Below are 144,179 nucleotides of genomic sequence, written 5' to 3'. Positions count from 1 at the left end.
GGTCGGCCGCGTGCAAGGCAAATGCCCTACCCGCTGTGCTATCGCTCCGGCCCCTAAAAAATTTTTTGTATAAATATGATAGAATACAATTACATTAAATGCCTATATCTTTGTCATATTTCACTGAAATTATCTATGCTAAATGCACTCTTGATTTCCAATGGATTGTTTTCAATTACTAGAATTATCCTATAGTTCATGCTAATTGACCATTTCCTCATTCTTTTAAAACTGTCCCTCCTGGGGCCAGAGAAGAAATATAGCAGGTAAGGCCCTTGCCTTGCAGGATGCCAACCCAGGTTTGATCACTTGTTATGTGATTCCCTGAGTCCTGCCAACCATGATCCCTGAGTGCAGAGCCAGGAGTAAGCCCTGAGCATCTCTGGGTGTGTCCCCCACCAAAAATATGATAAAAGTGTCCTTCCTTGGTTTTTAGAATATCATTCTGCTATGATTTATCTGCTATTCTTTATTACTAAGTAATTATAAATTACTAAAAAATTCTGTTTCAACTCCTGAAATCAACTCTTAAATACTGGCCTGAGCACTGCAGGGTATTCCCCTCCCCCCCCAAAAAAAGTCCAAACAACTATTTCACAATAATTTCTTTTTTTTTTTTTTTTTTTTTCTTTTTGGGTCACACCTGGCGATGCACAGGGGTTACTCCTGGCTCTGCACTCAGGAATCACCCCTGGCCGTGCTCAGGGGACCATATGGGATGCTGGGATTCGAACCCGGGTCGGCCACGTGCAAGGCAAACGCCCTACCCGCTGTGCTATCGCTCCAGCCCCACAATAATTTCTTATAACTTAGTAATGGCTTTTATGAAATCCTCAACAGGAATTTGAGAATAATTTGAATATTTGTTACAATTTGAACAGATATAGTAGTGATGTTCAGGACTCATGTCTGTCTCTGTGATCACAGATCACTCCTGGTGGTTTGGGGGACAATATTGTGTTCTGGGGATAGGATACAGGTTGGCCTTGTTCAAGGAATGCTCTACCTGATGTACTATCACTCTAACTCCTTACACTCATTCAAGGAAGAAATTTTTGTTCATTTGATAGAATGGAAACTAGAGCAAATGTTAGATTAATGAGTAGATTTTATTCAGCCTTTTCTCATTTATATACATGTTCTTTTTCTCATCAAGATCAACTAGATATTCTATGCTTCTATTGTTAGTTTTTATATATCATTGTTAAAATTATTTTTATTTTTTTCTTTTAATAAGATGATGTATTTTTATTTTTCAAAGTTGATATTTCTCTACAAACTGAGAAAAGATATCTTACAAACATATTTTCAAGTTTTATTGCCTAAGATTATAATTTGGTTAATGCAATTATTTTGGGGCCACACCCAGAGATGTTTAGGGCTTATTCCTTTGCTCTTTGCTGAGGGATCACTTCTGGCAGTGCTTAGGAGGGCCATTTGGGATGCCACAGATCAAAACTGGGTCAACGACATGCAAAGTAATCATCTTATCTCCAGTGCTATCTCTGACTCCAAGATTAATAAGTATTATTAAAACTTAAAAAATAGATTGAGATAACATGAGGCCCCCATAGCCATGCCACTGGTCTTCTCGCCAGGCTGTCTCATTGGGCACCCCAGAGTGGGGCAGGTGAGAGCCCTTCCGGCCCCAAGGGACCCAGCTCCAGCAGCCAAAAACCTCCACAACCCAACCGCCTCCATGCTCAAGGCAAACGCCCTTACCCGCTGTGTTATCACTCCAGCCCACTGTCAAGTAATAGGAGAAAGAAACACAAATACCCCAGTAGAGCACTGTATTTAATATTTGTTTAGGAAATATTTATTTTAGCAATGTAATTGTAGAAACTAACAGACACAATTCTGGAAATAGACATATTTTTTCTTAGAAATAGATTTAATCGAATAATAATTTCTCTAGTTGACTTGTTCTTTGTACATCTCAAAGTATTATGCATAAAAAAACTAAAGCTCGCCAAGGGGGTGCGCGCACTCTCAAGCTCTCTGGGCGGCTCTGTCTCTCTGCCCATGTTCGGTACCCCGGAACCGCTGTGTGTGCCATCGGTCAAGGGCAGGCGATGGAAGGAAGAAGGCCAAACTGGTTGCTTTATTTCATTTCCATCTCCATTCTCCTCTGATTCTCCTCCTGCTTCTTTCTCCCCCCACCCTCTCTCTCTCTCTCTCTCTCTCAGCATGAGGGGATTGGGGCATACCCATAGGTGTGGTCAGCAATAGGGTAAGGTTCCTTTCCCTCAGGGGATGCTTCTCCTAGGACTTAATTCTCTTTCAGCAGGAGGATCCACCCAAGGGCGGAGTCCCATGAATGTGTTTCTCTTCTCCTCAGCCAGCAAACATATAAGAATTCATAATATTAATCATTTTGTATGGATACAATAAGAGATGCATTAAAGCTTATAGAATTGCTCTCCTGGGGCCATCTCAATCTCAGACTACAGTGCTCAGGCCAGATCAGTCTTTCCTATCCCTGGCAGGGTCCCAGTCTCATAATTACTATTGGATCATGACAGCATTTGTCTATGATCAAGCTCTTAACTTATAGTTAAGAATTAGGCACTTTGTTTTTTTTTTTTTTTTTGCTTTTTGGGTCTCACCCGGCGATGCACAGGGGTGACTCCTGGCTTTGCACTCAGGAGTTACTCCTGGCGGTGCTCAGGGGACCATATGGGATGCTGGGGATCGAACCCGGGTCGGCCGTGTGCAAGGCAAACACCCTACCCGCTGTGCTATCGCTCCAGCCCCCAAGAATTAGGCACTTTGGCCAGGCCCATCTCGATGCCAGGGTAGCACATAACTCACTGCTTGCCCTGGATCCTTCCTGTCCCTCGTCGGGACCCTGCTTTTGGGGTGCTAGGAACTGAGGGCAACTGAGACTTAAGTAGAGAAAGCAGATGCCCGGGAGGGAATAATATTCGAGGCCAATTAATTCCCAAGTTATAAAAACATAATATTGTCTTCTTGTGTCTATACAAAAAAGACATAGCTTTAAAGTAAATTGTTCAAAAGGCATAAAGAGGAGAGAAAGGCAATGTTATAATATTCAGTGTCCTAGGAAGTTCTGACCTTACCAATTAACAGAGTTTGATTAGAGGAAGAGCAGATAAACTGGTAGAAGTGGTTACAGATAAACAAAGGAATGGGAGTGACTCAGGAGCACTTTGATGGGTGTGACTGATAAACCTAAGCTCCTAGTGGCAAGGGAGAAAGGACAAACCAATGATATCCAACAGTATTATATAGAATTTCATTTTCCATTTGGTGTTAAATTGGGTTTATAGAATTTAAACTGAAGGAGACTACATATTAGTTAAAAATCTTTCTTTTCAGATTAGATTGCTAAAACTCATATTGTCTACATAATATGTAAGCTACGTGGTGGCTGAAGAAGGACTGCATGCAAGAATCAGAATTCTGTGAGGTGTTTATTCTTCTATTTTTTTTTTTCTCTATTAAAAGGAAATACAGGCCAGAGCAATAGTACAACGGATAGGGTGTTTGCCTTGCATGCAGCTAACCCGGCTTTGATTCCTGGCATCCCATATGGTTCCCTGAACACCGCCAGGAGCAATTCCTAAGTGCAAAGTCAGGAGTAACCCCTGTGCATCGCTCGGTGTGACCCAAAAAGAAAAAATAAATAAATAAATAAATAAATAAATGGAAATACAATAACCATAAAATGTGAGAATAAATGTATTTTACCCTTTGATTATAGAATATCCTACTTTTGGGTTACGCAACACACATTACCATAAACTATTTGTTTTATATTAAAATGTAGATACCAAGGCATATATTATATTAATCCAAAATTATATTAGCCAAGAGACTCTACCAAGACTCTGCAGAGAGTCTCTTGCCCGCACACCTGGCTGTCTTCCCCAGGGCCCCTCGGAGGGGATGGGCTCCAGCTTCCCTCCCCACCCCGAGCAGAGTTCCTGGCAGCCGAAGACCACCGGAACCTAGCTACAGCCATGCTCAAGGCCCCTCTGCACACGTTCGGACAGGCCTCATGCATGAAGGTGCCGGCAGAGGAACCCAGGTGTGTGTAATCCCATCAATGGCCAACATCCAGAGAGAGACTTAAAAGCAAGCTCTCAGAAGCGGGCGGCCCATATCTTGTAGCCTACTTCTCCCTCTGGGAGAAACTGGCAATCTTCTGAGAGTTTCCTGCCCACATGGGACAGCCTTGCAAGCTTCCCATGGTGTATTCATATGCTAAATCCAGTAACAAGCTGGATCTCATTCCCCTGATCCTGAAAGAGCCCCCAGTGCGACATCCTTGGGAGGGCCAAGTCTAGAGAGACTTCTAAGATCTCAGGGAAAGGACGAAATGAGAGGTTACTGAGCCCACCCGAGAAATCTGTGATTAACGGGATTTCATGATTGTGATTGTGATATTAGCCAAAGTATACAGTCACCATAGATTTAGGAAGTATGTTTTGTTTGTTTCCTCTTTTATTTTTACTTTTTTGTTTTAGAGTCACACCTAGTGATACTCAGGAGTTACTCCTGACTTTACATGCAGGAATTGATCCTGGCAGTGCTCAGGGTGTTCGGATCCTGTTTTAAAAAGTTATTTAAAAAGGTTTGAACCATAGTGTTTTCCTCCCAATTTACATTCATTAGAAAGTAAAAGTGACAAAACCGTTTCTGATTGCCATTCTATAAGACCATCATTATGGAGTATAAATGTGTAAGAAAGCATTTAAAATTTTCATATATGAGTTCAAGATGCGCATTACTATTAGATCAAAATGTTATTATTTTCTGTTTGTTGTATATGTCATAGATGCACTTATTTAATTTTTTGGTTTTAGTTTTGTTTGATTTTTTAGTTTTAGGACCATACCCAGAAGTGTTCAAGAATTACTCCTGGCTCTGTGCTCAAGGATCACTCTAGTGTTGCTCAGGGGACCGTATGAGTGTCGGGCATAGAACCAGGGTCAGCTGCATACAGGCAAGCAAGAATCTTAACCCCAGCACAATTGCTCCAGTCCCTGGTTTTCTTAAGGAAAAGAGCATTGCTAACTGTAGGGAATTCTAACGTAGTATCAAAGCATGAGAACAGGTAGGGAGACACTTCAGCACTGAATTTATTTGATCTGCATATTAGTCATAAAGAATAGAACTTTGCAGCAAAGCACAAGACATGCTTCCAAACCATTTGAACTTTTGCCTTCATTTAAGAATTACATTTCTGACTAAATGAAACACACATCCGACCGTACTAGTCAAGCATGTAGGTCCTCATTAGGCCAATTTTAAAGTACTTCCAATTTTGTGAAAACCATAATGCTTATACTTCAGAATTTTCCATCCTCAACTACGCCTTTCACGTCATAAAAAATATACTTCATTTAAAATAAAGAAAAGATTTTAAATTAAGTCACAAAAGATCCAGAGAACTGCAAACTTGGTCCAGTTCTTGGGAACCCACAACTGATGAAAAAAAGTTACTTTGCCAACTCCAGTTTGTATTACATTTTTAATTTTATTTAAATAGGTATTTTGTAATTTCTGCTTCCTTTCATATAAAAAAAGAACTGTCTGAGGAGGATTATGGATATAAAAGCTCATAAATTAAATGCATCCTCTGGAAGTTGTTTGTACACATGCTTGCTTTATTAGAAGTGCAAAGTGCCTCTGATCAGATGCACTTCCTCCAGGGATATCATCTGGCATCAGGCTGTATGCATATATAAGTTAAAGGGATTTACAGATTACACATTACAAAAGTCATATATATGTATATATATTTGTAGGAAAGATCACAATCAGCTCTCCACTAAAACACATATGAGCATCATTTTTGTTTGTATAACATATTCGCAAAATCATTTCAGGTTTTATAGAGGATTATTTTCTACTTGAAATAATATTACAATAATATGGTGTCAGTAATAGATATTAGCTGATTTTTACAAGTTCCCATTTCACCTTCTTTGGGAGCTTCATTTGAAATTTTCTTTTAAAGTCATTACTCTTCAACATCTGTGTGTGTGAGGGGGGTGGGGTATGTAAATTTCAGTTACATGGTTGTGTTTATGGTTCATAAGTAGGTGTCATGAAGGAACATTCAAGAGTGGGAAGGAATTTTTAGAGTAAACTAGGAACTCATGCAATAGATACCAGCAAAGAAGAATGAAACAGGGGGAAAGAATGCATAATTTGTTCGTTTAATTAGCTGCTTTTATTTGCTGACTGAGTTTAATGTTCAATTGTTAAAAAGTTGTGATTCTTCTTTAGGAACTAATGAAATTAACAAAAGAAATTTTCCCAAAAGGTGAGAGGACAATGGAACCACTTAAAATTATACCGCAGCTTATTATTTACTCATAGAGATTTTTTAAAGTCTGAGAAGAGTAATTGGCATAAAAGCACAGTCTTCTATCTAGAAGCAATGAAAATTACATTGGTAGCAGCAGTTGATAAAATTTAAGTTAAATTAGTAAAATTTAAAGAAAAATTAATTGAATTTTATGCTTTGCTATATATTGAAAAATAAAAGAATTTAACCAATTCAAAGATGATAACATAAAGAAGTAGCCTAAACAAAAAATAGAAAGAAATAAGGTTTTGCAAAAGCAGAAAGGACTCAAACCAGATGAAGTACAATGAGTGGAAAAATATTACACAAAGGAAGAAGAGAAGGCAAAGGAAATTTGACCCATTGAAGGGATCCTTTGGGAAGACATATATAATTTCTGTAAAGAAAGCAATATACCCTATTTCTTTTTAACAGACAGAAAGGTCTTCTAAAGTTAAGAAACATGAAGAACTTAGTTACTGCATCTACAAAGAAGAAATAGGAGAATGGAGATAGCCATTTGTATGACTCAGATGGACAATCAGTAATTGTTTTCTCTTCCTGAAATGAATCTCCACAGAAAGTCAACTGGGACTTACCAAGTTTATTAGCCTAGGTCTGTACCTGAAAAAAATAAATCATTGAATAAACGTAGTTTGAAGATAAATAAATGAATGAACATTATGATTCATCATCACTACTGCTACAAGTGGATAGTTTAAATAGAAAAAAAATTGAGAAAGAGCTCTAGCAATTATAAATTAGTTAAACAGGAAATTAAAACACTTACTAATGGTCTTATTTATACTTTCATTTTAGAGTTGAGAGATTTGTAGAGAGAACTGAGATTAGAAAAAGAACAGAGAAGTGAATGGATAGAATAAGATCTTATTGGTATATTTTTCTATTGGATTGATGAGTACCTGACTCTGAAAGTATATTGCACAGAACTATATCAAAGCTTTACAAGTTTTTGAAATCAAAGTTTAGGCCTAGTGAGAATTGTTATATAAAATTTATTGAGTACAAATAAAGAAGTTTATCAGTCTTTTTCTTTTCTTTTTGGGTAACACCCAGCGATGCTCAGGGGTTACTCCTGGCTTTGCACTCAGGAATTACTCCTGGCAGTGCTTGGGGGACCAAATGGGATGCCGGGGATCGAACCCGGGTTGGCCGTGTGCAAGGCAAACGCCCTACCCGCTGTGCTATCACTCCGGCCCCCAGAAGTTTATCAGTCTTTATAAAGAAATAAATTGTACAAGTGCTAATGAATGAAGAATTCATAGTAGGCTAGGGAGATAGTTCAAAGAGTTAGTACATATAGTTCAAAGAGTTAGTTGCATGCAGGATGCCAGTGCTCACTCAGTTCTTAGCTTCAGATGGTCCCCTGAGCACTGTCAAGGGTGATCTCAAGGGCTGGTGCGATAGCACAGCGAGTAGGGTATTTGCCTTGCATGTGGTCAATCCAGGTTCGATTCCCAATATCCCATATAGTCCCCTGAGCACTGCCAGGAGTAATTCGTGAGTGCAAAGTCAGGAGTAACCCCTGTGCATCACTGGGTATGACCCAAAAAGCAAATAAATAAATTAAAAATAAAATAATAAATAATAAGAGTGATCTCCAAGTAATGCACTTGGAGTAGCCCCTGAACACCACCAGATATGATCCAAGACAAACAAACAAACAAACAAACAAACAAACAAAAACACGAAAAAAATATTCATGGCCAAAATCACTTGAAGGGTCAAAAGTAGTGCACTCAGAGCCTACATTAAAAGTGTTTAGAGGGGCTGGAGAGATAGCACAGCGGGTAGGGCGTTTGCCTTGCACGCGGCCGACCCGGGTTCAAATCCCAGCATCCCATATGGTCCCCTGAGCACGGCCAGGGGTAATTCCTGAGTGCAGAGCCAGGAGTAACCCCTGTGCATTGCCAGGTGTGACCCAAAAAGCAAAAAAAAAAAAAAAAAGTGTTTAGAATATAATTTAATATAATAAATCATTAAATTACTCTTAAAAACCCTGACCATTACAATGAATCCTTAGGCTTTGATCTGGTAAAGTCTAGGGATAAATGGTAGATGAATTCTACTGTCATGAAAATATAAATGTGTGTAGAGTTTAATTCTGCTTCTTATAGCAAGAAGGAAGGCATCTCAGTAAGTTAATAGAAGAGATCAAGAGTAAGGTAAAAATATTAGAGAGAATATCTTACACTTCATTACTGAAAAATTTTTTTAATATCCTTAGAACTAGAATGATTTGAGACCCTAGAATTTGCCATGCCTGCAAATGACTCCAATGTAGGGGATCCAGGACTAGTTATATTAAGATCAGACTTCAATGTGTTGTCATTGAGGAAGAACCTGGATTTTGGTTGAGAGGAAAAGTATTGAATGACAGATTTAAAGATCAAAACTAGGCAGAAAATAGGAGTAGTCAGAAGCCGGAAGGATTAAGGGTGAGCTAGTATGTTATGGAAAAGTTTGTGATAAGCTATTCACAATTAAGGCAACAGACAGAGAATAAGAGTGTTTGGATTACTCCCACAGAGGATGTTTAGTGCAGGGAAGGTGGGTGTGTAGGCAGTGCTAGTAGCAGGTGGCAGAGTTAGTAGCTTAGAATAATCAGAAAGCAAAGACTTAGAGAGAAAGACAAATATGGTCTGAGGAACTTTTAGCTTCCTCTCAGTCTGTTAAAATCTTATTCTGAGAACTTGGGAAGTACCTCATATTCTGAGAACTTGGGAAGTACCTCAAATGGCTAATGAACATGTATTGCATGAATAAGGCCAGGGTTCAATCCCTGACAATACATATACCTTTAAGTCTGGTCAGTAGTGACTCCTGAGTGCTGAGTTGGGAGAAGTTACCGAGCACTGGAAGTGTGGCCCCTGGTCCCCGAAGTCTTATTCGGAACAAAAAATAAATGACTTTTCATGTCATCATCATATAAAACAGATCTTTAGAAACAAATAAACTTAATATGTGAGGCTCAGTGATATTGAGTAAGAAATTAATCTACAATGGTCTCAAAAGTCTCATCAATAAAATGAAAACTATAATAATGATGCCACCATAGTTGCAATCTTATGTACTGTTAGACCACATGTTATAGAACTGAATCATGTACATAGTAAGCTCCATGTAAATATTAAGTCTAATCTAGTTTAATGTTTGTTTTTGGGGGGCCACATCCACTGGTGCTCAGAGTCTGTTCTTGGCTCCTGGTTCATTGCTGGTGGTGCTCAAAGGACAAGGGATCAAACCAGAGTTGGCCACATATAATCAAATACCTTAACTCCTATTCTGTCTGACTCAGTTTTATTCTTATTAATACTCAGCTAAAGCAAATTATCTAAAGAAGTCTTTAGTTGTCTTTAATTTTAAAACTTTTCCCACCAGAAGTCCATCAACTTGCTATAAGGAAGATTTGGTTAGAGCAGGGAAACGAAGAAGAATTTTTGAGAAAGTGAACTGCGTTAACAGAGTTTCTCTGAGCCCCTCTCCACCCCAAGGGACCCAGCCCTGGCAGCCGAAAACTTTCAGAACTCAATCTCTGTCATGTTCACTGCTGATCTCCACATGCTTGGGCTGAGACTCACCCACAAGTGAACCTATTCCTGAATGCTTCATACCACACACCCTACCCATACTTCAAGAGTACTGCACCACATTTGATGGGGTTCAAAGTAGGAGGCAACCAATCTTAGAGGGAAATATGCATTTTTTACACACATACATATACATATACATATATATATGTATATGTACGTATGGACTAGAGCTGTTACTTACTGGATTCTACGGGACGTCAAAAGACCGAGTGGCCACCCACCAATGAGATGGTCAGACTGCTTTGTCAAAACCCTGAATGAATGGTTTGAGGAACTTCCTGACATTGGAGTGCGCAGATATCATTGGGCTACACTAGCATGTGACAGGGACAAATGGAGACGTTACTGGCGCCTGCTTGAGCAAATCAAAGATCAACGGGAAGACAAGTGATACAAGTGATATGTACATATATACACGTATATATATCATATATATGTATATATAGATAGATATACACACATACACATAAGCACACAAGGCTTAACCTTTAACAACATGTTTGTGAACTCTTATAGAAGGGCTTAATGACGCCTGGATGAAATACAACTATCTTCACATTCTTTCCTCTAAGGATACTTTTTAGTAGCAATTTCAGCAGTTTTTCATAACAAACAATGCAAAATACATAATTTTAGTTCTGTTTTGGGGCAGGGATTGGGGTTCGGGATGGAAAAATCCAAAATATGGCAATGAGAAGGTGTGATGGTGGTGGGATTGGTCTCTGAATATTAAATGTAATCAAATATTGTGAAATACTTTACAAAATTAAAAAGTCTAAAAAATACAAGTTTCTCTAATTCAATGCACTTTCTTTTAAATATGCCTATTCTGATTCATTTGGCCTACCATGGGGAGTCTGCAATGTGGTTTTTTCTTCTTTTTCACTTTTTGGGTCACACCCAGTGATGCACAGGGGTCACTCCTGGCTCATGCACTCTCAGGAATTATTCCTGGCAGTTCTCAGGGGACTATATGGGATGCTGGGAATTGAACCCAGGTTGGCTGCGTGCAAGGCAACCACTCTACCAGCTGTGCTATGGTTCCAACCCTGGGAGTCTGCATTGTTAATGAGTTCCTAAACAATGTGATGCTAATGCTACCAGTCAGTGCACCACAATCTGAGCAAAAAGATCATCAAAAACCTAAAAATGAATATGGAAAAAGCATGGCAGGAAGTTGGGCATGTTATGTGGATTTCAGGAAGGCAAATATCAGAGGGACCAGAAACATTGGTGAACTTTTTAAGAGCAAGACCTAGCAAATGATGCTAAAATCTGTCTCAGTGATATAAAAAATAGTTTTCAAAAATAAAATTCTGACCCTACAATCTCAAATAAGACTAAAGAATATTTTTATGTGGTCAAAAGCATTGATTTAAAAATAAGATATACAAAAAGCAAAGACAAAAATAAAGAAATGAAGAGGAGCATTCTATTTCTGCAGAAATAAATTAATAAGTTGGTGAATCTTTGACTGTTTTACCTAAGGTTACCAAAAACTACATTTTAACACTATATTAATAGTGGTAACTGTGAGGTAAGCCCCTTTAAAACAGATTCATCTCCCAAAGAGAGAACATCAAACTTTTCATTTTTAACTTTCTCTGATCATGATCTACACTCTGGAAGGCAGAAAATTAAAGTTAGCATAAATGAAATGAAGTTAGTTTATGGCGAGGCACTCAGTTTCACTAAAGAAGTTCAAATGTTTCTATTTAGGTAGATTACATTCCATTCTAATTAGAGATTGTTGAACAAAATCTTAGCCAAACTATGATGAACATAAAGTTCTTGGATACCCTAAATGAGCACATATTGTCTTATTTGGCTTGATAGCGGTTTCTGTGAAGACTACACTTCTTAGATTCAAATGCCAGCCAGCTTTGGCTTATATTTGGATAAATTGTTTAGCCTCTCTTGTCTTCAGTTTTCTTGAGGATAGTAGTTCTACTTCATAAACTTGCTAGAATGACTACAATGAATTAAATATGCATTTCACAAGTATACATTCAAATAGTGACTAGCAGGTAACAAGAATGAGATTATAGCTCTTGTTGTGATTGCTATTTTTACTTGTTTTAGGCGCTGCATTTTAAGACCACTGGTAAAAGTCAATCTAAAGAAAGGGACCTAGAGAACAAAAGATGCAAAATAGTTTCATGGGGGAAGATAAAAATGTGTTAGGCTGGAACTCAGATTTAAGAATGATGAAACTGGGGCTGGAGAGATAGCACAGCGGGTAGGGCGTTTCCCTTGCACGCGGCCGACCCGGGTTCAAATCCCAGCATCCCATATGGTCCCCTGAGCATGGCCAGGGGTAATTCCTGAGTGCAGAGCCAGGAATAACCCCTGAGCATCGCCGGGTGTGACCCAAAAAGCCAAAAAAAAAAAAAAGAATGATGAAACTGATGGTTGATAGGATAACTGGGGGATGCAAAGATAGTACAGTGGCTAAGATGATTGACTTGCATGTAGGTGATCCAGGTTATATCACTGGCACCCACATGGACCCCGAACACAGATAGGAATGATTTCTGAACACAGAACCAGGAATAAGCCTGGAGCATGGTCTCAAAACAAAAACAAGCAAGACAGCAGTGCGGTTCTCAAAAATCAGAGAATGAACACCTTTGCTCTATGCTTAAGAGAACCAAAAAGGAACAAAATTGGAAACTTAACAAAGAAAGAAATAATTAGATTTAAATAATAGAGAACTTTTCCCATATAGAGTAAGCAGAGAAGGATGGCCTAGAGGTATCTGAAGAGGATTTAGAGAGTAAGAAATTAGGATGATAAATAAGAGTGTATCCTTGACTATCAGGGAAGGTAAGTCTAGGTAGTTCAAATGGTACTTGTTTATCTCCTTCATTTTACAGATAAGGAATCAAGGCCCAGAAAAAATGAAGACATTTACCCACAGACAGATTCAAAATGAATTAATACAACATCAGTCTAAAGATTCTAAGAACCCATTTCTCAAATTTATATTGTCAGACTTCCTTTTAGAAAGTATTCTTGCTTGCACAAGATTCATTACTCCCAAACAAGAGTATGAGGCAAGTGTCTAGGCAAAGCAGAGATTTCTTAAGAAAGAATTACTGGAGAAAACCTTGTGAAATGGTCACTGAGCTTTGGATATATAATATATGGGGTTTCTTTAATGGTAATTGGTAAGCAATTCCCAGACAAGAGTTTATTTATATGCACATATGATCATAGAGCATGCAAAATGTAAAGTTCAATGAATACAGACTATTGAAACCAGAGAATATATGATTTCATTTGATATGTACCAAAATTTTGCCTGCAGTGAATATAAACTAGATCAGTTGAATGGTCATAAATCCATTGATATGTTTCTTTCTATCCAACAGACATGTGATATTTAAGGAAAACATTTAGAAAAAAGTGAAACTTTTTTGTCACAGAGACTCACTAGATTATAATAGGACCCAGTGATTGGCAGAACACAGTGCCCTTGACCTCCTCCATTTAATTCCTAAATTTAGGAAAATGGCTTAATTTGTTTAATAGCAGTTTCTGCCTAAATAAATGAAGATAACAATAGTACCTATGTCACGACATTGCAAGTATGAATAAAAAAATTGTGGTGGACCATTAGTTCTTTCTAATTTTGTTTCATTCATATTCTTTAATGTTCAATTTTCATGTAGGAAATATTGAAAGACTAAACTAATCAGCTAGCAATATTTTATTTAAATTAGAAAGAAACAAGTACTTAATTGAATACTACCCTAGCAAATTTTTTTTATTTTTAAATTTTTTTTTTAAATTTTTAATTTTTTTTTCTTTTATTGAATCACCATGTGGAAAGTTACAAAGGTTTCAGGTGTAAGTCTCAGTTATACAATGCTCAAACACCCATCCCTTTACCCTATAAATTTTGTTGCTCTTGGGCCCAGGACAGTGTAATCCACTGATGCTTTTATCTATAAAATAATTTCTGTGTAAGACTTACTCCTAATTAAAAGGAAGCTCTAAACCTTTCAGGAACCAGTCCATTAATCATTGAGAGCACCTCTTAAATGCTTGCACAAGATTGCCACTGAATTCCTGCCCAGAGAAGTCATAAGATAGCATCTCATTTTGTCTTTAACAGAAATGAAAAAAAAAATAGAGTGAGTAAGAGAAGAGAAATTCACTTTACTTAGCTCCCACTTGGCTTACAAAACAAGGTATTCTACATTTTTAGGCATTGAACAAATGAAAAAATTAAAGATTGATTCAGGGGTTGATGAATAAAACATAAAATTAGATATTTTAATTTTATTCAGTATAATTAGCAAATATTAATAAGACTACAAACTATTCCAAGTAGACATTGTAATTAAAAGATATTTTGTTTATTGTTGGAAATACAAGTTATCAGAAATTATTTTATCTCTTAACTTATTTATTATCATTATTAACTTGCTCCTTTATCTTTTATTTCATATGGCATGTGCCTAATTAAAATAATTTCTTTTTGTGAGTATAGTTTCACATGTCTAGAATAATGCTTGAGATAAATTTGATATTCTAAAAGTATTAATTTAAATAAGCAAATAAGAAAGAAAATTAATTGACAAATTGCAAAGGAAGAATAACTCAAGAAAACCCCTTGGTTTCAGGTGTAGCAAAAAAATGAAATTATTCATTGGTGGTGGGGAATGTATACTGGTGGAGGGATGGGTTTTTGATCATTGCATGACTGAAACTCAAACATGAAATCTTGTAACTATCTCATGGTGATTCAATAATTAAAAATTAAGAAATTATTACAATAATAAAAAGAAATTCTTGCTTAAAATTCAAACTTAATTAAGCATTATTTATTTTACCTGACAACTCTACATTTAGAAAAAAAAGCCTAAGGGCAAAATTATGTGTGAAATCATCTATATTTACCTATAATAAAGGAAGAAATAATTTTTCTTGCAAGACTGTTGATAGATATATTGAAACCACAATATATATGTCTAAAATATAAAACAGAGCTGAAAAAGAATCAAATCGTATAAAAGCAAAGCCTCTTTAAAACCAGTTTGGTTTTTAAAATCTTGTTCAACTCAGTGAAATGTTATGACCTAACCTATCATGTGTATATGTGGGTGTGTTTTGGGATAAATCCAAAAACAGCTTGTAAGTGTTTTCTATACTTTGTCCTTCTCTACTTGGAGGTCATTAGGGGAGAGCTATTGCTATTGTTTGCAAGCATGGGCTTTGGATTTTGCAGTAGAGACTTAAATTTATTATCTTAAAATAAATATCGATTCACAAAGTTAAAATATTGAACATTGAAAACTGTATATCTAATTATTTTCTAAGCGTTTTGCAAAGCCCTCATCTGTGCTGGTGACTTGGTGATCTTTCAAGTCTCAGTTGAGCAATTAATAATAACAAAGATATTCATTCCTAGTGAAATTACATGTATTCCCTAATAATATCATAAATCACCATATCAGCTTTGTACCATTTTTGGTGTGTGTGTATTGCAAGTTAACCATGGAATGCAGCATGTAAGAAGTACTCAATTATTCCTTGAATGATTAAATTTTAGGTGAATTAAGTCAGGGAGCAGATAAGTCAGGTAAGGCACTTGGCTTGTGTATGGTTCATCTGGGTTTGATCCCCGACTCCACATATGGTCCTCCCTCTCACCCCACAGCACTGCCAGTGCCAGGAGTGACTGCATCCTACAGCCCTAGTCTTAAACTACTCCCTGTTGGCTGGGAATTTCCAGGAGTGGCTTCCTCTCCTCCCCACAGAAAAATAGATGAAACCCTTGACACCTTATTTCTTTCTCTCTAAAATATACCACCTCCATAATGATACTGTGAAGATTCATGAGTTAATATGTGAGATAAAATCTTTGGAATAGGCGCTGAGCATATAGCACAGCACTTCCCAACTCATACTCGATTCCCAACATCCCTTATGATCCCCTAAGCACCGGCAGAGGTGATCTTTGAGTGCGGAGCCAGATTGAACCCTGAGTATCACCAGGTGTGGCTAAAAAGTTTTTTGAAAACTGGAATAGTGACTAGGGCACACATAGCAAATATTGTCCTCCATTGTCATCATTCACATCATCGGCATTCTTAGCAGCAGCGTTGTGATTGCTGAGCCCTCTGCCAGTGAAAGTTCAGACTCAGGTTCTTTAGTCACCGTGTGTTACTGCAATGATTAAAGGCCCGGTCTCAGGTTGGATGGACTCCCTTTTAAGAAACCTCACTCTTCCTAGAAGAGCCTAATCGAAAAAGTTTCCTGTAAGAGGAGGGCCTTCCCTCTGCCTTTGTTTGTTCTCCACCACGTTGGTTCTCTAGAATTCTCTTCTAAACGTTGAATATAATAGTTTAACTCTGTTTAACTGTGCTGCATTCCACCCCACCCCCATGACCCACCCAGTCAATATTCCTTTTATTTTAAAAGCCTATTGTGCTGTCATTGTCTCATCTGCTTTTATTCAGATTAGATCAATTGAACAAGGAGAATGATGCTCCAAATGGTCCTTTACAGTCTAATCTGTTGAACCCGGAGTAGCATGTTTTAAACTGTGTGGACAACTTAGCCATTATTAGAATTCTTGTCTATTGCTTAAAAGCTTAACAGATCCAGATTAAATGTTTAGTGTACATTAAAGCTCCAAAAATTCTTACCATGCTGCTAATGTTTTTTCTGTGTATACTGTCTCTCTCACACTCTTTTAGACCAGGGTTCTATAAATAATGATAATTAACATAAAACTCTGATTAGTAACATTAATCTGTAGTAATTAGAAGAAGTTGCTAAAATTTCTTTCCCCCATCTTGCCAAAAGCTCCCTCCTGAATTACCATGTTGAATGATTAAAGATGTAAGATTATTTCTATTGGGCTGTCTCAAGATAGAAGTACATCTTTCTGATAAGAGCATGGTCCAATCTATCAGAAATGAGAGCTTGATCCCCTGTTGCAGCACACTAGAATTTAGGAATGGAAGTCAGTCACCTTTACTTTGTTAACTTCATTGAATTCTATTACTTTTCAATTTGTTTCACATGCTATTTTTTTTGCAAAGAATAGTTATACTCTTGAAATTAACTTTTTAAAAAAATGTCAAGGTTGGTTTATTTATTTATTTATTTATTTATTTATTTATTTATGTATTTGTTTGTTTATTTATTTTGCTTTTTGGGTCACACCCGGCAATGCACAGGGTTACTCCTGGCTCTGCACTCAGGAATTACTCCTGGCGGTGCCCAGGGGACCCTATGGGATGCTGGGGATCAAACCTGGGTTGGCGATGTGCAAGGCAAACACCCTACCCACTGTGCTATCACTCCAGCCCCTCTTGAAATGAACTTTTTAAAATATTTCACTCTAAAAAAAAGAAATAAAAATATTTCACTCTAATAAAATATTATATTTATTTATTTGAATCACTTACCACTTTTAAACTATTTTTATTTTATTTTTATTCTGTTGCTGTTCTGGGGTCGCACCCAGCAGTGTTCTGCACTAGCTTCTGTTCTGTGTGCTCAGGGATTCCTCTTAAGTGGTGCTTGGGGGATCTTAGGCAGTGCTGGCCACGTGCTAAATAAGCACCTTAATCCTTGTGCTATCTTTCCAGTTCTAAATAGTTTATAAAGACTCTGGATACTCTAATCCAGGGCCTTGGCTGCACAGTGCTTTATTTATTTGGCTTTGTTTTGTTTTGGTTTGAGTTAGGGAACTATTCTTGGAAGTGCTCAGGGTTTACTTCTGGCTCTGTGCTCAGGGATCACTCTTGGTTGTAGTCAGGGGACTTGTATACAGATTTGGGACTCAATCCCCGTTGGTGGCATGCAAGGCAAGGGCACCCTCCCCACTGTACTATCGCCCTGTGCAGTATCATATAGATATTCTACCTGGCTTCCAGAAATGTAAACGAGAAGTTTACAGTAGACACCAAGCTATACATTTTATATCAGTGTTCTCAGGCATGGTGATCAGATATGAGATTCCTACCACTTTATCCTGAGGCTGTTACATTTCAAAAATGATATTATAATTAGATACTGAAGTGAAGGTAGAAGTATAACATAGGAGTAAATGATAATATTAAATCTAGAAAGAGGCATATACCAAGCATATATTTTTTTTATTCTAGTACATGAGAACACTTTGTTCTTAGAGAGTCTTTAGTCTCTGGTGTGAAGTGGTGGAATGGCAATGTTGGGGAATTGCCTGTGGTACTTATTTAAAATACTGTCTACATGAATGGCGTTAGAGTTCTTTGCTTTTCAATGGCCTCTAGTTTGTTTTTCTGGGGTAATTACTGTGCTTGATGAAAAGGGTCATCCAATGTACCAGTTACATTATGTTAATGAAGCTCTTAGAGTTAATTAGTAGTAATAATTTGCAATGTAATGAAAATATGTATTAATTTGAATTTTAATCATAAGTTTTAATTTATATACTTTGAAAATAATTTGCAGCTTAAAGGAAAATGGAATATATGCCTGTACTTTAGAAAATTTTTCTTAATCCCAAACATATTGCATACATTTTAAATAATTCTGGACAGAAGATACCATATCATGATGCTTCAATTATCTATTTTAATCTTAATTAAAATTCAGAGAATTGCTAATCAATATGCACCATGATTAAACAGATAAATTCCTGAGGAGTTTTAGAGCCAAACTTCCAGAAGTATCTTAGTAGGGGGGAAATATCCTTTAATGGAAAGGTTATTCTTCTAAGTTTAAATAACTGATTTTGTTTCTGAGTCATATAATGTACTTTAATATCTATGTACCATAATGAGACCTTAAAATGGAATGTGGTCTGTTGATTCCTATTATCTATTCATATATGTTACTAATTCCATTATTTAGGGAACTATTTTCTAGTTTATGAATTATTTATTTTCTTTGTTTTGAAAACATTATTATTTCTGCTGAGGCCAAGACAATATTTAAAGTCCCAAACTTAAACTCCAATACTAATGAGAGATGTAAGCATGTAAAAGAGACACTGATTACATCAGCAAATAATTTTTAATTTAATGAAGAACCTAGGCATAATTGTTCAGAATCTCAAAGACAGTTTACATGGATTCTTGAGCATTAACATAAAATAAACCCTTTGAGAGTCTCCGTATGCTTTTAACGTGATGTAAAATACTGTCCTGTCACTGTCACCCCATTGCTCATCGAACCTATAATATTCAACCAATAGTGAACATAGAAAAGGGGTTGATATCCAGAACAATCACAACTTTTATTGCTACCATTAACTAACCCAAATTTTGATTCTTTTTTTTTTTTAATTTTTTATTGAGTCACCATGTGGAAAGTTACAAAGTTTTCAGGTTTAAATCTCAGTTATACAATGCTCGAATACCCATCCCTTCACCAGTGCTCATATTCCACCACCAAGAATCCCAGTATAGCTCCACCCCGCCCCCCCACACCCCTAACCCCCCACGCCCCTAGCCCCCCCACCCTTAGCTCCCCCCGCCTGTGTAACTAATAAATTTCACTTTACTTTTACTTTGATTGCATACAATATTTCAACAAAACTCACTATTATTGTTTGGAGAGTCTCTCCCCTAAAGTCAGACCTGCTGAAAAGGAAGCATTAGATAATTTGTTTTCCATTGCTGAGGATGAAGAGGTAATCTGAAATTTTGATTCTTAAGTGGGGTTGGCTGCCTGAACCTATCAGCTTTCTGAATGATTTAAATTTTTATTTAACAAAAAGTATTCTATTTGGATTTTACAATAGACACACACAGGGCACAGTCCCTAATAAATGGAAAAGAATTTAATTCATTATGCTATAATTTTGAACATGGTGTCAGACTAGGTTTTTGATCTTTATGAAACTCTTCTAAAAACAGACTAAACCATTACCTGTTAGCTCCAATGAATATCAAGATATGATTTGTGAGATTGGAGAGATGACTCAGCAAGCATACTTCTTCAAAGCATGCTGAGCACTGCTTAGAGTGACTCCTGAGCACTGAGTGGTAATAGCCCCATGCACTCAGAAAACCAATTCTCTACCTACTATTTGTGACTTTATAGATATAAAACAATATTATGGATAAATGTTGTTAATGACTGATACTAACCTGGTTCAGAAAAATTCTATCTAACTAAAATGTCTGGAGTAAGTTCCTGCCATTCAGTTCTTTTGAATGTTGAGAGGTTTTCAGGTAGGTTTTAATTGTCAGAGTGGCAATTAATAGATAAATAAGTAAGGTGTAATAAATAATCCAGATTTTATAGTTTTAATTAAGCAATTCTATCAATGTCACCTCTGATTCTTATTACACAATATTAATAATATTATTAATATTAACCATAAAGAAAATGTTTTCTTATTAGACAATGAATTTGTGTTTTTTGTTGTATTATAGTACAATTTTATCATATTTAATTTATCACTTGTATCACTTGTCACCGTTGCTCATCAATTTGCTGGAGCGGGTGCCAGTAACATCTCCATTTATCCCTGTTGCGTGCTAGTGTAGCCCAGTGGCATCTGCTCGCTCCAGGAACATGAAGAGCCTCAAACCGTTGGTTCAGGGTCTTGACGAAGAAGTCTGACCATCTCGTAGGTGGGTGGCCAGGCGTTCTTTTGATGTCCCGTGGAATCCAGTTGGTAACAGCTCTAGTCTACTTCACGGAGCGGGGAGAAAGGGCTGCAAAGTTTAAGAAGAGAACTCCCGAATGACCACCAACTGGGAGCTCCTTGGCACTATTGTGACAATATGGGAATATGCTGTCCTTGACAGCATCGACGAGGAATATGATCAACTGGTTTTCAGCACCTTCAAGACTGTCCGAGGAATGTTGAGAGAGAAAGCCACAAAAAGGCGCCTGTCTTCTGAAACTCTCGAGCTCACTTGCAAACATGGTCTGGTGAGAGAGCCTCAGGCAACCACAAGCTAACGTCCCAGCTCACAAAGCTGTGCAGAGAAGCGATAAAGGAAGACCTCAAAGAGAGAAGAGCAGCAGTGTTGGCCGATGCAGCAGAAGCCGGGAAAAGTGTTTGCCATGCTCATCTGTCCTTTGCCAACTACAAGACCAAGATGACTGCCCTCCGATGTCCCGATGGATCTATCACATCTTCCAGAAGGTCAATGGAAAAGATTATGCACGACTACTACTCAGATCTCTTTGATAGCCACATCCACCTGCCCACATACCAAATTCTGAAGGATGAATATATCGTTCCCAGCATTCTCCCTTCCAAAACCCAACATGCCATGTCCTTGGTAAAGACGTGTACAGCACCCGGTCCAGACAAGGTCAGACCTAAACACCTGAAGAATCCGATGCAGGTACTTGTCAATACTTAATTTATATAACCTATAAATACAACATTAATAACTACAAAGTTCTGTTTCGGGATGTCTAACACCTCCTCCATCATCAGGAAACTAAGATCTTCAGAATGTTAACATATGTGAGTTTCATAAAGTAGCTGAGTCGTTAACTAAGTAACTGTAGTAACTTCTTATTTACTTTAAATTATGTTATAATCCATTACATGCTAATAGATTTCAACTGGATATGTTTGTAAGTTATGCAGTATATTCTTCCTCATAGAAGGCTTTTTTTCCGCCCATGAAAATCACATAATCAGAGGAGACTACTCATAAGATAGAAGGAAGAATTAAAAAGTAGGACACTTACTATGCATCAATAATGAATTTTATTCCTGGACTAAAAAAAGCTTCGAAAACAACTGTGAAAATTGTGTAATGTAGTCTGGACTACTCATAAAAAGTTTGATTTTTAAAAACTTCTTATTCTGGCAGTACTTCAGTTGAAGTTTGTGGAATGAAACTACAAATGTCTTAAGTCTTATATTTCTATTATTCTAACAAAAGGAGATACTTAAAGTCAAAGTTAGTTATTATTTTAAAAAATACTTTTAGCAATAAAATGTCAGTGACATCATTGACAATAAAACAATTTACCAAGTTCTCTGAACATTGTTAGTAGAGCATTTAAGTAAAAGAGTTATTGTGACTATAAAAATAAAAGTATTCTTTCTTCTCAATTTCAAAAATGTTGAAATAGGCATTTGAAGGAAGAATTACATGTTTTTATAAGTAGAATGACTAAAATAAGCATTACAAATTATAAGATAACTCAGTGTAAAGAATAATCTACAGGTATATATATATATATATTTTTGACACCTAAATAATCACATCTTCTGCCTTTTCTTCCAGCCCTTAGAGAGAAAACATTACTCTTTTTATTTGTTTTTGTTTTTGGGTTACACCCAGCAATGCTCAGGGCTTACTCCTGGATCTTCACTCAGGAATTACTCCTGGTGGTGTTCTGGGGTCTGTATGAGATATTGAAGATTAAACCTGGCTTGGCCATATGCAAGGCAAGTGCCTAACTGCTGTTATATCTTTCCAGGCCCCAAACATCAATTTTTATCAACCAGATTCTTCTTTGAAGTCTCGATTTTTGGAGTAATCAGTGTTTTCTTCAGTGCTATGCCTCTTGAATTTGGATGTATTATTCACAATGACCCGCTGTTGCAAACTGTTCTTCTCTACTTTTATGTTTTATTCACTCTTTCTATATTGGAGTATCTCTTTGTTGATAGCTTCTGTGGTGTAGTATTCAGGGATTAAGGAGTCAAAAGCCACCAAAGATATGGAGAGTAGTTATCTGAAAAGCAGTTATAAGAGCAAAAAGGAGCAGTACCTAGAGCAAATTGCAAAATAGATACCTACTCTGAAGTATTTAAATGCATATTATAATCTACAAGTAGCAGAACATCCCCAACACAATAGGCTAGCTCATTGAATTAATGTTTACCTTGAAGCATAGAACTATTTGGAAAGGGCTCATAGCTAAAAACAACCAAAAACAACAATGATATTAGAAGGTATAAGTATTTTATACAAAAGTGGAAGGATGTTTCTTGCTTGGGGCTTGGTGTTGGGTCACATTGGCTGTGCTCAGAGGCTACTCCTGATTCTGTGTTTACACTCCCTCAGTGATGCTTGGGGAATTGTATGTGGTAAGAGGGATTGACCTGGGATTGACTGCTAGGAGAGCACTTTAGCTCCTCTTAAGGTTACTAAAGTTACTATCCCTCCGGCCCTTTAGTGGAAGTTTTTTAAATGTTTACAATCGAAACTTTGAAGCTCTTTTTTTTTTTTTTTTTTTTTTTGCTTTTTGGGTCACACCCAGTGATGCACAGGGGTTACTCCTGGTTCTACACTCAGGAATTACTCCTGGCAGTGCTCAGGGGACCATATGGGATGCTGGGATACGAACCTAGGTTGGCCGCGTGCAAGACAAATGCCCTACCTGCTGTGCTATCGCTCCAGCCCCCTTGAAGCTCTTCTTATCCCAATGTAGTCTGTGTCCAATTCCTAGAATCCAGGGATTCCTATAGCTGCTTGAATAGAGTTCAATGGAAGTGATGTTATATGGCTTCTGAGACTTGACCACAAAAGGTCTTACAACTTCTGCCAGTTTTCTTAGAATCATCACTCTGGGGAAGACTAACACTCATTTAAGAAGTCAACTGTGCTCTGGTGATATTGTCATACTGGAGAGGCAATATGAAGGCATTAATGCAGACAGTCCCCACTGACCCAACAAGCTCCGGCCATCACTGTAAATGAGCCAAACAATGAATGAAGTCACTTTAGTTGCTACCAGCCAACCTGTGAGTAAATACCATTGAGTGGCATTGTTGGATACCGTAGGAACCACAGAGCTCAGCTCTGTCTGAATTCTTCATTCACATAATCTATGTGAAAGTAGAAAAGAAAAGAGCTGATTTAAGTCACTCTGGAGATAGTTGGTATCACATAAATATAATTGGAACAATTAACAATCAGAAACAGGACTAGGGATGAAAACTTAATCATTGGTCTTTTCTCTTAAAAAAAAAGTATAATGGAAGTGCTAAGTCCGTAGGGCTATCCAATATACACTACAGGCTGGCATTAAGCTAACTGTTCTCCAGAAAAGCCAGCACAAAAACACCATGGTAACCTGCTGCTCATTTAATAGTTCTGCTTTGATAAAACAGGAGGCACTAAGAAAAGATTCAAAGACCACTTGGTTTTTCTGCCCTATGGATGACAGATCCTAGTCATTCTATACATTCCTTGTTGCAAAACAAGAAATTTATAAAAATCTTAGACTTCACCTTTTCCTTCAAGAAGCTTATTAAATCCTGTTGAGTTTATCTCAAAAGAATTCTTCAAATCCATGTGCTTTGCTACATCTCTACCATCAGCACACCAGGCCACCAAAATTTCTTATTTGATTTTTGGCAATATTTCCTAGTAGGTTATCTTACTTTCTCTCATTTTGCCACTCTATTCTTATTTTTAGAATTAACTGTGCATTCGCATTATAACCTATAAGGTTTTAATTAGTCTGACTTCAGCAACATTTGCAATCTTATATCAAGTTCTCTTTTCACACCACATTTCAGTCATACCAGCTTTTCCTTGTTCTTGAACTTGCCCAGATTTTTCTGTTACAGTGTTTTTATGCTTGCTGTTCTATCTTCATATGCCTGAATTTCATTTTCACCTTTTCTAATATAACAGAAAGTCCTTTTATTTTCTCATAATATTAGTTTTTCTATCATCTCACTCCACACCAAGCTGTTTTCACTCGGGGCGCCCCAGAGGGGGAGGGTGAGAACCCTCCCCACCCCAAGGAACCCAGTCCCGGCAGCCGACCTCCACTACCCAACCTCCACTACACTCTAGTCCGCTTTCCGCACACATTATAAGACACTTCCTACCCATTTTCCATAATTACCACACCATATTTGATGGAGTTCAGACAGTAGGCAACAAATCATAGAGAGTAATATATACATATATACATGTACGTGTGTATATATATGTATATACACACATGTATGTGTGTGTGTGTGTGTGTGTATACACACATCTCAGAGACGACCCCGGCAAGCTACCGAGAGTATCCTGCCCACAGGGGCAGATCCTGGCAAACTACCTGTGGCATATTCGATATGCCAAAAACAGTAATGATAGGTCTCATTCCCTGACTGGCTCTGAAAGAGCCTCCAATCATTGGGAAAGACGAGTAAGGAGAGGCTGCTAAAATCTCAGGGCTGGGAGGAATAGAGACGTTATGGTGCCTGCTCAAGGAAATCGATGAACAACAGGATGACAGTGATACAGTGATCATCTCACTTACAAAATTTTAGGTTATCTATTTTCTCTGCTGGTACATAAATCCCAGGGAGAGATATGAGACCTCTTATCTCATCACTCCTACTTAATCATTGTATCACCATGCCATCCATATACAGAGCAGATGTTCAAAAATAGTTTCAAACACCTGAATGATTGAGTTATAACACTTTACTGCATCTGTAAATAATTGAGTGATCTGATTGCTTACATTAAGTTCAAAGCATACATCATGTTGTAAGAGTCTGATCTATTAAACTAGGACACTTTCAATAAATGTTCTCAATTGTAATTAATAATTTTCCATTTATATGTTCATTCAAACATTTGCTAAATTTGTGATTGTTTATGGGACAGCAAAATACAATGTATACATGCCCACCAACCTCTGATGCAACTCATATCACATTAATATTAGTACTTGAATATTACTCTTTCTAGTTATCCTCCACTCACTCAGGTACTCAAATTTCTTGCCCCTCTCAATTACTTCAATGACAAGAAGGATTTTCAAGGCACTCAAATATCAGTTTCAAATGCAATTATACACTTAGTTTTCTTCTCCAAACTCTACCGTCAATACTGATTATCTCATACAAACCTCTAATCTCATAAGGTGCATATTCCTATTCCTCATTTGCAGCATCAGTGTTCTCAGTTGGAACATAACGACTATGTCATTAACCTTTGCAAGATTCCAGCCCACTATCTCAAGGTCAATTAAAAAATAAAGTGTTCCATGGCAGTACGGGTTGTGTAACTGTATTTGTAAAAGTAGGTTCAAAAATACACCATGTAGATACCAAACAGTGTACTAGTCAAAGCAATAGAACTGTGGCTCTTGATCACATGAGTGCTAGGTGTGAACAGAGATTGGTTGGGACAGTCATTTCCTATAATCTCATTTGAGGTGCAGAAGGTATGAAGGTTCAGAAAACTCCAGCATATGCATCCAAAGTTCACTGAGCAATGTTCCCATTAAAGAGCAGCAGGAAGGAGAAAAAAATGTGCCAGGAAGTGAAATCTTTATAAAGCGGTCCTAATACGTTGCATGCCATAGAGCTCAGAAATTTATATCAGCTTTTTAAGCACTTGAAATAATTATTTATAAACTTAAAAAAATAATTTGATCTATCTGACACAGCCAAGGTATTTCAGAAGATAAAGTATAACTCCAGATAAGGCAGATAGACTTTGTTTGCAGGCTCTACACATCCTTCAAAATAATTATATTGGAACTTATTACAAGACTGGTACCAGGCCATACCCAGACCTACCAGTCTACTCTGCTCTATTTATTGGATATCTTCTGTGATCATTCTATATATGTATTCAAACATCTATACACTAAAAGAGTGGTTTTCAACATTTTTACCCCAGCAGACAACTGATAATTGGAAAGATAAACATTATTAATATTAAAACTATTTGTATGAGGATTAATATATCAGTATGTACAAGAGGACCATTACATGATCGAGGCTTGCCATGTGTTAAGCAGCAATTCTGTAGGGACAGGCAAGAAATTTTTGCAGACCAGCACCAGTCTGTGGATCAATATCTGGAAAGCACTTCCCTTATGACATAACTATGTATTTAACACTTTGGATAAAGTACCATTTTCCACCTATAAGGAACCTCTCAAAATATCACAAAGATGGGGCTGGAGCAATAGCACAGCAGGTAGGGCGTTTGCCTTGTACGCGGCAGACCCGGGTTCGATTCCCAGCATCCCATATGGTTCCCTGAGCACCGCCAGGAGCAAATTCCTGAGTGCAGAGCCAGGAGTAACCCCTGTGCATTGCCGGGTGTGACCCAAAAAGCAAAAAAAAAAAAAATCACAAAGACAAAAAATAATATTTTCTGGTAATTGTGATTCTTAAAACTGTTTGACAACCAGCAATAGCACAGTGGGTGAGCCACTTACCTTGCACGAGGTCAGGTTGGATCCCTGGTACCCCATAAGGACTCCTCTTCCCATGGATTAATCCCTGAGTACAGACCTGAGTACTGCAGGGTATTCCCCACCCCCCACCACCCCGAAAGCCCAAACAACTATTTGACAATTCCTTATAGCTTAGGTATTTTTTTTCTTTTTGGGTCACACCAATCGATGCTTAGGGGTTACTCCTGGCAGTGCTTGTGGTATCATACAAGATGCTGGGGATTGAACCCGGGTTGGCCGCATGCAAGGCAAACACCATCCCTGCTGTGCTATTGCTCCAGCCCCTATTGCTTAGCTCTTGCTTTAATGAAATCCTTAACAGGAATTTGAGATGAATTTGAATATTGGTTGCAATTTGAACAGATATAGTAGCTAAAGAAAGCATTTTGATAAAAGGTGAAAATTTAGATAAATATTCATTCACTCTTTTTTGTTTTGTTTTTTGGACTGCACCATGTAGTGCTAAAGCTAACTCCTGGCTCTAAATCAGAGGTTACTCTTGGGAGAGCTTGGGACCATATGGGGTGCTAGGGATTAAACCTTGGGACCATATGGGGTGCTAGGGATTGAACTTGGAAGACAAGTGCCTACCCACTGTACTAACTCTTGGGCTCCTTATTCATTCATTTATCCATCAAATATGTATCTTCTGGGTCTAAGAGAAAAAACTTTTCAATTTATAACCAGATATAATATATCCTATAAAGACTATACAATACTTCATGACAATGCTATTTGTTACTTTATTACCATTGAATTTATTATAAAATTGATGTCACTAAGTTTTTTAAAAAATATATACTTGGAGTTCAACAATAAGATGTAGAGGATTTGTACCCTGATTTTATTAATGAAAGTTTGTGTTTTGTGGCCCCACCTGAAAAGAGTTCAAGGTCAAGCAATGACATTTGGAAAACCAATAGCAGCAATTCCCCAATCCTCCTCTCTGGAAAACACTTGGGCCAGCCTGACCTAGCTGACTAGAGTTTCAGAGATCATCTCAGGAGGTACAAGTGCCTCTTTCTTGCAACTGTGATGCATGACGCCATGGTCCAAAATCCACTTGTGTTTTTCCAAGAAGAGATGCCAAGGGTCAATTTGAAGAAATGTGTTCAAATGTGCTGGTAAACCAAAGAAGCCAGAGAGGCAAAACAATGAATACCCAAAAATCCAGACAATGCTATACTAAAAAACAATGGATCAAAATTGGGAAATAGGGGTCAGATAGGGGTAATGACTGGGATCAAATGCTTAAACCTTTTTCTTAGTGGAGTTTTGGGTGGGAAAAACCAGTATATTTGAAAGACCTATGACAAAGTAGGCAATGAGCAAATTGACTTTAAGAAATTAGCTGGGCTAGAAATTATTTTTACCAGACATTTCTAGGAATGGGAATAAGTGGTAGGAAATATAACTTGATTTGGAAAAAGTTTATATATCCTGTAATTTTTTAGAAAAATGCTTTATTGAATCAATTTTCATAGAGTTTTGAATTTTAATCCCTAAAGATGCTGGTGTCAAGCAAAATCAAAGAAATTTAAGGGAACACCCAACATGAATCTCCTGAAAGAGTTTGGTTGGTCGTAACTTTGCGAAGAAGAGGTCTACAGAGTGAAGGTTTGATTACGACAGGCAGGACTTTAATAGCAGTGTTTTTTTTTTTTTTTTTTTTTTTTTGCTTTTTGGGTCACACCCAGCGATGCTCAGGGGTTACTCCTGGCTCTGCACTCAGGAATTACTCCTGGCGGTGCTTGGGGGACCATATGGGATGCCGGGGATCGAACCCGGGTCGGCCGCGTGCTAGGCAAACGCCCTACCCGCTGTGCTATCGCTCCAGCCCCCAATAGCAGTGTTTTTTAAATGCAGCATCCTTGGAATGGATTTCCTTGAAACACAGCCACATGCAAAATTCCATGAACAAGTGATTTATGAAAAAAACATTTGGGGGGAAGTGTGTATGGGGGGAAACATTAAGTAGGAGAAGCGAGACAGAAAAGGGGTTCCAGCAAAACGTCCTGACGTCCTGTCCTTGAGATAAATGCAACTAGATTCACCAAGGATCTCTGAAAATAGGCCACCTACACTTTACTTACCCTGTCCCAGAGCAGAGAGCATTCTTTCTTCCTCTCTCATCGCACTAGACTGGCATTATCCAAGGGTCAACCTCAGCAAACAAAAGCACCAGAGTTGTTTGTAGCTCTCTTCACAGACAAATGAATGTAGTCTTCTTTTGAACGTTATCAGAATAAGTGATGGAAGCAAAAATACATCAAACTATGAATAGTTTTCAGTGAAATGTATAGAGATATGTGAGTGATTCTTGGAGGAAGACTGATGATTTTGGTAGTGACATGAGTTATTTTATTCTATGTATCATAAACTTAAGTCTGTTAAAAAAATATATATGTTATTTGGGACCTGAGAGTACAGTTGGATAAGGTGCTTACCTTATCCCCCACCTCGCCACACATGTGTACACACACACACACACACACACACACACACACACACACACACACACCTTTGATCCCTGGCACCTTATAGGGTTGTTCCCCAAGTACAGCCTGAAGCACAGAGCAAGTAATAAAACTTGAGCACCATAGTGTGGCTCAGTCACCCTTCCAGTATGATTATATGATTCTATATTCTTTTATAAGCAAGAACACAGTTTGTTACTCAAGATTACAAAGAAGAAAATACAAATTTCTCACAACTCTTTCATTTTGATCCCACATAGGCAACATTAAAATTGATTTTTATTTCTAATAGTTCTCTGTGCATAGATGCATACATACATATGTATGTATATGAATGTACATATATACACATGAAAAACAAACACATATAAACTTTGTTTTAGTTTATTAAAAGTGGCAAGAGCATACAGGCTGAAGAGATAGTTCAGTGAGTAACAAGCTTGCCTTGTGCTTGGTTGACTTGGGTTGATCCCCTGCACCCCATATGGTTCCCTGAGTTGGACAGGAGTGATCCCTGAGCACATTGCCATGAGTTAGTATTTATCACTGCTGGAGTGGCCCCTCCAACCAAATGACAAGAGTATATACTGTATTTTTTATAATATTTCTTGTACCCTTAAAATATTGTTTGGCTATCCCTTCTGGAAAACAATATGGACGATTCTCAAAAAATTAGAAATTGAGCTCCCATTTGACCCAGCAATACCACTGCTGGGAATATATCCCAGAGAGGCAAAAAAGTATAATCGAAATGGCATCTGCACATGTATGTTCATCGCAGCACTGTTTACAATAGCCAGAATCTGGAAAAAACCCAAATGCCCTAGAACGGATGACTGGTTGAGGAAACTTTGGTACATCTATACAATGGAATACTATGCAGCTGTTAGAAAAAAGGAGGTCACAAATTTTTTATTTAAGTGGATCGGCATGAAAAGTTTCATGCTAAGCGAAATGAGTCAGGAAGAGAGAGACAGACATAGAAAGATTGCACTCATCTATGACATATAGAATAACAGAGTGGGAGACTAACACCCAAGAATTGTAGAAACAACTACCAGGAGGTTGACTCCATGGCTAGGAGGCTGGCCTCACATTCTGGGGAAAGGGCAACTCAGAGAAGGGATCACCAACTATAATGTAGCCGAAGGCCATGTGGGAGAAGGGAGTTGCGGGCTGAATGAGGGCTAGAGACTGAGCACAGTGGCCACTCAACACCTTTATTGCAAACCACAATAGCTAATTAGAGGGAGAGAACAGAAGGGAATGCCCTGCCACAGTGACAGGGTGGGGTGGGGGGAGATGGGATTGGGGAGGATGGGAGGGATGCTGGGTTTACTGGTGGTGGAGTATGGGCACTGGTGAAGGGATGGGTTCCCGAACTTTGTATGGGGGAAGCATAAGCACAGATGTGTATAAATCCGTAACTGTACCCTCATGGTGATTCATTAATTAAAAATAAATAAATTTATTAAAAAAATATTGTTTGGCTATCTTTCCAGATAAATATTTGTATATGTACATATATTATTTTATACATATCTAACTCATTATCAAATAATAGAAAATATTCAAATATTCAATAGTGGGGCTCAAAGCGATAGAACAGCAGGTAGGGCATTTGCCTTGCATGCGGCCAACCCTGGTTCGATCCTGGTATACCATATAGTCCCCCAAGCACCGCCAGGACTAATTCCTGAGTGCAGAGCCAGGAGTAACCCCTGAGCATTGCTGGGTATGACCCAAAAAGAAAAAAAAAGAAAATATTTAATAGCATTACAATGTATGTGTTCAATTATATTCCAATAAATCATAAATATTGAACATGACCTTTTTCCCTGTGGCAGTATAAATAATGCTGTAGTCAAATATCTTATACCTATCTTTATATATAGTGCTTTCTTTTCATAGGATAGAAATCAAAAGTACTATTTCTGTGTGAAAGTCTATGTAGATTTCTGGTTTCTAAAAGTAAAGAAAAGTTTCTTTGATGACCTTGTTTCCTGTTTCATTAAGAAAATAGAAGCAAACAATCAGAAGATAGCTTTCACCAGTTGGCTTAAACAAATTAGTCTTTTGTTAGGCTCTGACTTATTTATCATGCCCTCTCTGCCATTATAAATGACATATATGTTCTCTCTAAATTCTCTTTACTCTGAAAAGTACCTCATTAGCCCTTAGCCTTCTCAGTGATTTTTCACTTGCTTGTTTTAGCTATGGGCCACACTTAGAGATGCTTGGGGGCTACTCCCAGCTCAGTGCTTGCAAATGTTGCTGGTGGCCTTCAGGACACCATATGTGGTACCTGGGATCAAACCCCAGCCTTCTGCATGTGCTCAGCCGCCAAGGGTGTTTTTTCTCTTTAGCAGTTTCTTTCTCTTCTATACTATCTCAATTTTCCCATTTTCTCAAAGAAAAAAATCTTAGTGCTGTCCTTCACTATTTTTCTCATACCATACAAATCTCAGTAAATCAGGTTGATTACAGAGATATATGCAGGATAAAAACACTTCTCACATCCTAGAATGTTAAACCTTTTGTCTAATCTTTTATTTTTTATTTAGACTCTGACTTTTCCAATTTTTACCTTTGTCTCTTTACATTCCAATCTCAACATGGTAGCTAGAATAATTCTTCTAAATTTAAGACAATATTCTGCCCAAAAGTTCCAACAGTAGTCACCAGAAGCATAGTACAGAGTGTAAGGATTTTGTCTCGAGAGCAGGAAATTGGCTTCGATCCCCAGAATCCCTTATGACCCCCTGAATCTTGCCAGTAGTATTTGCTGAGCCCAGGACAAGCCCCAACTCTCTCTCTGTCTGGAGTTCCTCTTGTACATTCATTCTGCTGAATCTATTCTAACTCTGCTGACCTCCATGTTCTCCTTCAAGTGTGATGATCATGCATCTTTAGGTTTTTTGTACTTGTTAACCTTTACTGTACAACTTACTAAATTTCTTTCTGCCTAGTACCTACACTTGCTTTCAATCTGTTTATTCTTTTCTTTTTTTTTTTTTTTTTTTGCTTTTTGGGTCACACCCGGGGATGCACAGGGATTACTCCCGGCGGTAAACCTGTTCATTCTTAACTATGTGAACTCTGGTATAAGGACACTAACAACTGGATTTAAAAATGGGGGAGACAGCTGGGTGATCTCTCATTGAGTGGGGGACACTGCACATGCTCAGTCTAAGTTGAACCCCTCAACCACAGGGTCTGGGAACAGCACTGGGAGTGACTCTCCTCCATTCCTAGCACAGAGTCAAGAAGAACCCCAAAGCTCTTCCAGGTGCATCCCCAGACGCAAGTAAATAAATAAATAGTAATCACATTTTATATCTTCTACATTCTTCCCTGCTTAATTTGATTGCTTGGGAACCATATTTGTTGAGTGTATGCATTCTCCTTTCTGATCTTCATAGCTTTCTTTGCATTTTCTCTATAGTATTTTTTATGTTAGTCAAATTATTAAGATTTGCAGTGAACTTTAAGTTGAAGTAGGTACTTAGTGTACTTTTCAGTTGTTTTTAATATTTGGAGTTGGAGGAAATTCATTAATTTTATGTTTGCTATCAGTTTTCATGGCCTTTTATCAAATTAAGAAAATACTTTTAATTCCTAGCTTGCATTGCTATCATAAATGGGTACAACTTTTTTTTTTTTGCTTTTTTGGGTCACACCTGGCGATGCACAAGGGTCACTTCTGGCTCTGCACTCAGGAATTACCCCGGCAGTGCTCAAGGGACCATATGGGATGCTGGGAATTAAACCCGTGTCGGCCTCATGCAAGGCAAATGCCCTACCTGCTGTGCTATTACTCCAGCCCCCAAGGGTACAACATTTTTTCAAGTGTTTTTCCTGAATTTGTGAAGATGATCACATAATTTTTTAAGCTTTATTTTGTTAAAATGGTATTTTATAGATATTTATCTTAAATGCTAAAACAACAGATATATTTAAGATAAAAGTGGCTAGTGCAAGAGCTGAATAGCTTTGTGGCTAACATTTTGTTGTGAATACTTCTTAATTATTTTTTGTTTTTATATACATAAGTGATAGTAGTCTTTAATTTCCTTTTCACAGTTCCTTAGTCAGACTTTCTAATAACATAATTTGTGAGGAATTTTTCCTTTTTTGTGAAACATTTAGTGTAATATTGAGGACTAATATTTCATGAAATTCATCAGTGAAGCCATCTGGACCTGTAATTTACTTGTGGTCTAATTTTCTATAACAATTCAACATACTTATAGAGCTATTGTTCACATGAGTTTGGGAGTCACTAAGCTTCTGTGAATCTATAATTCTGTGCCTTTCACAATGTTAGCCACTGTCTCTTTTTGACACATTTTGTACTTTCCCTTCTTTGTGATGCCAATTATGCATATATTAAAATTTATTGTGCTCTAAATCCTAGTTTTTTAAAAAATATAAAAACCTTCTCTCTCTTCAAATTGATTCTTTCCCTTGAAATTTTCATTCTATTATCAAGTGGATTTCAAAATTGGGAATATTGAGGGCCAGAGAAAATGCATAGGTAAGATGTGTGCCTTCTATGTAGTCTACCTCTTTTTGATACGTGACAACACATAGGATACCCTGAACACCACCAGGAGTGATCCCTGAGCATAGCCAGGAATAAGCCCTGTGCATGGCCAGATGTAGTACCAATCACACTCCCCTCCAATAAATGAATAAAAAAAATATTGTCTTTTTCTGCTTATTTTTTGGTGGTGTGTTTTGGGGTCACAGCTGGTGGTGCTTGGGAAGGTCACGGAAGTAGAGCTTGTGGCCTTTGCTGGCCCAGAATGCAGTTTATCCCTGTGTCATTTTCTAGTCCCTGTTTCATATTACTTTCAATGTTTTCTTCTTCTTTTGAAAATATTTTTATCTCTTTTTTAGATTCTGTATCTTTTTAGTCATTATGAACATATTTTATTTGATGTCAGTTAATCTCATTGAATATAACTTCTATGATCTACCTTAGCCAATAATGTAGCTCAGCAATAGAGCACACCTTTGCGTGGATAGCGCCCTGAGTTTGATTCCTAACTCCACTGATTTCTCCCTCCTCCAAAGTCCTTCTATGCTCATTCCAATATTTGGGTGTGACATAGTATTGGTATTTGCTGATTGTCCCTTTTTTGAGAAAGGGTCACATTTTCCTGACACAACATCTTCATATGATGAGTGAATTTGGGTTATACATTGAACATTGTAAATGATATGCTTTGGATTCTATTATATTTCTCTGACTGATTAATTTGATAGGATTCAAAGTGCAAATTCTTCAGTAGCTCAAATTCCATCTCAGTTATCAACCAGAGTCAATGTATGTTTCAGAGGTTGGCGAGATAATTATGCAGAGCACCATCAGCATATATTTTTTTGGAGCTCCCATCCTCTGACTCTACTTTCCCGAATTGCTCCTCACTTTCAAATGGTCAAGGTCATCACTCTCTAGTTTGATGTTTCAGACCAGAAAACCTCTGCTTTCTATCAGATTCAGTCATTCAAATTTATAAGACTGTACCACAATTTTCCTTCTATAGATTGAAAAACTGGCACAGCTCAGGAGCTACAGCTGCACGACAGTGACTGACACAATAGACAAGACACCCTTTTACTTATCAGTAAGCTTTCAAGAAGGCTTCTATGTCAGAGTTATGCCACCTGCTCATCTCACAACCAATCAGTGGCACTGACAATGCTATGTTATATTTGCTTCCGTGAGTTATATGACCCTGACATGGAGGGTGGGTTCACTAAGTAAACGAGAGACTCCTCCACAAAGAAAAAGCTAGTCAAAGTTCTTAGATAGGCAACTGATACTATATGTTGCTAGATATGCAGAGTATAAGCTTCTGCATTGCAACATATCAGGAAATACTTTTCACATTGACTAATGTAGGAATGGCGGGCCCTACAGTTGTGCAATGCTGCGCTATAAGCTACATTGGGTGTGGCTAGGGCTGTAGCTCAGTGGTAGAATGTAATGCTTCACATGTACAAGGCCCTAAAGTCAATCCCTGAAACCCTTCACATGTACAAGGCCCTAAAGTCAATCCCTGAAACTTGGAAATTCATAAAGTGGAAAGAAAAAAATTATTTTTCTCTAATTGCATTACCACTTACATGAGAGTAACTCTAATGTTGGCTAAAAATTCAAGGGATCTGGAGGTCAGAGTGATAGTACGTGGTTAGGGAGCTTGCCTTTCATATGGCAAGGATGAATGACCCAGGATGGATTCCCCAGCATGCTGAATACCTCGGGAGTGATCCCTGAACGCAGAGCTAGGAGTAAGCCCTGAGAACCACCAGGTGCAGTCCAGAACAATAGATAAATAAGTAAAATATTAATAATTCGAGGGATGGACATGCCAACCCATAAGTATAACTATGTAAGAAATATGGAGAACATTCTGGGGTATGGAACAATGTAATGTAATAGATATTCATATTGAGAAAATATATGAATAAAAAGAAACATTTAGATTAAGATTTTCTTTCTTTCCCTCCCCTCCCCTCCTTTCCCTTGCCATTCCTTTCCCTCCTTCTTCCCTCTTCCTCCCTTCTTTGTGAATAAAAAAGTTTTATTTTGGGAATATGAAGAAGGACAAAGAGAGGGTAATAAATTTAAGAAAATACACAGGCTTCTCTGGAGGAGAAAGAGGAGAATTCACCCTATAACGTAAAGGAAAAGTATTAAAACATCCAGATTGAAATACAGGTGACATCAGAATGGGCATATACCTAGATTAAACTTTTCTAAAACAAAAAGATTTTGACCCCTGCCCTCTCCCAGCCTTGGCCCCCTCCCCTGCCTTTGACTTTACTTCCCATCTTCCTCTTCTTATTCCCCATGTGGATTTCTTAGTTCTCTGTTCTTTTTCTTCCTGTACAGTAAAAATTTTTAATTCTGCTCACAGCAAAGATGGATATAGATATGAGTACTGACATTGGGACACATGTCTTCTCTGTGTTTTGTAAACTTATTGATTCAACTAATTATCTACTAATTACCTAGATAATCTTGAGCAAGTACTTCTTTCTTTGTGGCTCATAGTTGCCTCATGCACAATTGCGGAAAAATTAAGTTTGGTATTAGGCAGACCTTCCAGTTCAATTATTCCATGATTCCATGAAATGATTCAAATGACAAGATCAAAATTGCATTTATTTGTTTATTTTTTTTAATTGAATCTCTATGAGATGCACAGTCACAAAGTTGTTCATGATTGGGTTTTGGTCAAAATTTTAATGTTAATTGGCGTCTGTATTTTCCATAGTCATATTACTGTAAAACAAATGGATCATGGGGCTGGAGAGATAGCACAGCGGGTAGGGCGTTTGCCTTGCACTCGGCCGACCCGGGTTCAAATCCCAGCATCCCATATGGTCCCTTGAGCGCCGCCAGGGGTAATTCCTGAGTGCAGAGTCAGGAGTAACCCCTGTGCATCATCAGGTATGACCCAAAAAAGCAAAAAAAAAAGAAAAAAGGATCATATTTAGTCAGATAGGTTAAAAAAATGTAAAGTCAAAGACGTTTCTTAAGTCTCGTGTCAGAACAAAAAGAGAAACTGAATTTTCTAACTTCCAAGTCTATCAGTACTCTTCCCCTTTCACCTAAACACCTGAAAATATAATAAGTACAAACTCTGTGAACATTAAAAATACTTGGAATTGCTTTTTCTTTTTCAAATATATATTTTTAAGACACCATTGATATGTATAATAAATATATATAATATATGATATATTATAAAAATACAAGTTATTAAGTTTTTGTCATTCTACATTTCACTTTGTTTCTGGACAGACTGTGTTCTCAGTAATGTGAAAGTTCCAAAAGTGAGGACAGTAATTTGCATATTTTCCTATGAAGGTGTTTCAGGCTTTGCTGGAAATAGACCTAGACCATTCCAAAGCATATAGCACACACAATATCTGATTTGGTAAAGACTGATTTGAGTCTCAAACTAATGCCCAATTATTTTGAACACGTTTCAAAATAATGCCCAATTATTTAAAGCATGTTTCCTCACATTGAATAGATTTTAAAACTTTTTAAATTAAAAATTCTCTTCATTTGAGGGGCTGGAGCGATAGCACAGCGGGTAGGGCGTTTGCCTTGCACGCGGCCGACCAGGGTTCAATCCCCAGCATCCCATATGGTCCCCTGAGCACCGCCAGGAGTAACTCCTGAGTGCAAAGCCAGGAGTAACCCCTATTCATCGCCAGGTGAGACCCAAAACGAAAAAAAATAATTTTCTTCATTTGAAAAAGAAGCATATCACTTTTAGTAACTTTAATAATAGTCCATTAATAGTACTAAAAAAAGTCACAATATATTAAGTGTTGATTCATGTTAGAAATTTTAGTGTGTCACTTTGGGGAAATGTGCTCAAGATGGGCAAGCACGCCTCCTGAATAAGCTCCCAGACCTTTCCAGTTCTTTCCACAGGAACCTCACACACAGAATTGAGACAGTGCCTCATCAGCCTCACTCCACCAAAAAGGAAAAACTGCTTAGTGAGGGCCTTGTCTTGCAACTGTTGGATGAAAGGCAGATCAGAGCCCTGCCTCCTCATTTGCATGTCAGAGAAATGCACTTGGTCAGCTCTTCAGTGGACCCTAGTAGGGAGCACCCTGTGGACAACCCTTTTCAACTGTCAGCCACTCAAAGATAATTTTCTTCTAGCATCTGCTCCTTTCTAAATGGATGTATGGGCAAGAATACTTTCTCTTGCCCCTCCACCAACATCAAGTCAACCACAAATTTCCAGTTCTCTCTAGCAGTCTGCAGTGTTGTGGCTTTGGAAAATTCATTTGATAATAGACAAGTCAGAAGAAAAGGATTCCCTCCAAATGAGAGAAACAAATATTTTTAAGACTGAAAAATGATGTAAATGAAACTGACTCCCCAAACTTTATACAGCTATTAATTTCTTCCTAAAACATTTATCTGCTGTCATGTAGATCTAGCCTTGTGTATTTTCAGTAAGCCTAAAAGGGGACTGTTTATCAATAAGACGTTCCTACGTACCAAAACTAATTATACTTTATATTGCTAAATCTGGAAGTTGCTTTATTAAAAAGAAAGAAAAACCCCCGAGGTTTCTATCTTTACCAAATCTGTGGCTTCCTTGCTGTCTGTATTTCATTTCCCTTGCTTACTTACCAAAAGATAAACTAGTCACTTTTCCCTCCCGGCTTTGCTTAGTTATAATTTTTTTTAACTTCATGGATGGTTTTATTATTTTGGACTTTGATAAAGGGAGATCTTTTCCCTTTATCAAAATGTTCTGATTTTGCAATGTCCTGGTTTTAAATTTTTTACTTAATTTAAAAACACATTAACAAAAATTCAACTGCAAACTCAAAAACACAGTGCAAAATGAAAGCATTTTATTCCCTAAATTGTAACTCTTTAGCAATGGCTAAGTGCATCTATTTTTCCTCATGGCCCTTTTTGTTCTTAAAAAAAAAAATTATTTGGCATGGAGCCTCAGATTTTTAGTGTAAGATTGAAATCTTGTTTCAGACTCCTCATTGAGGGCATTTCCATATGCTCACTGGGAATGTTCTCCAGTAGTTGGAAAGATTTTTTCTCTACCAACAATGTAGAACCTGCAGCCGTTCACTGTAGGCTTCTAAAGCAGGATAACTGAATTATTTCCATCTTGGCACAAAATGAGCTCAGGAGTCGGGCCTCTATCCCCAGGGAACGGGGAAAGGTAACTTGGCACAGAGAACACACAGTATCAGTACTCAAGCAAAAAGGCCTGAACAAATCTTTGCATTTAGAAAAGGTTTAAAGAATCAGAGGGTATGTTCTTCTTGGCGTATACATTCAGTACCCAGACTTTTCTAGAAGAAACAATTAAAAATCAGGTACCTGAGTGTAAAAAGTACAAAATGACATCATTGCAAAGTGCCACTGTCCCCCCCACTCCCAGCCCCCCACCTCCCCCCACCTTCTACCACATGCTCTTCCAACACAAGCCATCACTCTTGGCCAAGAGGCATTATCAGAGCAGGAGGTGTTCAGTTTGGGCTTTCCTGGCTTTTCTATTGCCCTCGTTGTGTCAGAAGATGAGGAAGGCCTCTTCCCTTTTTTACCCTGGCCTTCGGCCTAAAGGTCACTGTCACTGTTACTGTCATCCCATTGCTCATCGATTTGCTCCAGTAACGTCACCACTGTGAGACTTGTTACTGTTTTTGGCATGTCAAATATGCCACGGGTAGCTTGCCAGGCTCTGCCATGTGGGCGAGATACTCTCGGTAGCTTGCCAGGCTCTCTGAGAGGGAGGGAGGAATCAAACCCAGGTCGGCCGCATGCAAGGCAAACGCCCTGCCGCTGTGCTATCGCTCCAGCCTGTGGCCTAAAGATCAATATTCTTTATTAATTCTACCTCTATCTTGGATTTTGGAGACAGAGAACTCACGTGTTCACTCTAAGATTCATTTGGTAAATGAAATGCTTTGCCTTAATCCTTGTTTTAAGTCATTGTTTTACTAGGATTCTTCCTCTCAGTTCTAAAGGTGATCGTTAAAGCAGAAAGATTCGAGCACAATTTCTCACCCTTTTTTTGTGGTGAGGCGTATCTCGCGCCATGGTCAGCAGTGTTCTGCTGCTATTCCTGACACTGTGCTTAGGTGTGAACCCTGCAATTTCAGGGCTCAAACTAGGTTCTCCAGTGTGCTAGGTAAACTCCTTAACCCCTGAACTGTCTCTCTAGCCCTTCCAAATATTTTCTTAGGGGACTACACACTAACTGTCCTCAGGGGTCATACTAGCTCTGTTCAGATATCACTTGGTAGTTCTTGGGGAACCTTACACAGTGCTGGGATTTGAATGTTGTTCTAGCCACAGTCAAGTGCAAACTGAGTGCCTTAACCTCTGCACCATCTCCTGCCTACCTGCCCAATGTTGTCCCCTTACTTTCCTTGCATTATGATGACTAGGGTTGCACATACCTTTTTTTTTAAAATTTTTTTATGGGCAAGTCTGGATTAAGACATTTATTGGAAAGAAATTCAAAGAGCAGACAAATGCATAAAACTATATTAGCTCATTAATAAAAACAAAGGGGGTCTGCACACATGTGGTTGTGGTGTTTGCCCTCTTTGGCTGTGATGCTCACGAAGCTGCTGAGATTCAACGTGGGCATGTTGAGCTGGAGATGGACAAATCTCCAAAGCACAAGCTGGAGATGGACCTTGTGCCTTCCTCGTGCAAACAGTCAGCCTCTGAGCTAGCACCAGTGTAGGAAGATCGGCACTCACTCAAGTAAATGACATTGATGTGTTATAGGTAAATATTGAGCTATTTCAAAAGTTGTTTATCAAATGGGACTATTTTAAACTAAGAAGCTTCTGCACCTTGGGGCTGGAGCGATAGCACAGCGGGTAGGGCGTTTGCCTTGCACGTAGCTGACCCTGGTTTTATTTCCAGCATCCTGTATGGTCCCCCGAGCACCACTAGGAGTGATTCCTGAGTGCAGAGCCAGGAGTAACCCTGGGCATCACTGGCTGTGACCCAAAAAGCCAAAAAATAAAAAGAAGAAGCTTCTGCACCTCAAAAGAAACAGTGACCAAAATACAAAGACAGCCTACAGAATGGGAAAGGATATTCACACAATACCCATCTGATATCTGATAAAGAGTTGATATCAAGGATATGCAAGGCACTGGTTGAACTCTACAAGAAGAAAACATCAACCCCATCAGAAAATGGGGTGACAAAATGAACAGAAACTTTCTCAAAGAAGATATCCGAATGGCCAAAAGGCACATGAAAAAAAAATGCTCTTCATCACTAATCATCAGGGAGATGCAGATCAAAACAACAATGAGATATCATCTTATACCACAGAGACTGACCCACATCCAAAAGAACAAAAGCAACCAGTATTGGCACAGATGGGGGGAGAAAGGGACTCTTCTTCACTGATGGTGAGAATGCCAACTGGTTCAGCCCTCTGGAAAACAGTATGGGTGATACTCAAAAAATTAGAAATTGAGCTCCCATTTGACCCAGCAATACCATTCCTGGGAATATATCCCGGAGAGGCAAAAATGTATAGTAGAAATGACATCTGCACTTTGTCATTTGTTCATTGCAGCACTGTTTACAATAGCCAAAATCTGGAAAAAAACAGAGTGCCCAAGAACAGATGACTAGTTAAAGAAACTTTGGTACATCCACACAATGGGATACTATGCAGCTATTAGAAAAGATGAAGTCATGAAATTTGAATATAAATGGATCAACATGCAAAGTATCATGTTAAGTGAAATGAGTTAGAAAGAGAGGGATAGACATAGAAAGATCGCATTCATCTGTGGAATATGAAGTAACAGAATACACCCAAGAATAGTAGAGATAAGGACCAGGAGGCTTGCCCCATGGCTTGGAAGCCAGTCTCACATGCTGGGAGAAATGACATCTCAGATAGAGAAGGGAACACCAAGTAAGGGCGTTTGGAGGACCTGCTCGGGTTGGGTGATGTGTGCCGAAAGTAGACCAAACACGATGGCCACTCAATACCTCTATTGCAAACCACAACACCCAAAAGGAGAGAGAGAACCAAAGGAAATGCCCTGCCACAGAAGCAGGGTGAGGTGGGGGAATGGAGAGAGGGTAGTGGAAGGGATACTGGGATCATTGGTGGTGGAGAATGGGCACTGGTGAAGGGATGGGTTCTCCATCATTGTATGACTGAAATGCAAACACGGAAGTTTGTAAGTATGTAACTGTACCTCATGGTGAGTCACTATTAAAAAAAATAAATAAATAACGCTGGGGTGGGAAAGATAATTCAGAAGGTAATAGTACATGAAAGGCGATCTTGGTTTTCTCCTCAGCACAGATCCAGTAATAGACCGTGAGCACTGCAGAGTTTGATTCCAGCTGAAATAAACAGTTAAAAAAAAAGTTGTTTGGGGCTGGAGTGATAGCACAGTGGGTAGGGCATTTGCCTTGCATGTGGCCGACCCGGGTTCAAATCCCAGCATCCCATATGGTCCCCTGAGCACCGCCAGGAGTAATTCCTGAGTGCAAAGCCAGGAGTAATCCCTGTGCATCACCGGGTGTGACCCAAAAAGCAAAAAAAAAAAAGTTGTTTATGTGAGTCTTTGGCCTTGAAATAATTATATCTCAGTCAGTTCCAAATGATCTCAGTTGATTTATATATTTTTTAAGTATAGAAACCAAGACTTGATGTTGAAAAAATAGTTACTGAAGGTGCATGTCTCTGTAAGTGTGTGTGTGCAGGGGGGATTGCACTTCTGAGATGTGGGTGTGTCTGTGGTATGTGGGTGTGGGGTGTGTTTGTGTTTATGAAATGGAAGTATGCCTATGTATGTGTAGCATGCCATATGTGTATGTATGTATAGCGATTGGGCATGCAGGCAAAATAATAGGAATGAGTAAGATAATTTTTCACAATTAGATTCCTAATTATAGAAAATAGGAGAATAAATTATTTCTCACCTATATTTCTCTTTTACCTATAGAAAACATATGCACTCTTTGATAAGGAAGCAAGAAATGTGAAGGAAAGCCCCTTCAAGAAATGGTGCTGGCAAAACTGGACAGCTACATGCAAAAAAGTGGACTCAGATCTCTACCTAACACCATGTACAAAAGTCAGGTCAAAGTGATGGGTAATAAAAAATGAAAAAAAAAAAGAAAACATAGGCACAACAGTAAAATGTTACATAAATAAATTCAGTAATCATTGATATCTAGTACCACAAAGTGGAAAGAATATACCCTAATCTATGTACAAATATACTGATTTTTGTATAAAGGAGAAGAGCATTTTGTTCTCATAAATTAGTGGAATAAAATATTTCTAAATGCTTTTTTCCTCTTTCTATAAAATTCAAATATCAAACTCAAATGTCAGTATATCCACTACTATAAAATAGTAATATAGAAACCGGAATTCTATATAAAGGAGTCATTATGGATTGTTAAGTAGAAATTTATTTAAAATGCTGAGCTATTGTCTGGAGATCAGTTTTCTAGCCCTTAGTCATGTGATTTACCACGAAACACTCCTGATTTGGGGAAAGTCCAATACACTCTCGACTACAAGGTCATCCTTTTCTAAAGACACAATAAGGAATGACCTCCGTGGATTTTCTGAACAAATAGCCTGGAGATTCAAAATGTCCCCTTTCTCCAGCTCTGTCCCACAACTTTGTGGGAACCATGATTGTTCCTCCCCATGTTTTACACCTTTAGTGAAGATATTGAGGCTGAAAATTCTATGATTTACTAGCTTAGTGCATATATAACAGCTTGTCTATACTAGTTCTATCATCCTGAACTGTTCTTTATTTTTTCTACTACCTACAAATTACAAGAAGTAGAACTCTGTCAGTCAAAGACTTCTCCAGCTGTAGAGTTGTGATTTTAAAATAATTATTCTTGGTGATAAGAGGACAAAAGTACTTGATCTGGGCTTCATAAATACTTGGCAATATTGACTTTAAGAAATACTTGTCTGTGAAATTTGTAGAGTTATCCAGACTGTAACACACAAAAATCATCTATATGCTTTTTATCTTGGGATTTGAGTATTATATCCAGTTTTAGGTCTAATTGTACAATTTATGGCTGCTTGCTTCTTTATTTTTATTTTTATTTCTTTTTTAGGGAAAAACAAAATGGACTAGAAAAATAGTATTTATCTTTCACCTTTCAATACTAAATTATGACCAGAGGTTAATATAATATATTTGTTCATACAGAGTGATTTTGTCACTTTGTTCATTGATTTTACTCGAGTGGGCACCAGTAATGTCTCCATTGTGAGACTCGTTGTTGCTGTTTTTGGCATATCCAATACGCACGGGTAGCTTGTCAGGGTCTGTCGTGTGGGTGAGATACTCTCGGTAGCTCACTGGGCTCTCAGAGAGGGGTGGAGGAATCAAACAGGGATCGGCTTCATGCAAGGCAAATGCCCTACCCGCTGTTTTATCACTCATGGAGCAATATGTATTCGATATGCCAAAAACAGTAACAACAAATCTCACAGTGGAGATGTTACTGGTACCCATTGGAGCAAATCGATGAACAATGGGATGACAGTGATACAGTGACACAGAGTGATTTAAACATTAATAGTTATATTAAGAAAAATTTAAAATTTAAAAGACGATAGCTAAATTTAACATAGTTTTTACTGTAGCTGTCTATAAATGCATGACATTTTGTGGATGTGAGTTCTACTCTATTAAATTTCTTTTTAAAATTTCTGCATAATAACATTTTATTGGACACGTAGTTATAATGTTTTACATTTTGACTTCGAATCTCAAAATCTTTCACTTCAAAGGGAAAAACCAGCATCTGTAATAATTAAAACTCAACACTGGATTCTATATTCCTTGAGGGTAAGTACCATGTGTCACTTGGAACCGGTAGTTCTCAAGATACACTATATCATCATGGAAGCAGTCAATGCTTGACAGTGTGCTTTATAGTCAATCACATTCTCCTGTTAACAGGTAGTATACCCAGTACTCAGATATGATATAGTGGTTATCATACCCATTGTGGTGGTATTCTGCTATGGCATTCCCATAACTTCAGGACAAGAGACTTGAGTGAATTACCGGTCCTAAGGCACAGGTAGGTGAAAGGAACAATCAATGGACAATGAGAGTAAACCAGCATTCTCGAACTGTGAGCACTCTGTGAGCATAATGTTGAAGCCCAGGGAGTACTGTGAGGTTTCCAGGGATAGCTGGAACCCTAGAGGAGGGTGCATCCAAGGGGAAATATGGATCTTTGAAGACACAGTGACCACCAGAAAATTGACACTGAAACAGAAAGAAAAGGAAGAAATACGCTGACTTCTTTCTCCTTTTGTGCTCTGATCTTTCAAAGAACCTATTCTTTTACTGACAAAAGCAACTGCCAGTAATCTGCCATAAGGACACTGGTGATGCACAGATGTCAGCACAGAGATGAGAAGGATGGGGCAGAAAATGGACTCGGGGACTCATCCAAGGACAAAGTGCACAGAGAATTTTATATCTCCCCATGCATTTTTCCCCCTCTCTCTTCCCTTTTCTCCTCTTTCTTCCCCTCCCTTCACTTCCTCCCTCTTATCTTTGCTTCTTTCATTTCCTTTCTTCTTAAATGTTTCTTTTCATCTCTTCTTAACTCTTCTTTTTGGCTTTTGGGCCACATCCAGCATTGCTTCGGGTTTAGTCCCTGCTCTGAGCTCAGATTTCATTCCTAGAAAGGTTGGGGGACCATAGGCAATGGCAGAGATAGATCCTGGGTTGGCCATGTGCAAGGAAGGCAAGCATCTCACCCACTGTACTGCCACTCCAGCCCTGCAATAGTATTTCTGTCAATGCTGTTGATTAGAAAATAAATCTTATCAAAGTCTATTAACAGAGATATGATTTAGCAAATGATACTTGATAATATATATTTTAATAGGAAGGTCTCAGCTTAGCAGATTAACTAAAACTAAAACTCTTTTTTTTTTCTTTTTGGGTCATATCTGGCGATGCACAGGGGTTACTCCTGGCTCTGCACTCAGGAATCACTCCTGGTGGTGCTCAGGGGACCATATGGGATGCTGGGAATCGAACCTCGGTCGACCGTGTGCAAGGCAAACGCCTTACCCGCTGTGCTATCGCTCCAGCCCCTAAAACTAAAACTCTTATTGGAAGTGATTTTAATAGTAGCACTGTCGTCAAACCAAAAGCGGGTACCAGTAACATTTCCATTGTGAGATTTGTTGTTACTGTTTTTGGCATATTAAATACTCCACGGGTAGCTTGCCAGGCTCATGCTGTGTGAGCGGGATACTCTTGGTAGCTTGCCAGCTTCTCTGAGAGGGATGGAGGAATCAAACCCGGGTCGGCCACATGCAAGGCAAACACCCTACCCACTGTGTTATCGCTCCAGTCCAACTTAAACAGTAAACTAGAAAATATAAGCTGTGTCTCTGAGGGTCTGAGAGCTAAAGAAAAGGGAAACAGTTGGGTTGACTTGGCAGAAAGTATAGAGCCCAAAGCCCCAGACTCAGGAGAAACTTACCAGGAGGGCTTGTGCCACAGACACACACCAAAAAAAGGCAGGAAGAAGTCAAATTCTAATCTTTTATGAAGTTAGAGACCAGACACTATTTCCTTCAGGTTTTCTTTTTTTTGGGGGGGGGGGTAAGAACTATGATAACAAGAAATGCCTTTCAGGTGCTCATTCATCTAGATTGCTGCAATTGCATTCTGAGTTTTAAGATAACTTGATTTGGTCTTCAATGAATAATCAAGTACCCCCAATAAGTCATTCATTCACTTCTCCGGGTAAGTTATTCTGCTTCATTTATTGCACCAGCATAGAGCATAGCTGACAGATAATTGGTAAGGATAGACAACAGTGCCTGAAAACCACCTAAGAGAGAGAATAAATGAAGAAATGTACATAGTATAAATAGCTCTAGATGTAAGGCACTGGAACTTTAAAGAAACAGTATAGTATTTCCCATTAAAACCCACACATGACCACTATCAGATATCAGAGTGATTGCAAGTTTGATCTCAGATAGAGGTGAAGAAACCTAAAGGTCTTCAAGTGGAAGAGGGGACAGATCTAAGAAAGGGGACAGCTGGGAAGACAGAAAACAAACAAAACTCCAGATACTTCACAGCTTTGTCAAGGAAAGGTTCTGTTTGCCATCAGTTGGGAGGAGACAAGCGGCAGATTTGTGAAAATATATTTGTTCTGTTTGGTGCCAAGAGGCAGAATTCAGTTTCCAAGAGATTTTATTCACTTATCATATGATTTAGATATTCAAAAAAGCTTTTTCACCATCTTGGCTATAGTCCCTCCTCAATTATATCTGGTTGTGTAGTATGAAAGCTAGGGATAGAAGAAAACTTACCTTGATTTCAAATTTTGAAAAATAAACATCTCAAGAAAATACTTATGCTTTAAAAATCACTGTTTATGAATATGTGATTTAGAACTAGAAATGGAATAAGTCTACTCTTCTAGAATCTATGACAAATGTCCAAGAGAATTTATACATATATATATATATAGAGAAAAAAATCTTGACTAATCTGAAAATATGAGCTCTTCATTGCTTTCTACTTGGGCTTTTGCCTAAGCTTTGATAAAATAGCTTCTATGTCTGATTTATGTCACTACTCATTTGGCTAATCAACTAGCATTTAAAATTCAACATGAAATTATTTTATTAATTTTTTTCTTGCTAATCAACCACAGAAAATAAATATTGGTTTTCCATAAGAAGTCTTCTAGAGGCCAAGAATGCAGCTCCAGTGGTAGAACAGATGTCTTGCATATGTGATGTCCAGGGTTCAGTCCCTGGAACTGCAAAAAATAAATAAGTAAATAAAAGGAAAGAAAAGCTGTTTAATCCTTCTTATCACTTCCATAATAGTATCTCAGGCACAGTAAACTGATGAACAAGCAGTGAACAGAAAAGAAATAGGGTAGAGAAAGGGAGAAAACAGACAGGTATACCCCAAATTTGAATAGTGACCTACTATGCCTGAAACAACTCTATATTATGAAGAGTTTCGTGAATCATAGTGTCAATAAGAATTATAAGAAAATAAGATGGTTAACTTGGAAAAGATTCCTGCATTGTATTTCTGAAGTTAGGCCTCAATCTTATCAATTGCAAGTATTCTAAGAATCAGGGTTTTATCAATTTACATATGCAAAATTTCATTAAAGTAAGATTTCACTAAAAAAGCAGAATAGAAGTTCACTGTCTAGCCCCTAAGTTCTAAACTGGACTTACGCAGATAATCGGCTCATTTGGTCTAAAAAAGAAATGAGTTGGATTTAATTTATTAGTAAGATTCCCATTGGCTATAAAGTATTAGGTCACTTCCTATGGGGTAAGAGCTCTTCTTTCATTTGAGGGGCATAGATTAAAAAAAATGAATTTTTTTTTTTTAAGATATCACTATTTTACTTGCCTCAAGTGCCACTTACCAGCACTATCTCTAGCACATCCTGGAAAGACCATCATTCCAAAATGTCTTAAAACTGGCCCTTCTGTAGGGGAAATGAAGTGAAATACATACACATAAGGGCTGTTGCTGTCCTGCAACCTTCAATAATGAAACCTGCACATGTCTTCATCACCAAACAGCCTGACTGACTTCTGACCTGACTTAGCATTACTGGGAGCACTTACAACACTGCCAATAATATCACACCATAATAGGACGCACATCTTATTACACAGATAGTGCAACATAAGGAATCCAGGAAATGCATACTTAAAATGTAAATAGCCTAAACAGTAGGGCAACTGAAGGATCTGGAAACACATGTGCAAACCACTTCTCTGAGGATAAAGAGCCACGTTTTAGAATTCTTCAACAGCTGTTGCCCTGGTTGTGCCTTTAAAACTCACATTTTCTCAAGACACCAAGTTTATGCTTATTTTCCTCATTTAAAAGTGAGACTAATAACACTGGATATTTTTTAGAGCATAGAGAGAAAGCAATCCTTCTAAAGGTTGGAAATAAAGTGGAAAAACAGTCTTTTAGAATAAGCAGGTACCACTTGAATCTGAAGCTTGTACTGTCCTTTTCAATCGTTGCAGAGAAACAATTAATAAAGGAACCCATTAAGACCTGATTATTGCTGCTAAAAAAAAAGGAAGGTAGAATTTCAGTCCTTTGAAGTAACTGAGAATGATTCAGGCCTCATTACAGAGATATAATCTACATTCATACATTTATGTTAGTGATTCAAATCTATTGGGAGAGATTGAATTCCGTTAAATAGTGCATCTTTCCTGTGCAACTTTTCTCAGGCATTCTCAGGCTAACCTAAGAGGTGACCTAACAATGCAAAGCAGTGGAGTATTTAGGGATTCAACTGTGCTATAAAAGAAAGGCTGTGCAGAAAAGAAAAAGAAGAATGAGATATAATCTAAAAAGCTATGTCAGCTTTTCCTTTGGGTGGTTTTGTAAATGCCCTTCCTGTCATCACACTGTACAGAAGAGTGGCAGAAGGTTCTAGAACTTTTAAACACTGCACCTGCTGCAACCAGACTTGAATATGACATTTTGAAGATGTGTCTTCCTCATTTCACATAGAATAAAAAAAAAAAAAGAAACTAAGATTGAATCACTTCCACTGGAAGTGACTGGTAGAGATCTGGGAGTGTGTGTGTGTGTGTGTGTGTGTGTGTGTGTGTGTGAGAGAGAGAGAGAGAGAGAGAGAGAGAGAGAGAGAGAGAGAGAGAGAGAGAGAGAGAGAGGGAGAGAGGGAGGGAGGGAGGAGAGAGAGAAAGGAGAGAAAGGAGAGAGAGAGAGGAGAGAGAGAGAGAGCACTCAATAGGACCCTAGGGGGTGTCTATTGAATACTGCAAAATTAAAAGGATCTCAAGTTGGCATCACTAGTGTTGGTGCCCAGTGTAGAAAAACCTCAAAATAATAACTTCCCATGTTTTGTAACTTTTCGCAGCAGAATCCTTATTGTATGGTTTCATCAAAGATAACTTTAAAAATATGTAGTTTTAATTAGTTGCCAATTCAACATTCAGATTCTGCTGAACAATTGGGCTGAAATTCAAGTCTCTTAGAAACACTATACTCTGGTATTTGTCAGATCAGGTATAAACTGTGAACCAGAAAATTGAAATTAGCACTATGAGTTCATTTTTTAACAACTACGCTTTTTTGAAAGAGTAAGTCTTGTTTGACGTATGTGCTTTATTTGCTTAACTCACTAATTAACAGCTACAGAAATCAGAGCTAATTGTATTAAATTAAAAAAAACTACTGTGTTCACCACATTGTCGAAATCTTCTGAATGAGCGCTGCAATGAGTAATAATGCAATTAAGACCCTGATTCTAGTATTAAATGCTTCTATTTCAAAAGTTCTGAATACACAGGAAACACAAGCGCATGAATGTAAAGTCATTTTTCAAGTCACTAAACAACATAATTAGACAAGCATTCCAAATATCCATCTTTAACGCTAGAATTAAAATTTCTTTGTATTTTCTCCTATGCACAATGAAAATTGAGGCCAAACTGCACACAAGGACGTTTCTGGATTGTTGTCCATACAAAATTACTTCCAAATTGCAGTTGCATTGCTTAAGAACCCATGTACACCTTGAAGAGATTTAGAGTAACAGTCTAAATATTAGTGTAAAACCATATGAAAGTGCCACTATGGAAGGTGGAAAGCCTTCAAAATACAGGCAACTTCACATGGTTTAGCATAGCTAACATGCGCAACTGCTTCATAATCTAAATTTCGGTACTTCAGACTCCTCTTTCAGACAATCTTTATTTCCCTAGTTTGGAACAGTTCTTAAAAGACACGATCCTCTAGGAACTGTCGCTCTTACTTAAATCGGAATGCACTGTTACATTATTAATTTCTTTCTTTGTGCCTCTTGTAAAAAAATGGCAAAGGTTTCCCTAGCTTGTCTCTACCTGGGTTGTGAGCAAGTTTCTGTTACAGGAGTGAGGGGGATACTAGTAGATGAGAGTGTGGGAGAGGGAGGGTGGAGGTGCAGTTGTAAAATAGAGTCCTTTAAGTTGAAGGGCTTAAAGGATTCCGTTGAAGAAAGGGGGGGAAAAAAAAAGAAAGAAAACGCCCTTTCGTGATAAACGTGCAAAGGAAGTTGCCCAGAAAAGATAATGGATAGCAGATCATTGGGCCAAAAATATGGTTAAATTCGTAGTCTGCGCACAGTGCGTCCGCTCTGGAAGTGCGCGCGTGGTTCGGTAAAAGACTCATGTTAGCAATTAGAAATCGGTCGTTTCGGTCCCCGATTTCACTTGTGCCAAGTGAGAGGCTACTTTTTAGGGTGACAATAAATCTCCAAGAGCTTAAAAGGCAGAGCGGGCCAAAGTGTGAACTTTTTCCTTCAACAACGGAAGCGAGAAATCAGTGATTCATTAAAGCGGAGACCTCCTTGGAAGCTGGCAGAAGCCGAGGAAAAGCAGCTAATTACGTCTCCCTTTTCCGTGCTCGCTCGGTCCAACCAAGTTTGAAATCTGTTGCCTCGGAGGGTTTATCCTCAGCATCTTCTACTCCCCCCGACCCCCCCCCCCCCCGCAGCCCCCTGCCCCGCCCTTCTGGAAGAGGTGTGTGGTGTGTGTGTGTGTGTGTGTGTGTGTGTGTGTGTGTGTAGTCAGCCCAGCAACTGGCTCCAGGTGGCTTGCTAGCACATCCCTGCCAAAAAAAAAAGGGGGGGGAGCAAACCCAAAAATCCTGGTTGGAAAACAAGTGAAAAGGGGACTTCCCGGAGGGGATTGGTTGGGGCTAGAAGACAGCGCGAGCCGGGACGCGGGAGGCGACGGTCGCGCGGGTGGCAGGCGCTGCGAGCGCAGGGACGCACGGGCGTGCGCGGCCGGGGAGGACGGGAGCCCGCGGCCCCCGGGCTGGGCGCTGAGGCTCGGCGCTCCCTGGCGCGCTCCCCGGCGCTCCCCGGCGCTCCCCGCTGCGGCCCCTCCCCCGCCCGCGCCCTCTCCCCGGCGTTCCCAGCAGCCGCGGGTTTCAGATGTCCCACCGCCGTTTGACCCCCCTCCCCCCGCCTCTCCACCCCTGCAAAGGAGGTTTGACCAGCAGAGGCAGAGCCCACCTCTGGCTTCGAAATCCCTGACATTTCCACTCCAGGCTGCAACCTGTTTACCAGCGGGCTCTCCAAAGGGGAAAGGGGGGGGAGCCGAGGGAACTAGGGCCAAACAAAACACCAACCGCCACCCCCACCCCTCGCCCCCCCCGCCCCCACCACCACCACCCCAAACCAGAAGTGACTTTCTGGAGAGACTTCACATCCACAGGCACCACCAAAAAGAGAAAGCAAGCGGGGGAAAGGCAACAACGGCGACCCGGCAGCTGCCTCCAGCTCTGACAACTGCGAAGGGACGCGCTCTCGGGACCGGCTCGCCGGCTGCGCGGCTCTGCACAGAAGGGGACCAGGAGGTGCCAAGCGCGGAGGGGCGCAGCCGCCTCTCCCCGGCCTCGCGTCCAGCCCCGCTGGGTTTGTTCACCGGGCTGTCATCTGCTGCTCTCAGACCTTTGCTTATTTTTGTTTTTATTATTATTATTATTATTGCTTTTGCGTCTAACATGGTGAAGAAAGGAGTCAAGAAGAGAACAAAGTAAACTCCTGGTAGGGGGGAGTGAACATCGCTGGGGGGACCACCGCCGCCACCACCGCCACTTCCAACCGCCGGCTCCTGCTGCTGCGGCCACCCACATCCAGTGTCCCCCCGCCCCCCCGGTCCGGAGACTGGCCGAGCGGAGCGCGGAGCCGGGAGAGGCCGCCGGCGCGTCCGAGGAGTTATGGATGTTGGTGCATTCACTGGGGGCCAGATCCGCGCGCACACGGAGCTAAGCAGCGGCCGCCACCTCCAGCTGTCGTCTTCTTGCCGCCTCGCCCCAGGTCTTACCCTTCCAGTATGTTCCTTCTGATGAGACAATTTCCAGTGCCGAGAGTTTCAGTACAATGTGGAAATGGATACTGACACATTGTGCCTCAGCCTTTCCCCACCTGCCCGGCTGCTGCTGTTGCTTCCTGTTGCTCTTCCTGGTGTCTTCGGTCCCTGTCACCTGCCAGCCCCTTGGTCGGGACATGGTGTCACTAGAGGCCACCAACTCTTCCTCCTCCTCCTCCTCCTCCTCCTCTGCCTCCTCCTCCTCCTCCTCCTCCTCCTCCTCGGCGTCCTCCTCCTTCTCCTCTCCTTCCAGCGCGGGGAGGCATGTGCGGAGCTACAATCACCTCCAAGGAGATGTGCGCTGGAGAAAGCTCTTCTCCTTCACCAAGTACTTTCTCAAGATTGAGAAGAACGGGAGGGTCGGCGGGACCAAGAAGGAGAACTGCCCGTACAGTAAGTAACTGATGCGCGCTCCCCTCCTTCCAATTATCCAGCCCCCACCCCACACGGGGGGGGGGGGGAAATCTCTTCCAGATGTGCCCAGCTAAATATTTACGTCCCCAACCCCTGTAAAATTATTAAGTGGGATACGTTCACACTAGATTACCCCCCCCCCGTTCCTCTCGGAGTATGCTCTGTGCTGCGGCACCCCCTCTCCTCGGTGCCTCCACGCCCCCTCCCCCTTTTTTGCCCCCCCATACACACCCCCCTACCCTTGCCACCCTGGTCCGCTCCTTCTTGCCAGCTTGTCACCCGCCAGACCGCGCAGGGCGCCCGCGAGTTGCTGCAGAGAGCATCGGTGCCCCCGTCTGTCTGCGTCGCCCTTCCCCACCTCCAAGGTCTCCCTGCCCTCCCTCCTGGACGTGACTCAAGTAAACACATTCTGTTTCTTTGCGCTGGCAGTCTTATTAAGAGTTTGGGGACAGGCTCCTCAAGCTGAAAATAATTATCCGCTGTCAATTAGAGGGTTTTTATGGGAACTTTATTTAAGGGGAGGGGGACTCCATTGCAGACGTTTCTCCTCCCACCCCCCAACCTCCTCACCCCCCGCTATCCCTTTACTCCACCACCTCTTGAGATAGGAGCGAGCGCTTTTTTCCCCCTGGTTTTGGTGTTTTGGGGGGGTGGGGGCGGGGCGGGGGCTTCCCTCATGTTGCTTTGAGTGATTGCAGTCCATGAAGTTCGCTTTTGCAGGCACCCAACGCAGCTATTTGTCTTCTGCCTGCCTTCTCGCTCGGTAACATGATGCTCAAGTCTGCGTTGTCAATAGCATCTGCGCTGCTTTGTGGTGTCCTGTTGTACTCGTTTCTTCTGAAACCTCTCATATTGCAGAGCTATACTACTACAGCATTGTAAACATCTGGGACTGCATTCGTACAGACCTCACACACATTTCATTGTCATTCTTTTATTTTCAAAGTAAAAGTCGTAAGTCTGTTTCCATGACTAGGGGCCCGATCACATCGGATGAGGTTTTCGCCTCAATGCAAATTATAGCCCGGATCCCTCGGTTCCCTCCCCCCCTCCTTTTCCTTTTTCTGTTTCCTTCTGACTTTAGCTCTTTCCCTTCACCCCTCCCACCCCCACAACCCTCTGCTCTGGGATGTGGGCTGGGTAGGGGGAGGGAGAACCCCACGGAGAGGGGGTGGGATATTGAGTCTCTTGAATCTGTCCAGCAAAGCCAGATTACTCTGTTGGCTTCCTTTCCTAGTTACTTTCAAGTGGGGAGATGTATTCATCCTCTATTCACCGCTGTTTGAAAGGATCCCGAGGCTATGTAATGGCACATTGAAGACAGTAGACAATGACGTTTTAACATTTAAAAACGACCATTTAGCTTGATCTCAGTGGTATTTACAAGTCACCTTTTTAAGGGGACTTTTTGTATCAGTTGCTTGGGACTTCCAGACATATGTTGCCCACTAACTTAAGTGCGTATGCCGTACATCTCAAAATCCCTGGCCCAGAAAATACTTGGTACTAATGGGAATGGTAGTTAACCAGAACTTAAAATCTTTTCTTTTTCAACAGATTAACAAAAATTAAACTTGTTTTCTCCTTAGGGGGCTCATGCACTTAACATTGACTTCTCATCCATCTCCGCTGCTTCTTCCATTCACTAAAACTAGCAATATGTTGCAAGTAATAACATCTTTTTAAGTGGTTTATTTATCTTTAATTCTAGAAATAGTAAGTAGCCCATTACTCATTTTTTTCATCCTGAAGAATAGAACGTGGTGGAAGTGATGCCTTCTATGATAATGATCCCCCCCACCCAACAGTCATTTGTTACCCGAATTTATGAGCTCCTGTATAAATGTTGCAGATAGTATGTTAAGAAATTAATTTATTAGATATTGTATACTTAGAATAAAGCAGTTGTGATGTGTCTAGACAGGATGATGGGGAAGTAATAGTACAAATGCTTATTGAAGAGTGAGGTAAAAGTTAAAAAAAAAAATTCCTGTAGACCAAAATTCTTTTTTTTTCTATGCAGATAATCAAATGGAATTTTTAGAGTGTTATTCTTAAAAACACTTCTTTTTTGACACTGTCAATTCTGTTATCACTATGTCTTAAGTGTCTTTATGATGTGATGCAAAGGTTAATCTGTACTAGTTTATTTGTACTTCTGAAATGACTGTGATTAACTAGTAAAAGAATTTTAAGGATACACATTAAGTCACAGTTTCTCAGTTTGAATTTTTGGCAAAGAGAAAAGTATATGATTTTTATTGCAGAAATAAGTGTTAAAGCTTTCCAACCTAACTGTCCAAAATATACAAATATCACTACTATTTGATAAAGCATACTAATAGTGCTTGTTAAAATTATGGTATCTTTATAGCAATGCAATCTTAATCACTGGTTGAAAATTAAGTAGGTGGGGCTTCTCTGCTAAAAAATGACAAACCATAAATAATTTGGGCTTTCCAAGAACATCTGTATCAAAACATAGCAAGTGAAAAGTAGAGGTTGAAAAAACCTTAATTTCACATGTGGCAGGGTAATCAGAACACTGCTACAGTTTCCAGCTGTACTGATTCAGCTGAACTCCATGGTATCATTAAGATATTGTCTAAATGTTGCATAATTACATGTGAACAAACTTTTGCCATGCCTACAGGGTAACCAGCCAACCAGCCCACCAAATGGTAGCCTGCTAAATATTAGGGTACCTAACCTCTGAAGAGTGTCAGTTCCTTGTCCAAAAACCACATTTCAGTAACATTTTCCTAAACAAGTTATTAATTATTTTCAATACACAAAGCTGTTCTTTTGAGGTTTGCTTATTTGAAGCTTAATTTTCTTTGTTACTTTTGACCCTAGTATTGCTGTTAAAATACAGTAAAGCTTATCTAAGAGGTTACATGTATGTGATTTCCTAGGTAAACAACTGTTTTATTGGCTTTTTGCCAACAAAATGCTAACAAAAGGGAAATAATAAAACACTCATAAGCATTGCAAAAATAATTTTAATTTTTGAGCTCCAATGCTGGTTTCCAGAAATTGAATGATTCTAAAAAAATTATATGTGCTAAAGAAACTTTTCCCAATATGCATGATATTCTAATTTCCTTTTTTGGGCCAGTGATTTTTTTTTTTTTTGCTTGCTTCTCTTGCTATTTTATGTGTGCAGACCAGAGCTAGTAGAGATGAATTATGTTCTTCTGTTAGAAGTCTGAAAAGCTTGAATAATTTAGAATAGCTGTGGTGTATCTGTCACTAGATATGCACAGCCTCGTTTAGGTTTTGTTTTATCATTCTTTACATCTAGAGCTTTGCCCTTGAAACATAACCACTTGGTTTTGGCCTCCTGGAAAGGCTGGATACAGCTGTTAGATACTCTTATGACTGGGACTGGTGGACTTATTTCTGGACATAAGTGAAACAGCTGTGGACTTCTACCAAGGTTGTCACTCGTAGAAAAGGGGAGTCTAATGAAAAGAAAATGTATCTCTAAACTTGAGATAGCCAAGGATGGATATTCTTAAAATGAAAAATAGTGTTTCTAAGTCAGTGTGCACTGAGTATGTAGTATGGATTCTATTTCTATACAATATTCATGATTAGTCCTGTGATTTATATGTAACTGTCGACATTTTTCATAGTAAAACCTGAGTCTGTAAATTAGAAGATTACCCAAGGTCATTTAACTAGAATTTGCTAGGGTCAGGATTCAAGCCCAGTTTATTTGGTTTATCACTCACTTTTTATTTTGTCTACCTCTCTGCTACTGGTAATGTTGATACCAGTATATTAGAATGAGATACTCCAAACATCTGAAAAACAAATATGAAATCTTAATTATGAACACTAAACAATTTTTCATTGTGAAATTTGGCTGGTAGTAAAATGACAGAAGAACAGAAATGAAACCTGTTAAAGGTATTGCAGGTGGTAACATAGTATTAGATAACGTTGGTGCATTTTCTAAGTAAAATATCTCTTTTGATGCTATGTTTGGGAATATAATTACTTGTGGGCATATACAAAATACACATACATCAATCTTACTTATTTTAACAGAGGGCATTAGAAACACATAGCTATTTAGATTAATTCATGAATGTTATTGTATATAGTAATTGTTTACAGCTGAGGGCCAAGTGTTTAATTGTTCCCATGTGTAATAAAATAATCTGATTGACATTGGGCTAGTTTAGAAACTTCTTATAGATGACTCAAATATTCCAAATTTAAAGACATGCAGTTTTGTATGTATATATATATATGTGTATATCTACATATGAGCATACACATATATACATAAAAAGGAGGCTGAAAATGAAAGATACTTCATCACATAAAAAAAGACAGATTGTCTAATATTAAAAGTTTGAATTATTACTTTTTAATCAGAACTAGGTCTTATTGTAAGGACATGAATAAGGTGAGAATACAATTGATAAGGAAAATAATGTAAATATTATCTCTTTATAACTATGCAAATTTTTTTCTGGTAAGAAAACTTACTTGCAATTTATGACTTCTACTGGTGTCTTATTTAAATTGTGGTTGTTTCTGGAGTTTGGCTGCATAATTTATAACCAGCAGCATTTAATCATGAGCATGGAGGATTTATGAAGGTGGAAGGCACTGTATTTAATGTTTACATGACACTGTCCTGTTACCATTACTGCATTCCTACCATATATGGACCCTCCACTTTGATGGTTTTATCATAAATCCATTAAAAATACACAATTACAGAGTTTCCTTTTCATAAACCTGATTTACAACCATGTAGTAGAAGAAATGTAAAAACTGTTGGCAGAAATCACATGCCAATACAGAAATATGAAAATTCAGAGACATCAATTTCTAGGTCTTGGGTATTTCAGTAATATTTAACTCATGGACTATTGTTTAAAAATAGATATTTTCAAAATAATTTTAAGTACAGGATTTGAAACAAGAACGTGTTTTCTAGATTGCAGGAAACCCCATTGTATGCATATTTTCTTCAACATTTTTTTTATCCAGGTTAGAGCTAAAAAGTCTTATTCTAGTTCATTTCTTTAGAGTTTAATGAACTTATAGTAGAACATGAATGAGCACTTTAAATTCCTATACAATTACCTTAATGTCCAGAGGCAAACCCCATTTATTATCTAAACATCTGACTTTCCACAGCTAAAGCATTGGAAAGAAGTTGACAGCTCATTTGAAATGGAGCTAATGTTCCTCACATTTATGAGCTGCCTATGAATATCTACATCTCTCTTAAGCCCTAAATGTCGGTATGCTTATTCATAATGGCAGTACAAATGATATTTCTTTATTATGTTTTAGAAGAAAGAATAATGCATGTGTATTAGTTCAAAGTGATTTTAATCTATTTTAACATTAATTCTGTGAACTTTGCAATGGAAAGTAATTCAGATGACATTTTTAGTGTACTGTTCCAGCATTTGTCAGTATTAATAGTTGATGTTAGCTTAATGTAAGTAAAATATTAGAAAATAAAGTTTTCTCCCAATTTTCCAGTAATATTATGTTCATATTTCATTGGTCTCAAAGAGCAGCGAACTTTATTTTGTCTCAGGTCAGTTGTGTAAAAAGTACCTTCATTTATCATGATATGTTGCAATGATTTAAGATTATTTAAATCATTGCATTTCCCATTTAACTAGTGTCGGATGTTGACTTGATTTTGTAGACTGAAAATATGTACTTTTAATAATTGGCATTCTTTTCAGTACCTATTTACCTGTGCCAATCAATATAACACATAATGACCCAGAAATGCACTTTAGAATAAAAAGATATCTGCATCTTGAGAAGCCATCACTGACATGCTGATATTACATTGATTAATATAAAATGTTGATACTTTATAGACTCCATTTAAATGAAGCATTCAAGAGTATGTATTTCACAAAAATTGGAAGTTTCAAAATATCTAAAAGGGAACCAGGTCACACACAAAATAATGGCCTTAAAGGTTCCATTGCTTTTAATCAGATCAGTTGTGTTCTTTCTTTGAACATTGTGTTCTAATTGGAACAATAAATCTAAGAAGACACTCAGAGTAGATTCCCATGTAAGGTGGACAACTGGACAATGACTTTTTACTGCTGCTAACACGTGCATCCAATTACCATTTGATAGATTCATAGTGCTGGCAGTAAAGCATTGCCTCATTTTATAGTTCACCTAATAATTCTTCAACTTAAATCTGTCCACCTTTACCTATATCTAATCTGTCAGTATGTGTGTGTTATCATTAATGAGGAATTTTCAAATGTTTGGCATGCTTCCTACAATAAATGATGACATTGTAAGATTAATGAATTGTTTAATTTACTGTAATAGAAGAGGTAAAATATTGACCACATTGATCTGTCCCAATCCTCAAGTAAATAGCAACTAAACCCAATAACCTAATAATTTCACTACCACAACAACTTAATTATTCGTAGTGTGGTCTAATTTCCCTTCCCTTTTTTATTTCCCCCCACGTCTCTATCCTTTGCATACCAGTAAATCCAGAGAAGTCATCCATTATCATTGTTTTGCACTCATATTTAAGGCCCACTGCCTAGACCTTATTATATGTATACAATTCTAAATAAATAGTTAATATTCTGTGCAAAAAGTTTTCAGCACTATAAATTCAGCATACCTCATGAGGAGCCTCTTCTTTCTAGATTCCAGTATAATCTCCCTATCCCAGCAGTCAAGCCAGTGACTTCTAGTTTTGCTTTCGATAAAGTAGAAAAACCAAAAAAAACCACCTTTCTGAGAATGGATGCTGACTTTCTGGTCACTGTGTCACCATTCGGCATTTTTTTCCCTCCAAGCTAAATATTAGATTTCTACCAACTCTTCCTGCAAGTTCATTCATTTTTGAATTTGCTTTGGCATTTGCAGTACTTATAGTTTCTTTGTCGTATTCCTTATCTTTTGCTTTGTTTGGACTCCTGTAAGAATAAGAAAGTCAAGGGGGTCAGTGACCTAGTACAGGGGGTCAGTCATTTGCCTTGCATGTGGCTAACCTGGTTTCAATCCCTTGCCACTTCATTTGGTCCTCTAAGCACTGCCTGGAGGAATGATCTCCGAGTGCAGAGCCAGGAGTAAGCACCAACACTGTGTGGGGTGTGGCCCCCAAAATCTCAAACAAAACAGAAGAACCCCAAGCATCCACCAAACAAAAACAATTAATAAGGTTGCTCTGATTTAGGATTCCAGAGAATTATTTTTCTCATACATTAGTCTTTATTTGTTTCAAAGAAGCTGAATACAAATTTGGGGATCCTGAATATTTCTGATTTCCACAACTTTACATAGATTATAAAACAACTTTTTTTTTTCTTTTTGGGTCACACCCGGCGATGCACAGGGATTACTCCTGGTTCTACACTCAGGAATTACTCCTGGCAGTGCTCAGGGGACCATATGGGATGCTGGGATTCGAACCCGGGTCGGCCGCGTGCAAGGCAAACACCCTACCCGCTGTACTATCGCTCCAGCCCTGATTATAAAACATCTTTATATATTACTGCCAAGTTTAGTTTTAAAGAGTGAGTGAAACCTGTGTTATTATTGATACTGGGTAAAATGTGAAATATTTATATGTATATATGTATATATATATATATATATATATATACACACACACACACATGCAAACATCAGGCTGACTACATACAGAATTTTTTTTACCACATACAGATATTTTTATTGGAAAGTTATTTGTATGTCAACAGAAATTAGAATGTGGATTAATATTTTATGCACTTCTTTCAAGGAAAAATTCTTGGCACTGATTACTGAACTAGATCTACTTGTACTTATGAATATTCTGGCTATTTACGTGTGTTCAATTGATTTTAACTGTCACTGTGACTGTCATCCCATTGTTCAAGCAGGCACCAGTAGCTTCTCCATTGTGAGACTTGTTGTTACTGTTTTTGGCATATCGAATACGCCACAGGTAGTTTGCCAACCTCTGCTACGTGGGTGGGATACTCTTGGTAGGTTGCCGGGCTCTCTGAGAGGGATGGAGGAGTCGAACCTGGGTTGACCATGTGCAAGGCAAATGCCCTACCTGCTGTGCTATCGCTCCAGTCCGATTTGTACTATAATAATTAAAAAGTTCATAAGCTTTTTACAACCAGCTTAAAGTCATGCACAAACACACATATAATATATCTAAAGTATAAAATGACTGCTTTATTGATATTGGGTGTTAGAGCATTGGACTGCATTCACCAGTGCTTAGAGATAAGTCCTGGATCTTTGTTCAGGGATCATTTTTGGTGGTGCCTGCAGGACCAAATGTGGTGACAGACCCTAGTAGACTGTATGCATAGCAAGCACACTACCCACTGTTTTATTTCACTGGCCTCTATCTTTTGGTTGTGATTGCTTGATTAACGGGTTTGTTGATAGAATTACTAAAATTAAAAATAATATCCTGTAACATTAATAACATTGCAACAAATGATACTAATTTCCATGCTATTTGTGATCTAACGTGATTTTTACTTACAGTGTTATTAATAGCAGTGATTGCCTATGTGGTACACTGATTTGTAGGGCATTTTTGGTAACAGTTTTGTAAAAGAGAGATATTCTACAGATATTTTTTTAAAGAGGGCTATAAATATTTCCCAAATTATGGTATTGCTAAACTGATCAGCAAAAAATACCAAAATTCTCTAACATTGGAGCTAGAGAGATGGAAAAGATTAACATAGAATGTTGGCAGCGAGAGGAAAAGCAGAAGAGGCGTGGAGCATTTAGATTGATATCGTGAAAGGAGAAGGAGTGTTGAAGACAAGGGTTTTGAACTCCCAGGAAAGGGATAAAGCTAATGAGTAGCACTGCAAAAGGGCTGACATGACAAGAAAGGTGTGAGGGAAATATAAGCTAAGGTCTGGCATTTGACTGGATGCTCAGTTAACTGAAATGAGAATCTCTGATCTAAAGAAGAATCCCACAAAAGCGATCACAGCTATGGCCTCAATGCAAGGATGTCTTAAGTACAAGTTTGTGCTATAAGGAACAGGATGATGGAGGTACTTAATGTGTAGGTTTTGATTAAAAGTCACTACAAAAGTGAGCTTTGAAGTCGTGAAAATTGATGCATTTGAGGGTCCCAAATGCCAGATAATAGTGTATGGCACAGGCAAATTGCTGTCTGAATAGCAAACACCCCAACACCACTAAAGTACCCACAATCTTCCACTCCTCTCATTGTATCCATCAAGTCTAACTCTTCATTGGCATCAACCATAGTCCCACTGTTTGGTTGTTTGAGTTCTGTCATGCAAAAAATAAGGTATAATAGAAGTGTATCACTGTATCACTGTCATCCCGTTGCTCATCGTTTGCTCGAGCGGGTACCAGTAATGTCTTCATTGTGAGACTTGTTGTTACTGTTTTTGGCATATTGAATACATCACGGGAAGCTTGCCAGGCTCTGCCATGCGGGCAGGATACTCTCAGTAGCTTGGCTGGCTCTCTGAGAAGGATAGAGGAATCGAACCCGGGCCGGCTGCGTGCAAGGCAAACGCCCTACCCGCTGTGCTATTGTTCCAGCCCATAACAGAAGTGACTGGGGGATATTCTAAACCTCCAGGCCAGAAATTCTCATAATGAAGTGGAAAGAAGAGAATGTAGAAGCAGCTCACGTGAAACACTTGGTGAAGAATTTGGAGAAGTCATAGTTAAAACATGTAACATCTTAATGAAATCTGGTGATTGATCAGTCCTCATCAAATGGAAATTTCGTAAAGAAAAGTTCCCTTGAGAGAAGAGAAACCAGCAGCAAGGAGACTGACTCATTAAAAAATGACACTGGGATTTAAAATACTGGAACTGAAAAAAGAGACAAAAAGAGACAAAAATGAGAAATACCCTAGCATTCTTTTCAGAAGGAGGAAATACCGGAACATCTGAAAGTATTTAAGATTCTAAATTGTAATATTCATATAATTCTAAAGGTTTTGTTTGTTTGTTTTTGGTTTTTGTTTTGGAACCACATCTGGCAATGCTCATTGGGTTACTCCTGGCTTTGCACTCAGCAATCAACTCCTGGTAGTGCTCAGGGGACCATATGTGATGCTGGGTACTGAACCTGTGGTGACCACATGCAAGGCAGGTGCCCTACCCACTGTACTATCACTGTACTATCACTCTGGTCTCTCATTCTCAAGTTTGCTTTTTTTTTTCTTTTTGGGTCACACCCGGTGATGCACAGGGGTTACTCCTGGATCATGAACTCAGGAATTACTCCTGGCGGTGCTCAGGGGACCATATGGGATGCTGGGAATCGAACCTGGGTTGGCCGCATGCAAGGCAAACGCCCTACCCTCTGTGCTATTGCTCCAGCTCCTCATTCTCAAGTTTTAAGGAAAGCAAAAATCTGGTTCTTTAAAAGAGAGTGGAATTGACAAAGATAATATGAGAAGAGCATAAGGAATTGGAAAGGAAGATTAGAAGGCAAATGTGCTTGAGGACACATGTTTAGAAGAGAATAAAAGAAATAAGAAAGGGGGACTAAATGGTAACCATAGAGGTTGAAAGGTTATTGTATGAATACAAAGAAAAGGAAACTGACTTAATTTTTAAATACTTCAGAATGAACACTTCAAGCTATCATAGTTGTTTTTTTTTTAACTTATTTTTTATTGAATCACCTTGGCTATACTTAAAAAGTTTCCATGTTTGAGGTTTAGTCTACAATGATCAAACACCCATTCCTCCACCAGCGATCTCTATGATACAGTTTTGAGCCAGAATTATCACAGATGCTCCGTCCTTGGTGAACTCTGTGGTCCTGTTTCTCATTCCTTAATTCTAATTTTTCTGGCCTAGATCCTCCCAGAGTTCTCTGTACATAGAGATAGAAAGTAGGAATCAGCACGGGGAGTTGGAAGATTATATGAGGTAGTTTGTATGAATGCTCAAGAAGCAGGACAGAATATAAGTAAACAGCAACTTATGATTGAGGGAGGGATGAATACTCCACAGTGATTCACACTTGGAATAAGAGACTCCAGTGAGAAATGGGCTTAAATTAAAAATAAAGAACAGGAGTACCCTAAAAGAAGGTCCAGAAGCACATAGGTGCAGAACTCATAAGTGACATTTAAAAAGATAGGAAGGTCACTTAAAGTTTATCAAAGTTTACAAACTGGTGGGTAGTTTATAAAACACTAGAATCTACTCTCATGTAAGAGGACTGGGCATATCTTTGTATCTTAAATTGTCGCTAAGATAGTTTGCATTTAAAAAAAGTCTTCTGTTGACTGATTTTTTTTTTTTTTTTGCAGCAAGTGGGTCCTGCCGAGTTCAGTATTGCTCCTGGCTATGCTTGGGGACCATATTTGGTGCTGGTGATAGAACATAGGTAGGCACATTCAAGCTAGCTAAAATGGATTGATTTTGAAGTAAAGTAAAATAAAGACAAAGTTAAGAAAGGGCAGAGATAGAGAAAAAATACCTTGGAGAAAAGGTGTATGCTATAGTATAATAGATAGTACAAATATGTTACAGTAGTCACTTGATGAAGAAAAACGGGAATTATAGGGGCACAAAAATGTGGTTCTGGGGCTGGAGCGATAGCACAGTGGGTAAGGCGCTTGCCTTGCATGTGGCCAACCTGGGTCCGATTCCCAGCATCCCATATGGTCCCCTGAGCACCGCCAGGAGTAATTCCTGAGTGCAGAGCCAGGAGTAACCCCTGTGCAGTGCCGGGTGTGACCCAAAAAGCAAAAAAAAAAAAAAAAAAAAAAAGTGGTTCTTCTGGTCAATGCCGGATGACGTCATCTTTAACATTCTTGATTTGCTCAGTTGTCGTTGATTAGAAATGTAAAAGTGCTTACAGCCACTGTCTCAATAATGTGCCATTCACTGGAAGGGGGTATGTAATTTCTCGGTGGGTTCCCAGAGGAAACTGTGCAGGCATCAGTATGTCCTACTTCGGTTGTGTATTTTTTCTTGTCATTTCTGTTCTAAATTGTACCAGGTTTACTTAGTTTAGGCGATTAGGAAAAGAAACAAAAGTACAGCTCTTTGTTCTGCAAAAGGGTATACTTAAATATTTTTAAAACAAACTAGGAGTAGGATATCGACAGCATATATACAATCGTGCCCCCTAAAGCTGGTGCCCTTGGGAGATAGACTTCGTGCTATTTTATCTGGGTTCTGTAGGGCCTAAGACAAGTTTATTTTCTACTGCTTGATCTTTGCAACTATTAGGTGAGGATCATAATATTATCAGCTTCATCACGGTTAGAAGGATAAATATATAAATTTTCAAATGAAACTCAAAAAGTAAAATTGTCAGCACAGGGCTTGGCTCCTTTCAAGAACTCAAAAATAGCGGCGCTGCTTCACTCTAATAAAACACTCTGTTGTTTCAAAGTATTTCATTTTCTGAAAGATTTAGGAACGTAGGATAATAAAAGCAGAAAGAAAACTGATAGCACACTGACTTTCTTTTATAATTCATAAGAACATTTTAATGTTTCCATCAATTGATTTTCAGGGGTAAAAAAAAAGCACTGTGAATCAGTGAAATAACTCACTGTATCCTTTTGGCATGTTTAGGTAAGATTATCCAGGCCTCCAGGTCAGTAAAAGACGGAAATTATCTGTAGTTAACATGCATTGAGTCTGGATTCAAACCTAGGCCATTCTGGACTAGAGGAAACTTCTGTCTTAGTAACTTTGGGACAGTTACTTAGTAACTTTTGGGCCTCTTGTTATGTACTTCTTTTTCTGATTGGTTGATTTTTGGGTGGCCGGAGGATTTGCATCCAACAATGCTCAGGGCTTACCCTCTGTGCTCAGGGATCACTGCTTTCCTGTCAGGGTTTGGGACACCATGTGGCGTACTGGGGATTGAACCCGGGTCAGCCGCATGCAAGAATAGCATCCTTCCTGCTGTATTATTGCTCTAACTCTGCTACTCTGGCTTATTATATATGAAACCTTATTTTTCCCTCACAGTATCCTGTCACAAGAGCACCATAGTTTTAGCCAGTCTCCTTTGTGTGAGTCACACATCTAAATAAGCTGATTCTACATAGCAGCTTTCATTTCTTCTCAGTGTCACCACAATAAGGTTTACATTTCCTGGAATGTCCTTCGAGGCTTTGTTCCATGCTTAACCCCCTGCCTGTCTTCTCCATTCCCCGTCCCACCTTATTTCCTCCTATACTTCTCTGGTAGGGCGTTTGCCTTGCACGAGGCCGACCCGGGTTCGATTCCTCCCTCTCAGAGAGCACAGAAAGCTACCTAGAGTATCTTGCCTGCATGGCAGAGCCTGGCAAGCTACCCATGGCATATTCGATATGCCAAAAACAGTAACAACAAGTCTCACAATTGAGATGTCACTGGTGCCGCTCGAGCAAATCGATGAGCAGCGGGATGATAGTGATACAGTAATACTTCCCTAATGGACACAGTGAGTCCATTTGATTTCCATAACATTCTCTGTCTCTTTATGTGTAGCCTTTGCACCCATCATGAGATCTGGTCTCATCCCACATGCTCCTCTGCAGGCTTCAGTTAAATGTCAGCTCTGATCCCGGTCTTACCTCACAAAATTCGTTCTCCCAAGCATTGTCTAGCCAGTTTTTTGATGCAATCTCATGATCAACGGTTTCTCCCATAGTTTTTCTTGTGTACTGAAAGTTTGTAGGTGTATTTTACAGACCTTAGCCCCTGAACCCTTAATATAGTGTCTGCTGGACAGTGGGTCCTCTCTTTGTAGTAGGCAGACTGCTTTTTCACTGCAGGTCTTCCATTCTGTTGGTTAAGATACAAAGCTTGGAAAATGTGACTAATATATTACATACCTGAAATAAAGGAGTAATGGGTCTAAATCATCTTTGCAACTTCTATCCTCTGGGGCCAGAGAACCAACTCAGTGGCCACGGGTGGGAGCATTACTTGTGTAGTTGGAACTGTGGGCACCTATCGGCCCTCGTACCACTGGGTGTTGCCCCAGATAATGGTCTGAACCCCCAGAACACTACTTGGGAGAACCCTCCCAGAAAGGTGAAAAAGGAAAATAAATCCATCCATTACATTGAAAAGTATCAGTTTCTGAGTTTGATGCTTATGAGAACTTAGAAAAATGAGGTAAGGCGGCCGGAGCCATAGTTCCTGGGTCAGGTGCTTGTTTGACTCGCACATGGCTCACCCACATTGGATCTTGGTGCACCATAAGGTACCTGAAGGACCACCAGGGGTAAGGCCTCAGCTGGGTGGGCGTGGCCTCAAAACCAAATGAAGAAAAGGAGTTAAGGCCATCATTACTAACTGCATGCCAGGCACTTAAATCCATACACAATTTCTGAATGGAAATATTGTGTAATCCTTCAAATGAATTGTTTCCCAGATTCGTCCAATTCGCCTAAGGTTCTGTGGACTCTGTTCAGTGTAGATAAATGATGACTTTTCTCCCTTTTAAAATTGATGCTGGCTGTGAGGTGGTTATTTATGGTTTCAGGGTGGTATTCGGATTCTGGGGTAATTTGGTGACAAGAAATGAGCAATTTTTTGTAATTTACTTAAGAAGAAAAAAGTGCTTCAGTGGGTGGAGGAGGCTCATAGTTATAGGCTATCACAGCTGATGTGTAATCTGAGTCAGCTCACGTCTGGCCCAAGAGATTTTGTCTATTAGATGAATGTATAAAACTAAGTTGTTAGGGACATATTTGTGTTCAGTATACTTATTTCCTAGATTAAGGACCAGATTCCTAGAGCATACCTATATCAGTAGATAATAACTATAGTATGCTGAATAATAGCTACCCAGAGATACTGGACCCTAATCCCCTGAGAATGTTACTTCTCATGATAACATTTTTGCATATGTAATTAAGTTAAAGACGTTCAGGTGACCTTATCCTGCATTATCCAGGCAGGCTCTAAATGCTATAATTTTTATTATGAGAGTGAGATAGAGACAGACTAGACACATATGGAGGGTTGAAGGTGACGTGATAATGGAACAGATAGTGAACTTCAAAAACAGAGGAAAGAGCCCAGAGGAACCCAAGAATGTGAATGTATAAGCCAGAGGAGCAGAAAAGGAGATTCTTCCTTTGAGCCTCTGGTGGCAGCCTGGTTCTGTCCAGTGAAACTGAGATGGATTTCTGGCTTTTAAGAAAGCAAGCGCTAAACTTCTATTGTTTTAAGACAAATTTCATGGTAATTTGTTATAGCAGCCACAGGAACTAGTACAGATTTTGAAACCTCAATGTAGGGTGCTACTATAACAAATACTTTAAAATGTGGAAGTAGTTTTGAAATAGTCTAGACAGTGCGAAAGAATTGTGAGGCCGAATTGGACAAATATGTGAAAGCAAAAGCGTCAGTTGCATTCATTCATGTATGAAATACTGATATTCGGAGTGCTCTGGTCAGGCTCATGAAGAGTGAGAAATAGTGAGAAGTGAGAAGACTGTCATCTTAGACAGTGCCTGTATCTTTTTTAATGTGCTGGTAGAAATAGACGATAAAAGCTCTTCTGGAAGGAAAGGGGATCTTTGTTGTATAAAGGTAGACATTGAGCTGGAAAACTGGGGAGGGGTGGTGGTGGGCGTCATTCTCAGCAATTTGTTGAAGGGTCCAGTGGATATCTAGCTGGCACCATGGATGTGACAGTTCAGTGCTTAAACTGGGCAATGTGGTGTTAAAAAACATTTTTGGAAGCTAACCACGGCTATACTTGATGGTGCTTAAGGGGACTGTCTGATGCTGCGGATCAAACTCAGAGCCTTGTGAATGTAAGGCACATGTTTCAGCCCTGGGAGCCATTTTCCTGGTCCCTGAGTTGTGTGGGGAGCAAAACTTGTAAGTGATGAATTTGGAAATTTAGCTGGAGAGACTTTTCAGGAAAATCGTCATTTTTCAGTTGAAGGTATAACCTTGTTTTCTTTCGCTACCTAGGAAAAGATGTAAAGTATAGTAAAATGTGAAGCGAACAGCTTTGCAATATAGAACCAGTGCTTGGTTTAGGAAACTGTGCTGTCTAGATTGAAAAAGATGCTACACAAGGAGAATTACTGTTGGGACAGTGTACTCTGAGGAAAATGTCAGGAGTATAGTTGAACCACCTTAGGTTCACTGGAAGACATTAGGCATGTGATGGATGGGTACCCTCAGCCATCTCAACAAACACTAAATATAGGCTGAAGAGATAGTACTGGGGGGTAAAGTGCTCGCCTTTCATATGGTCAACTCCATCTCCATGTCTATTCCTGGCATCACACATGGTTCCCTATATACCTCTAGGGATTACTCTTAAACACAAAGCCAAGAGTAGCTCTGAGCACTGCTTGTTATGGCCCTTCCCTCACCCCCCGTTTATCCTTCCATCTCCTCAAAAAACTACAGAAAAGAATAATATTATCCAAGAAAGATCTGAGACCTGATTGCATCATGACATGAAGTCCAATGACCTATTCAGGAGACCTACAAAATTTTTAAAAATCTTATGTCCAGACTGGACTGCAAAGAAAAGAGAGAGAAAATGTTGAAGGAAAGTTGTCAGGTGCCCACAATTGTGAAGGCAGTAACCAGTTCACTGCAAAAATGTGCTTTCAAGAAGGAAAGAATCATTGTGAAGGCAGAAACTTGCGCCCAAAGGTCTAAGCCACAGATTCAAAGGCAGCGACCCTAACAGCATATGTAGAGGCAGCCACCTCAAAATCACTGTCACTGTCACTGTTCGAGTGGGCACCAGTAATGTATCTCATTGAAAGACTTACTGTTACTGTTTTTGGCATATCCAATACACACGGGTAGCTTGCCAGGCTCTGCCATGTGGGCTCGATACTCTAGCTTGCCGGGCTCTCTGAGAGGGGCGGAGGAATCGAACTCGGGTTGGCAACGTGAAAGACGAAAGCCCAACCACTGTGCTATCGCTCCAGCCCACCTCAAAATACAAATGCTTATCCTAAGTCTTTGAAATCTACCAGCCTGATTTTAAATTTGGTTTAGACGAATGACTCTTCCTCCTCCCACTCCCGTCTTCCCCTGTGACACACACACACACACACACACACACACACACACACACACACACACACACACACATGCACGCACGCACACACACGCACAACATGCACACACGCACAACATGCACACACGCGCACACACACACACACACACCTCTATTTTTGGAATGAGAATTCTATAACTCTTGTACTGTGTCTGTCACACACTGATTTTGGAATATTATAACTTTTTTTTTCTGCCTTTTGGATCACACCCAGCATTGCTCAGGGACTTACTCCTGACTCTGCACTCAGGAATTACTCCTAGCAGTGTTCGGGGGATGATATGGGATGCTGGGGATCGAACCTGGGTTGGCCGCATGCAAAATAAATGCCAAACCTGTTGTACTATTGCCTCAGCCCCTACCACATATTTTGAAAAGAGAGGGAGAGAAGAGGGCAGAGAGAAAAGGGCAGGGAGAAGAGGGAGGGGGAAGGATTTGCCACCAAATGAGTCAGATCCAGAGGTTCACTCATATCTGACTGACATTATTTAGTGATATATTTGAGATTTTTTTGAATTGATCATAATTAAATGAGATTTTGGACTGGGATTATTTTTTTACTGCAGTGTTTGAAAACATCAGAGATGGTTGAGATAGAATGGATGGAGTTGGAACATGGGTGGATATGAATTTGGATGTATTGTGCCTGGTTATGATCAGCCAAGGACATCAGATCCTAATCTCTAGAATTACTGAATGTTAACTATATAGTAAAGTAGTGCAGATACCATTAAATTGATAATCATGAGATGAAAAGCAATTATCTAGGTGTCCTCTAAATGCCATCATACATGTCTTAATAATAAAGAGGGAGATTATACAGACAGAAAGCAGAAGGTGAATTGACGGTGAATTGATGGATGTAGAGAGATGTGAAAATGCTATCCGGGGTACTTGGAAAATGGGAAGGAGCATGAGTCAAGGAATGGAAGATGGAATAGGAAGATGGTTTGTGTAAATGTGGTCCTGACAATATCTTGATTTCAGCTGTATGAAATTGGTATGGGACTTCTGGCACACAAAGCTTATGAGAATGAATTTCTGTTGTTTTAACCACCAATTATGATTTGCTATGGCAGCCATCAGCAGCTATATATTAACCTGTGAAACTTTGTGTGGCTCAGACACAGGATAATTGGATAAAATCAAAGCAATGTCATATGGTAGAAAGCATGAAGTATGGACTTAAATAGATGTGCCTTCAGTTTCTCTACTCATTGATTGTGTGACAAAGTCTTCAAGTTTCTTTTTTTCCATCGGATCTTTCATGATCGATAAAATTTATGTAAAAATAAGTATTAGGCTTATAATGCAGCTTCAGACATGAATGACAATTAAACATTGTTAGAATGTATGATTTTAAAAATAGAAATCTATATTATTTTCACATAAGTACATTGGCTGCTATGCACTCTGAGAGCAAAGGCTTTGATTGTTCTGTGTGGAGCCTGTTTAAAAGGTGGTTTGTTTTTCTATTGGGTTATAAATTCATTCTGGGTTACAGGGTGTTTGTTATTTCCCTCCTCCCTGGTCCGAGATCCAGGTAGTTTTAAGATTATTACTTAATCCACAGGAACCCTTAAAAAAAAATCCCTATTACTGTTAAGGGTGAAAGGAGCTTTGAGTAATGAATAGTGTAACTAAAAGCAAATGGTAATTTCTGAAGAATTTTCATATTCATGCTTATTCATTTCATATTCATGCTTAAATATCTTGAACTTACTATCCATTTGCTCTCTTTCAAACCATACCATGAATCTCTTTCACTATAGAGAGAATTCATGTTACATCCCGTGGTTAAGGCTATTGTGTCGTAGAATGTTTCTATAGTAGAATAACTCTGGAAAATTCATTACCATGATTGCCTGTATCAACTTGAATTTTAAAGGTCCATTAAAAAGTATGATTCTGAAGTGGGCATTTCCTAACAAAAAGTTAGTTTCTCTCACAGGAATATTGATTTTGAAGTTATAGATAGCAGATAAGTGTTTTGTTGCCATGTGTGAGGACAACGGCATTTTTTCCAAGTTGACATGAACAGTGACAGCTTCCCTATTTGGAGTGTTAGTCTTTTCCGTCTAGCAACTCACTGTTAACTGAATGCTGGGCTATAGGAAATTAAGAAGAGTGGTAAAGGGGATGCTACTGTGAAAGAAATAGGCACCATTAGAAATAAGGCTCAGGTGCCAGGGAAGGAAGTCACAGAGTTGACCCAGAATGGCCTGTGCTCTGTGGGTGTGCAGAGGGGAGAATCCTCCCAGTCATGGAGGCATGCAGAGATTTCCATTTTTCGCCCCTGATGTCTAGTAAATAGGGTAAGTTCATCTAAATGTATTGGAAGTTTCTGAAACTTTCTTAGCATTAAAATGACCACAGAGACAGCTTTGAGTTTTAGTTCTAAAGCTCACACTTCCTTGTCTCTTAATGGAGACAAGACTCAAATACTTAGAACAGAGATTTGGATCAAAAAAAGCAGAAGGCCAGCTTTAAAAGAGCTAATACTAGGTATTTCTCAAAGTTGGGCTTAGGACCACATAATCAGAAGAAGCTATAATTTTCTAAAAGTACAAATTGTTGGAGTCCTGTTCCAGAAATATGGAGGAGGTTGGGGGAAAGAGAACAGATACGCACCCAGTGGAATCTGCACTTAATAAACACCCTCAGTGTTTCTTAATGACAACAAACCTCTAAGAAACAGTAAAGTTTAGGGTGACACTAAATTAAGTGTGGAAGTGTTGGAATGAAAGTCAAAGGTGTTTTGAGTTTGGGATATCTGAAATTTTGGCAGAATAAATCTTAGGCACATATATCATGTCTGTGGATTTTCCATTTTTGCTCATATTCTGGGAAAGAAGGTTGCCAGCGTGTTCCTTAAAGAGGAAATAATTTTTAAAGTAAGTTAAACCATATGCTAAAGTTTCAATATTCCTTGGTGGGAGATTTTCTGATAAATCTGAAATTCAGTCAGTTTTCAGCTCATGGTGCTGAGTGTGTGAGCTGCATACATGCTGAATGTGGGTGAGGGGAGAGAAGATGTGACACTCAGCTGATGCGTGTGTTTCTTCACCATGTCAGATTGCTCTGCCACTGCTGTGAGGCTGAGCTGGGGATGCTAAACACATAACAATTGTATAAACAAACTTGCAGAGATTCAGAACTCCTCCCTATTCGATTTATTTATTTATTTTTAAACTTTAAGCCATAGGAATTTGTGCATAAACACCTCTAATCCCAAATGTTGGCAGGAACCTAGTCTTCAAAGGGGTCACTTGAGTTTGGTGCATAGTTTTCACAAGCTGGAGACCTGAAAAAAGGAATCTGGTCCTTCTTATAGCCTAGTTCTCCCTCTCTCCCTCTCGTAGAACCTGGCAAGCTACCAAGAGTTTCCTGCCTGCATGGGAGAGCCTGGTAAGCTCCCCATGGCGTATTCATATGGCAAAACCAGTAACAATGATGGGTCTCATTCCCCTGACCCTGAAAGAGCCTCCAATGTGGCACTGTTAGGAAGGATGAGTAAAGAGGCTTCTAAAATCTCAGGCTAGGATGAATGGAAACATTACTGGGACCTCTTGAGAAAATCGACGATCAACAGGGTCTATGATGGTAATGATGATGATGATATGATGATGATGATGATGATGATGATGATGATGATGATGGTCCTTCCTTAAGAAGGGTCTCTCAGACAAAAGCCCATTCTTTTTTTGTTTGTTTGTTTTGGTTTTGGTTTTGGGACTCACCCAGTGTTGCTCAGGGTTTGTTTACTCCTGGCCATGTGCTCAGTCAAACCATTTCTGAAAGGGATTTCTCTTTGGGGGTTGTCTATTTCAGTTGTGGAAATGGAGTTTTAGTTCTTAAATGGGGACCCTTCTATCAAATGGTTGTGAAAGCCTATGACTGTCCACCTGAGTATTCCATGAGTGTGTAAACAGCAAGCTTCCTCTTGGTCAATGATGTTTCTTTTTAAACATTTTTTCTTCTTCTTTTTGGTTTTGGGCTACATAAAGTGCTCAGGGTTACTCCTGGCTCTGTGCTGGAGGTTTATTTAAGGGACCAAATGTGGTGCCAGGGAAGAAATGAAGGTCAGCTACACACAAGGCATGCACCTTAACCCCTGTTCTATCTCTCTGGCCCTAACACTTTATCCTTAGAACAGATGTCTTGTTTTTTTGTTTGTTTATTTGTTTTTGTTTTTTGGGTCACACCTGGTGACGCTCAGAGGTTACTCCTGGCTTTGCACTCAGGAATTACTCCTGAGGTGCTCGGGGGACCATATGGGATGCTGGGAATCGAGCCCGGGTCAGCCATGTGCAAAGGTAAACACCCTACCCACTGTGCTATCTCTCCAGTCCTAGAACAGATGCCTTTGATTAAATTTGCAACCTGTGTTAATCATGAATGCATCTTGTCAAAATGCATGGAAGTTTAAAATCTAAAAATTTAAATGAAGAATAGACAGCACAGTATACCCTCTGATGCATCATTTTTGCTTGTGTGTTCTTGTTCTTCATAATTTAACATATGCCAAATATTATTTAACATGCAATATATGTAATATTAAATAAAATACAATATAGACAAATATATGTGACCTGAAGGCATAAGTCCATTTAATAAGATTGTCATTATCAATCAATTGAACTTAGCAGTATCCAACAATGACATTGTTCATAGTTTATTAGTGTAAGAGGGAGTTAGGGGTGTTTTGTTGGGATTTTCATAATCCAAAAAAGAATGCATAGGGTTTGAAATATCTTGTTGTATCCTGTGGTGGTATATAAAGCATTTGATCAACTGATATTTTCCTCTCATGTATTGTGATCCAAAGAAGGGATTTAATTATTATAACTATTACAGAACCTGAAATTGAACTTTACTGATTTTATTTACCAAAAACATTTTATTTATCAATTGTTATTACTTTTCATTTTTTATGACAATGTTTACCAAAAAAGAAGCTTACTGTTTTATTTCTTCCTATCATCTCTTGGTCTTATTCAGTTACTGACACTTTAATTGAACCAATAGAGTTTTCAGCTAGTAATAGTGACATTTTATGAGTGACTACTTGTGAGCAGTAGAGCTGGATGCTAGAGAAAAATTGAACTTAATAGAATTATTTTTATTTTATATTAACATTAAATGAAACAATTATTAGTAATCTTACATCTTAGGTTGACTCCATAATATAAAATCCTTGTTTTTCTGTGCTGATCATAAAAATTGTGTTGAGGAAGTTCAATTTTAATCAACAAATGGCTCTTCATCTACCATCAGCTTTTTTATCATTTTTGGGATTAGAAAAATTCATTAAGTGGACAAAAGTTTTATAAAAGCTTAACAAGAAATGTGTTAAGCAGCATTGAATGATGCAAACTGGGTAAATGGTCTCAATTATTGTTATCTACTTCCACATTTTTTTGAAGTATTGTTTCATGGTGGGATAACAGTAATAACTAATGAGCACTGAGTGTTTTGCTAGTCCTCAATACTTCACATACTTACTTACTGAATCTTTAAACACTACAATGTGTTTAACAGTGCCATTGCAATTTACAAATGGGAAAAATTTGTAGTGTCTAAGAAACTGAATAATATCATAAAAGTTAGAGTTGAGGCTAGGATTTGAATCCAGGTATATTGGCTGTAGTGCATCTAGTCACTCTCACATTCTGCCTCACAACTCATTTGGAATCTGTTAGTCAAGGAGAGGCACACTGGGCACTTCCACAAATTAAACTTTGTAACTGGAAGAGTATTCTGTGTTTCTTATGTAGTATTCTGTACTTTCCTAATCTGACTTAATGGAAAACAAAGAATATCTCTTTTTGCCATGTATTGTACCTGCAACAGAAAATATATGGTTCCTGATCATGTTTATTTTGAATTTTATGATGGCTAGCAGAGAAACAGATCAAAATGTATATGAGCTATACAGATAAACCAAAGTATGTACTGTACACAAAAAGTTTAGTAACTTCTTAAAAGGATGATAAACTGGAAAGCTTTTAAAAGTTTTATAGTATGAATTAATATATCAGTTCTTTCAGCTTTAAATTTTTGCTTGTTTAATATCAAAGATGATGCTTTGATCTAATTACACTGAGGAGAAAATATTTATTCTGTTTTCTTGCAGTTTGAGAAATATTTGTCTTGATGCCAAACTGCCTGAAGACAAACTGTTTCACCAGGAAAGCAAACTCTTAAGAGAAATTTAGAGTTGCTGTTCTTTCCCTTTTATTTAGTGTTCCCAGAATGCCCAAGTTTAAGGCTTAACATTCTCTTTCTTAAAAGAAAGCCATTCCTACATCTCCGTTTTGCCATTTTTAAGTCCAAAGCAGAACTTAAAAATGATGCAGATATTGAATCAAATGAAAGATTTATTTCCCCATCTTAATAAATGTCTTTCCTAATGAATTTCAACCATAGCAACCTAGAATCAGCCTTTGCTATACCTCATGCTAATGGTAGTTTTGCTTTCAGCTTTTGAAGGCAAATTGATATTCACAAATCATATGTCACAAGACACTAAAAGTGTCAGAATCCTGCAGCAGGCCCTTGGTGGCTTGTTAATCTCTCCTGTTTAAAGGAAACAGACTAATTCACTTAAATATAATGAAATCCATGCTGGCTCCAGCCCCCTTCCCTCTGAGAGTGTCAACCCGTACATGTCCTGCCTTCTTTCTTCACCTCCTCTCCTGGCTCTGACAATTAAACATGAAATAAGAAGCAATGATTTCCTTAATGTTTCCATGTCTGAGTTATTTCAGATGTCACATATGGACAAAGTGTAGAAGTATTTCTGCATTGCAAATATACACAGGAGGTATCCCTTGCCCACCTTTCACCGTTGTTCCCAACAGAGCATAAAAGATAAGCCAGGTTGTTAAAAGGAGGTACCAGATGTATGTACAACCTTTTGCCCTCATTATTCTAATTGCTTTCCATTACGGGGAGGGAGGGAAAATAAATAGTACAAAATAGGAAATAATTGATACAGAGGCAGGGGAGTGTACTTTATAGTGGATTGACTAAAATACAGCAATAGAGTCACTGAAAAGTAGTTTTCACAAGGGTCTATCTTGTATATGGTGTCAGATTATTAGGTGAGAGGAAATAATTTGTTGTCAAATTGTGGACAGTTGTGCTAAGCTACATTTTTTGAACTTTCCTCATATTTACATTTATTTTTGTACTTTTCAGGAAGAATCACAAGTTTTACAACTCATACTTCCCCTATCACAAAACCCAGACACTTTTTACAAATTTTGTTTGTAGCTAGTATTCTCCCCTCTGACTGTGTACTTTACTCCTTTAATAGTATTTCTTTGGAGGTGATTTTTTATGCTAAAACTAACCCTAACATGCAGTTATTTCGATCTTCCCATCGAGTTCCTTAGTGACAAAAGAAAGGATCTAAAACTGGGATGGAAATTTCCTAGGATGAAACAGAATTTTACTTTTAACATATGTCTTAATCAAGGCTTCGAATCGTAAGAGTGAAAATCTGGACTTAGGACATGGAGGGGGGGAAAACAATTTTCATTGCAAGCATACTGTACATGTTAGTCATGGCTCAGTGCAGTAGGAATTTTATGGAGCAAGAAGGGGGAGGTGCAAAAAAAAGGTCTTGAATTTCTTTCCAAATATATTTTTAAAATAGCATTATAGAATCAGGATTTATGAAGAAAGGAAGACAATAATGATAGGAAAGCTTTTTCTCCCCCTTTACAAACTACTTGAGATGTGATTTGACCACCAGGAAAGGGACATCAAGAGACCAAAAGGAAGAGATTGATTGAAGAACTCCCAAATGTGGCAATGTCTGGAAACCTACAAGTCAACCTGCTAAACCCCGCTGACAGCTAATCTTAGGGTATAAAATCTTAGAGGTTGAAGGTATGGAAGGCACTTTCAGAGGTCAGTTAGGTCACTTCTACTCTCTCTCCACAAATCATACTTGCCATTTTAGACATCTCGCACCCACAGTGATCTTTAACAATGATTGTCATAACTGGAGACTTTGTAGCCTTCACTTCTAGTGTTTGGACATAATATCTAGATATTTATAACAAATTTTAACTTCAGTGTCTGGTTCTCTAATTTTAGTTCATTTTGTTTGGGTTTCTCATTTAGCATGAGAAGAATGGTGCTAAATAACCTACTTTAAAAAATCTCCTTTGTTAAATTAATTATTAATTTTTAAAAATTTTAAGGTTTGGAGGCTACATCATGCAGTGCTTAGGGGACTACTCCCAGTGATGCTCAGAGGACCATGCAGTGTGGAAGACTGAACCTGGGTCTTTTGCATGCAAAACATGCACTCAGTCCATTGAGTTATCTCTCTCCTCCCACCTTGATTAAATTTATCTCTAAAATTTTATTAATGTTGATGATACTTGTCATTTTAAAAGTTTAATTAAAAAATGTAATTGAGGTAATGGTTTACATGATTGTAAATGCTATAGGGGTACAATTTCATAACTTTAACTTGTCACCATGTGACCACCATCACCACGGACCCAATGTTGTTTGTGGCGTTATTTATTTTTTTTAAATTTCATTTTATTTGTATAAAGTTGTTTACAATGATTTCTTACATTCAATATTCCAACACCAATCCCACCACCATTACACCGTCCTACCACTATTGTTTCCAATTTGCCCATCCATCACTCAAGCCTGCCCCAATAGCAGGCTCTAAATAATTTATTTTATGTTTTTTTTCTTATGAATAAATGAATAATTTGCTAAAAATGATCAAAAAGATTTCCTTAGAAGAAAGTGTGTGAAGACCATTGTCTTTCACCCTGGAACAATTAAGCTATTGTATAAGAAATTACTAACGTGTTATTACAGGTTGAGCCTTGTGTGTTCATATTTTTAAAAAATATTTTTAAATTGAATCACCGTGAGATACAATTACAAAGTTTTAATGTTTGAGTTTCAGTTATACAATGATCAAACACCCATCCCTCCACCAGTGCACCTTTTCAGCCCAGTGTCCCCAGTATCCCCCCCTCCATCCCAACCCTCCTTCTGCCTCTATGGCAGACAATTTCCCCCATACTCTCTCTCTACTTTTGGGCATTATGGTTTTCAATACAGATACTGAGAGGCTATCACATTTGGTCCTTTATCTACTTTAAGCACACATGAGTTATTTTTTGAATTTGGGTTTGGGGGAGAAAGTAGAGGTTTGGGGGCAATACACAGCAATAGTCAGGGGCTGTTTTTGTTTCTGTCTCAGGAGTGATCCTATGGTTGTGTTCAGGAGATTATATATGGATACTGGAGATAAAACTTGTCACATTGTTGGTCACATTGTAAGACAATGTTGGTCACATTGTAAGACAAGTGCCTTAACTGTACTATCTCTCTGGTCCTGTTTATTTCTTTTTTAGATTGTGAATAGAAATACAAAAATGACGTTTTTTTTGCTTTTTTGGGTCACACCCTGCGATGCAAATGCACAGGGGTCACTCCTGGCTCATACACTCAGGAATTACTCCTGGCGGTGCTTGGAGGACCATATGGGATGCTGGGAATCAAACCCGGGTTGGCCTCATGCAAGGCAAGCGCCCTACCCGCTGTGCTATTGCTCCAGCCCCCAAAAATGACTTTTCAAGCCATTGTGTATCCTGAAACTACACTCCATGTAAAACCCATCTACAGAGATTTTGTTCATTTCTACCTTGGTTCTTTAAATCCAAAGGATTACTATTACAGTTGAATTCATTAATATACTTTGATTACTAAATGGTATGACACTTGTGATACAATTACATTTATAATCTCATTGATTTTCATAACAGTTCCATTGAATTTATTAATATGCTTTATTTGATTTACTAAATTCTATATTTAGATACTGTGATACTTTTATATATAATCTTAGGGTAGGTAATAATATATCCTTTATATATGTGAGAAAATTATATTGCACTTGAATTAAATCCTTTTTCTCTAAATTCTAAGTAATACACTATTAATATAACTAATGTACTTTCACTGCACTATTATATTTCTCCTAGATTAGCAGGTTGTTTTTGTTTTGCAGAGGGTGATATCTTGGTAGCACTCAGGGCTTACTCCTGATTCTGCTCTCAAGGATAACTCCTAGAGGTGTTTCAATGGGATGATAAGTGGTGCCATAGATTTAACTCCAGGCGCCCCATGCAAGGCAAGCACCTTAACAGTTGTTTTATCACTCTGGCCCTAGATTAACATTTTTTGGGGGGACACATCCAGTGGTGGTTAGGGCTGACTCCTGTCTCTGAAGAGATCACTCCTGGCTGGATTTGGGGATCTATATGCAGTGTTGGGGACTGAACTTGTGTTGGCCATGTGCAAGGCAAGTATCCTACCTGCTTTACTGTCTCACCAGCCCCTAGACTAGCATTCTTGACATTTTTTTCATTCTTGACATTTTTGATGGGGTAATTCTTGCCTGTGGAGATGGCCCTGTGCATAGTAAAATTTTTATCAGTGTCTCTGCTTTCTTATTACTAGATGCGAGTAATGCTCTTCTCCCAGTTGTGACACTACCAAGCTGTCATTAGGATTGGCCAGGGGCTAAACTATGAACAGTTTGGCTCTATTTGAAGAATGTATTCAGTTACCTTATTTAAAAAATTTTTTTTTTAAATCCAGCAATGCTCAGGGATTACTCCAGGCTAGGCTCTGCACTCAGGAATTACTCTTGGCGGTCCTGGGGGACCATGTGGGATGCTAGGGATCAAATCCGGGTCGGCCATGTGCAAGGCAAATGCCCTAATCGCTGACTATTGCTCTAGCCCCTCAGTAACCTTAGGTATCAAGAAATTTCCTAAATAAAACATGCATTTTTTAAAAAAAAATTATTTTTTTAATTAGTGAATCACCATGAGGTGCAGTTACAGGTTTACAAACTTTTGTGCTTGCATTTCAGTCATACAGTTATCGAGTACCCATCCCTCCACCAGTGCCCATTTTCTACCACCAATGGTCCCAGCATCTCTCCCACCACCCCAACCCCATGCCCTCCACCCCACCCAGGCTCTTTGCGCTCTCTCTCTCTCTCTCTCTCTCTCTCTCTCTCTCTCTCTCTCTCTCTCTCTCTCTCTCTCTCTCTGGGTGTTGTGGTTTGCAGTAGAGGTATTAAGTGGCCATCATGTTTGGTCTATGGTCTACTTCCAGCCCGCATTTCCCATCCCAAGCTGGTCCTCCTAGAACCCTTTACTTGGTGATCCCTTCTCTATCTGAGCTGCCTTTCCCCCCAGCATGTGAGGCCAGCTTCTAAGCTGTAGAGTGATCCTTCTAGTACTTATCTCTACTGTCTTGGGTGTTAGTTTCCCATTCTGTTGCTTTATATTCCACAAATGAGTGCAATCTTTCTATGTCTGTCCCTCTCTTTCTGACTCATTTCGCTTAACATGATACTCTCCATGTTGATCCACCTATATAGAAATTTCATGACTTCATCTTTTCTAACAGCTGCATGGTATTCCATTGTGTAGATGTACCAAAGCTTCTTTAACTAGTCATCTGTTCTCGGGCACTCGGGATTTTTTTCCAGATTTTGGCTATTGTATACAGTGCTGCAATGAACATATAAGTGCAGATGTCATTTCTACTATACTTTTTTGCAGAAGATGCATATTTTTTCATATTGCTGAGTTGTGTTTTTGACAACAAGACTGTCTAATCACAGAAGATATAATCTGGTGCCTATCTTAATATTTTAAGACCTTTAATTTTATATAAAATAATTTTCTATCTTAAAGATTCACAATAAAGTATTTTTTTAATTTTTATTTTTTTTAAGTTTTATTGAAACACCGTAGGGCTGGAGCGATAGCACAGCGGCAGGGCGTGTTCGATTCCTTCGCCCCTCTCAGAAAGCCCGGCAAGCTATAGAGTATCGAGCCCGCACGGCAGAGCCTGGCAAGCTACCCATGCGTATTGGATATGCCAAAAACAGTAACAATAAGTCTCTCAATGAGAGACGTTACTGGTGCCCGCTCAAACAAACTGATGAGCAATGGGATGACAGTGACAGTGACAGTGAAAGTGATTGAAACACCGTGAGAACAGTTAAAAAGTTTTCGGTTTAAGTCTCGATCATACAATTATGAAGCATCCGACCCTTCACCAGTGCACATTTTTCACCATCAAAAACCCCAGTATCTCCCCCATCCCACACCTTCCTCTTACCTGTGTGGCAGAGGGATGAACTCCTGGCTCTGCACTCAGGAATAACTCCTGGCGGTGCTCAGAGGACCATGTGGGATGATGGGAATTGAACCCAAGTCAGCCGCATGCAAGGCAAATGCCCTACCCGCTGTGCTATCAGTCCAGCTCCAAGTATTTTTTAAATACAAGTTTAAATTTAAAAAGAAAAATTTCAGAGCATTTTGGGTAGAAGGCAGTTTTGTGACACCCCCCAGAGGTGCTGAGGGCCTACTCCTGGCTCTGAGATCAAGAGTAAGTCACTCTTGGTATTCATTGGGATCAAACCAGGGCTGGGCACCAGCAAGGCAAATGCTGTAAACCCTGTACTACTATCACTCTGGTCCCCTTTGAGACATATATTTAGAACTTTTTTTTTTTTTCTTTTTGGGTCACACCTGGCGATTCACAGGGGTTACTCCTGGCTCTGCACTCAGGAATTACCCCTGGCCGTGTTCAGGGGACCATATGGGATGCTGGGATTTGAACCTGGGTCGGCCACGTGCAAGGTAAACGCCCTACCCACTGTGCTATCTCTCCAGCCCCTATTTAGAACTTTTTTATAGCCAGGGTCTGAGCTTTAAATCTTTTCTCTTTCACAGTACTCACTGGCACTGTGAACTTCTGAAATATATTTGACAATGCAATTCAACTGTTATAATTAGATAACTTATTTCCTCATTACCATGAAATTCAGAGCTATCTAACTTGAATATGACACAGTTTATGACACAGCTGGAAAGGCAGACTATAAAGGAATTGCTATTTTATGAGGCAACCAAGACAATAATAATGCAGACAACATAATTAGGATTTTCCATAGACCAAATGATATGGAAAATTATGAGGAAGTTCAGACAGATACGTAGTCAGTGGTATTGACTGCAAGTTAATAGTAAGTTTCCTAATGACATAGAACAAATTCAAGGCTATTTAAAATTACTTTCTCACTGACTGCGGACCTATAGTGTACAGACTTTGAATATGGGACGCCTGGTTTTGATCTTTGCCAGTGCGTGATCAATCCTTGAGCACTGACGGGGAGGGCTCTGAGCAATATTCTAGGAGTAGCCCCTGATTACTGCTGTACGTCTCCTCAGAGCAAAAGTAACAAAAACAGTTACTTCCTCTCATTGTGAAAAGGGTCTTATTATTTGATAAATTCTTATTTTTAAAATAAAGTTACAAATTCTGTATACTCTTTTTTTTAAGAAATAGTCTTTTTTGGTGCTATTTGGGTATAGAATAATTTCTGCAACATCTCAGGTTCTAAAACTTACTTGATCTAAAATTCTCAGACCAATCATGCTTTATTTAAAATACCCTTACAGAGGCCAGAGAGATAGCTCAACAAGCCTTGCCCATACTGTGAATGTGCAAGATCTGGGTTTGATTCCCTGAGCACTATCTGGAGCAACCCCCTAAGCACAGAGATGTGAGAAATCCCAAGCAAGAACAGGCGTGACTCAAAAGCTGAGTTTTTATATACACAAGCTGGTTTTCAGTGATGCAAACTAGAAATTTATATAATATTATGATGCAGTGTTAAATTAAAAAAAATTTCTTTCAATCTTCAAATATCTTTTATTGGGAGCTGGAGAGATAGCACATCAGGTAGGTCACTTATCTTGCAGGTACTTGACTCAGCTTCTGGCACCCACATGCCCCTCCACCCCTTACCCCAACCCCTTCATTAGGAATGATCCCTGAGGGCAGAGCTAGGAATAAGCCCTGAGCATTACTACTAGGCACCTTTCTCTTCCAACTCCCTTGTCCCTCAAATAACCTAATCTCTCTCTCTCTCTCTCTCTCTCTTTTTTTTTTTTTTTTGTGCTTTTTGGGACACACCTGTCGATGCACAGGGGTTACTCCTTCCTGGCTCTGCACTCAGGAATCACTCCTGGCAGTACTCAGGGGACCATATGGGATGCTGGGAATTGGACCCGGGTCAGTGCAAGGCAAACGCCCTACCCGCTGTGCTATTGCTCCAGCCCCTAATCTCTCTTTTTGGGGGAGGTAAGAGTTGGGCAATAATTGACAATTTTCTGGGGCTACTCCTGATTCAGTGTTCATGGGTCACTCCTGGAAGTACAAGGGATAGACTCATCATTGACTGAAAGCAAGATAAGTAGCTTAGCCCCTCAGCTTCTGTACTAGCTCTGTCCCTCTTTACTCTCTCTGTCACTCTCTTTAAAGTCTTGTCACTAAATATTACTAGTTCATACTATCACTGTCACTGTCACTGTCATCCCGTTGCTCATCAATTTGCTTGAGCGACCACAAGTAACGTCTCCATTTTTTTTTTGAGACTTGTTATTGCTTTTGGCATATCATATACACCATAGGTAGCTTGCCAGGCTCTGCCGTGCGGGCGAGATACTCTCAGTAGCTTGCCAGGCTCTCCGAGAGGGGCAGAGGAATCGAACGCAGGTTGGCCGTGTGCAAGGCGAATGCCCTGCCGCTGTGCTGTCGCTCCAGCCCTAGTTCATACTAAGTAATAATTTTATTTCCTTACAAAAGGTTAAATACCTTCTTCATTACTTCTGTTTATCAAAATTTCTTGAGAACAATCACAATGGTCTTTTAAGAATTGTGTTTTATTCAGAGTCACCAGATAATTTTAATGCAAGTTTCTATTTCAATTTGTCTTACAAATTGAAAACTCTATCAATGAATCGAATGACAAATGTTTAGAGATTTGAGGCAAGATCTGAGGTAAAGATTTTTATAGCATGTAATTCTTAGATAAACTATATCACCTATTGTATTTCATGAAAATTAATATTATCATGGAATGTAAAGTTGCAGAGCACAATTATTTTAAAATATATTCCTTATCCAGCACGTATTTATTGAAATATATATAATAAAATGATGATATCTCCCTAATGGAATTCACACTCTAGAAGGGACAATAGACATATAAGCACACAATAATACTTTGCAATACATACTGAAGGATAGTGAAATGGAGGCATAGAAAGAAGAAAGAGTTAACCCTGTCTTAGTTTAAAGTTTGGAATGAACTCTCAAAGAGATGATAATGATGTCAGTTTGAGTTTCTTTAGTGAAGATTATGTTTGCCAAAAGATAAAGGATATGTAGAATATCTGCAAGAGATTTGGGATTCTATAAGCAGAGGGAGGAGAATGGCACTTATAAGAATAGGTAGGACTGAAACAACTAGTCTAAATAATGTGAATATTATATAGCACTGAGCAAATATAGCAACTGTTCCATGGGGTCATAAGAGCTGTACATATATTTTGATTAAGTCCATCAAAAGAAATATGAATGGGTGATGTTTTTCACTGTCTAGTAGAATTAAAGGATAATTTGTCAAAGTTGATTTGGTGAGTATGAGGATGATATGAGTCATGATACCAAGCCAAGCCTGCTTGAATCCCAGTCATTATGGAATGCTGGTCTTCTGTCTATGTACTTGGCTTTAAGTAAGTCTTCTTAAGGGACCTTCAGGAAAGCATGAAAGCATGAAGCTTGCTTGGACAAAATAAATGCAGATCAGCTCTCTTGGTGAAGGGAGCAATGGAGAATGGTAAGGGTAGTTTTTTTGTGCCTGCATTTGAGAGAAAAACCTTGTACAGATGTCGGTGAAAGGGAATGAGAAATGGTGTGTAGGAAACGAATACTCCAAAACTGCTGAGCAGACAAACCCAAATCAGTGAAAATTTTCAAATAAACTTACAGAAAATATCAAATGCAGATTTATTAAGTGCAATATAATAATGAGTTTGTAAGGCACAAAAAAATCTGTGGAAGCCCAGTGTTTCTAAGTCCTGCCAGACTATGCAAGACAAACCTCTGTCTCCTCCCTGGCTCAGCTCCTAAATCGAGCTATTATCTGGAGAGATAATTCCGGATCCTCTGACCCCTTCCAAATTCTTACTTGATCATTAGTCATCTGGAGTGGAACTCTTATTCTCCATTGGGTTTTGAGAGGGATGCCCCAAGCTCTGCTCTCCTAATTAGCATTGTGGGTCATGTCCATGCACCCAGTAGCTTTTGGAGACTGTCAGATGCTCAAATCCATGCCATTGGTGAGGGGGGAGGACAATGGGTGGGACCCATTGAGTGGCCTTCACATGCCTCCACATTAAAATAGAAGCCACTTGTGAGTGTCTGAAAAATCTCAGCTGTTATTTCTCCAACTTAAAATTTTTTGAACTCAGTTATAAACTACAAGTTAAGAAGACTCAGAGAGCTTCTGTGGGACAGCAGAAGCTGTTTTTAGCTGAACTAGCAAACTCTCTGATTGTCATCATTCCAGTGAGGATTTCAACACTGAAGAATAATCTTGACACTGAGTTGCCTCTGCAAGGCAACTCTTTCCATTTAAACCCTTTCTTATTGGTTGGGAGTGTACAGGGTGCCTTTGTGTGTAGTATAGACATTTCAGGGCACTTTGGTTAGTGTTCTATCTTGTATCAGTGGAATTGCTAAGAGGGCATATATTCAGAGGTTCAAGTTGGGGAAATTAGAAAATTAGTGCATACCATCTTTTTATCATTGGAAGGCCTAGAAGACACAGACCTTGAAATACAGAGGTAGAATATTTTTCTCAATAAGTTCATGCCCTTAATAATTTTTGACAATAAGTTGGTGATTTTCTCAATAATGCTATGCCTTTAATCTTGATAACAATAGGTTTGGTAAAAAATATAATGGATATATTGTTCCTTTTAGAATTGTGATAACGGTTGACTTCCATGCTGCAAACATTCAAAATATCTATATGCATACCATAACGTAAGGAGGATAAGATTCTCACACTCAAATGCATCAGTTTTGCAATCCAATTTAGAAGAGAAGCTTGTTAGTATACTGATAAGTACCTATAAAATTACTAGTGGTTGAGAGGACCAGAGCAATAGTATGGCAGGCATGGCATTTGCTTTGAGTTCTAAGCACCCGAGATGGAGCCCTAAACCTTACCAAAAATGATTCCTGAGAGCAAAGCCAGTAGTAAGCCCTGAATATCCTTCTGGATGTAGCCCCCCAAAAAAGAAACAAGGGACTAGAGAAGTAGTACAGTGGGTTAGACACTTGCCTTGCACACTGCCAATGTGGGTTTGATTCCTAGCACTGTATGTGGTGATCCCTGAGCAGAGTCAGGAGTAAGTTCTGAGAGCTGCTGGGTATGCCCCCCCCCCGTACTAGTCATTAAGTATACAAATGGAAGGGTAGATAAAATTATTAGAGATAACCTGAAAAGCCTAAAGATAGACATTTGAGAGCTGTTCCCTAATGAAAAATTACAATCTAAAAGAAAAAATTGAGATGGTAAAGAATTCAAGGTGGTAAAACCACCATCTCCCAGCTAGAGTCCATCAGACGGACCTCACCGAGATACAATTTGCTGAAACTTTGGGTATTCAGGTATTGTGACTGAAATCTCCAGACTTTCTCAGGGTCAGGATGGGATAGCTCCCTCTCACCTCCTTGTACTTCCAGAGGCCTTGGCAGTCACATCTACATCCCAAAGCTGCCACCCAGTTAAAAAAGCTCATCCAACCTTACCTTCTGATCATTGTATCACTGTCATCCTGTTCATTGAGTTGCTTGAGCGGGCGCCAGTAACGTCTCCATTCATCCCTGTCGCGTGCTAGTGTAGCCTGATGGTGTATTGGGGGTTCTTTCAGGGTCAGGGGGATGAGGACCATCATTGTTACCGTTTTTTGGTATATCAAGTATGCCACGGGTAGCTTGTCAGGCTCTGCTGTGCTTACCTTCTGTTAAAATACTGAAAACCCTGAACAAACTATGACCTCTTAGTACCTGTATTGCAAACTGTAACAATGCACAAAAGGAGAGAGAAAAAGAAGAAAAGTGACTGCCATAGTGGCAGACTAGGGGTGGGGGGTGGGTGGGAGATGGGTGTTGGGTGATGGTGGGTGGGAATGGGGGACACTGGTAGTAGGAAATGTACACTGGTGGAGGGATAAGTGTTGGTTCACTGTCTAACTGAAATTCAATCATGAACAACTTTGTAATGATCTACCTTATGTATATTGAACTAAAAAATAATTTATGGTGGTGGCAAAGGGCTAGATTAGAAATATGGCTAGTATATTCAGGCAGCAGAAACAAGATCTTTGAAGTAGAATGAATGAATGGTGGCCAAAGTGAAGGGACATTAGCAGAATAAGCCAAATGAACATATCAACAGCCATCAGAAAATCTCAAATGTCAGACTAAGTAAATAAACACACTAAATATCTTCCCCTTCAAAACTGCTTTTCTTGATGAAATATATTTTAAACAAGGAAATTCTGTTTCAGTTTAAAAAAATCCTATTAATGAGTTGCAGCATTTCAAGTATAAAATTCTAATGTGTCTTGACAAGTGCCAACTTATGAAGTCATTGATGTGCCATTATGAGCCAGAACATTGAATGAATACGGGCCAATGCAATGTTTTTTGTGTTTTACAGAATTGTGAGTATTGGAATGCTTTGAGAGGCAACTCTTAGGGTTCATACAAGGATAAAGGTGTTCCGGGATGGTTACCCAGTTTAGAAAGGTGGTAATATCTAAACAACTAGGCAGTGAAACATGGATATTATTAACATAGAATTAGATTTTCTGGTCCAGTTAAACTAGACCTCCATTACCTAGCCAGCATAAACTGCCATGGCGACTAAGAAGGAAACTCATAATTAAGGAGTATATACCATATGTATAGGATTTATAGGTGCTGCCGTGTAGGTCCCTACTGAGAAGTCCAGTGTATCTCATTCTCCCATTCATTGTAAAAATTGGCCCCAAAGAGGTTTATCTCATTCAAATTTCCTGTATCCCAGATGCTATGGAATGTTTTGTAATTTTTCTGAAAATTTGCAGAATGACAAATACCAGGTCGACTATTATGGACTATTTTCTAAGACAATCCAGAATATGTATTAGTATTTTGAATACACATCATAGTTTTGCAGTACAGACAGTAAGTACCCAGTTTACAATGGTTTGTCTTAGCATGTTTAGGGTTTGTAATAGTGAGAGGCTATATGCATTCAGTAGAAATTATGCACCCTATTTTGAATATCTATTTTTTTCTTGTACCAAGGACATGTAGTATGATACTTTCATGATTCTGGGCAGCTGCATGGAGCCACGTCTTCCAATCAGCCACACTACACAAGGGTAAACAACCTACACTCTGGGAACCATTTTTCAGTTTCAGCAGAGTATTCAATAAACACATGAGATATTCAATACTTTATTTAAAGTGAGCTTTGTTTTAGATGAATTTCTCTCACCGGAGGCTAATGTAAATGTTCTGAACATGTTTAAGATAGGCTAAGCTAGGCTGTGATGTTTGCTGGAGTAACCATATGAAATGCATTTTAGATTCAACAATATTTTCTGCTTATGATGGATTTATTAGCATGTATTAGCTAAATAACTTCTAAATTAATAAATTAAGAAGTACTGTACTATCTTTCCAGTGCTTGTCAATATGATTGTTCCTAATAAGAATCCCTTTTATGTAAAAACATGCATACCGAAGAGTAGAAAGAGAACCATGAAGACTTTTTTTAGTACATGAACTATATATGAGTACTCTGCACAGTATTGGGATGGTACTGAAGTGTAATACCATGCACTTAGACTTTGAACTTTTTCTTGGGAATTTCTCATTGGGATATAAAACAACACATATAAAACTGCTGAAAAGCTGAGTCTTTGTGCATACTGAGGTTTGGACCTGTGAGTATTGCATCTCAGGAACAAACACACCACAAAAGAGTATCATTCTGAAATTTTCTATTTTGGGAGCTTAATCTATTAATTACATAATTAAAAAAATTTCTTGGCTTTCAAAAAGAGATATATCAATTTAAGATCCAATGTCCTAGCTCTTCGTGTTGTCATGGGTAGAGCATGTACCATTATAACTGATGTGTGGAGATAATGTGCACCACATGGTTTCTTGCTGTCTATATGTCTGGCTTTAATCACAGATTCTTCATGAAATGTTGCAATCCTGGGGTGAGCTAGCTGCGAGATTCTTTTGGGGTACAGGCTGATCTGTGGATTGTAGGTGAAACTGCATTAGGAGGCTACTGAGGTTAATTACTTCTGAAAGTTTCAGTACAATCCACATCAGTTGACACTGTGCATAATACATAAACAATCTGGATGGAGTCCTTTATTAGCAGAGGAAGAAAATAGCTAGCTGTCTGTGTTTTACAATGTACTTTTGTTTTTTAGAGCTTCTGACTCAAATAGCTTTTTCAGTTTTTTTAAATTTATGCTCAATCAAATATGCATTTATTAAGAAAAAAGGTAAGAGCTATGAAGATCAAACTTTTGAATATATAAATTTTCTATCCCAGAGCATAATTCTTAATCTAAGACTATGTGACCCAGAATATTTTCCACTGTATCACAGGAAAAATATCTTAGTGTTTACCTAAAACTTGAACATGCATAAACTAGTGCTGGGAAGCTTTGTAATCTGCAGTTTTATAAAGAAGTTAGCCAATCAGCATAGGTTAAAAGATCTCTTATGAGTCTGTTGTGCTCTATTTTTTTGGAACCTCTGCCAAGTAGAAGCCTCCTAATTCTCTAGAAGTCACAATCCTCTTATCTGTAATTGCCTTCCAGTTCTTAACAAAGGAAGAGTAGAGAAACTCTGAAAGCCCACTAGTCCAAGCTGGCCTAGAAATGCCTTTGCTTTGCACTGGGCCTCCTGACTGAAGTCATTTAGGCCCCGGGGTACAGCAGTTCCTCTTTCCTCACATAGTCACTGAGTAATCTTAGAGTTCGGTGGGCTTGAGGGATTGGACACTGGAGGAGATACGGGGCAACATATTATTACTACAGGTCTTTTTCTGTGTATCTCAGCAGAATAGCAAACTGTAGGATTCTGATAACCTAGTCAATAAAAGGCACTGTACTCACTGTATACAGAAACCTCCATCAGTAAGATGTTGAGGAAGTTAGAAAATTGTATTCCAGATTTGCTACATTTTCATGAAACTACTCAAGTATTTTATAAAGTGGCAAAATAGCACAGTTTAAGATTAAAGGACACCTGGCTTCACCACTTTCCAAGGCATGTGACTTTGCGGAAGACACTTGAACTCCCATGCCTATTATAATTCAATAAAATAAAATACTAATAGTATCTCACTGATGGACAGATATAAGACTTGATATCTGCTACCTGGTAAATGTTAAGAAAAATTTCAAACAGAAATCCTCATGCCCACCCATGTCTCTGATAGCAGGTTTATTTTTAATCATTTCCATATAGATCAATTTTTATTATCTGTAAACTGATGGGGGGGAGAAGCAAGTACAAATGACATGATATCCAAGTGTTTGTTCTGTTCCAGCACCAGTGAGCTAAGTTACTATGAAATTACTTGGTCTTCAGAATTCAGGCGTCCTCTGCACTAAATTGAGGAGGTTGAGGTGAATTATGTATATGGACCCTTGCAGATCTAACATCGTTACTCCAACTATAGAGTTTTACTCTAGCTAGTCCAAAAGAACTCATGTTTCCAAATTTCATTAGATTGTTTGTTTTTGCCCCAAACTTTAGGAAATTACAGGTAGTGTTAGAGATCTAAATGGCATCCTTCATCATATACACATACAAACACATATACGTATATATGTTTTCTTTTTAACAATCTCTTTTTCTAAAGAGTTTTGGCAGGAGGAGCAGGAAGAAGTGAAACATTAGATTTTTTAAAGCAAAGTATATTACGGGGAAAGGGTTATAAGGTCACCCGGTTAGTCTGAAGTGTGTAATTCTTTTCTCTCTCACCTCATTCTTGCTTCTTCTGAGTAGCAGTTGAGTAATACCGCATCAGTTTGATAAGGCTCTCTTGCCCTTCCTAACAACTAAAACCATCGTGAACACCTTTTCAAGGACACTTTCTCCATTAAAGTATCAGAGAAACTTTGGGATTGCTTTTCAAAATAGCAGATAAATTAATGATTTTCTTGAGAAAGACTTTTCACTAGATGAGACTTGAGAAACAGTTGATAATGCTGAGGAAGATCGTTATGCTGAATAGTGTTTCTGCCTCCAGAAACATGCTCAGAAAATATCCCTGGGACATTGATATTAGAAGTGGAGCAGACACAAGCTCTACTGCTTTTGGCTGCCAGTAAAGAGCTCATTTTGTTTACATTATTACTCTCCAAAGAAGACAAGATGAGATTGTCATTATCCAAATGTTGTCCAGTGTTTTCCAACTCAGTTCCTAAGCTTAAGTAAAAGGTTGCCAAAAATCGTGTTTGCAACACTGAATGCATTGTGTAATAAAGTGTTAGGTAGATCAGCGAATAAAATTACTTAGTTCAGACTTCAATTGAAGCTGAATTTGGGTTTAATTTTCTTCCCCAAAGGGGATGGAGAAAATTGATTTTCTGATAAACTGAAACAAAAGAAAGTTGATTTTCTGATAAACTGAAACAAATCCAACTTTTTGTTGATAACTGAGTGAGATGCCTTAACTAGATACGCTCATGGGAACCACTCCTTTACAGTGAGAGAAGTTGGACTGTCTCAACTGAATTGCTAATGATCATCTATCTATTTGAATTTAATTCTCAAATTTGTTAAAATGAATTTGGCAAAGAGTATTTTTTATTGTCCTTGTTGGCTGACCCATGGACTCAAAACTGGAATAGAGTTGGTGAAAGTTTCGGAATGGAACTGAAATTAAATCCTTAAACTCCCATCAGTGATTTCCTAAGGGAGATTGTAACAACTTCACCTCCCACCCTTCCCTGACACGGAGAGCTGTATGATCAGCGTTCCCTTGTTAAAGCATTAGTGGATCAGATCTCTTGGGAAAAGCAATGATGTTCTTTGAATATTTGGCCCAAAAATACTACTTAAGATAATTTATCTCATGTTTTTCTGCTTATGAAATGTAGATTAGAAAAACTGAATCATGATAATTTAAATGTAAGTGAACCCTGTTCTCAAAATGGCCATGTGCTGTTATCTATCTGAAGTCTTGTCTTTCAAGCTATGTTTTATTTACTGTTACACTGAATATTGCTAATTACAATATTGGGACACTGGACTTTCCTTGTTTTTAATGTTATCTTTGTACACTAGTATCTAATTAGTCATCATTTGCTTTAGGTTCACAAATCTAAAATGAATCTTCTTGGCTTAGGAATGATGCCAGTATAACATGATTATAAGTATAAGACAAATTATATCCACACTTCCAAGTGCATAAGAAGTTTCCTATTCTACTTGACCCTATGTGTTTTCTCTTTCTGGTTTATTTTCTTTGATCATGTTTGCAACAAAGGCACTATTCCATGTAGAGAAGAAATACACTTTGGTCTTCTATAAATACTCCCTTTGGAAGATCATTTGTAACATAAGATGGGGGCTGTATACATTAGAATGCTGGGGAAAAGAAAGCTTTATACTTGCTAAAAGTCCAGGAGACAATAGATGTTTCCCTAAATCAGTTTTCTTACTTCCTAGCCCCCTTTTTTTCAACATTAATTACAAGTGCAATAAATGTTCCTGAAGTCTGTTTTCCTTTTCATGCCACAGAGACCATCATCCTGTGCTATTGTATGAACACATAGTTTCAAGACTGAGTACATGTAAAGAGAATGAAATCACTGCCTTTTTAAGATCCGAGTTTACATTAATATTGTCTAGTCAGATTGAAAGCCTAATGAATGGAAAAGCAAACTGGTATTACACCAGTAGTGAATCATGAAAGCTAATAAAACTAAGATCCGACTGAAGTGGCATCTGGGAGTGAGGTTTTAAGGAGCAGGCAGGAATGTGCACTAATTATCAGATTGTTAATATCTTACATGTGTTTTGGAGAGGAGATAGTGTGACTCAGGGCAGGCAGTAGCTGAACCAGTAGCCCTGGGTTTTATCCATCGCAGATTTAGTATTGAAACACCAGCTACATTACAGCTTTTTCATGAACAAATTCCCATATACAACTGGGTGCTCCAACCAAACCTACTATCATTTTCAGAGATTTTAACATTTACAGGAGAAACAAACTCTAATTGGATGCCTCTGAATAGAATGCAAAGTTGCAAAGTTTAGATCTAGCTTTTAGATATTTACTGCTATGACATGATAAGAACCAAAATGTGGGGACCCAAGATTTTTTAGAAGCAATTAGCTTTAAAAGTAAGATGATTCTTTAATTAAAAAAAAGCCAATGTGATTGCACTGCAGTAAAAGGTGTTAAAGAACTAGGTATTAAAGATTTATTTAAAATATTATAGTACAAGTTTTAGTTAATGAGCACATCTAATTAAAAAAAATCTATATCTTAGCCAATTAAGGCAATAGATACTCTAGACAAACAAGAACTGTGAATATAGGCATTGAACATATCATCTCCTCTATTTCCTATTTAAGGATTTTCTGTGGAAAGAAAATTTAAGTAAATTAGAGAAGCAATTTAAGATTTATGTACATTATTTGCCCAGTGATTTGTTTCTTTGTATTCTAAAAGTAGAACTTCCTAATGTTCACAAGGTAAAGTAGTTTAAAGATACTTCAACCACTTACAGTGAAAGAAGATTCTTTCTAACAAGGGAGTTAACTTGTTATTCATCATCTGATTCAATGTTTTGCTTTATTACTCAATAATAGCACTACCTGTATGAGACAAAAATTGAGCAAAGAATTCCCAAATTATACACAGAATAAGAGTGTTTGTTACATTTTCATTTCAGAAATGAAATTTTATCTCACTGGACAAAGTAGAAGTGTTCTTTCAGGCTTAGTTGCGTTCTAGAAAAAAAGTGAATCCTTTTTCTTCTTTTGATAGACTAATTTCTGAGATTTCTCTTCTCAGTGATGACTTAGATAGTTCATGTAATGTTTAAAACTATCAGGAAAAGATTTGAAAACCTCCACAGATTTTCTTACTTTCTTCTTTTGCTGAAGAAAAAACTTTCCACATACATCCAGTTTTATGAATGGGTTCTTTCAATTTAGAAGTTACCTGAGTAGCACTCATTTTATTTGAAAAGTATCCTCAGAATTTCTTTTTCCTCTTCTATTATTAATTACCAAAGGATTTGGAGAAGTTTAAAGTAAAATACAAATGTGAACCAAAACCATTAAGATAAGGAAATAAACATAGAAATTATATAATAAAAGTTTATTATATCATTTAAATTATATAATAACATAATTTATTATTATATTAAATAGATTATTAGATTTTTTTATTAGAAACTGCTAGGGGTTGACATTAGGTAATAAACTTATTAATATATTTTTAAGAAAAAAATAAAGCATATAATTCTCAACAAAAAGGAAAGAACACAAGCACCAAAAAAATTAACAACAAGAGAGGTCATTAGGGAAATAAAAATGTCTTGGTCATGGGTTCTGATCAAGATTTAAAATGATGAGAAAGAATATTAACTAGGGTTGGAGCAATAGTACTGCAGGTAAGGCTCTTGCCTTGCATATTGCTAACCCAAGCTCAATCCCTGGCATCCCATATGGTCCTCTGAGCATTGCCAGAAGTGATTCCTCCCCTCAGCATGGTCAAGTATGGCCCCCAAACAAAAGCAAAAACTAGAAAGAAGAGAGTATTGCTCAGACATGATTCTAGGTACTTTACTGAAATAATCTAATTTATCATAATACCTCTATGAATTGAACTGGAGCGATAGCACAGCGGGTAGGGCATTTGCCTTGCACACGGCTGACCCAGGTTTGATTCCTCTGTCCCTCTCCGAGAGCCCGGCAAGCTACCGAGAGTATCCTGCCCACGGCAGAGTCTGACAAGTTACCTGTGGTGTATTCGATATGCCAAAAACAGTAACAAGTCTCACAATGGAGACGTTACTGGTGCCCCCTCGAACAAATTGATGAACAATGGGACGACAGGGCTACAATGAAGTAGTGCTACCTCTGTGAATTGAGTAGTTATGCCTCTGTCTCCTGAGGCTCTTTACTTTCATTCTAAAATAGTTTTGTTTCCTTTTTGTTTCCTTTCCTTTTTTTTTTTCTTTTTCGATTTTGGGGCCAGACCAGACCCAGTGGTACTTAGAGCTTACTACTGGCTCTGTGTTCAGGGATCACTACTCCTAGCAGTGTTCGAGGGACCATATGGGGTGCTAGCGATCAGCCCAAGTGAGCTGTATGCAAAGTATAGAACTGCTGTACTTTCTAGCTGGCCACTCAAAACCGTTTTTCTGATAAATTACTCATTTTTGTGAGAAGCCTAGGATGAAATATGAGGTCTGCATACTTATTTTCAATAGTAACAAAATAACTTCTGTTTGCATTTTTTTTCTTTTTGGGTCACACCTGGAAATGCACAAGAGTTACTCCTGGCTCTGAACTCAGGGATTACTCGTGACGGTGCTCAGGGGACCATATGGGATGCTGGGAATCGAACCCGGGTTGGCCATGTGCAAGGCAAACGCCCTACCCACTGTGTTATTGTTCCAGTCCCTCTGTTTGCATTTTTGAATACATACTATTTTTTAACTCATTTAAATCCTTGGTGTGGTGGGCACCTTTTAGGTATCATGGACATCTTTATTTTACTGATGAGAAGGAAAAAAAACCCTCAAATTGACTCACCCAGTTTCTTAGAACCCTGGACCTTAGAAATTTCCAAATTAATATCTCCACCATACATTCCTGATGATCTGGAGCAACATAACGGTGGGATTTAGATAGTTTAACAGATATTTTGAGCTTCAAGAATGCTAGTCTCCAAAATTGGTTCATCAATGAAAGTCTTGACAGGAGCAGGGTAAGAGTCAGGTACCAAGTGTCTGAAATGAACAGTTGATATTTTGTTGCCATCAAAGGCAAGAGCTCTGCTTGTCCCCATTTAAGGGCCATGCTAGCTCTGCATTGGTATGGTCTTTTGGAGGTTTGAGGGTCAAGCATGCATTCCCTCTCTAACGCTTTTGCACAGTATCAAGCAACTTTTACTGAAAACTCAAAAGTCCTAACAATGGATTTCAATACTTCTGGTACTTGTGTTTAAAAAGCTTTAGAAAAGCTACTGAAAGCAAAGTTATTTCCTTGCAAAGTGGGTCAGTGGTATGAAGGTATCTTTGTTCATTCACCCTGTTTGTGATGAGATCTGAATAACTCACCTGCCTGCATGTAATTATTCAGAGGGAACAGTTGTCTGTTTTGATGAATTTTCTTTCATTCATTCCTGTATATTTATAATTATGGTGATATATTATATACACTTATGTAATACACTGTTCATTATACATTTTATCCTGGTTATAGATTTTTGCATAAACACTTTGGATATCATTAAAATATCTTAAAGTGTTAGTTTAAGGCTTTTATAAGACTCTGATTTATACCTATATCATAGTGTACATAACCGTTTGTATATTTACATTCAAGTTCTGGAAATATACACATTAATAGTTAATGTTCACAAAATATGACTGGTTTAACACTTAGGTGGTTAATATCACTTTTATTTTATTTTAGTTTTCGTTTTGAAGCCACACCTTGTGATGCTCAGGACTTCCTCCTGGCTCTGCACTCAGAGATCATTTCTGAAGGGCTTGTGGTACTATAACTGGGTGATGGAGTTTGAACCCACGTTTGCTTCATGCAAGGCAAGCATGTTACCTGCTGTACTATCTCTCCTGCCCAGTATCCCTTTTTTAACGTACAAATTCTCTGACTATTTCAGGCATTTTCTTAAATGAATACTTCACTCGTAGCAATGCTTTAATTAAATTGTCTATTGCATAGTAAAAAGGCATGAAGAATCCTTTGGGTTCTCTGTTAATAAGTGTTATATTTGTGAATTATTTTCAGTCAGATAGGTTCATATTATTGTCATTTTCAGGTAAACAAATGAGGCTTAGATTTTCATAGCTAGTGTATGACAGAACTAGAACTGTGCCCAGGTTTATATGATTCCAAATTTAGCTTCATTGACTTTCTAGGTAAAAGAAGATTTGTTTTGTTGTTGTTGTTGCTATTGTTGTTATTGACATTAATTCCCAAACAGCTTTTCAATTTTCTCTAAAGACATTTAACCAGTGCCAAATAATATCAATCAGTTTCAAAACCAAGTATGAGTTATGCTGATTGTATATATACATAATGTACATACAGACCAAATTTAACTTGATTTATAGGTAGAATACATTTCAGCAAAGGAAATAAAGGGGCTGCCAAAGCTAGCAAATATAAGTTGAGGTATGTATATGAACACATGCATCTAAAGGAAGAATTATCATTGTTGAAAAATTAAGCCGTGAAGGTATGATATATTAAGTGATGGTGAAAAGAGAATGTAGCTAAATTATATGTGAATTTAGAAGAAATTTGGCTGCTGGAATAAGTAGTGAGACAGAAGGCAGGATGGAAGTGAGAACATAAAGCAAAAGAGAAAGAAGCAAATAACTGTGGAGACTGGTGGAGAGTGAAATATTCACTCGGGGGCAAAGCAGAAGGGGGCAAACCATTCTGAAAAAAATAAATACATCATAGTCCTATGACTTGTATCTCCTAAGCACAGCCCATGGCATACACATGTGGATTGAATGAACTGAGGGGAAAAACATTGCAAAAAAAAATTGTGTTTTGCAGTACAAGCAGTCTAAAACATAGAGAAGAAATAGCTCAGGAGAAGTGAGGCTGAAACGTTAATGAACACTTGCAATTCAGAATGACTAAGAATTTAGAACCAGAAATGATGAAAAGAAGTGTAAGTCAGCACCTCCCAGCAACCTCCCAAAAGAAGGGCTGCCAGAGAAAACATAGGACTCTCAGCTAAATATACGGGTTTCAGATAAGCAATGAATAATTTTTAGTATAAATGTGTCCAGAGTAATTATTGCATGGAATATATATGTGTATATGTTAAAAAATACCCATCCACTATCTGAATGGATTTATGTTCCAAACTTTGTAATTGACTATAACTCAACTGGACATTATGCATTTTTATTTGCTAAATCTGGCAGCCCCATTCCTAAACTCCTTTAGAGATAACAGGAAGGATGGCAGGTTTCACCTTATCTGGGATGGGAATGATAGAAATTTGTGCCAAATTTTCTTTACAACTCCAGAGACAGGGTAAACACAAAACTGCATAGTTGGTGTCAGAACGATTATACAATCAAATTCCCATGTTGTGTGCTGCTCTAATAATACTCAGATTGCTTGTGGCATCTCAAGGTTCAGATTTGAAACCTGGGTCCCTGAAGAATTAGTAATTCCAACCTTTCAAAGGTGAAACCCTCAGGAATGGGATTAATTAATACCCTTTAAAAATCCCACAGAGTGCCCTAGCCCTTCCCAAACTTGGGAATATACAGAGAAACAACATGTTACCCAAAAGAGGGACCCTCACCTTAACAATGTTGGCACTTTCATGTCAGACTCCCAGTCTTTAAAAGAACCATGAGCAATAAATGTCTTATGTCACTCAGCCTGTGATATCTTGCTAGCAAGCCTATTGCACTAAGGCTGCTCTCTCTCTTTGTCCTTGGTTTTGCTTCCATTGTGGCAGAACTATTCTATTACTAAGTTTTATTAGTGTGCAAAAGGAAAAAAGATAAATATTAGATTTGACAGTGCTTATTTCATTACTTATAGAATGTTCCATCCTATTATTGTCAGCGTTTTCATGTGTTGAAAATTAAATTGCCTGCAATCCACTGCTGACCTACCTTTAATTCTATAGCTCCTTACTTAACTCATTTTCTAAAATGCTGAGAGTCCAGCAATGCCTTATTACCACTTTTCTGTAGTATGGCTAACTGCCATATAGTAGCCTTAGGATCTTCTGCAAACCATTCTCATGTTTGTGAAATATTTGCAATAAGGTTTTATTTACATACAATACTAAATTATGATAGTTTTAGGAAAAAGGCACCACATTTACCTTATAAATGTAATAAAAATGTTCCAGCATAAATAAAATTCTAGTATTCAGACACTAAAAATTATTTTAATAAAAATGAAAGAAAAATACTTTTTAATAGAAACAGTAAAAGCTAGAATTATAGAGTCACATCCATAATTAGAATGGCGCTCTGCTATAAAGATTGAGCTGACTTCAATAAACAATTATTGATGCAGTGTAACTAGACTGTTTTGTGCTAAGATTAGAGACTAAATCAGTCTCTGAAACCAAGTTCAGCATGTGGCAATCAAATTAGGTATGAAATATAAAGATGTACAAAAAGGAGTTCTCTGCAAGGGAAGAAATATTCCTTAGAGAAAGGAAATATTACAGAGAGCATTTATTCTTTCAGGCTTTTGAAAAATATAACAGCTTTCCTAACATAAAAGGAAACTTTGTTTATACCAATCTAAAGGTATGAATACTGCAAATACTTAAGTATTGATTGAATATGAAACATTGAGGTTATTCAAATTTACTCATTATGGTAGCACAGAAACTGAAATGTTTGAGCCAAGAATGTGTACTTAATGGGACTGGAGTTATAGTAGGGCACTTTCCTTGCACACGGCCCTGTGTGTATGATCCCTAGAACCCCATATGGTCCACTGAACCCTGTCATGAATGATTCCTGAGCACAGAGTCAGGACGCCCTGAGCATGGCTGAGTGTGTCTAAAACAAAACAAAAGATTGTTGTTTTTCACTCTGGAACCATTAAGCCCTTGTATGATTAATAACATGTTGTTACAGGTTAAGCCTTGTGTGTTAATATTTTCTTAATTGAGATTGGTCGTCTTCAACATTACATACAACAATCTTCACACATCTTCTAAGAAAATCTTTTTTGATCATTTTTAGCAAATTACTCATAACAAGCAATAAAAAATATTTAGAACCTGCTATTGGGGCAGGCATGGGTGGTGGTTGGGAAAATTAGAAAAAATGGCAGTTGGAAAGTGCAATGGCGATGGGATTGGTGTTGGAATATTGAGTGTAATAAATCATAAACAACTTTATTAAAATAAAAATAATAAATTAGAAAGAAAACTATAAAAATTGGTTGTAGATATGGGTTATTTTGTGTGAAGCATGAGATTTTTAAAATACATGCCTTAACTATTAAGCCAAATATTTGGGAACTGACGTTCTTTATTTAGATGTGGACGGTCTTTGCTTACTTACAGTTACTATCTGTCCTACCTTGTGCAAATTAATAAACATTCTACTTTATTCTGAAAAAAAAAACGTGCTTAATCACATGTGTTACTCAGAATGTGACAGTGATTTGATATGCAGGTGAGACTCTCCAAGAGACTCTGGGAAGAATGCTATCACTAATAAATAGTTGGAACAAGAGATTAGATGCAGGTCAACTTCAACCAGAAGCAGAATGGATGGATATACCCACTTATTTATCTGCTGTTTGCTGCAAATATTTATTGAACACTTCATATGTATTATGTCATCTTCTGGGTGTTAATTTAAAACAAAATAGACAAGAATAGTCTCATTCTAGGAAGCTTTTATATCAGAATTTTTCAAAAGCAGATTTTGAAAATATGAATTTAAGTTCTTTTAAAAGAGAATTCAGTGAAAAGCTAGAAATCCCATCAATCAGTACACTCATGATTAGCGATATAGAACTATTTCAGTTTACATTGTTAATAAAAATTAAAATATTAAATTTTACTGCAATACTAATCACGTTTTGACTGTTCAATATTACATAGTGGATAAATTATCAAATGCTTTTGTTACTGCAGAAAGTTCAGAATGTGACACTTCAATATAGATTCTTATACAAGGTTATTTATTTATAAAGAGATATTGTACTTAGACTGGTAAAATAGAATGAATTTTATAAAAATCAGTGGAAATAAAGTGCCAGTAGAGGACACATGTATAAGAAATCTGAAGTAAGAAGTGGATGTGCTTGAAAAAGAGAAATAAGAACAAGGAGAATGAATAAAGGTATATGGAGATTGGTAGGAGAAGCTGTTTAAAGAGTTTACACTGACTTTCTAAGCCATACTTGGGGTATCTAACATCTATTCTAACTTCTAGGAACCCAGTGAAAGGTTTGATATAGGCGAATGGCATGAGTTTATTTATATATGTTCTAAAAACTCTATCTGGGGGACATATTATAATAGGAGGAAAAACAAAGTATTTTGTTGGTGAAAATAAGTGGTGGCTATAGAAAGTACTAGCAGTGGAACTGTATTCAAGTAGTTGAGTCAAAGTAAGTTCTGAAGTAGAATGAACAGATCTTGCTGATTACAAATAGACTGGGGAGTGACAGTGTAAGAGAAAAGACTGAATGACATTACATTTTAACAAAATGAAAAAAGGAAGAAATATGTGAGGGCAAGAAATACCTGTGGGGGCCATAATTAGTTGTTTAATTTGGGTCATATCAAGCTTTTTAAATTTAGTTAGCTGGTAAATAGTTCAAAGTTTATGAGCTGGGGTTAGAAAGATTGTACAGGGCTTACAGAAAAGGGATAAACACAGGATGATATCTCTTATATGTGGTATTTAAAATAACTGGATGAGGGAATGCAATATTTTAAATGGGGATGTCCAGATCAACCTTGGCCCTAAAGTATAGGGAGGAGAAGGAAGGAGTGGAGGGACAGAGGAGAAGAGACAGATGAAAAACCCAGGGACGAGGTCAGGTGACTATGGTAGACCTGTGATGCTAAGGAATAATAGAGTTAAATATCCAAATCACAGAGTCAGCAACACTGAAATCAATTGTTAACAACCAAACTTAGAAAGGTGCCTGTCAAGAAGGCAGGTGGGGGTGGGGGAAATAATGGGAGGGAACCTGGGAACATTGGTGAAAGGAAGTTGATATTGGTGGTGGGATTGGTGCTGCAATATTATCTGTCTAAAACTCAACTGTGAATAACTTTGTAATCCATGGTACTTTAAGAAGAAAATAATAGAGAATATTTTTTTTGAAGATTGTACAGGGCTTAGATCCACAGCACCACACGGTCCCCAGACATCATATGGTGTATTCATGGAGGCTCCTGAAGAAATTCTGTGTTGTCCTGGAGACACCCAGCCCTGACCCAGTGGCCTTTGTAATCCCTGATACTATCTGCCTGAGTGTTGAGTTATGGGCTGGTTGGCAGAGAATCACTATCTCCCTGCTGTCCCAGAGCAAGTCAAACCTGGGAATGTATGTCAAACATCATCATGTATATGGAGTTTAGAGTCCCAAAACCTGGAGCCTTGTGAAAACAGCATAAGGACTGCATCTGACTCCAAAGTCAACCTTTCCTCTTTATATTGAATTAGAAATTTAACAAAGGGAGAAGTTAAAAAATTATTTCAAAGGAGTGTAAAGGGTATAAGGGCAAAATCCAGAGAGTTTGATATCACAGAAGATTAGTAAAACTGCTGTTTACAGGAATACGGAGAGATAATTATTTCAAATGCTTCTGAGAGGAGGCGTAAGATGAGAAGAAATGAATGGAATTTAACAGCATACAAACTAGTGATACCTGATGAGAGAGTGCGAAATGGAAGCCGAATTTTATTGAGTTGAGGAAGAGGGGGGGAAAGTGAGAAAGAAAGCATATATAGAAAATTGGTTACTAGTTTTCTGAGGAAGGGAGGAAAATGGTGGAAAATTTGCAGAGAAATTATTTTTAAGATGAGAAGGGCTGGAGAGATAGTACAGCAGGTTCTGTTGCCCTGTGTGTGACTGATCCTGGTTCAATCCCCAGCATTCCATATCGACCATTGAACACAGCCAGAAATAATTTTTTTTTTTGGTTGTTGGGTCACACCCGGCAATGCACAGGGGTTACTCCTAGCTCATGCACTCAGGAATTACTCCTGGCTGTGCTCAGGGGACCATATGGGATGCTGGAAATCGAACCCGGGTCGGCCGCATGCAAGGCAAACGCCCTACTCACTGTGCTATTGCTCCAGTCCCCCAGAAATAATTTCTGAGTGCACAACTGGGAATAATCCCTGAGCATTGCTGAGTATGGCTTCCAACAATAAAAATATATTTTTCAATTTGGGGTCACACCTGGTGATGCATACGGGTTACTCCTGGTTCTGCACTCAGGAGTTACCCCTGGCGGTGCTCAGGGAACCATATGGGATGCTGGGAATCGAACCTGGGTAGGCCACGTGCAAAGCAAACGCCCTACCTGCTGTGCTATCACTCCAGCCCCACTAATGGGAAATTTTAATGTTCTAATATTCTTAAAAACAAAAGAGCAAAATATGTCAAAGAAATTTGATATTGTCATAAAAAATTCTTAGTTCAGTTTTATTTTACTGTGTTGTCAATGTATTCTTAAATCTTTCATTTATTCATTTTATCAATCATTCATCATTTTACAATAAAATGACAAAACAATAAAACAAAATGTCAATAATTTTCAAACTTTTGGCTTTTGAGGTTATAATATTTAAAGTTAAAATATTTATTATAATCTTACATAGAATTAGTATGTTTACATGATGATAATGAGCTAGTCTGAATGCTTTAAAATAAGTTTTATTATTTCAGTACTGTAAATTATGTACATTTTTGGAAAATAGTGTATTTACATGAGATGGTGCTTATTCTAATTATACACAGCGTGTGATGTGACCATTCATGATATTAATTGAAAACCATTAGGACCTCAAGGCCTCAGAGTGAAGGGCCATATACAAAATGAATAGGATGAGCCAACAAATAACTGTATGGACTACTGTGCCTGAGTCAAAGAAGTCACTTGGAATGTGCAAATACTTTCTGTCCAAATTCAAAACATTTTCAAGTAAAATCCTTTGAAAGTACAAAAACTTCCTTTCCTTACTGACCCCTAGAAATTACTGACCCAGTGCATACCATCAAATCAGAACAATGTTGAAGCTTAACTGTTTTTATTAGCAAGTGTTTCAAAGAAAGTTATATTGAAGGAAAAACTCTATTCTTCCGAGTCTTTCGATTTTTTTTTATACAAAATATTTGTCTCTGGAAATATATATGGGTCAGGGAGTTGGTAAAAATACATCAATAAAATCTTAATTTTAATGGAAAGGAAAAGAAGGTTTAACTATTCACCTAGTTGTAACTGAATTGAAATTTGACACATTTATTGCATTTAAAAGTTTTAGATTTAGAAACAAAAACATTTGTTTAAAATTTCCAAGTTATGTAACCTGTCATCTTGAGCTACCAGGTGAGAAATACTTAACTATTTTGTTTTCTTATGTGTCTTTAGTTGAAAACGGTATTACCATCTGCCTGGTATTATTATCATACTAAACAGGGGTGAAGATTAGTTAAACCTCCAAGATGGGTTAGGGAAATGAAATGTGGTAAAAGAACTTGGTGTAGGAGTTGCCTCACCTATGGCACTGACTCATTTTACGAACTTCATTACCTGCCTTTTCTTTAGTCTTCATGGAGGTCTCTTGTTAGATCTACCCAGATTTCTGAGACACTGTGGCTGTCCTCTTGGATCCTTTGTTTGGATTTTCGTCTCTGGTTCCTTAATAGCCCTGATCTGTCAGCTGGCGGTAGTACTTTCATATTCTTAGAGTCACAGTGACGTGCAGAAGTATGCAGACTGCACTGAATTTCCCTAAGAAGAAACATACCCCAAGCTAAATTACTGAAATCACTCAAAGTGTGTAACTGATTTTGTAAATTCTAGAGGAAATTTAACCATGGGCAAGGTTATAAAGATTTTCTTAATATTTTCATTTCCTTTACTATAAGATCCTTTGGCTCCTTCCTTTTGACTGGGTTTTACTAGAGTGCTTGACCTATGTAGCAGGCAGTCAGTAAGTGCATTCAATATTGAATTTTGCTTTTCCTATAAAACCACCTATAACTTTCATAATTCAAAATCCTGTTCCCTTGAACTAATATTGCAGTTACGATTTATGTTATTTACCTGGCAACAATATATATTATAGATAAAATTATGATTTCCATATCTTATGATGGAGTGGAGCAATAGCCCAGTGGGTAGGGCATTTGTCTTGCACGCAGCTGACCTGAGTTCAATTCCTCCGCCCCTCTTGGAGAGCCTGGCAAGCTACTGAGAGTATTTCGCTTGCACGGCAGAGGCTGGCAAGCTACCCCCGGCGTATCCATTATGCCAAAAACAGTAACAACAAGTCTCACAACAAAGACATTACTGGTGCCCGCTCAAGCAAATCGATGAGCAACGGGATGACAGTGATACAGACAGTGATACAGTGATATCTTATGATATCTTTAGCTTTTACAAGTCATGCACGTTGACAGAATGTGCCTAACATGCATTGAACTAAGAGTAAAAATATTAGGGACTGGAGAGAGAGAACAGTGGGTAGAGAATTTCCCTTACAAACAGCCAACTTAGGTTCAGTCCCTGGTACTCACTATGGGCCTTCTAGCAGTGCCAGGAGTGAGCCCTAAGTGCATAGTTAGGAGTTAGCCTGAACATTGCTGGGTGTGGCCACTTAGCAAAGAAGAAGAAACAGAAAGAGTCAAGATGCTAGTGTGACTTCTACTTTCTTGTATCTGTAATAAGTAATATAAAAGTACTGAGCAAGGGGGCTGGAGCAGTAGCACAGCGGGTAGGGCGTTTGCCTTGCACACGTGGGACCCGGGTTCTAATCCCAGCATCCCATATGGTCCCCTGAGCACCGCCAGGGGTAATTCCTGTAATTACTGCCAGGAGTAACCCCTGTGCATCGCCGGGTGTGACCCAAAAACCAAAAAAAAAAAAAAAAAAGTACTGAGCAAGTGGCCTTTGTTTTGTGGGTTGATGTTTATGAAGATCAACTTTAGGACTAAAAGAATATAATCTTATGGAGATGATAGCTAATTAAAAATACTAAGAAGTGGTATAGACTGAACTAAATTCATTTCCAAATAGGTTTAATTTCACAAATATTAAAGGTCTAATAAGGTTATGAAGAAAGTCACTAGTGTTAAACTAGCTTATTTTAGAAAAGAGAGAGCTGGCTTCTCAGCCCTCATTCGTTATCACCAAATGCTATTTCTACAAGAATTGGTCTAAAACGTAGAAATAAGAACAAACATTACATGCTGATGAATTAAAGGGTATATTCCAAACTTAAAAACTAGGAGGTAGAATTATTCAGTATCACCCAAATTAATGAAGGACAAGTCTGAATTCAGCTTTTGCCATTTTAAAATTCTAGCACCTATGCACTTTACCGTGATATCTCTTCCCCGTTCCTTTACATTGTATTCATAAATGTTTGCATTCTTACATTTCAATCAGATGAAAGAAACTTTAGCAGTTTCCTAGTAGATATAATTCTTGGGTGGCTTAGGTGGAATGGGGAACAAGAGTGAGGTAGCATTGAGAAATGCTTCTACCTCTCTGCCTGGCTCACCTTGGCCTGGCGAGGGTCAGGATGGCTGTGAGCACCTACGCAGCATGGATTCTTGGGTCCCACCAGCTCCATAAGGCAGTGGTCAAGCCATGCTTGAAGCCCACTGGTTTTTGGCTTTTTCTAAAAAAAATGTTTAAATTTGACTTTTTTTTTTTAAGCCCACTTGTTCTGCACAGAACAGTAACTGGTAGGTGCCACTTAGCTTCTCAGAATGCTGAGGACAAAGGCTGAAGCAGGAAGTTGCTTTGTCTTCCCCAAAATAAGTTCATCTTAACCTCAGCATTGTCATTCCATGAACATTACCTTCCATTGCAGAGAAGAATTTTAGGATGGGTGAAATAGTGAAGCAAAATAGTTTTATTGAAAGAAAGTTCTTAGGGAAGTGTGAGGAAGGAGAAAGGAGGAGAGGGAGAGGAGAGAAAGAGAGAGATGGGGGAGAAGGTATGGCAAGATGAACGGAAGGAGAGGGAGGGAAAGAGAATGGGGAAATAACTATTAATGACTTATGTTTGATGGATATGTACAGTTTCCAAATTATCTAGGTCTGGAGCTCTCTATATACATAAAAGTTAATCTTGCCAATCGTCTGTTCTTGGGCACTTGGGTTGTTTCCAGATTTTGCCTATTGTGAACAGTGCTGCAATGAACATACAGGTACAGATGTTATTTCTACTGTGCTTTTTTGTAGCCTCGGAATACATTCCCAGAAGTGGTATTGCGGGGTCATATGGAAGCTCAATTTCTAGTTTTCGAAGGACTGTCCATATTGTTTGATCATTGTGTGATTGTAACTCAGACATAAAAGCTTGACCTATATCTCATGGTGAATCAATAAAAATTAAAAAAAATTAATCTAGGTTTTGTTGCAGGGAAAGCCTTGGACTCTTGATGGCTCTTTCATATTCTTATCATGACCTTTAGATTCTTCTGTACCTTCTCCTTTTCTGAGGGGGTCCACCCTTCTCTGGGTAGTGCCCAACTCCTGAGAACTCAGTATTTGCATCTCAAGAGATGTGTTCATAGTGACTTTAGGCTACTTGAGGGCTAGGCAACTTCTTGTTTTTTTAATTATTTCCCAAAAACTCCTTACCAGTGCTTCCTGTATACCTGTCTGCAATGAATTAATGCTAATTTCTTCTTTAATAATTCTTTTACAAAGATGATCTATATTGTAGACATTACAGAGCTTTCATTGATTTGTTGAATACCCGAGTTTTAAAATAATTTGCCTAAACCCCGAATTTTATGTTCTTCTGAAGATGAGGAAGTGGGTTCTATTATCAGTCTATCATCTGTCATCTATCTTTTTTTTAAAAATTTTTATTGGTGAATCACCATGAGGTCCAGTTACAAACTTATATACTTTCATGTTTGCATTTTGCTTATATCTCTTCACCAGTGCCCATTCTCCTCCACCAATGTTCCCAGTATCCCTCCCACCACCACACCCCCATTCCACCGCCCCCCACTCCCCACTACCCCACCCTGCCTCTGCAGCAGGGCATTCCCTTTTGTTCTCTCTTCTGTTGGATGTTATAGTTTGCAATAGAGGTATTGAGTGGCCATCATGTTTGGTCTGTAGTCTACTTTCGGCACACAGCTTTCAACCCAAATGGGTCCTCCCAACATTCTGTACTAGGTGTTCCCTTCTCTATCTCAGCTGCCTTTTCCCCCAGCATGTGAGGCCAGTTTCCAAGCTGTGGGGCAGACCTCCTTGTTCTTATCTCTACTACTCTTGGGTGTTAGTCTCCCATTCTGCTACTTTATATTCCACAGATGTCATCTATCTTTTAACTGTCTCTATCCAACTATATATTTCTCTGTTACTCTTTTACTATATTCAGTAAATTAAATATTTGAGCTGATAAAGTAGAACTCAGTGACCCCATTTTATTTGAAAATTTTTTTATCATTCTAATAATTCTTTAAAGACAAATCTAATGAACTTTTAAACAGCCTTTGTTACATATATCGAATATCAGAGAACACACTTTGAATTATTTTATTAAATATGAATAGGAAAGAAAGAACTTGTGGTTTGGGCTGGAGGGATCCTATAATAGGTAGGGTGCTTGCCTTGCATACACACTTTCCTGTCCCCATTTCACAAAATTAGAATGCATAAAGTACCAATGCTCATTTTCTTCCCTCTACATTTCTGTAGTTATTCAAAGTGGTAGATTCAGAATCCTAAAGATCAGCTGTATATGAAAAACATTGTTGTATTGGAGCCTAAACAAATTAGGTGACAGTCATGAAGTGAGGACTACAGATAAGCAATTTTGCTGATATTATCATAACTCTGAAATCCTTTTATCTGTCATACAATTTCTGTAACTATACAGAAAGATTTAACTGTGCTCTGAGATTAACACTTACCTTAAAGCCTGCTATAATGCTTGCTTATGCCTTGCTCTTAAACTCTCAAACTTTTGTTGTATATATTTGGTATTAGATTTATTTTGTGTTTTTTAAAAGTTAAAACATAGGATGAGCATCAAGAAACTAAAAAGATGGGCACTTTATGGCTACAAAATTTTATGACTCAATCAAGTTTATATCAGCAATTCTTGAAAAACGAAGTTTAGCCCACAATTATTTTTTCTTGTTCTTTGGGCCTCTCTCATTTGACTTTCCAAATTTGGTGTTGATGCATACTCTTGCTTTATGCTATCCCACTATTTTGGTTTTACCTGATTCAGATACTCGTCTAGATTCCACTGCTGTTTCTTTCAAAGTCATAGATGTGTGTGATGTGAAAAAAAAATTGCAGTGACTTTGATAATTGTCAGTAGTTGAGGATGGCAAAGGCAAGATTTTTCCCTTTTAAAATTCTTCATTTCTGGTCTTGCCTAAATCCTGATTTTGAATTTGCCCCTCTTTTTCTGGTATGTTGGAAAAATTGTGAGGAAAGAAAAGTGAAGTTAAGGGAAAATAACAACACCATTCCTTACTTTAAAGAAGCATAGAACAATCTTAAGTCTTCAGAGGCAAGAGATGGTGGTTGTTGTTGGAGCATAAACGGAATGGGGGTAGAAGGCCTAAAGTGGTAGCCCTTTGTTTTGAGATAATAAGGAGCCTTCAAGAGGAAGAGAATTCACTCCAAAGTGAGAAGGTGAGGAACTGAAGAGTAAAGGGCAGAAAGCAAGATGTTAAAGATAGGGGTCAAATGGCTAGAGAAAACCTTTAAGATAAGAAGTCACCATTCAAAGACTCTCAAAGTGACAAAAAAAGGAAGTGGAAATTTCTCAGCATGGGGCTAATAGATCTCTGTTTCAAATACAGTGTGTTGATAGAAGGTTATCACCACATTTTTGGTAACTACAAATACACAACATGAAAAATTACCTTAGTGTACCATTCATATATAAAAGAATAATTTTCACAACACTGTAACATACTAAATAATTTATTTTAGTTCTGTGGATTCTTTTTTCCTTTGTTTTCTTGCATCTCCAATTTACTGAAAAGATTGCATATCATCATTCATGCATTTAAAAGTTAATTGAGTTATAACATATTTTAGTGGGGCAAGTTAATCTACACTTACTGGAATCACTGAGTTCTAAAATGATCAAGTTATTCTGATAGCCTCTTAATGCAATTTAGAACCAAGACACAAAGACTTTAAATGAAAAAAAAGTCAAATAACTTTGTTTTAGATTTTAATCTGTTTGAGTCAGATTAGATATTTTGGAAATTTTCCAAAAATATCCTCTTTAAATCATAATCATTTGTTTGCTTTGATCACTTTTAGAAAGAAAAATAATAAAAGGTAAAAGGGCTTTTTCAAAATTAAATACACTGGGTCCTAAATGAACAGGAAATTAGATTCATTGATTTGGCTTTATAGGAACATCTATCCACATTCTAATTGGCATTCTTAACATGCTTTACATTCATTATTCAGTAACTGGTTAGATAACTTCCATCTAAATATAGTTTGCTCTTCTATACTAATTCTCTAAGTTATCTTTATTCATTCTTTGGTGAATGACAATAATATGGCTCTATTACTTGTCTTTGATACTCCAAACAGAACACATAAATCAGCAAGTGCTAGTGGAAACGAATAAAATACTTTAACTCAGCTGTAGGGGCATTTCTGATACATAAAGTTATAGGCCAACTTAACATTGTAATTCAAAGCCTGGCAGAGACTTCTGTGACAATTCAGCCCTTTCCTAATAAATGTTTATTTGAACTTGCAATGCAGTGAGGAAAGGCAAAAGGAGAGCTTTACTCGTGGTTTAAACACATCAAAGCCTTAGGAAGCAAAAAAGCAAAACATGTTAGATATTTTTGTAAATTTGAAGGGTATCTGCCCCATCTTCCAATGGAGATAGGACATTGATCTACTTAAAGTGCCAGACGGGAGAGCTCCTACCATTGCAGGATTGCTTGGAGGTCTATAGGAGCTCTACTTCTTTGAGCTTGCTCAGCTTTGATAATGAAGTCGTCTCTCTCAAAACCAATACTTTACTCAGGATAAAATGTTTAAACTAGGGACTGGAGTGATAGTACAGCGGGTAGGGCATTTGCCTTGCACGCAGCAGACCTGGGCTTGATTCCCAGCATCCCATATGGTCCCCTGAGCACTGCCAGGAGTACTATTCCTGAGTTGAAGAGCCAGGCTTAACTCCTATGCATTGAGAGGTATGACCCAAAATGAACTGGAGGAAAAAAAATGTTTGAACTATTAATGGGATAGAAGATAATAGAAGATATATAAAGAGAAGGAAAAAAAATTACTGAAAAATGACTTTTTAGGTTATCATCCCCTACTTGATATATAACTGAATTGGATATACAAAATAATATGTTGAATTAAAGCTTTTATAAAATGCTGGGGGTGGCAATTTAAAAAAGGTTATGGTGGTTATGTTGCATCCTATTTAAGATTTACATTACTAGGAATTCCTCAGATCACTGAAGAATGTTACTTCTAACATTTTCCTAACATATTTTCTGTGATTGTTAGTAAAAATACATGAGAATGATAATTTAGCACTGACTTTTTAGTTGGGTATTAGATTGTGCTTGATCTGACAATATTCCAGATGATAATTAACAAGTGTACTTGTTAAGGCATGAAATCTCCTTGGGACATCTCTGATCACTTATTTAGCATGGATTTCTAAAAGTCAGTTCACTTGTTTAAAAGATCCAACAGTTTGAAGGATATTTTAGCAACAGGCTTAATGGTTTTGAAAATGTTTCTATTTGCAGGTCTGTTCACCAATTTACCAAACCCATGTAGACACTTACTAGTTTTATTTACTTTAGCAGATTTAATAAGCAAATATATTTTTCTTTTCCAAATTTAGATATCTTGGTGCCAGAGATAGTAAAGGGGTTAAGATGTTTGCCTTGCATGCAGCTGCACCTGGTTTGATCCCAAGAACTTCCAGGAGTATAGTAATAAGAGTAACGCCTAGGCACTGCCTGGTGTTAGCCAAACGCTCCCTTACCCCCATGCAACAATCCGGATTTCTTTTACTAATCAAGGTATATGTTTTATTGCTTTATGCCTAGAAATTGTAACTTTTTTTCCTTTTGGGCTCTATTTTTTTATGTCCTTTATCCTGTTTTTTAGTTAAATTTTCATTTTTCTTTTTTTCACTGTCACTGTCACTGTCATCCCGTTGCTCATCGATTTGTTCGAGCGGGCACCAGTAACGTCTCTCATTGTGAGACTTACTGTTACTGTTTTTGGCATATCCAATACGCCACGGGTAGCTTGCCAGGCTCTGCTGTGCGGGCGCGATACCCTCAGTAGCTTGCCAGGCTCTCCAAGAAGGATGGAGGAATCGAACACGGGTCGCTAGTTAACATAAACTCTTAGTGGATGGGGGTTAGTTCCTTAGCCAAATTTGTCATTGCAAAGGTTCTTTTCTGTTTATTATCCAGTTTTATATAGCAATTCATAATTTTTTTGGTATTCAAATCTGTCATTTTCACTTTGAGAGTTTGCCCTGTTTCATGTTTTCACATTCCTTGAGAATAGATCATTTTCCTATTTTTCTCATAATGACAGTATGATACCGCTGTCAAATGTAATTGTTTCCATCAACTTGGGGTTTAATTACTGATCTGAGGAGAGGAATTAAATATTTCTCTCATTTACCCAAATAGACAATTATTCAGCTTCTTTATTTTGGATTTTTTTATGTTATCTGAGTCATAAACTATATTTGATTGAGTTAAATAAGTGTTTGTTATGATGCTTTTTTTTTGTATAGGATGCTCCAAACTCAACAAAGTATAAACAAAACAAAGGTAAAATAAATCAGATGAAACAATGGGAAAATAATGCTTAAAATTATAAATGGAATTGGGGCTGTAGCCATAGTACAGTAGTACAGTGAGTAGGGCATTTGCCTTGCATGCAGGAAACCTGGGTTCAATGGGCATTCCATGTAATCTCCCAAGCACCACCAGCAGTTATTTCTGAGTGCAGAGCCAGGCATAACCCCTGTGTATTGTTAGGTATGACAAAGAAAGGAAGAAAGGAAGAAAGAAAGGAAAAAGGAAGGAAGGAAGGAAGGAAGGAAGGAAGGAAGGAAGGAAGGAAGGAAGGAAGGAAGGAAGGAAGGAAGGAGGGAAGGAAGAAATAAAGGAAGAAAGGAAGGAAGGAGAAGAAAGAAATTATAAATGAAGTCAAGAACAAAAAGAATGAAATATAACAAATTTTACATATTTTAAAGACTGGAGCAATAGCACAGCGGGTAGGGCGTTTGCCTTGCACAAGGCTAACCCAGGTTCGATTTCTCCATCCCTCGGAGAGACCAGCAAGCTACTGAGAGTATCCCACCCACATGGCAGAGCTTCACAAGCTACCTGGAGTATTTGATATGCCAAAAATAATAACAAGTCTCACAATAGAGACGTTATTGGTGCCCACTAATCGGTGAACAATGGGACAACAGTACTACAGTGCTACATATTTTAAAGGAATGAATCATAAGTACTGTCTCTAAGTTTTTAAGAAGCTAATAAGAATAGGCAAGTGTAATGTGTAATAAGATTGTGCTTCACAGGTATAAAAAAATACTAAGATTTTGGGGCTGAAGCGATAGCACAGCAGGTAAGGTGTTTGCCTTGCACCAGGCTGACCCAGGTTCAATTCCCAGCATCCCATATGGTCACCTGAGCACTGCCAGGAGTAATTCCTGAGTGCATGAGCCAGGAGTAACCCCTGTGCATCACAGGGTATGACCCAAAAAGCAAAAAAAAACAAAAACAAAAACAAAAACCTAAGATCTTTACAAATAAAGGTTAAAATCAATTTAATAATCAATTTTATTTTAAACACTTTGATTTACCAAACAGTTGAGTTTCATGCATGAAAAATTTCAACATTGCCTCCTCCACCGAAGTGTTTGATTCCCTTCCCCACTGTCCTCATTTCTGCATCCTCTTTGGTAAGCCTCCTGCTAATGCCAGTTCTCAGTTTCTGTTGCCCTTATGCACATACTTCCTTGCTATGTTTCTTTATATCCCATAGATAGAGGTATATAAAGTCAGTCCCTCTCCTGAAATGGCTTAGCACAATATTCTCCAGATCATAGCAGCAGATTGCATAATTTCACCACTTCTTGTACTTTAGTATAATTTCATTGTGTTTATGTACCATAGTTTCTTAATCCAGTCATCTGGTCTTGGACATTTGGACTGTTTCCAGATGCTGGCTATTCTGAAGAGTGATACAAAGAGCATAGGAGTAAAGATGCCTGACTGGGCCTTTCTGAGCTAGTCAAAAGTATAGTAGGTAGAATTGAACAAATCTGGACTAATCACCAGTTGAATAAAATAAGGTAATTCATTTAACCTTTATGAATGGTCTGTTCAGTAGAAATACTGACATTCTTTAATTAGATGTTGATGAGTTTCTAAAACATTTCTGAATTTAGTTTTTATTTCCTCCAGTGACTATATAGTTGGGAAGAGAAGATATCAGTCATTCATTTTTAGTAGACTTGGGAAGAAGTTAAATTCATACTGGGTTTCACAAATTATTTGATTTTGATGGAATATTCCAAGTCATCTTGGGAAAGGGGGTGGAAGAAACAGTGTTTCCTGAGTGGATTTTCACTCTGGACTGCAGGGATAATAGGGTAAAACATAATAATAGGGCATTTGTGTGCCAATTCAGAGAGGAAATGATTTGCAGTATAACAAAGTTTCAGTAGATTTTATTCAAAATAAAACACTAGGAAGAGAAATTGGGAGTAAGATATTTAATTTCATTGTAAAGAAGTGGTTCATTTTCTAGTTGTAGGAGCAGAAGATAGAGGAATCCCTTTTGCACTAGGAAACTGCTTCTGAAAAGAAGAGAATTAAGCACAGAAGAATTGGTGTAAATGCTCTGATGAAGGGGAGAGTAGGAAACCAGATCTAAAATACAGATAAGATTGTTAGTCTCCTCCCTCCTACAGGCAGCAACACACTCTTCCTACAGCCACAGACTTCACACATAGAACACAAATGTAGATAAAGTTGGGGCCAGACACACATCAGTTATTATTCAAGCTGGCAGCCTTAGCATCACCTACCTATTGCAAGGAAGAGGCAGTCGTTAAGAATAGACATAAGATTACATTGTCGGAAAGAACTCTTTTCATCTATTAGTCAACTATGATTAATATTTTGAAAACTAATGAAATGCAACATAATCCAGTGGTTAAGAGCCCACACATGTAATACCATTTGAAAGCTTGGACCTGGATTATATGCTGTCCCAAATTCAGTTTCCTTATATTTAATGAGGTATATAATGGGGCCAGCAAAGTAATGACTACAAAATGTATACTGTACTCAGGGTCAAATACGGGTTTTTAGCCAATATATTTTTAATCTCTCATCAGTATCATTCGTTATACTTTATCATAGTAACCCATTCATTTTCTTTCTTACCCTCTGTAAAATGAATTCAGGACAAAGTACCTACCAACTTTGTTTAAGTCTGTATCTTAATGCTTATCACTATGATTTGATCATATTGCTTGGTTGCTGTTAAACTTAGACCATACTGCTCTCTGGAAAGAAATCCCACAATGCAAGAGTTCATTGCGTCTGTCCATATGCATTCATTGTTCCATCAACACAGCCAACGTCTGTAATAAATCATACAGTGATATTACTATTTTATATATGGACCAGTGTTTACATACATTTTCCCACAATGCTGGCCTTGCACGTGGCCGACCAGGATTCGATTCCTGCATCCTTTTCGGAGAGCTGGCAAGCTACCGAGAGTATTCCACCTGCACTGCAGAGCCTAGCAAGCTACTCGTGGTGTATTTGATATGCCAAAAACCGTAACAAGTCTCATGACAGAGACGTTACTGGTGCCTGCTCCAGCAAATTGATGAACAATGGGATGACAGTGCTACAGTGCAGTGCTGGGATTATAAAATCCAAATTAAGTTCAACTAGTTCTAATTTTGTAGGCTAATTTTCTAATTAAAATGGGCACTGCATTTTGAAGTCGCCCATATCCCAACATAGGGTGCATAATTTTCTTTATGGAAGACTCTCACTCTTCTCTCACATTTCCTAAATAAAAGTATTTAAGAAGAAAATTCCTAAAAATTAGCATGTATTGTATGTGTCCTTCCTTTGATCAGTTATCTATGTACCAAGAAACATTGAGCACTTAAACTCTTGCTATTGAAAAGGATACGTATGATCCCCAAACGAGCAGAACTGAAATCACTGATAAATTTATAACTCAGAAGTTGAAATCCTGGGACTCCCATCTCAGGTGATGTGCGTAAAATTGAGCAGCCTTATCACATCACAGCCAATCTTGTGGGCGAGATAAGGAAGAAATGGTTTCACCCACTAGAGGGCAGTAAGACGTGTATGGTTAGGCATTGTTCTCATTTCCCAAGTATGATTGAAAGTTCTCTTAAGAACCACCCAAAGTTGCCAAAGGGATCGTATGCTTAGTTCTTTTTAAAGGAAAAACAACAAAGTCAAACCAGGTTACATAGAGAAATTCAACATGTGAGATTAATGAAACAAGCAGTTCCATGGCACCAGCGTAGTATGAAATCAGGTGCCAAGTCCTAAATTGTAATTTTGGCTCGTGTTCATAGATCATAGAATTGTAAAGCTGGAAAAGGCTCTGAAAAGCATCTCTGGGGCAACTTGCTTATTTTACAGATGAGGAAGTGAACCCTGAGAGGTTAATTGGTTCTTCCAGATTCATATAACTCAGTTTGCCAAGCCAAAGCTGGATTTCTTGTGAAGAGAGTCTCTACCAAAAGAAAAAAGAGATTTTCACAAGACAGTAAACATATCTTAATTATATGGTAAGATGAAGTTCGTACATATGCTTTACACATATGATGAATTAAGTATTATTGTTGTAGTAGAGGGAGAAGATGGAAAGGGAGCCTGTGTAGTATTTTTCTTCAGTTATATTCAGCATCACGACTGTCACAAGCTAGATATTCACTTAGATGTCTCTAACTCTAATTGAAAATTATCCATGAATAAATATCAGCCAATCACTAAGTATTGTGTAACCATCATATTCAATGGCACTCTTTCACATTCCTTTTAGCATGATGCTATCATGATTACCAGTCATGGTGGTCTTTGTTATGTGTGTTAGAATGACTTGCCTGGTAACTGCTTTTAATTCTCAATCCCATATGTTTTTTCTGCATGCAAAATGAAATCAACAACATTGTCCGACTCAAAGATAAAAGAAGGTGATGAAAACTGAGCTAGTGGATCCTTATTCATCTGAGAAACTGAAAAGACTTTACAGAGAAAGGAAACTTAATTGTGCATACAACAATCTTAGACAACAGGATCACATGTTTTAAATACAACCTTTCAAAAAGCATGGTGTGTGTATGTGTGTTTTGGATGGTGTGCTCAGGGCTTACTCCTGACTCTGCACTCAAGAGGTTAGGGACCATATGTGGTGCCACTGATGGAACCTGGGTCGACCATGTGTGCAATGCAAGCATCCTACTTCTATATTCTCTCTCTGATGCCCATAGAACATGGTTTTTGATTGGTTTGATTTTTGGTATTCTTTGTAGAGTGAGGTGTGGGGCTCACACCCAGCAGTGCTCAGGGGCCATTATTGGCTCTGTGTTCAGGTGTGACCCCTGGCAATACTCATTGTGGATGGACCATCTATGGTGTTGGGGAATCAGGGTGATAGAACCACGGTTATAGGAAATGTTACTTCTTGTACTGTATCTCCAGTTTAGCCCTTTAAAGAACATTTAAATATTAATTGTTTTGAGAATATTGAACCAAATATGAAAAGAACATGAGAAATATCTTTTTTGAGAGAGAGAAAATTCTTAATGCCCAACTAAAGGCAAAGGGAGCCCATACTTTCAACTGCTTTATATTTATTTTAAACAATATTAATAAATAGTAAAAGGGCATGAAGTTAGTGGGCATACATACACATTTTCGGATGCTGATAGATATACTGCCCATTTCTGAGAGATCATTCCATATCTTGAACAAAGCTACAAGTTTTCAAATGTGATGAGGCAAAGTCTTGGCCAGTGATCCCACCACCAGTGAAGCTCCTACAAACCAGTGTGTCAAATTAAAAGGAATATTAATTTCAATTGATTTCTCCCTTTTCAGAAAAATTTAAATCTAGGTCCAAATAAAACATTGAGTCATGCCCTACTAACTAATTTTTCACTTTTCTGGTAGTTACAGTGTGCAGATGATGTCATAGTCAATGGTCATAATTTCATCAGCCATAACAGCTTATAATAACGAGTGTTACCACAAATTCACTTTTAACTGTCAAGAATATGAATGCAAAATATAGTCCCTTAAGATCCTTAAGATTGGATCAGAGTGTGAAGTACAAATATCAAAGTATTTTCTTCTATTTTACTTTGTTTTTGATTGGGGATCACACCCAACAATGCTCAGGGCTTATTCTTGGCTCAGTCTTGGTGAGGTTCAAGAGACTGTATGGCAATACTCAAAATCTGGAAACAACCCCAGTGCCCGAGAACAGATGATTGGTTAAAGAAACTTTGGTACATCTACACAATGGAATACTACGCAGCTGTTAGGATAGATGAAGTCATGAAATTTGCTTTTAAGTGGATAGACATGGAGAGTATCATGCTATGTGAAATGAGTCAGAAAGAGAGGGACAGACATAGAAGTACTGCACTCATTTGTAAAGTATAAAATAACATAACACAAGACCGACACCCAAGGACACCCAAGAAGGGTCAGGAAGATTGCTCCACGAGAAGCGGCCTTACAAGCGGGAGGGAGAGGACAGCTGGAATGGAGAAGGGATCGCTAAGAAAATGATGGTTGGAGGAATCGGTCAGGATAGGAGATGCGGGCCGAAAGTAGATTAAGGACCAAACATGATAACCTCTTAGTATCTGCATTGCAAACCATAATGCCCCCAAATAGAGAGAGAGTATGGGGAATATTGTCTGCCATGGAGGCAGGAGGAGGGTGGGACATGTGGTGGGTATACCAGGGATATTGGTGGTTGGGAATGTACACTGCTGGAGGGATGGGTGTTTGATCATTGTGTGGTTGTAACTCAGACATGAAAGCTTGTAACTATATCTCACAGTGAATCAATAAAACAAAAAAAATGTTAAAAAAAAAACACTGTATGGCGTGCCTAAGATTGAACCCAGGTTTTCTTCTATTTTAAAGTAGAGAATAGTCTTAGCACAAAATAACAGCTAATTAATTGGGCAAGCAACCTATAATTTATCATTTAAACAATTACAATAATAATTTTGACATTTTCCCTAAAGGATGGATTGGATTGTGTACTGTTTATAATGGGTATATGTTTTCTCTACCATAGCAACAGTAAAACAATCATAGAAAAGAACAATAGTAGCAAATAAACTATTTTAGCATCCACACAAAAAATGTATGTGTAGTTACATAAAATAAAATACATAAAATGAAATTGCCATTTGAAATTATTGTAATTCATCTTTCCTCCAGCATAAGAAATAAAAATAGCTCTCAAATCATGTCAGTCTTATTAGTGGCATTCTCATGTTTATATCTCAAATATGCTTTTAATTTTCTGAAACAGAGGCAAATTGCTGGTGATATCTTAATGTTTTGAGGTAGTCAAAGCCAAAAGGCTTGGATCTGATGTTAAATGGAATATTTCCCAGATGTATGATAGGGTGAAAGGTGGAACAACTCACAGAAACCACCTTCCTATCTGTGTTCAACTTAGGTGAAACTTTAAATAAGAATTAATTAGACAAGGATACCTTGGCAGCAGTCAGTGTTAGGGTAAAAATCTGGGGACTGGCTCAGTGGTAACATAAGCCATATGTTGAGAAACAGAAGTATTAACTGCCACTGTCTCTTTGCACCTTGCTTATAATGCCCCTTAAGCCAATTTTTCTTGGAAAATCAAATATGTAGGGAAGCACTGGAAATCTGTTTATGGAAGGATTAATGAATTTACTGCCTTGAGTGTCAAATAGATATTCATGTAGTAAGAATATATGTAAAACATTTAATTCATGAAGATGAGCTCATAAATATAAAAGGACAGCTTAAGAATGGCCAGAGGAAACTGTTGTTCCTGCGGCTTTTCCTAGACCCACTCTGTACTGGGGAGATATCCCGGGGGACACTAAGGCTCTGAAAGTCTATGTGTCTGGGAAGCCGGGCTGCCTATTTGAGGAAGAGGAATTTGGCACAAATTCACAGTTGTTTGTCCAGATACTGTAGACAATAAAGATGAATTGGAAAAAGATCTTGCCCATTACCCATTCTGAAGAGTTGTGTGCTTTAACTGGAAAAGATTTTGCCACCTAAAACAGCTGTTTTGTGTTGGAGACTAGATGGTAATTTTGCCAGAACTACTTATGAGATCTAAACCATCAATGTCAAAGCAAATGTTCCTTATATGGGGTGCAGGTTCATTTAGTGATTCTCCCCCCCTCATTTGAATTATCCTGTGTATATGGGTGCTGATTCAGGTTGGAAATGGTAAAATAGTGATATGAAGTTTAAAATCTATGGCCAAGTAAATTTGCTTGGTGAATTAGCAAGATATCTGCTTTGACAGACAATGGAAATTTGACTGGCAAAGTTCATAATAAAACAATGAGATGCTCCTGTAGGCTAACAATAGCAGCAGAATTGTCATCAGTAATATCAGTTCTTCAAGTACGTGAACAGATGGCTGGAGATAAACCTGCTCAAAATAGGGTTTTTTTAAATTCAGTTTTCTCCTTATGACACTGTAGGTGTGTGGAGGGGTGAAGGGGAGGGGGTGTTGGCCAACAACCCAGTGATGCTCAGACTTACTTCTGGCTCTGTGTTCAGTGATCACTCTGATCATATGAGGTGCTGGTGATCAAATGTAGTGGCAAGGCAAGTGCCTAATCCCCTGTACTATCTCTCCAACCCCTTAGCATTTTTAAAGCCCTTAGAATTTTTGAAGTATGTGTTCACATATGTTGGATTGTCAGCTTATAGTAAGAATAAAGGGAATGCACTAAATCTGACTGTCAAAATAACTTGCAAATAAAATTACTGATAATATTTTTATATCTGTAATAAATTTACCAGAAAATTTTTGGTAGAATGTGACGATTTAGCATCATTGTAAAAGTGAAAAATATCTCTGACTTTTTCAGTGTGGTTACTTTACATAGCAGTCATCTAGCAAGGTCAACTGAAAAAAGAAAAATGATCAAATTCCAGTGAGTAGTACACTCTTCACTCTACAGGGATGCTGGTACTCTTGGAGAGGTTGAATGAAGGTGAAAGAAAAATAAAACCCTGAAAACAGTTTTCAAGTACAGCCATTTAGTAGTAGAATGTGTACCCTTGAAGTTTGTGAGTGGAGAGGCAGTTAAGAAAAAATGTCTCTGCAGTTTTCTTTTTTGGAAATCAAGTTTGTGTAACTGGACAAGACATGTGTCAGAAGTCTGTGCAATTAGATCACATTGCATAGTACCGCAAACATAATTATTAGCGGCTGTTTTTGTCAACTGGCAGGTTAGAGAAACAATAAAAAGAAGAGCTGATGATGATGAAAGAGGAAGAGCGTGAAATGGTTGTACTCTTCCCAGTAGCTTTTAAGTCTTGACATAAAGAGAAGACTGTCATCCTCTCTGGACCTAGAGTGTTGACTGAGAAGGCAAAGAGGGGTGAGAGGGCTGTTTGTTGGCTAGAGGAATAAAGATAGGATCTCCCACATGTCAGAAAGCTGTTAAGAACTCAAGATGAAAACACCCATCAGGGATTTTAGAGTCAACAAGCAAATGTTTATATTTGGACATGTGCAGCAGACCTCATTACATTAACAAGTTTCTGAGGCAAAAAGACCCAACCAGGGTGTTGGACTTCAATGGTTAGGTGATTTGATCTGAAAAACAAACAAACAAACAAAAAACCTTTTTAGACAAGTTAATAATGCACACCTTGCGTAAGGAAAGGGAATAAAGTACCACATGGTTTTGTTGTGCTTGAAAAAAGGAGAATTTAGGAGGGGAGGAGATTGGACTGAATACTTCTGGATTTTGGTTTTCTCTTCTGTAATACTCAAGTCATAATGGCTCTTTTTATGCTCAGTAAGTAGCTTTTTACACAGTAAGCATCCAGTGTCTGTGAGTTTTCATAGGATTATATTTAACAATCATTTTCTGAGGGTGCATTTTTATTGCCATGAGCTGAATGTACGTACCCAAAGTGAGGTGGCATACGTATCAGTCAGTCACCAAGCTGAAGACTGTGCTGAGTAGAAGATGAATTAGAGCTAGCAAGAGGCTGATTTTACTTCTCTATGTTCCTTTCTACCTTGGAAGGTGCAGAAGAATTAGCTTCTGCTATAATGATACTGAGATCCTGGATAGAATTGGTTCACTCAGATGAATTCCTGCTAACAGAGAATACGTGGTCCCCAGGTCACCCCTCCCCACCCTTCTAGAGGAAAGTAAGTTTGCCAATGCTGAAACAGACACTCTGAAATTGACTCAGTGCTGATAAATCAATGAATTTATTCCATGATTATATGTTAGTCATCTGTTATAGGCGAGGTAGAGAAAGAAATGTACTATAAGTTCAGTAAATTAAGAGCAAGATGACACTACCACCATCCAAACTCAGTCTACTCTTTCTCACAGTAGTTTTACTTCTGCCAAGTGAGTGTAAATAAATTTTGAAAGAATTTGAAACCTGCATACTGAACATTTTGCTTAATATGAAAATATACCCAGTTCTTATAGCCCTTGTCTTCATAAATAAGTTTTTAGGTGTGAAGTAGCTAAAGCTAACTCATAAGTAAAAATTGTTTTAATCCCCCTGTTCCATTTTCATGGTCTGCCATAGTCTGAAGTTTTTCATGCTTCAGCGGACCTTGTGTCTTTTTATTTATATTGCATTTGTTTACCAAATTTTAAAAATTATCTTTCTAACCAGTGTATATTTATGTATTTACAAGAGATATACATACTTCTACTCATGTTTTCTTTCTAGTGACTATATAATGTATACATTTTTATGGGTCCTAAATTTCTAAGTATGCTCTGGTAAAGTATAGCAACTTCAATATATCACCTCCTAAAATCAATTTATGACATTAAAATTGACATTAATTTAGATACATTTTATAAAATTTGAAAACAAATATACTTAAAAACAAATAGGATTTCCCTTATAACTTCCCGAGAAATAGTCTACACTGAAACATATGTGTTTGCACCACATTACATTAGGAGATATTCCCTGCTCTTATACAATAAATATAAGAGAATGAAGCAATTATAATAGAAATATAATAGCACCTAATACTGTGTTCTGCTATCTGATGACAATTTGATAAAAAATTTGGAAGTTTATATGTCCTCTTTTAGCTTGTTTACTTTATCTCATGCACCAAAATTTTAATTGCCATAAATCGATGTTTAGCTCTTTTATTTCAGTTGAAGTCGATGATTATTTGAGAAGATGAGCTAGTGAGGGGCTGGAGAGATAGCACAGCGGGTAGGGCATTTGCCTTACACGAGACCAACCTGGGTTCGTTTCCTAGCATCCCATATGGTCCCCCAAGCACCGCCAGGAGTAATTCCTGAGTGCAGAGCCAGGAGTAACCCCTGTGTATTGCCGGGTGTGACCCCCATCCCCCCAAAAAAGAGAATACAAGCTAGCTAGAGTTGAGCAAATCAAATTCCTTCTTGCAACTGTTTAAATTAATTAAATATTACTAAGAGAGTCTTTTGGGGGGATACTTTAAGATTTTGATAAATAAATTGTAAATAAAAACACTTCTTCAAAATACATTGTTTTGGGGCCCAGAAGGTAGCTTAAAAGACTAGTGTGCACAATTTACAGGCTTATGGCTCTGATTTATCTTGGCATTACCAAGTGTTCAGAGCACCACTGAGTGTGATTCCCCAAGCACTATACAGGAGTAGTCTTTCAGGGGAAAAAAATTCCAATAAAAACTCTAATACTATCTGAAGTTTTATCCAGCTGAACTGAGGTTTTTTTTTTTTTTTTAAACTGCTCTTTTCAGTAGACTGAAATTATTTATTTATTTATTTATTTTGCTTTTTGGGTCACACCCAGCGATGCTCAGGGGTTACTCCTGGATTTGCACTCAGGAATTACTCCTGGCGGTGCTTGGGGGACCATATGGGATGCCGGGGATCGAACCTGGGTCGGCCGCGTGCAAGGCAAACGCCCTACCCGCTGTGCTATCGCTCCGGACCCCTGAGGGTTTTTTTTTTAATAGTTATCTACTCATAACTAATATCTAAAACTTCTGTGCTAGTTTTTCTTTCACAGTCATTATTTTCTCAACGATTTACTCAAGCGGGCACCAGTAACTTCTCTATTGTGAGACTTGTTGTTACTGTTTTTGGCATATCGAATACGCCATGGGTAGCTTGCCAGGTCTCCAAGAGGGGCGGAGGAATCGAACCCAGGTCGGCCACGTGCAAGGCAAATGCCCTACCTGCTGTGCTATCACTCCAGCCACATAATTACAATAAAGACAATAAAGGATATATGTTGGGTCTAATATCAAACCTGAGTTGTAGTTCACTAAGGAAAGAGCAATACCCTCCCCCACTAATTGTTAGTAACTTATTTTCACTGTAACCATATACATCAAAACCTTAAATATTAACACTATTGCAAGCATGTGGCCTCAACTATAATAACTAAACTAACAGAAAAAAGTACTTATTTGTAGAACATCTCTTCTTAATCCAGGGCTGTTATTCCCACTTGGCTAAGCTAGAATGTTTAACTTTCACACCGTTGAAATCTTTTATACTTTTTCAAGAATACCATCCTCCAGCCTCCTCTATAATGTAATGTGCTATGCTCTTGAGTAGAGATGAATGTGTGATGCTCATTTCATCTATTTCCAGCCTGAGAGATCTGTTTTGTTTGTCATGAGTGTGCTACAAAACTAGGACATTTCTGTGGAATTTGGGTATAAAAAGCAATTTTTACGTTGGTGTATGGCTTTATGAAAGACAATTTGTAAGCCACAGGGGGTAATTTTCCTGAATATCTTGATCACACTTTTCCTTTTTTTCAGGCAGAAACTAGAATTTTAGTATCACAATTTATGATATTTGTTCAATATCATAAGTTAAAATTTTAATATCATAAATTCTATATTCAACAGATGAATCTATTTTAACCTGAAAAGTACATAGAAATAGATAAATTGACATTTTACACAAATAAAAATATATGTACCAACATAAATTTTGTAACCGTTATTATAATTATCGAATTACTGTGATCAGCTAAGTAACTGGAAAGTAGCTCTCAAATCTTAACTTTGAGTTAAGAAGCTATGTATGGGTTGGAGTGATAGCACAGTGGGTAAGGTATTTGCCTTGCACGTGGCAGAACTGGGTTCGATTCCCAGCATCCCATATGGTCCTCCAAGCAGTGCCAGGAGTAATTCCTAAGTGCATGAGCCAGGAGTATCCCCTCTGCATCACTGGATGTGACCCAAAAAGAAAAAAAAAGCTATATATATAACTCTTACACCATATTAAAAGCCAGGCAGGCTGTTATAAAATATGTGCACAAACTAAGTCCTTAGTTTGAATTCCAAAACTAGTTTTAGATTTAAGTATTTTATACTGTTCAATATTGTCTATGTTTAGTTATTTGGAAACACTTTAATGAAACTTGTTAGATTTCTCTTGTCAGAAACCAAGCACCAAGATGTACTCTACCAATCTATTTTATTCTCTTCATTAAATTGAGAAGAGTTATTATATTTAATTCTATTTAAGAAATTCATAAACTCATTAGTTGATATGATGGTAGATGTTTTATAAGAATATTTGTAGGGTAGCTATATTGGCATGGTGATCATTTTGTGAAGTATACCATGAGTAATGTTGCTGAAGCTTTTCCCCCTTCCTTTATATATAAAATGCATTGGTTGAGTTAAACTAGAACAAATTATTTCTGCATAATGAAACAAGATAAATTGGTCTATAAAACATTGAGTAGATTAAAAAAAAACCTTTGCTTAACTGCCAACACTTTGTAACTGTTTATAGGCACCTCATGGTGTGGTAGAGAGAATCTGTACTTTATTTCAATCATTAAGTAACTTCATACAGTTGCTGGAAGTAACTCTGTGCCCTTGGTGTGCCCTTGGTCTTTCATTGACATCTGTGTAGGAGAGAATCAGAGCCGATCCAATATCTAAATTTTGGTCACAGCCTTTTTCTATCTCTATACTTGCTAAGGCCTAGCTTTCTCTTAAAAACTTTGCATAATATACAACCTTTTTCATAAAAACAAGACCTTTTCTTTTCTATTGATCTAGAGGGTTTGAAATCTCTTTTAAAATTAACAACCTTACCAGAAGTCTTAGTTAAACATAGATGATTTCACAAAAATAAGCTATAATGTGAATTCGTTAGTTGGTTGCTTTTGCTAATACATAATCATTGCTAGTACATTGTATTCTCTAGTACATTGTATTCTCTAGAGATTCTTCCAGCAGCAACAACAATGCAGTGGTTGTCCTTTATTTTTCCATGACTGGTATTTAGACCATCCTTCCTCTACAGGATGACAGACTTTTGTTCCCCTCAAATCTCAGTGAGCAAACACAAGCTACCTAAGGATTCCCTTGGGCCTTTTCTCCAAATACAAAATGCTGGAGAGACAATAAAAATAGGGCCAAAGTGGGGTGTGATCAGGATGGCTTAGGTTCATTCAAATCAGGATTTCTCACTTTTGAAACTTCAAAGAATTTTATTTGCTAAAGGAAATAGGGGAAATAAATAATAGTTTATAAAATCTTATATGCAAGTATGTTTTGATACACATATGTTTGCCTTTTATTTATTTTTTAAGCACAGTATTCCTATTGAACACAATTGATTTAGAAAGTCATGAAAGGAGAGAAAGCGAGGGATGCATGTTCGGAAGAGAACACGGGTTTCTCCAGAGTGGAGAAAAGCAAACAAGCAGATAGATATGTGTTCAAGAGAAAACGAAAGTTTGAGAAATCAAGCCCAGAAAGGCTTTGGGGAGATTATGTACAATTCCTTGAAATAATTTTTTTCTGGAGTTGTCTATCTCCATAAAAAATTAATCTGGGCATTGTTGCAGGAAAAGCCTCGCATGGTTGATGTTTTTTTCATAACTTGGACCCTACTTTCAGATTCTTCTGTATCTTCTTTTTTTTAAAAGAGGAGTCTACACCCTTCCCTAGTGAGAGGGGTCCCTTGGCTCCTCAGATTTTTGCATCTGGGTGGTGCCTCAGTTTCTCCATCTCCAAAGAGCTCAGGATTTGCGTCTCAAAGTGATGTGATATTTATAAAGCCCTTGGGCTAACATTTGCCTTATAGGAAGAAAGATTTTCAGTAATTGCTCTCTGCCCTGCTCACTGTCTTTTTTAGCATCCAAATACATTTCCTAAAATTTTCTGAAGTTTCTTTTTGATTTTTCTTCCTGAACTCTTCTGTTTTATGGTATATATGCCACTGTAAAATGGGATGCAGAGTTATCTTTTATTAGAAAATTGTTCAACTTTATAAACATTTCCACTGTTTTCTCCTTGGGTTGTAGGGAATTGGGAGAGTGTAAGTACAATTCTTATCTCTAGAGTTGTGCAAGCTTTTCTGTGGTCTTTGTTTCATATAAAATTATTATTTTTTTCTAAGTTTTTAAGTTAATTAAATTTTTATTAGCCCTTAGCTATGCACAGTTCTCAGCAATCTGGATTTATTCTTGTCACTAGGGATATGCAGTAAAACATATGTCTTCCCTAAGAAGATAGACAGTAATATTTGAAATAGTGCTATTATCACATTGATAATACTGATCTATTTTCTGATATAATTCAGTAAAGTCAAATAACCTAAGAAATATCTCTGCTGATGAGGAAAAAAATTATGTCAGCTCTTATAAATCTATTAAACATATGTTATGAACATATTAAATGACTATAAGAAAATACCTGTGATAAGTGATTAATGTGAAATACCACAGATGCATACATAATTTATAGTAAAAATGCAGTAAGAAATAATTGTTATCTTAGTTTAACAATTAAATTTCAACTGGAGGGTACTTTGTATATATTATACTGTTAGTTTCTGATACTCCTAATGTTAGAACAGTGACAATGTCAAATTACAATAGATGTAGCCTAAAATTGAGCAGTGTTTTAGAAGTTTCTGTTGTATTTATCTATAAGGCCAAGTAAACCACTGTTGTTACTTAACTTCAAGAATGAAGTGAAAATATTAGAGGTCATTTTGATCTTCTGCAGACTGGAAATGGTGTATCTTATCTAGAGACAGCAAAGATATTCTGCTAATGCAGGTTCCTTCCTGTTAGCAATTTAGATGAATGTCAAGGGTATCTGAAAGAAGTATAGCAGATAGAGGAACTAAATAGCTTTATGCCAAAAAGGCAGCCAGAGTCTAAATAGTAGAAGGTGAGCCAGACCTAGATTAATGATTAGCCCACTCTCTTATTCTCCTTTTAAAAATGCAAGATCATTCTAGATAAAGTATATGTCTTTAACTCTGGTGGAGGATGAGAGACAAGTGAATCCCTACCAATTTGTGGCAATTTCTTGGCCATCAGAATAACTTTAAGGGGGTCAGAACCCTTTCATGTTTAGAGTGTCAACACAATTAACCCTATGGGACTGCATATAAAATACTTCTAAAAGTAGTCGATGCACATGTTGTTTCCACCAACATTACGGCATTCTAATGAAGAGAACTAAGATAAAATTATGCTAATAGTCCTGCTGTCTTTAAAAAAATTGAATATAGACAATGATGTAATACACATTTCAAATCAGCATTGCAACAGTTACGCAGTCATTGTGACCCATGCCTGTCAAAAATAAGTAGAAGACAAGCCCAGTGCTTCTTTCCATACTCTTTGAGAGTTTTTCTTTGATGTTAAGCTGCTATTAGTATTTGTGTCTTTTCTTATTTGTGGTTCTGCTTCTCTGCACATGTTTCTGTTAATGCTTTTTTTCCATTGAAGACTTCCCTAACTCTAAATCTTAGAATATAGAATACTGTGTGGTCTTTGGACCAGCAGAATCAGCATTGTCTGGAGAATTACTAGAATTACCCCACAATAGATGTACTAAATATTTTTAAAGGCACCCTGTCTTTAAATAACCTTTACAGGGTTGTATGCTCAAATTTGAGGATAGTTGTTATAGGAGATTGGCTAATTTGCCATCATTGTGATTCAGCAGGTAGTAAGTACAGATGCCGTACCTACTGTCTACTACTCTGCGTAAACTTGTGAGCCATTGACAGTTAGCCGCAGTTTACAAATGAGAAAACCAGGACCTATATTGACACACAGAGTTTCCAGGAAACACACTATAAGAAATGTGTTCTTCAGTGATTTCATAGCTGTTTGAACTTCACAGAATGTGATTCGACAAACCCAAATGATATACTCTATCATGCATTTAGACGATATGGTATACTGTTTTTGACTCCCACAGTTCATACGATCTGTTATTAACCGAAAAGTTAACGCATGAATATAAATACACTTACCCCAAACTTGCACAGCTGAGCTAACTGCACTTCTCAGTGCTACATCTGCTTCCCTCTCATTGACACCTAAACATCTTTGTTAATTTATCACATCTCCATTAATTTATCACATGAATTGCACTTTTGCTGTTTTCTTTATGAGAGAGAAAGCTTGAGTGAAAAAGAGGTAAAGGGAAGGAAAGAGTTGGAAAATGAAGTATATTATCTATGATATCATGTTATCTCCAAAGAAGGAATCCAGCACTTGTCTCTTTAAAGGTGACCAGAATTTAGACAGACTTTAGAAGTTACCTTTCAGACCAATAGCATTTTTATTCTAACAGTCACCCAAAAGATGTAGTGGCCCACTGTAATTATTGGGGAATAAAGAGATAGTATAGATCCTTCTGGAGAAAGCTGAGAAGCATAAACTGAATGATCAGCTCAGAGACTATCCAATGTTTTGTCAAAACATTAACATATGCCCTGAGAGTTAACAGATAATTTACAGAAAACTGTAAATTGTCCATTTTGAGTTGATCAGTTTGCAAAATCCTCTCTGTCACTATAGTCATGATGTTCCTCTAGCTACAATTTATTAATTAATAAGAACTGAATTTTAACACACATATTTGTGATATTATCAAACTTGAAGAGTTCAACTATAATTCAAAATAAACTTTATAGATTATGATTATTTACTTAAAGGAAGTTGCTAAATATAAGCTTTTTTCCCTAGTAAGTTCTTTTAAAAGTTAATATTTTTAAACAAAATACTTCCTATTGCCAATACCCTTAAGAGTCCATCCAGGTGGTTGATAAATTGAGTTGCATTTACTGCTGCAATCTCACTTCCCATAACTTACTATAATCTAGTTGGTAAACCTACTTCCTAAGGTTTTTTGATAGCACCATAGTGTTTCACTTCAACTCTGTCTCTCACACCTTCTCAATTTTCCCTTCATGCTTTATACTCAACCTTCAAACCACAGTTAATATCCAACACTGATGGTAAGTCTGTCTTGGAACTGCAGCCAATATGAATTGCCTTCATCTTTGCCTCCCTGTTTTCCATCATATCACCCACAGACATTTAATGTGTGTTATTGTATTTCTCTGTACATTCACTAATGGAGTGTAGAATTTATTAGAGGAGAGCAATAAATTATTTATTCCTATTATTCCTACTTCTGTTTTTATATTTCTTTCTGTTTTGGAGCCACACCCAATTGTGCTCAGGGCTTAGTCCTCACTCTTTACAGGTATTGGAGTACCATTTGGGATGCCAGAGTATTGAACCAGGGTCATCAGAATGCAAAGCAAAAGATCTACCCTCTGTACTATCTCTCCAGTCCTCCTGGTCTTATTTCTTAGAAGAGTATCCTTCTCTTACGGTATCCTATGAGTTTGAAGTAAACTGCCCTCAAATGCAGTTTGATAGATAGATAGATTCACTGGCAAAATGATCTCTTGAGAAACACCAAAGTGATGTATTTACAACTTAATATAAATAATAGAACTTAAAACTGAAATAAGCCTTTAAATTTACTAAGTATTTGACATTTAAATGGGAAATGAATTTGATAATATAATCAAATTCAGGTGTTGGTTTCTTTGGATAATAAAACTCTTTTAGTAAACTTTAACTTTGACATAATTATAGGTTCACGTGGGTTTTAAGAAACACAGATTCTGTGTGCCCTTCAGATACTCTCCCCTATGAGGTTGCCTTTGAATTGACATTTAATTTTGTATCAAAATATATGTTATTAATCTAACAACTGTCAGACTAAATTCTCTAGCTCCTTTTTAAAATTTCTTTCATGGGCATATTTGATCATCCTCACCAAAGAATAGAGAACTCTAGAGAGATTTTTCATGAAAAAAATAAGGAAGTCCTCTAAATTTGAGCCCCTTAGAAAGTCACTCATATTCACAGATGTTTATAATAAAGGCAGTCATTGTCCATTACCCACAAGATTATCAAATTATAGCTTACTAACAGAGCATCCAAAAATTATTTTCAGAATTTGTAAGGACCTTAAATTACCTTAGGTCTCCTCTTTGTATTTTGAAACATACTGAACCTTTTCAAGTAGCTTTAACTGGTTGCAGAGTAGGAAAAATAGTTAATTTATAGAAAAAGTAACCCTGAGGTTTCTGAGTTAAGTATAATCTACCATATGGAGTTCAAGCTAAATGTATTTTAGGCAAAGGTTTGTTAATATTTTTATCATCTCATTTTTTTTTTTGCTAACTCAATCTAGTACTATTATTTAACCCCACATTACTTCAAAATTTTTGGTTTATATTTTGCTAAAATCATCCTTTCTTCTTTTGTTTTTGTCTTGTGGCCACACCGTGGTGCTCAGGACTTACTCTGGCTCTGTGCTCAGGGACCACTACTGGCAGACTTGGGGGACCATATGGAGTGTTGAAAATCAAACTTAGGTTTGCTGCATGCAAGAGAAGTGCTCAACTGCTGCACTCTGTGGGGGAAAAGTTCCAATCTCTTTCAGTATATTTACAAACCCAGACAGCTATATGAAAACAAGCAATTTAAATTCTTTTCTTTTATTTTTTGGGTCACACCCGGGGATGCACAGGGGTTACTCCTGGCTCTGCACTCAGGAATTACTGCTGGCGCTTCTCAGGGGACCATGTGGGATGTTGGGAATCGAACACGGTCGGCCACGTGCAAGGCAAACACCTTAACCACTGTGCTATTGCTCAGCCCGTCTTTTAAATTCTTAAAATAAATTCTTAAAATACATACATACATACATACACACACATATATATGCATATATATATTACACATTCTGAGCAACTACTATAATAAGGAAAATGGATGTGTAAAAGAAACATTTGATCAGCTGAAGAGATTGTACCAGGGCGGGTTAGCACTGCCTTATATGCAGCCAACCATGGGTTCATCCCAGGCACCATCAAAGGTACCCAAGCACTGTCAGAGGTCACTCCTGAGCACAAAGCCATGAAGAACTATTGATTACTATTGGGTGTGACCCAAGTTCTTCAAAATAAATAAATAAAAAGAAAGACCTATCTCTTTCATTCTCCACTATTCTCCTTTGCATTGAGTTTGCCAATTGAGATCTCTGTAACTGCATTACTGAGGAGATATTTTGTCTTTGGTCAGAAAATTCCTAAAAGATACGGAATCCTACAGGATAGCTACATGAGCCTAGAATTCAAATCCAATTGCTCTAGGTCCAGAAATCTTGCTAATCAGATCACAGCTTCTTTATACTGAAACTGATTTACCAATAATATTTAATAAAAAGTAACTATAGCCACTGAAATTCTCTTAACCTAAAATGGATGGATGGACATATTAAGTAGATCAAATGCCTTCTCTCTAAACTTGTCAGAAAAAAACATTTCTTTTCATGCATCCACCAAAAATTTGTGTATTAGGGGAAAAGGTTTTCTATCATTATTAATTTTCTCAGTTTTCTAATTTTTTTTTTGCCAAAGGAAACACCCAGGTTTAAAATACTGTTGAATTCTCACTCCTCCCTGACCAGCAGTTCTTTCATTTTGAAGATAACATGGATGTGATGAGGATGTGGCTTAAAGTGGTCCAGCACCTGGCTGATGTGTGCAAAGGCCCTGGGACCAGTTTCTGCCCCACTTGGTCCCAGAGTACCACCTGGAATGACCCTTACCCTTTCCAGGCATGCCAGCATGGAGAGCTGAGTCTGCCGTAACAGTAGCAACAACGGCAACAAAACATTTTGTTAAACACTTTGTGGATGTTGGAATTTATTTCTTTGTATCTCAAAAAGTTAACATAGTTGCTAAAACTAAGTTTGTTGCTTTTATATTGAACCAAGAAATTTATCAACGTGTCCTAAAAAGAAGAAATAGCTTACCACTGCTTTTACAGATGAAGGTAAATCTGACTTGTTATTATTGACATGTGCTGTAGATTGCATTTAATACCATAGTACAGATGTGTGCTCTGATAAATTTTTGTGAAATCTAGGCTAAAATGAGCAGTTTCAGTATTTCTGACTTGAAAATGCAGAGCTAGCAAAGGAAGCATTTTAATTAAAACAATATTTTTCCTATATGTTCAGAGTAAAAGGCAGGGGAATTCTTTTCTAGATTTGCCACTTGTTTCCACATAGTTGCCTGAGTACGTGTAGGCATGTTGAAAGAGGTTGGGACCTTTTCTCCTAATTTTAAAAAAAATCTTTGATTTTAGAACCATTAAAAATGGAACTCAATTGTTTCTTCTGATTTTTCTTTCTTGCAGCTAAATTCACACAACTCTTTAAGTTTAGACTTTTAAATTATATGTTTTAGGTATCCTGGAGATAACTTCAGTGGAAATCGGAGTTGTTGCCGTCAAAGCCATTAACAGCAACTATTATTTAGCAATGAACAAGAAGGGGAAACTCTATGGCTCAGTAAGTATTCTGCTTTATTTTCGAAATCCACAGTAGTAAATCATTACCACAGTTTTGGACTGTTTCCCCCAGACATTGAATCGCTTTGTTATCATTCTATTGCTAGTAAATAGAACCACAGTGGGCTGGTCACCAATGTCTCAAGGGCTGGCAAAACAGCTCTTCCAACTCTAATCTCCTCTGTTGTTCCCCCATTAGTCTACCACACAGGCTGTTGCTGGCATGCATCAGTTAGTGTTTTGCACTGCTAACTGGACAGACTCTCACGGAAGCATCTGGTCAGATTGGCAAGGGTGCTGCAGACAACTTGGAGAAGACTCATTGAAAACAAAGGTCTTGAACTGAGCAGAAAACTGTGTGTTACAGCTGAAGATAAAACAGGAGCTCAGATGTTACAGATTTTGTCAACATCTAAAATCGGGAGACATACCAAGAAATTAACCATTTTGTATGTCGTTTAGTTCTGGCATTTTATTTATGTAGACAGTGATTATTAATTCATTATATCCATGTACTGAGGTACATAAATGTCCTAGAGTAATCGTTTTGGGTACAATAATACCAAGTATGGAGGGATAACACTTTAGAAAGTGCAAATGAACATGTCTTCTTTATTTGCGTTGTTTACTGCAGCACCCGCCTGGACTCAGCTCTCAAACTTAAATATGCATCCAGAGTCAGTGGCAGATTTACTCACTCCCAGACTTGTGCTGGTGTAACTGCCTGATGGCCCTGGGGGTGCCCTCAGCATGATCAAGTGGACCTGGTGATCCCCAGTACCACAGGGCTCATGAGTTCTGCCTCCACAGACCCTGATGTGCAACGGGCTGGCACAGTTGACAGAATATTGGCAGGAGTAACACCACGGTCCTCTGAGCACTGCTTAGGACATCCACCAAAGGGAAACAACATAAACTGGGGGGGAAAAAACAATTGCTTTAAAAAAATCATTTTGGAAGAAATGCACCCACTTCTACTTTATGCAGCTTCATTTTAAATATGTAATCACTTGAAACAATCACAAGTTTTCCATAGTCTCTTTACCTGTATTTCCCTTCTTGTAATGAATACAGTTATCTTTATAAAATATCATCTCTGTTTAGAAAACCAGATAGTTTCCACTCAGGATTTAAATTATTTTTTAATGCAGAATTTGGAGTTACATTAAAATTTCCCTAAAATCATACACCATTTCTTTTTACTTTAAACCAAATAAATTGGCATCAGAATATTAGATATAAATATTACTTTACAGACGAGAAACCCATAAATATTTTTCGTATAGCAAAACTTACTGAAAATATCTTTACTATGACTCTGATAATGCTTAGTATTCTGATCTCCCTTTTTCAGCTGTGTGCCATGACCCCATACAAGGTGTTTTAGTTGAATGAAGGATGATGAAAATTTTGTTTAAAAAATTTATGATTTATTACAACATTTGCTTGATTTCCATATACCCCAGTTACATAAAAATTCACTGAACATAAAAGGAATTGTAAGTGGAAAAGGTGAAAAAAAGTCCTGATCTAGTCCATGGAACTAAAAAAATTAGGATTTAGTCTACATTTTATAAAGTTCCAAGTTGAGAGGAGTTGTTTGAACTTCCAGGCAGGGACTTTAGCTGAACAGAGAAGGTAGAGGCAGAAGAGCTTCTTAACTACTTGGGTGTTAGGGAAGATGACACTTCTGAAATATGACTTGAGATCAGTGAATTAGTTCTTCCTCACTAATAATTTTGGGGTCAAATTCAATTTTCAGTGGATTTATGGCATAAATGATACATTAATTCCTGACCTCAACATTCCCTTAAAAATAAGGGCTGGGGAAATACTACAGGGGGTAGGGCACTTGCCTTGCATGAGGCCAGTCTGGGTTTGATTCCCTTCTCCAGATTTGGTCCTTTAGTGCTGCCAAGTGATCCCTGAGTGCAGACCTAGACCAATGTTGCACTCGCGCCCCCCAACCTCCCCGCAAACCAATGTTGCCCCCCTCCCAAACCAAAAATAAAACAAAAGCAAAAATTTATATTTAGCAAATCCAAAGAGCTATGACTACAGATGGAATTCTTAAGGTCGAGTATTCAGGTTTGTTCACTATAAGCATTGTTAGGCAACATATTCTTTAATATAATTCATAAAGCAGGATGTTTCATGTAATAGTTTTCAATCATTCCTAGACCAGAATAAAAGCTTAAACATACCAGGCTATGGAAAACGGTAAATATTTCACAGATTTCAGAAATCAGATATTAAGAAGATGCTGCTTCTGTATTAAAATATGCAAAATTCCCTTTTTCCTGCAAAAGAACTTCAACATTTCATCTGTTCAAAGTTCAATAGTTATAAATTCTGTTGTTATTTTTTATCTGAGAAAGCATTCATTTCCACATTGAATTTGAATAATTTAGCAGTTCAAAGCTTTTGTGGCTAGAAAATGTCTGCATACAGTATTGTTAATGTGTCATTTCACTATTTTCTAGACTGTAGAGATTGGATGGTTATATGTGTTACAGATCCGGCCAACCCCACCCCAACCCCTCTTGCAGGCTTTACTAATTTTTTTTTTTTTTTTTTTTTTGCTTTTTGGGTCACACCCAGCGATACACAGGGGTTACTCCTGGCTCTGCACTCAGGAAATTACCCCTGGCAGTGCTCAGGGGGCCATATAAGATGCTGGGAATCGAACCCGGGTTGGCTGAGTGCAAGGCAAACGCCCTGCCCGCTGTACTATCGCTCCAGCCCCTTTACTAATTTTTTTTGTTGACTTTTGATAATTAGTTGAGGACTATCTTGGTGTATGTCTTCTTTGTATTTAGAAATTTATGCTGCCACCTTCCTAGATTCCATTGCTTAATTCTTTTTTTTCTTAAACATTTATTTATTTAGCTTTTGGGTCACACCCAGTGATGCTCAGGGGTTGCTCCTGGCTCTGCACTCAGAAATTACTCCTGACAGTGCTTGGGGGACCATATGGGATGCCAGGGATCAAACCCGGGTCGGCCGCATGCAAGCCAAACACCCTACCTGCTGTGCTATTGCTCCAGCCCCTCTGCTATTAATTTTTAAATGGGCACTTCTCCCCTTTCTCTTTTCACTGTATGGCATGTTTATTTATCCTTATGTTTTCTCTTTTATAAAATCTGATAGTTTTGAAAGTTTTCTTGATTTTTTTCCCCAGATCTTGTTTCATTTCTTCCATTTGACTACAGAAATTTCAGCTCCAATCTAACATCATTCCTCTGCAATATTGAGCGTATTTGCAATGCTTTTAAAATATTCCATGAAGAGTTTAATTTTATTTATTTTTCATATGCAGCATCTCTTTGGAATATTTTTAGTTTCCCTTTCTTCAAAGAAGAACTTCTCTGCTCCTATATTTTCTCTTTTATTTCTTTAATGTTTCATCCTATTTCAGCATGTATTTGATGTATCACATTTCTTTTTCATATTAGCTATTTTAACTCATTGTCTCTTGGACTCACCACTTCTCTGCTCATTGTTTTTAGGGATTTTCCCTTTTTTTTTTTTGCTTTTTGGGTCACACCTGGTGATGCACAGGGGTTACTCCTGGCTCTGCACTCAGGAATTACTCCTGGCAGTGCTCAGGGGACCATATGGGATGCTGGGGATCGAACCTGGGTCGGCCGCGTGCAAGGCAAACACCCTACCTGCTGTGCTATCGCTCCAGCCCCAGGGATTTTCCTTTTCTGTAGCTGGATTTAACATTTTTACTATTTGCTTTGCCTTTTTGTTTTTATAAGGCTTTTGGTTTGAAGATGTGTTCTGTTTTTCAGGTTGTCAGGTGTGTGAATGGTGAGGGGTAGATCTTATGAAGGTGTGCTTCTTTAATTGCTGGCCTCGTTGGGTAAAACTAGCCTGGATATAAAATCCTTCTCTGTCCCTTCTCTCTTGTGACCGGACTAGTCTCTTTCGGAGCACAAAGTCTCTGGTCCCACATACTTTCTCTACGCTTGGACATAGGCATTAGTTGCTGTGAATGGTTTATTCTGTAGATATCTTATCTAGATTTCCAGTAAACAGGGAAGGGGTCTTAACAACAGTTCTCACTTTGCAGGGCTGAACTATAGGGCAGGGTTTTGTAGCCTGAAGCTTAATACTAATGACAAGAGTCGGAAGAGATGCTCCACCTGTGTATGGCACGCTAAAATTTCTGGTGTTCACAGACTTAGTTTCCAGCCCAGGTAGCCAAGTAGGTCCATCCCTCTTCAGCATCCTGGTTAGATCCTGGAGAATTAGATTCCCAGGGTCCTGGCCTTCTCATGCCTTGGTCTGCAATTCGTGCAGCAAAATCTCTGAACTCCTTCATCTAGCCAACAGCAGTTCTGAGCTCCATCTTATTATTTTGCCAGCGCTACTGCTTTCTGCCAGCTATCTTAAAAACTATAGGTGTTCAAACTGATGAACGTTGTATGAAATATACAGCTAATTACTGTTTTTCAAAGATCTTTCCATGATACAGTCTATTTGTCTGTGTTTTGTGGTGTGTCTTTGGTGTCTTTATTTACTATCAATCTATTGGTAGATGAACTCTGCAGACTTGATGTGCTCACCTTTCCTTTAGTACTGTGTTTTCCCACAGGGGCCCTTGGTTATTATCCTGAAAAAAGAATTATCATACTATTCTCTGTCACTGACGCATCACACATATTTTCATTGGAATGTTTATTTCATAATCTTTTTAGGCACTTCCATTGCATCATTTTAAACACAGCCAACATTTTATAAAGGCTTCAGTTTGTGGTAATGATGATCGATTGAAATAAATCATGTGCCTTCAAATATAGAATCTGTTTTTTTCAGTTATTTTGCTCTTCTGTTGCTGGTACTGTTTATTAAACACACAACTTATGTGTAAAACGCAACAGTAAACAAAAGTTAGAGTTCTCTGAATGGTTTATGTCAAATGGAATCAATTGTCATCATCATAGGAATAAAAGGTTTTGCTTTTCTATTGCAGAAAGAATTTAACAATGACTGTAAGCTGAAGGAGAGGATAGAGGAAAATGGATACAATACCTATGCATCATTAAACTGGCAACACAATGGGAGGCAAATGTACGTGGCATTGAATGGAAAAGGATTTCCAAGAAGAGGACAGAAAACAAGAAGGAAAAACACCTCAGCTCATTTTCTTCCAATGGTTGTCCATTCATAGAGGAAGGCAATGTCTGTGGATGAAGTAGAAACCAAGGCTCTTTTGCCAAGAATAGTTGATATTCATGAAGACAGTAGCTCAAAAGGCAAAGACGCATTGCAGATGTCTACTTGGTCGAAAGAAAGGAAGCCTTTGATGGTTTTTATACTCCCTGCTGACATATGATGTTCTTTTAATTAGTTCTGTGTCATGCCTTATAATCGAGATATAGGCAGATCAAATGGGATGGACGTTATTCCTAAGTGAACGACTTTGTGGCTGGGTTTTTGGGTTAAGTTTTTGTCTTCATTTTGTTTTTTAACCTCTGAAATAGAATTTAAAGGACACAGACCAATCTGTTGAATAATCTTCGGGAAAGTTATTTATGGAATACAAACTCATTATCAAAAACTTTCATTGCTCATTCAAGCCTTATGATTCAATGAGCAGTAAGACACGCAAGCATTTACTGGAAAGCACTTGGTTCATATCATATGCACAACCAAAGGAACTTTGGGTGTGGCATCTTGGAAAAATCGAATAGGATCAAACAATGTAAACATGTTAGTGTAAATCTGTTCTAACAAAACAAATAGTATGGTATGCTTGTGCATTCTGCCTTCATCCCTTTCTATTTCTAAGTTATTTATTTAATAGGATGTTAAATATCTTTTGGGGTTTTAAAGAATTTCCTCAGTGGCTGCCCTCTGATTTGCCTTTTCTTTTTCTTCCGCACATCACATGCATGTTCATAACAAAGTGTTTTTAAAACTTGGCAAACACTTCTGGAACAGGAGATGAGAGTGGAGAAGAGTTGAGTGTCCCTGTTCTCTCAGTGGGCTTAATTTGCACTTCTGCATTAAAAACCATCAGTGATGAATGGTATAGTGCCTCGGCTGGGCTTGAATGTGGCAGGGTTTGCCATCATTTAAAAACATAGATCACTCCTAAGGCTTCCTTTCCTAAGAAATAGACCAGAATGTCAAATTCTTCTCTTTAGTACATCAGTGGGTCTCCAAGAATATACGAAAAGACGGAAAAATAAGTGTTAAGTATACTTTGGTAGCCTAGCCTCATTATTTACTAATGATTTATTTTTTAAACATGTCACAGTGGTAAGTGATGTAGAGGCCGTCTGCATATTATAAGAACCTTTTCTTAAGTACCACGTAGTGCATCTCCCCCAAAGGAACTATTAAGGAATATTGGCATGAAGTGCAACTCTCCCAGGGGCTTAAACTGAGCAAATATATCCTGGTATATGTGTAACCATATACTGAAACCTGTTCAAGCTGTATGATCTAGTCTTATAAAACCCAATAAAACTTACTTTCTGTAAATTTAAAGAGCTTTGGAAAGTTCTGTAATGTAGCCATATCAAAATTCATTTTGTTAGAGCAGGTATAGAAAACAGCACGTAAGAGTATACCAGTCAGCATCACATTGTATTCCACTAAATAATTACATAAGCCTTATTTGCAGTGTCTGTAGTGATAAAAATGTAGAAAATAATGTTTGTTCTAAATACTTTTAAGTGATAACTATAAGATTGTATTGATGCTGCAGTTTATCTTCATATTTCTTGTTTTGAAAAAAAATGTTTTATTGTTTGGACACAGTATTTTGATACAAGGAAAGACTCCTCACCAAATGTGTCTTTTTTTTTTTTTAACCAAAGTTTAACCTCTAGAAAGGCTGGTGTTTTGCAACTCTTTTATAACTCAATTGTGTCAATGCTTAACCAGCACTTCCAGTTAATCGGTTATTTAAGAATTAGCTTTATTAAGAAACTTTCCCATAAAGTAAACCCGTAAAAGGCCATCTTTTCCACATTCCTTAAAAAAATTGAGATTCAACAGAGATAGATGCCTTTGAGGCAGAATGTTTTTGGCTTATGGCTAAAGTTGCATTTCATGGTCTTTGACTTCAACTTGTTTTGGGACAAATGGGATTCTGAAAACATAACTTTTTTTTTTGTGGTTGGAATCTGTATGTTAAAATTTAATTGGTAACTTGGGTCTGGGAGTTATCATGTAATGCACTCCTATCAGAATTCGATTATCTTTGTTCTTTTATTTCAAAATAATAATTTCACCTGACCCATGAACATAGACCACCCACAACCAAAATGAAATGTTTGGTGAGACAAAGTATTAGATGACCATGGTAACAACAAGTAGGGCACAAACTGGATTCGTATTTCACATGGCCATTTAGATTACCAGAGAGACCATGCATAAACAGTCATCATTATAGTACTCAAAACAGCAAAACAGCTTCTAGCAAAATGTATCAAAGCTTGCAGAAGCCAGAAATAGAAAATATCTCCTTTACCTCTCCTTTCCCCAACACACACATCAACAGAGATAAAGACAGGAACAGTTTGGTAAGCAGCAACAAGATTTTTCCTGCAATGAAAAATGGCATCTTTTGCTCTTTATTGAGATAGAATTCTGGTCCCCTTTGCAGCTTGATTGTGCTACTGAAGGAAAAGCAGTTACCACCCTGAATATTGTATTTTTTCAAACATCATCAGGATTTCGGGAGCTCTGCCTCTGTGGGAAGTGTGGTCACAAGTCTAGTGCAACAAACGTGTGTCCCTCTGGGTATAGATTGTGAGGAGACTCCTCATAAAGAGAGAAAAAGAAGAAAAAAAAAAACCTCCCCCACCCCCCACCCCCACCTTTTCCTACCTCCCAAAGGCTGAACAGTGTATAGTATGTTACATTTAAATGAATCAATAAAAATGCTGGGAAAAGAAAATAAAAATATTGTCTTTGTTTGTTTTATTGCCCAAAAACTATACCTGGTAATAGAAACTCTAGTTCTGTGCATGGCAGGATGTGGTTAAATGCCCCACAGCCCCAAACAACAACAACAGAAAAAAAAAATCACTCAAACATTTGTAAGGTTTGTTTAATGTTTTACATGTGTGAGTCAGCTATCCTTGCTCTAATAACAACCAAATGCTTTCGATTTTTCCTAAGTATTCAGGTCCACCTAGTTTACACAGTGGATAAAGAAGGATGAATTGAAAACAAGAATGGCTTATGAAACAATGAAAGACTTTGGAGGAAAGCCAGGAGGCTGCAAAATCTGATTTCAAGGGGATAGAGTAGGCCAATGATTTTGACTTTAAAAAGTAGAGAGGGGGAAAAAAAATGCTTCATTTCAGATGGGTCCAGGGCTCAAATAGGTCATAAACATTATTTGAATAGATCAGCATCAATACTGCACAACTTTAATAATTGGAATGTTGATTCAAGGTTTATGATTACTTAGCTAAATTAAATGTACCTTTTCTTTATCAGTAAAGCGTGTCCAAATTTGTCTAAATAAAGATATCTGTTGGAAACCTTGAACTATTTTAGAGAAGATTACTGCAGTAGTAGAAGAAGCACTTTTATGTGCAAAAAACTACCTTCTTTATTAAGAATACTTATTGTATTTATCTCTTTGGATAGTTCTTTTGCAAATTAAACTAAGCTATAAGAATGATACAGATTTTGAAAGAAT

The 144,179-nt window shown here is 37.9% G+C and overlaps 1 protein-coding gene across 1 annotated transcript; it reads left to right on the top strand.

Moving 5' to 3' along the window:
• Positions 1–52,428: 52,428 nt before the first annotated feature.
• On the top strand, positions 52,429–143,397 carry FGF10 (fibroblast growth factor 10). Its single transcript, XM_004608416.2, has 3 exons — positions 52,429–53,443; positions 135,403–135,506; positions 140,487–143,397. Exons 1-3 carry the CDS (start codon positions 53,062–53,064, stop codon positions 140,682–140,684), a joined length of 684 nt encoding a protein of 227 aa, XP_004608473.2. The 5' UTR covers positions 52,429–53,061; the 3' UTR covers positions 140,685–143,397.
• Positions 143,398–144,179: the final 782 nt, after the last annotated feature.

Source organism: Sorex araneus, chromosome 1 (assembly GCF_027595985.1).
Source record: "Sorex araneus isolate mSorAra2 chromosome 1, mSorAra2.pri, whole genome shotgun sequence".
Classification (NCBI taxonomy): domain Eukaryota; kingdom Metazoa; phylum Chordata; class Mammalia; order Eulipotyphla; family Soricidae; genus Sorex; species Sorex araneus.
The sequence above is the reverse complement of the archived record's forward strand: the minus strand, read 5'-3'. Positions and strand labels throughout refer to the sequence as shown.

Coding starts and splice junctions, on each gene's coding strand:
- FGF10 (XM_004608416.2), top strand. CDS start 53,062: ATGTGGAAATGGATACTGACACATTGTGCCTCAGCCTTTCCCCACCTG. Junction 53,444..135,402: donor GAAGGAGAACTGCCCGTACA/GTAAGTAACTGA, acceptor TATATGTTTTAG/GTATCCTGGAGATAACTTCA. Junction 135,507..140,486: donor AGGGGAAACTCTATGGCTCA/GTAAGTATTCTG, acceptor TTTCTATTGCAG/AAAGAATTTAACAATGACTG.